Genomic DNA, 144,179 nt, shown 5'->3' on the forward strand with positions numbered 1-144,179 from the left:
TCACACTCTTGCGACCTCTTAAAACTGGGTTCCTTAAAACCTCTTACAACGGATGGATAGATGAATGAATCCAGCTGAGCCCTTTGGATCGGACGGTAGCTTATGCCACCTAGCCATTTTGTTTCACCATATAAGCTTAGAATATTTATATGTGAAATCTATATTCACTCCGCACCGCAAAGAAAGTGGGGCTATGAAACCCCTTGCCATCAGTTAATAAGAAAATACCTAGTTTTCTCTCGCTTTCTGCCACCATTCACTTAATCTTTGCTTGGTAATCTCTACAGTCTTGAAATCCACTCTCCCTTAGCTGTCTCTAAAACCCAATGACTTTATTAAATCTATGTTGTCTTCGGTAGGCATAGGGTGAAGCCCTTTACAGTATATTATCAAGTGCTCAGTCGTCTCGTCCTCCTCTCCACAAGCAGTGCACACTGTATCCATTTCCTGGTACCTCGCTCTGTATGTTCTGGTTCGCAGAACACCCGTCCTCGCCTCAAACAACGAGCTTCCCGTAGAGTTGTCATAAATGCTTTCTTTGGCAATAACTTTTTTTGTTTAATCTATAGCTTTCCAGAGCCGTCTTTGTCTGCATTCCGTCTAGCCACCGGTCTCTTTCTGTGGCCTTAACTTTCTTCTTAACTGAGACCTGCTCTTCCGTATCTCCACTATAGCCTAAAAACTTTCCTCTTAATTTCCTAGTGTGCTGTCTCCACCTTGTGTCTATACTACTCATGCATAAATAGCTGAAAACCTTTCGTGCCAATTGGTCCCTATCCATTTGCCTCGACCGATCCTTAAATTCTATCTTGCTCACCACTTCCCTGCTCTCAAATGACGCCCATCCCATGTCTCCTTGTACTCCCTGGTTTGGGGTTTTGCAATGTGCCCCCAAAGCCAGCCTACCTACTCCACGCTGTTTTATTTCTAGTCTTGCATCCACTTCGGATTTCATGCATAGCACTGCGCTTCCAAAAGTCAGGCCAGGCACTATGACCCCTTTCCAAATCTATCTCACCACCTCATACCTGTTGTAATTCCAAAGCGCTCTATTTTTCATTACAGCTGCACTTCTGTTGCCCTTACCTATTATATACTTTTCATGCTCACTGAGATATTCTGCACCATCACATGTCCATACTCCTAGATACTTGTATTTACTAGCTCTCTTAACTGTAATATTTTGTATTTTCGGCCTCTCAACTTCATCACAGTTAAAAATCATGACTGCTCATTTTTCACTACTGAATTCTAAACCTAATTCCTCTTCTTCCTTACCACAGATGCTCATTAATTCCTGCAACTCTGTCCTGTTGTTAGCCATTAGTACAATATCATCCGCATACATCAATCCCGATAAGGATTGCTGAATTTTTTGGCCTAGTTTACTGTACAAAAGGTTGAATCCAAGCCCACTCTTCTCTAGTCTATCCTCCAATCCTCTCGGATACAACATAAACAGCAAAGGCGATAATGGGCACCCCTGCCTAAGGCCTCGTCTTACCTCTATTTCCCCCGTCGCCTTTCCTTCCCATGTTATAATCACCTTATTATCTTTGTAAATGTTCCTTAATAGGGCTGTTAGTCCTTAATCTAGGTTTAAGCTCTCCTGTATGTCCCACAGGTTCCTTTGGTTCACATTGTCATAGGCACCCTTGATATACAGAAATGCCAGCCAGAGCTGTCTGTTTTGTTTTTGAACTATTTCTATACACTGTGTTAGAGAAAATATATTGTCCTCCAACCTTCTTCCTTTCCGAAACTCGTTCAGTAACTCGCCCAGTATGCCCTCGCAATCTACCCATTCCTCCAGTCTGTTCTTTATAATCTGCATTACCAACCTGTAAATAACTGGTGTCACGGTTATGGGGCGATAATTCCTAATATCAGAATTATCTCCCTTTCCCTTATATATCATACTCATCCTACTAAGCCTCCCTTTCCCTTATATATCATACTCATCCTACTAAGCCTCCCTTTCCCTTATATATCATACTCATCCTACTAAACCTCCATTCATCTGGAATATTTCCTTTTGTTATCATAGTGCTCACTACATCCCTTAGTTTTGCCTTAGGTTTAGGACCCAAATTCTTCACCAGCTTGATTGGGATCCCATCTGTGCCTGTCGACGTGCCACTAGAGACTCTTCGTTCTGCCTTTTCCCCTTCTCTTTGTCCAAAATCCGCGATATCACAAGCTGGACTGCTACTTCCTTCGGTTCTCCTATCTTCCACATGTGCCCGTTCCCGAAATTTTTCCTCTATCACTGCTCCTATATATTGTACCGCATCATCTCCCTCTAATTGATCCCCCTGATGCGAGAGTATGAACCTCTGTCTAGCTTGCGTCGTTTCACCGAGTGAGTTCAAGTGCTCCCAAAACTTCTTAGATGCGTTTCTATCTTTCTTGCTTACATTACTCATCCATTCCTCACCCTTTCTCTGAATTTTCACATTGATCAAACTGGATGCCTCTCGGCGACAAGTTATAAAAGTGTCCCATTTTCTCTTTACTTCCGTTTCTGAATCCCCACTGCGCTTAGAATACCTGTGTTCTCTAAAGGCTTCTTGACGTTTTTGTATCGCTTGCTTCACTTCTTTGTCCCACCAGCTTTTTGGTCTATGTCCTTGCTTCCCCTTTCGTTTACTCTGAACTTTGTCTAGTTCCAGAGCAAAAAGCCTGGTTAGGCTCTCATAGGTCCAATCTGTATACCGTTGCCCCGAAACTGCTTCCTCTATTCTTTCAGTAACTATTTCCAACTCTTTGTCGCTGCAGAAAGTTTGCTTTGAATTATGTTGTCTAGTTTCAGCATTTACTTCTCTGGCAAAATTCAGCTTAAAGGGGCTGTGCAATGATTTCCTGACTTTGGTCAAATACTTATGAGGCTTATGAGAGTTGTTCTCAGAGACTTCTAAACTAAAGATCTGAAACCGATTTCGTTTGCGTGTCCTAGATTTTATGTAAAAAAAAGCGAAATATTGGAGTTTCTGGCACCGCTCAAACACCCTCAACTCATCCACCGGCTTCCGGGTCACGTGCTCAATGACGTAACGGGGCAGTATCGGAGTTTCCGGTTTTGCAGTGTCCGTGGAGTGGCTCTGGTATCTAAATCTCGTATCTACGTATATCGCGAAGAACATGGCGGCCTGGCGAGATAGCCTGAGCGATGTCCAGCGCGGAATGCTCAATTTTAGTCAGTCGATGGGGCTTGTTCCCTACGCGGACACGCCGTCGAAGCGTCGGAGGGTATCCTGCAGCGAAGAGGACTCGCTTGCGCCCAGCCCTAGCCCTAGCCCGACTCCAGACCCAGATGCATGGCGGCTCACCACGACGGCATGGTAATAATCTCTCGTCTCATTTCATTCCCTCGTATCTTTTCGTGCTGCTTTTAGCTAGCCTCTGTCTCACATCCCTCGTTCAAATCACAGGTGTTCTTGTAAGCGGTGCGACGTGATGCCGACGTCAAAGGAGTGCGTCTGCTGCCGTGAATGCCCACCTGCGGTCGCGACACACCCGGAGGGCTGCATAACGGAGCACACCGACTTTGCGGCGATATGCCTGCAGCCTTGTGTGCTGCGTGTCGCGTTTTGGGCTCTTCAGGAGGAGGAACGTCACCCGGCGCCGGGAGAACAGAAGTGCGTAGTCGATTAAAATGACTTAAAGTGCTCTTGCTGATCGCCATGAGCTTCCTATGCGACGAGACCCTGCAGCGAATGGCGTTTTAGCGGACGGCCACGTTTCACCAAATGACACTCCAGCGGATAGTCAGATGCCGCGAAGGGGCGTTTTCGGGTGGGCCATATGGGTTCACATTTTTGTAATGAGCCGCCGCAGACTGTCGCCGCAAAGCGGCGTAAGCGCAGCGGGGCGGATGGGTTAACGCGCGCCCCGTTATTCGCTAAAACGTCGATTCGCTCAAATGTCGCTGTTCGCTAAAACGTCATTCGCTCATGTGATATGGACCCGTGGCCCTGTTACGCATTTACATTGTCCTACAAGAAATAATTAAATACAAGGTAGGCAGAAGATTGACACATGATGCAAGTCTTTTATTGTAAGCCTTCAAGCCTGCTACATGCACAAGCAGTATTTATTTATTTATTTACAGAAAAAACCTGCAGTGCCGAAAACTTCGGCATTATAGCAGGTACAGCCTATGGATTAATACGCTCAATAAAATAAAAACGGAACACTTGAATATACAACCTGGGCTGTCAATAAAAAAAATACATAAACATTGGACATAAACAAAATTAAAAATCAAGCACTCGGCTCACGTTTTTCCCAGATGGCCACACTGAAACGCCACATCTCTGTAGTTCTGCATTCCCTTTGTTAGAATTCTGCAAACTAAATCTTTTTTATTTCCCGGACTATAGTCCGCACCCAGCGCGTAGTCTGCAGGGTATAATTTGGGGTCACAAATAAGAGCTTTTGCTTAAATAGTCCGAACTTAGTGCCAAGCCCAAACATAAAAATGATCATATGCAGCACACCTTGACATATGCCTGCTGTATTAGCTCACAAAGATGCTTGTACCTAGGGGCGTCACAAACTGGTCGAGGTTTGAGTTTGACTTTTTTTAACTTCTTGTAAAAGGTTTGACTCGTGTGCGCATGCGCGACAGGCTGGCCAGTTGGCTTCTGATTGGGTAGTGATGGCTAAGGGATGAATTAAGGGCAGCACTCATTGGTTATTTCAGTGCAAGTTATTAACTTCTTCAGTTCTCTAATTCTCTAAACCTAGACATGTTTGTATCAAGGTCTGGCCGCAAAGTTGAACTGTTTGAATCTGGTTAAAAGTTTGAAGGTTCATCGAACCCCGACCTAAAAATCCAGTTCAACAGAAGTCTGCGACACCCCTACTTGTATCATACATAGATCAACATTAATATACCCCATTATCCATAAAACATACGTCTTGTCACAGAGAATGATCTAGAAAAAACAAAACAAATCCTTGTTTAGTCCGCATCGAGTAAAATTTCAACTTTCAAGCATGTTTAGTCTGCAGACTATAGTCCGGAAAATATGGCATCTTTATTTTCTTGCATGCACCTTAAATAATCCAGTATTAGTGTCTTCAGTGTGTGACACAATTTGACTGCCACCTCTAACATTTGTATTACGGTTATGAGTTACAAACTTTTGCCTATCAATCTCCCAGGCTCCGTTTCGTTGCGTACAAGCAATTTACACGGTGGATGTGGCGACGACTGGGCCGCTACAATCGACGTGTCCTGCCAGCATGTGCCGTTGCAAGAATTCGCCAAGAATTCCCGTCTGAGACCTACACAGGATATCTGGATGCAGAATAAAACAGTTGTGGGCTCCATTTTAGCCAGCACTCTTCACAGTATCTCAAATCCTTACACAAAACTTCCGCTTCAAGCACCCAGCCGCCAAAACATGTCGGCAAATAGAAATCACTTGAATGGTAAAAAAAATTAATTTTGCACCAAAAAATGTGTTTCTGTATGTGACAAACTATCGTTATTTTCACTAATGGTGCTTGTAACGCAGAACCTTCATACTGTTTACTGTAGTGACCAATTGCCCAGTTTATCACAGAGAAGGATGATTGGATAATAGCACAAGACATGTCATGAGAAGTGTAGTAGTAGTGTAGCTGGTGCTGCTAGAATACGCTGGCGAGCTAAAGAGATGGTGCGTTTGGCGCTCGTGAATACAGTTTGATCCTGGCGCTCAAGATGAGCGAGCAGCAACCTCAACGAGGCTCTTGTGGCCAGCACCATCGTCATATGCATTACCGGCACAAGCAGCACTGCCAGCCCTTCGTAGTCGCAATCAAAAGTGTGCGAATAAAAGTCTATTTCTTGGTGATCACCATGTGCAGGTGTGTCCCTACGCACAGCTCCCAGACCAGTAATAAACCTGTACATAGAAAAACCTAGGGTCGTGTCGACCCTGCTATAAACAGGCGACAAAGGTTTATCTCGAGTAACTGAAGAACTGCTGAAGGTGATGAATTAATCGGGCGAGACATTGCAGAGGGTAACTTCGAATGTCTTCCACTTCTTGGGACCAGGATCATTTAATCTGGGAAAAGACTGGAACCTGTACCACAGAAGGTTTCAAGCATCCCTCAACATCGCCAGACCCACAGACGATGCCATGAAAGGTATAGCAGAGCAGACTACATGCTATGATCATCATGAGTGCCAGCAGGCTGAGCACGGACTCGTGCTCGGATTGATGGCTAACGAGCGGAACTTCAAATATACACAGGTTCAAAAGTTACCTTACTGGACATTCAAACTTGGCATTGCCCTGGCAAACCAGAGCTAAACTAAAGTCTTTACAAACTGAAGCTCCAACAGGGAGCCAATTTAGGTAAAGGGCCAACATGAACTTCAGGTTGAATTCCAAGGTAAAGTGCAGGCTTGAGGCTATTTTCACTGACACAAGGCACATCAAGCTGGGGTGGATCTGGGCGAGAGCACTAAAGTTGGATTTCAATGATCTGTTCGTCTTGCCTGTGAGCACGAAAGAGACTAAAAATGTTGCAAGCCAAGAACACCAAACTATTCAGCAACAAGCTTGGATGGTTCATGAAGATAAAGGTTAAACTTTATTTCTAAGGAAATGACTCCGGGAAGCTGGTATACCCGTGTTCACTCTAGTCATGAACGAGAGAAGTTTATAAAACTATCGGTGATGTACTCGCGGAACGAATGACGGATGACTAGTTTGCGTTTACAAGGCTAGAGAGATAGCGAATCTGGTACGACAGCCTTGTCAGTCAGCAGCACTTGTGGCCAGAATGAAAGACTAAGCTGGAGAATTTTTTCCTCCTGTCAAGCTTAGAGCACCGCCACCAGGAAACGTAAGCGAGGCAGAAACAGGCAAATGAAACTGGCGAACAGTACTAGCACGAGAAAGTCAGCCTTGTGGGCTTTTGTTTACTACCCGAAGATCGGATCATGGATCACGTCATAACTGGAATCAATGATGAGGCTCTTGTCAGCGTCACACACCTTCCACACCGCAGAAGTCATTGAGCCTGGAAGCCATCGAGCCTGCCCGACGGACCCAGACGGTCTACCAAAAATTTGTTCAGACTAGGCTTTCCGCTAGTACCTCCGCATGGGGGCCCCCAATGTTTACAAGACTCCTGGAGAATTCCGAGAAGAACGCAGACAGGCGTTGGGTTTCGGCTCGTCAAGGAAAGGCCCCCTTCCCTGAGAGACGACTCCGGGACGCCGTACGAAACAGACGGGCGACCGCTCTTCCTTCCGCCATAATGTAACCTTGTGTAACCTCGTGTAACCCCAGTTAATAAATGTCTTGTTAATTTTAAATCAACTCCAGTCTATGCCTTAAACTTACGATCATCTGTAAATTCACGTACGCAACGAATAACCTGACAAGATGCAGCCCACATCAACAGAGTGTATGAGTGGCCACACCCCATCAACGAGCTTCAACGAAAGCGGAACGAAGGAACCATGCTGTTTGGGATCTGAAGAAAGTATGACCCGATCGGCGTGATGGTAGCGGTTTTATCAGAATAAAACATGGCGGGTTATTCCTGCGCGTGACCCCGTTGCCCACTTCTTTGTCGTCCCGTGTCCATTCTCCAACATCCTTCCACCCAACAAAATCCGACCGACTGTTTCGTCGGAATTACAAGACAGTAAAGAAGCTGAATGGGCCTTATCTTCACACCACTTCCAAGTCGGATAGTGCAGCACGAACATTCCCACCTCAACCAGGGTAGTTCTCGTCGACAATGGCCAGATCCAAAACCATTATGGGGCGACGGCCGCTCCTGAGAAGCACCAGATCTCTCACCTGGACACTGCCCAAGTCGAATGAGCGCATCGTGTGTGCAGATTGCAGCTCCAAGCAACAAATATTGAAAAAGTTCACGTTACATGTCCTTCGCCACAGGCTCCGTGTGAGCATTCACTTCTCGGGAACAGGAGTAGAACACTTTCGCCGATTCCTGGTTATCCTGGGTGGAAATTGGGGCTCAAGATCTGAGCTACCACAGCGACGCTTTTTCATTACAATATCTTGCATTTCCACCTAAGGCTGTTCAAAAAGGGCACTTAAATTGAACCCCGCTTCGCCACTCCCAAAGTCCTGGTAGCAGTAACCATTGCTCTCGCAGAACATTCGAAAGAGATGTCTAAGGTTTTCGGTAGATTTTTTTCACCCAGTAGTTCACTTGACCCTTCCACTCTCTTTCCTATGAGGCCACGAAGAACCGTCAACAATTGCATCAACATCCTCCTTGGCCTGTCAATTCGCTGAGCCATTCAATTGTTCCTTCTCTGATGCAAACCTTTTCTTCGAAGGTGAACGCATGGACCCTCCAGGTTGGTCCCGTTTTCGAAATTTCTTGCAGTCGACGGTGACAACTTTGCCCTCCTGAATCTCAGTGGAAACGTGTATAAAGTTGGCCAGTTTCGGAATCTTTCCCCGTGCTTCAACAGCACCAGTGGCAGTTGCCTCATCCCCCTCCCCATCATTGCACATGACGTTCCCATTGGGGATTCCGCTGTCCTCCTTAAAGTCACTGGCACTCAGCTCGTGCTGGCAACCAACAGGCTCCAATAGAAGCTGAGCGTCAGCTGCTTCCCTGTCGTTTTTGAAGCCAGATTTCCTGCTATTGCTGAGGCTATTGCAGGCTGTCGGGACCATACAGGGCGCCCATTCCAGGGCCTCAGTTTCGTCGGATTCCACTTCGTTGTCTTTCCAAGCTGCTTCCTCGGGCACCAGTTCACTCTTGATGCTTGACTGCTTGAGCTCTGGCACATCCTCCTCACATACAGGTAAGGTATTCCTTTTCCGTAGCTGCTGAGAAAGCTGGTAGCTTTGATGTCGAGTCATTGCCTGCATAAAAGTTGCTTGGTGCCAGCCCACTTCTGGTGATTGTTGTACTGGACCTTGCAATGCACAACCAAATATTGTTTCTACCGCTGTCAAATCTCCGTCAAGTCGCTTGATGGACCCAATGACAGCCTTCCAGTAATTATCCTCTTCGATCAGTATGTCAATGTCTCTTGAACCCCAAGCATAAAAGATTGGCAAGTTGAGCTGAGTTGAGTTGAGTGTGAGCTGCCCTGCAAAGACTTACAGGGAAATCAGAAGAATGGCAAATGGTAAGAGCTTCCACAGCCTCAATTCGTGCCCGTCTTTGATCGTATTGGCTTTGGAGCCAGACCTCTACCTTCCGGAGTTTACTCGTATTACCAAGGGCAGTATTGCCAAAGACTGTGATGCTCAAAGCTTCTTTTCCTAGAACCTGACAAGACAGCTCGTTGACAAGCCTGGTCGTCACAAACGTCCGCTGGCTCCCTCTGTCCAGTAAGCACCGGAAAAGGCGGTGCTTAGTCCCCCCTTCTGCCCAGATTGTGGCAGTTTGCAGAAGAACTGTTTCGACGCTGTTGGACACCGCACTCGTTACTGACACTTCCGAAGTGCCTCGCTGTGACGACGAATGAGAACTGTCCTTCGGGAGTTTGAGATCAGGATCGCAGAGGCAAGTCATGTGTCTCCCTTGGCAGTTGGCGCAGCGGAGAAATCTGGAGTTGCAACATTCTCTTGCCCGGTGATAACTTTTGCTGCACCTGAAACACCGGCCGTCTCTCTTCAGTATTTCTTTTTTCTCACTGATGGAAGCACATTGCAATGATCGAATGAGTGCTCACGTGCGTCGCAAAAAAAGCGTTCGGCATGTTGAGCGTCTGTCCTTGCAACTCAAGCTGCTGCCGATGGAGTGATGTATGCTTTGCGCACCTGATTTGACGAGTCCTCCTTTTGGTCTTTTGATAGATTGGCTTGATTAGGCTTTATTTCCAGGATACGTCCACGATGTCGGTGGCTCTTTACTGGCAGTAGCGGAGGACAAGGTCGTCAGGAAGTCACTTCTGCACGGCAGCACGTAGCAGTGCTTCCAGGCTGCAGACGTTTATCGTGATATCATCGTACAGCCAACTTGAGCGAGGTCTTGTTCATAAACGGCAGATCAAAACTTGATAAGCCTTTACGCTTTCTATTTCTTCAAGGTGATCAATATCAACCCCGTCTTCAATCTGACTGTCAGCTACCTTTAATGCTGCTTCTTCAGTTTGAGGATATTCCAAGTTTGTTGTGGGCTCACCCGCAGTTGCATTTGAGGAATCCAGTAAAGCTTGCAACTCATTGATGGCTCTGGTCACTGCCGACCGGATGACGGCTCGTTTCCTCCGCAGTCGGTCCATTCTCTGAAGGAGAGTGGTTATCCGTGTTTGTCAGATGGGGATCTATCACTCTTTTTGTCGGGCGTCTTCTAGGTCCCGGGTTTCGGCACCAGATATCTGGGATTTGAAGAAAGTACTATAACCCAATCGGCGTGATGGTAGCGGTTGTATCAGAATAAAACATGGCAGGTTATTCTCGCACGTGACCCGGTTGCCCACTTCTTCGTTGTCCCGTGTCCATTCTCCAACAGATGCTTTACGGTCAACAACATTTGAACGCAGGCAATGCTGATAATCTTCACGTCTTCTCCAAATATGAGCTGGTGGAAGAACTGATGTCGTGTCATTTGCCATGCGGCGGACCGAAAAAGCAACTCATCCGCAGGCCTCTAGACAACAATGCGACTCAACGAGGAGCTGAAGGCACGGTGGAAACCCTCACGTCCATTCGCGACACTCGCAACAAACAGCAAGTTCGCAATCGAGGAACTCTCCACAGTCGACGACAAGCTCCAAGCCGATTTTGAATGCCTACAAGCTGAGATGCAACACCTCATCCAAGCTGTACCTTCGACGAAGGCATCAGACGTTCCCGATGACGCAGCAACTGCTCCCAGCAACGGCCCGACAGCACAACGCCTGGAGCCAAGCAACATCCAACCACGACCGATGCCCACGCAGAGCAACGTCATCGCTCTCCGAATTCTCCCGTGAACGTCGACTCACACGAAAACGAACGACATGAAATCACCCATCTTTCCGGGATGATTGTTGAGACGAAGGCCCAAATGTCAGAGTCCATAGCATGACAAGGGCAACCACTGTAGGTGCACTCAACGTGCGACACCTTAATGGCAATCCCCATCCTTGACGGTGCCATCGAGGAAGCAGTGTCAGAAATGACAAAAGACGCTACATCCGAAGAAGCGGACTTACTACGGTGCGTTCCCACATGGCACAGCGAAGCTCGTGACAAAAGGAGAATCACTCTGACATTGCCCATACGCTGAACACTCCATCGATTTACAGGACAACATACCGGTCGCATCCCGGGCATACAGGTACTCCCCAGCGGACAGACTTTACCCGCAATCAGGTCGATGACTAATCCAGAAGGGAATCGTACAGCCAAGCGAGAGAGAGTATGCCGCACCGCCGATTGTTGTGGATCAACCACACCACCCAACAACTCCGCAAAGGATGGTTCACAACTACAGTAAACTGAATGCGAAGACTCGGAATCCGTCCTACCCCATGGAGAATGTGATCAACAATATTATGCGTGGCCAGTCGAACCACTTCAACATAATAGAAGTAAAGACGACTTTCCTCACCACATGCGTAAAATTGGACGACATCCACAAAACGGCATTCGTAACACCTGACAGCAAGTACGAGTACCTCCGAATGGCATTTGGATTTTGCAAAGCTCCACAGTGATGCGGCCGACATTCGACGGATTGCCACGAACCTCCACTTGCATAGACGACGTAGGGTCAGGAGCAACGACGGTCAAAGAAGCACTATAACTTATTGACTCAGCTGGCCCCGCCTGCAAAACGAACCATTAATCCGCTGCATTTGGTGGTTTTTTCCCGAAACGGCTGATCCTGGCGGCCACCAAGTCCTCCTTGAGTGGTCTGTCGAAGCTCTCGGTCATGCTCGATAGACGTGGTGTCTTTGCCTCGAGCTCGAACACTTCCTTGAGGGGACCGATTTCCTTGCAGACAGCCACAGCCTGAATCACAAGCTTTGCGACATAGTCTGAAAAATAAATTTATCATTAAATATCTTTGCTCTCGGCACGCTTTTAGCAACAATTTTATGATGTGCAGTTGAGTTTGATCACAAAATGTGCAGAAGTACAGGCATCTTGAGTAATCTGTGCACAGAATGTAGCCTCTTCTACCCATTTATAAGGTATGAAACAACTGTCTGTACTTGGTTTTTTACACTGATGTCTACAATGAAAAAGAAAGTTTGCAAGGCTGGCACTTGTGTCACCTCAGTTATCCATTTCCCCCTTGGCACAAGTAATTATGGCAGTGATCACATGTTAAAAAATAAACAAAAACATTGCCATTTCATACCATTTACAATTGTCGATATCGAGCAGCAGATGACATACCATCTTATCGATGACTCATGAGGCAGATGCAGTGAAGCAGACGACTTACTATATTTCCGACTCGGGAGTTTGTGCTGCAGTGACATAACGCATGTGGACGACGCTTACCATGCACTAACTTGTCCCCATAATAAAACCTAAAACAATGAAAAAAATGAAGTAAAGGACATTGAACCGTCCTGATGGTTTGTTGTCCCGTCCCTTTTTTTCTTAATTTTGTCGTCTCTGGATTTATCCCGTATATCGTAGACCAGCTCACCTTTATATTAACTTCGTCTTTAACTGACAAAGTAAAAAGTCAAATGTCAAATTTGGGGGTTTTACGTGCCAAACCAACGACGGGCATCTGGCACGCCCCAGCAGAAGACTGAGGATTAATTTGGACCACCTGGGGATCTCTTGACGTGCATCCGAAAGCTCGGTTACACGGCGCCTCCTCTGCAATAAGCCTCCGTCAGATTGCGGGCGTTTCGGCCGGGTTTCGAACCCGCCACATGGGTCGTCTTTAACTAACCTGCCACTAACTATGGTCTTTATAGAAATCAATCTCATGATGCTGTAACACATTCCAAACCACCAGAGAGTGGGATTCTCCCAGATTACCGTGAGTGGCTTTGGTCTTTTCGGGATGGGCGGTGTGGTGCCCTTTTCTGGCTTTCGGTGACTTCACCTTGAACTGAAGTTGACCAGCTTTGGTGACGGCCTGCTCCCTGTTTGCATTTTCGTTCCAATGCAGCGTTGCGATGCGGGTCCTACACCAATAGGGAATGCAGTCAAACAAAGTGTAGAGCAGTTCCCAGAGGTGATCTGTGCTCTGAAATGCTGCTTACTGTTTATTACAGAAATTTAGTCCCCATTTCTAGGTGTTTCTAACCATTGGGGATAGCAGTCTTTTCACTTGAGCGCGCGTTGTACTGGCAGCTTTATGTAGCATTGAATGTTACGATCACTCTGCTGAGACATACCCGCAGCTGTGGTTGTCACTGAGCGGAAAGTTCAAATAACAAATCTAGCAACACACATACACCCTCACACAGTGAGATTAGTGATCCTGAGGAATTCTGAAACGTAAAAAGAGCTCAAAAAGGTTTTCATAATATTCTACCAAATAAATAACGATGAACGATTATCACTAACTACAACAGCACATCTTAAAACGGCAAGCAGTGCATGGAGTTGCATGTCATAAAACACAGCTACTGCTTTAATATTAGCGATGTGGGCAATGCATCGGGTTCTTTTCCGAAGCATTTCCTTATGTGCATACCTGGTGAGCATTCCTTTCGTAGAAAATGCAGCCGACTTGGGTGCAAAGCTGTTCAATACGCTGTGGAACGACTCCAGCCCGTACGTCTGCGTCTCTGGAGAGAGCTGGCGCAGGTCCTTGAGCAGGGATTTGCTGGCCACGACATCTGTGAACCTAGCATGTGCAGGTGAATCTAAAACAAACAAAGCATAATCAGGACTTACTGCACAAAAATTTAATTGACCAATGCTTAGTAAGTTTACACTATTGTGTTGTTTACAGTGGATAAACTACTTTGCCACTTTTTTAAAGGCTCGACCCTGTAGTTCAGTCGGTCTATTTTATTTTCTGGTTAGTTTGAAGTAGGGGCACAGTCCAGGCAACCGTATAAGCATTCGCATACATAGCATATTCCTACAAGCTGCGCGCCACGCTGAGCTCGGCTGTGCGGCTTCTTTGGAGTCTGCCTGGGTGGGCTCTGCGGCCGGGCCACTGCGCCATGGAAAGGGCTTCTCTGTGGGGTGGCGTTCCTTGGAGCTACGCCGCGTGCCAGCCAATGGGGTGGCTGCTACAGACTACAGGCTTTTCTCCACTGGACAGGGTAATTAAGGTGCCTTTTGGTGCAGCTTCAAAAGCTGATAAAGCTGGTTTGCTCCACGGGACAGCTAATGCTCTAGCATTAATACTTTCACAAATTTCAGTGTTCACTGAAGTGCCATAGTCAAGAAATTCACATCAGAAGTGACTACTCAACAGAAAAATGTGTGGTGTGATCTTTTTTCTCTATTTCGAAGAGTCTTGCCGTGTCCGTCAGATTCTAATTAGAGTCGACTGTACTGTGACAAACCTTCAGGGACATGTGAAATGTGTTCCCACCTGGCACCAGCCAATCTCCATCTGTGTCAGGGTCATGAAGGCATTGGGCGTAGATCCCGGGGTGGTCTGCGTGAATGTCGACCACGTGCCTGGTCATGCTGGTCCAGGCCCCCACAAGCAGGTCAGGGTCGCCCTGGCTAGCTACTGCACACCAATAGAGGTGGTTCACAGCCGGCTGAACCCATTCAGCAATCGAGGCACAGTCCCGACTCTTGCTGGCTGAACTGAGGCCCTTCTTGACACCTGCAGTTTGAGGAGTGTGCAAAATTAGCACTAGCCTGTTTCGTCTGCAAGAAAACATTCAAGAAAGGGAGAGAAATCATATCACTTGCAAAACGTATTTATGCGCTTTTGACCAGACCAGTCTGGTCAAAAGAATTTATATATTGTTTGGACTGTCAATACCTACTGCCCAGCACATGCCAGTACTACAGAGGAAAGCAATGGGAGTGAGTGAGAAGTACAGGAGAAAGCAATAATCTGCAAAAAGCATGGTGTCATTTCAGTTCAGATGACATATTCATTCCCAGTTTGGTCATTCAGAGGAAACATAAATTATAGTCGAGATGTCCTCGAAGAAACAAACGAGAAAAAACTGCTCTCTCCCAATTCCCAAGCCACATCTGTTTCTGTTCTTACAATGCAAAAGTTTTTAACTGCTTGCATACATAACAAATATAGGTGTCAACAAACAGTGCAGGTTGTTTTGTTTACGTAGAGGAAATGAACCGTAACAAATGCTATTTACTTTTCGAGACATGCCAGACATCAAAGTAATGGCGGACGGCTGGCTCCTTCTCCCGCATGTGCTTAGCGATGGATCGGTGTCTATCCGTTGTCAGCGACTGCACAGTCAGCTCCTTCTCCTTTGCGAAGGCCAGGCACCTGATGAGGCCTTCCTTCTCCATGAGGCCGCTGCTGCGAACCGCCTCAGACTGTAATCAGTGGAAAGTGGACCATGTTATTCCCAGAAGCTGCAGGGATTATCCTGCACATACACGCACAGTAAACTCTCACTTGAGCGAATGTTGGTTTAACAAATTTTAGAATAACGAACTTTAAAAAAATCCACGGCAGGTTTCCTGTGCATTCTATGCAAAAATGTTTCAGTTAAACGAAAAACGAATGTTGGAACAGCAAATATTTCAGATCAACGAACTTGATCGGTGAACCCAGGATTATTTTTGCAATCAGTTCAACGAAGTTTTGTGCTCTGCAGTGCTGGCGTAGACGATGCCTGCTGCCCCGCCACTATCGCCTCTGGAGCGGCTTTTGAATCCATGTATGCCGTGCCCTATGCTGTTCCATGTTCAGTTTAGTGAACTTTCAGCTAAGTGAACCATTTCCTTAGGCTCCTTGAAGTTTGCTCAAGTGAAAGTTTAGTGTACGAGTTATTCTGCAGCATTACCAGTCTGAAAGGGGCACTGACACTCCAAAGGTTGTACCTTTTTTTTATTGTCTAAAACGATAAAAATTGTAGTCGTAGACATGCAAAAAAACACTGCATTGAAAAAAAAAAAATTTTTTTCACGCGCGCATATTTATTTAAATTTTTTGTCGTGTTTTTCTCCCGCTCCTCACCTCCTCGCTTTTTTCGATTGGCGACATCAAAAATCATGAAATTAAGAAGCTTTGTAGGCGACATTTCTATAACATTTCATAACGCCAATCGTAAAACATGTTTTTGAACGCTGTTCTGAACGCACTACGGCCCTTCTTTTTGAAATACCAAAAATCAAAGTCTGGTGTGAAGTCGCCTCCTGGATTTTTATCCTCCCTCGAAAAACATGACGGCGCTCGACGCATGTAGCAGAGGGTGATTGGTGAGTTGGGGAATCGGACGAAGCGGTCTTTTTATGTGCCCGAAAACCTTTCAGACTTCGGAAAGGGAATCGTCAAATAGTCAAAACAACTGGGTTTAGTGTTTCTGTATCATAGTTTCGGTTGTGACTCTGCTGGCAGCGTCTTCTGCTCGCAGCGATAGGCAGCACAGCATGCACGCAGGAAACCATTTTCTTGGTGTGCCGGCGCCCTTTTCCCCCGCCCTCATCACCTGTTAGCTTTGGGTCGCAGCAACATTCGGCGGCAACGCAACGGCGTTTCAGAGCGGAGGGGCGAAGGCAATAAAGAAATTCGACTTGCAGGACCCCTCAATAGTTGACGACACTCCACTACCACGGATCGCGAGGAAACTTAAAATTCGGCATTTGGAAATACTTTTTTTACTTCACAAATACTGAATTCCCAAGTTTCGAATTTGGAGGGTAATGTCCAGGCATCGTTTTCGATTGTTTCGGATAATAAGAAAAAATATTATTTTGACGTGTCGGTGCCCCTTTAGGCTATTTTCTTCCTGAAATAGAAGGGCTCCAGACTCCTGACACCAGACAGCAAGTTAATTTAACAGCTTAGCACCAATTGTGACCATTGCTGTACATGTTAGTAACAGAATTATTTGTTCAAAATGCATGGTTTAGCAATGAGGAGGATGAATCTGGTCCTCACCTCTCCCACCTGAACCTGCTCAAGATTTTGTTGAGACCAGGTACATGCAAGGAGTACGTCAGGTACTTTGCGCAGTAACCAGGGGAGTCGCACCTCCCGTCGCCGGCAAGATCAAGGGGCTGGTCGTGGAGCTCCTCCAACAGCTTGCCCTGCTCGTCCATCCACACCTATGGAAGACAATACTAGAATGTTTGATACTGGCCAAAGCACTGTGGTGAAACACTGCATTTAAATGTAAAAGCATGTAAGATAAAGCTCGTCAGATGGCATCATGTAATCACCTGCTCAACAGCGGGAACCAAAATGGCTCGCTGGTAGTTGAAGAAGGTCTTGCTACAGATGACTTGCACATTCATCAGACGGAGCAGGCGCAGAGTGTTGGTTGGAGAGGCCCCCGTGAACAGCACAAGCGCCGAGATGAGGAGATTCCCGAGAGCCCTGCCGTTTATGGACGGCTGGCTTTCCCAGCGATGCGAATGCCCAGTCGGGCAAGAGGTGCGCACTGTCAGTAGTGTGCCAGTGGCTCTCATAGACACGCTGCATGGGCGGTAGCATGTCTGGCACACCGCAAACAACTCTCGCAGGCAGCTGCCGAAGACGAGGAACTTCCGTTCATTGCATCCTGGCTCTCCGCAAAAGGTTCCTGCATTGCTGTAAATATTACAAATGCATAATGTTTGACAACCGCTTCTCTGCTCTGACTGAGCAACAAAAAACTGAGCTATATTGCCTCATTCACACCTGAACCATCTACTGATACATTTTGAGGGACATCCTGTACAAGGCAACCCCTGTTATAACGAACTACAATAACATTTAGCGAAATGTTTGTAAAAATTTTAACTCTTACTAGAGTCTGATGGTGTCAATGTGTGCATACATTAGCATGTGACATATATGCACCATGGTAGTAATCGTTCCTACCTGTTCTTGCCCAGAAAGATCAATTTTGTGGTGTGAAACATGCACTTGAGAAGGTAAGCAACCAACTGGAAAGCCGCTACAGTAGAGGTCTGCATGGGCCAATATTTAAAAGCCTGGCCCAGCCCTTGCTCCCGGTCACTTGGGCCCGGAACCACCCGTGGCCCACTATTGATTTCCAAGTCGGCCCAGCCCGGCCCGACGCTAATTTTCATGGGCTTGCTTTGGCCCCCTCTATTTTAGCCCAGTGTGAATAGCTCACAAATTACATGGCATGGCAGCTGGCTTGACACTGCTACACATATGTTGATTACGATACCCAAAAGTCAATGCAGTAAACATATGTTTTTGTTTGTTTTTTTTGTTTTTTGCTGCTATCATTAGTTGGACCAATCTGCGGGCCTAGGCAGCTCGTTAGGAAAAATCACCCCAATCGTCCTTTTCTGCAACCAAACCCGAGCGGAAAGGACAGAAACAAAAAAATGACAAGCACCAGTAAACAGAACCACATGTCGAAGTTGAAAAGGAAGAGAAACGTCGCGAATGGTTTGGACGAAAGACGGACGAATTTCTAAATTGCCCACTTTCCCCGAGTACAACCGAAAAGAAAAAAAAAATGTTTCCATCTTTTGTAGTGGTTTGCAAGAAATTGTTTAGGATAAGCACCCTTCAGGGGAACCTCTTCACCCATATTGTGGATGCACACACTCATATGTACGGATGGTTTACGCCTGCAAGGGTGCATATTGTGCAGGCGAGGTGCATATGTGTGCGCGCTAATGTGAATAAGTGATCGTACGCAGCGGTGCCGCCTGTGACGAAAAGAAACGCCGTACCTCTAGTGCTTTGGAAAGGCATCCGCTGCTGCGGCTGCACACACCGAACCGTACAAAAACATGCTGAACCGAAATTTTGGGTGGAAATTCTTGGCCGCAATGGCATACATAGCATGTCCTTTTCTTCTAAATGACGTTGTTTTGAGCGAGAAGGCGTATAAAATTGAATAAACACGAAAAATACAATTTTACGCGACCCCTGGTGAGCGTCGTGGAAAGCTCGCCTCGTGACGTGCGCATTCTCATTCGCCTCAAGAGACAGACGGAGCCAAGCCAAGCCAGGCGCTAAGCCGGGTGGCGTTTGTTATTGTTAGTATGGTGCCTGGAACGCGTCTCCGACTGGTGTGTTTACCGCGGCCAGAAAAGTGGTCCCTCGATTTCCGCCTAATGACGTCATAGAAGTGTCATGTCGCCTGTCGCGACCCTGGCGGCGTTCCAACAGTTGTGGTGAATGTGGCAGACGCCTGTTCTGCTGCAGGTCGCTTTCACTGTGACAGTTCACGGAAGCTAGAGCAGCCGGAAGTTGGGACGCCTAATGCGACGCCGTGACGACAGCGACACTCACGTTCGCTCGTGCTTTTTGTCAGCATTTCTACGGCCAACCGCCAGGATCGCGACAGGCAACAGCATGACACTCGCGTCATTTGTTGCCACCTTGGGACCACTTTTGATGTATGGGCGGGATAGGGCGCTAAACACACCAGTCGAAGACGCGATCGAGGCACCATATTGTTAGTATCAGCCGCTTTGAGAACAGCCGCCGAGCGAAGAATCAAGGCCAACGAACGAGGAGAATGTGCGGAGGCACCAGGGGCGCTGGGGGCGCCAAGAATGCGCACGTCAGTTTTGTTACGCCTGCTCTCAGAAGGACTCGCTCGCTCGGCCGAGAATTCACTCTTAATTCAAAGAAATACAATAATTCGGGCCCCATCCGTCTGATTGAATATCGTTTTTAGGTACAGTACCATCCCGTGAAGCCCGCTCGAGCAATAATTATGAGATTTCAAATATCGGTTCAGCATCCCTTTCAGCATTTGAGTTTGCCCTACTATGGTTCCTCTCACAACCCCCAAACTTCCAAAACACACTGCTGCTAAAAAAATGAAAAAAGTAATGGCTGGCTTGGCCCATTTCGGCCCGCCTTGTAGACTTGAATGTAAGGCCCGTACCCGGCCCGGGCCCTTCATGAAAGTAGCCAAGAAACCTGAGCCCGGCCCACAAGCTGGGCTGACCCGTACCTGTGCAGCTCTCTACCCTACAGGGGCAGCTGATTTGATGTAATGCAAGTCATATATAAGTAGAGCACACCACAATTACAAGGAGATGCTGATGCTACAAAATATAACTGAAATCAAAATAGCTACACAGCGCGACCCTGTTAGCACGAACAACGGATCGGTAGGTTTTTTTTTGTTTTTCCTCTTAGAACTGAAAAGTTGTATGTAGTCCAAACTACTAGTGCGGTGGAATTTGGGGCATAAACTTGGGACATGAAATTGGGTGCAGCCAATACAATTTTGAAGTAAAGTGAAAAGAGGTACCGATGCTGCGTTTGCATTTTTACAGTGTGGCATCGGTGTTGTGTTCACACTTACGACATGATGCAATGTGCATGTTCGCTCTAATTTAGGCCTCATCCAAGGGGAAAACCACTCTTACTCGACAAAGCCATCTTTGCTGAATGGCTCATACAGGGGGTCGTCGTCGTCCTTCTCTTCCTCCTCCTCTTCCTCTTCGTCGTCATCCTCCTCCTCCTCGTGTGAATGACTTGGGACTGGGCTAGTGGCAGGTGCCAGGACTGTCCCTTGTGGTGGCACTTGAGGGGCAGGGGTGGTGGCCGTGGTGGTTGTGGGGAAGGAGGCAGATACAGCAGCAGTGGTGGTGGTACCGATGCTGGCAGTGGCGCTGCAACTGCCAGGTAGCTCCAAAGCTTCTGTCTGAACGTGGTGGCTAGTGACGCCTCTGGCATACGAGTTTGCCTGCGTGCCTAAAGGGAGAAGAGATGTTCACATATCTGGTTTCTCATATGCTCGGCTCAGTACAAGCTTCTGCAAAATGACATTCTGGCACGCACTACATTTTGTACATCTGATATTACAATTAACAGCAATCTAGATCTAGAAAGTAAAATACAACGAAAAAAACAAATAAGACGAAGATTAACCAGGGCTGTGAGTCTGTATCGAATGTATTTTACGATGTGACGCCGAGCACGCGAATATAGGAGGGGTCTTTTTCATCCCTACCGACTGATCTTTTTCCCAGCCTTGGATCCGTTCCCACAGAACTGTCTTTCAAAACAGCCGGGGTCGGAACCTGCGGCTTCTCTTGCGGGTCGGCCTGAACCGCTGCATCGCTTGTCGTCGGTCGGTGACGGCAATGGCAGTCGTGCTCACAAGGTGCATTCCCTTCGAAGCCCAGCTCCTCAATCGGGTCATCGTCCTGCGCAATCGGAAAAGTTTCGTAAACCTCTGCTCTAAAGGTTCCGAATGCCCATGTCTACCGTTCACTGAAATAAGAGCGCCACTTACAACAAGTTTTCGGCGTTTTGACGTTGGGTCCTCCATTGAAGGGATGTTACGCTTCACAGTGGGGGGAAGTCGAAGGGAGGGAACTGCGTCGGACTTGAGAAGAGCTCTCTTCACAGTCTGCCCGGCATCCCGAAGGACGCTTCCTATACGCCGGTACTCGCGGTCGCCGTCGAAGTGTTCGGAGCACACGCGCACCCCTGCCTGACCGGGATCCTCTCTATCGATGCGCCGACACCACTCAGCTCTGAGACGTTCCTCACCCGGCAAACGATGGAACTGAACGTTTTTGAATTTGACCATAGCAGCGGTTAGACACCGGTTGGGACAATGCGGAACACCGCACGCGCTCGGCATCGTCGATGTGATCGAGGCAACGTGGGGACGTGGGTGCCGAAGTCGAACACGAGACACCAGAAAAAGATAGTGCGACCACGCCTGGAAGTCCACACGCGGACGGTTTTTGTGGAACCCGAGTAGATGGCGCCACTGAAACTAGAAAGACTACATTTTCTTTGATAATACTATACTTAGACGCGTTTATTTACACTGAAGCGGCAAAATTTATCAAAAGTAATCCTTATATTTCGCTCGAATTGCACAACTTAAATTTATTTTGAAATCTTTTTCACAATTTTCACTAATTCTCCGCTGACAACAGTGGGTGTCATGCTACAGCGTGCTGCCGAACGACGTCACTCGGTGGTTCCTTCAGCTGCCGCTCGTGGCTGTAGATGGGGGTAGAACAACAATTTTCGCTGTGCGATTACGCGGCGAATTCACAACATTTCGAAGGAAAGAGATGTTTTCTCTATCCTCCGGGACACGATAAACAAGGTAAAAGTTACAAGAGACAAATTCTTTCAATCTGAAAATCATTGCACCGCCCCTTTAAGGCCAACATGAGCCAGAATCTGGTCTTTGGTTTGTTTTAAGTCATGGCCAAGTACTCCTAATAAAATATTGAAATAACCAGTTGAGAAGACAGCGATGATACTTGTGTCACTTGATCTCCAGCTTTAAAAAAAAAATGTTTACAGATTGGCATAGCGAAGACACCCTTTCAAACAGATTTATCTCAAACAACCATAGTTACATGTGATTTATCTTTAGCATGAGTAGTTACATCGACCACGCAAACGGCACAACTTTCCTCCGGTTTTGTCCCTTCCCCTATCTTTTCTTTTGCGAAGATTGGAATTGATAAGAATAGCGTAGGCCCTGACGACAGCAAACAGAGCTTGTTAGTGGTTGTCCACACCAATTTAATCATAACAGTCTAACCCTCTTTTTTTAAGAATGCAAACAAAAAGATGCCCTCCCCCTGAAAAAAAAAAAAAGGAGTAAAGTGGATTAGTGTATGATTATAGCACCTCTAAACTCACAAAGCCTGCCAGTTCGACGACGGAGTCATAGAGTGCCTGGTCACAGATTTTGGAGCGTGAGGATTTGGTAGCACAGAGCATTAAAGAGCCATTCCTCGCGGAACCTGGACGTCAGCACACAGCTTTTGCAGTGGCGAGGACCCAAAACATACTTTTTTCGTGTTTCGCGTCCACTACGGCGAGACTCTTCTCCGTTGTATGCCACTTCATTTTTTCCATTTCGGCGACCGCTTCTCGTGGCAATCTGCCAGGTTTTGTCAGTATAAAGGAGGCTATGGTACGACATATACTGGTGTTCTGTAGCGGGGCACCATCCTGCTGTGTAATCTTTGGGCAGCCCCTTTGTCTACAGAACTCCGAGAATGTAGAGGTTATCTATACTACCTGTGACATCAATGGTTCGTTAATAGGAACACCACCGTTAACTAGAAAACTCATTCGTAATGCAAGTCCTACATAGTAAGGAACCATGTTCAAGGTCTAATTAAACAACAAGCATGGGCACTAAAGACACCCTCCTACATGGGTGGGTACTAGTGGACCCGATTTGGCTAATATTTGCGAGGCCTAGCTTGACAACATAATAAATGACATTGTTTCTGGTCACATTATTTTTTTTAGATACCTTGGCATTAGTTCTGACCTTGGACTGGTTTTGAGCATACCAATATAATGTTTGCAACTTCGCCATGGGAACCACGAAGTTCTTTCAAAACTAAATAGCAAGCTTTAAAATAAAATAACAAAAAAAATTGTACAGATGCACGAATATAATTACGATTGTCTATGCCCGTACCTGCTGGCACCCGTTTCCAGAAAAATCAACAAATACAAAAGTAATGCACATAATATACATCGTGAAGAGGCCTGCCGAGAACCTGATGAAATGCCAAGAACACATGAACTGTTAGGTTTTCCATTCACTGCATGGTTCTCTAAAGGCCCGTTTACACTCTTGCGACCTCTTAAAATTGGGTTCCTTAAAACCTCTTACAACGAGAGGCCACACTGGCACCATCTATTGGGTAGCAGTGTAAACTCGGCGGTCCGGCATATTTACTATTTCTCTTGCGCATTATCCTTTCTTTCTTGGCTCGAAAAACTTTTGTCAACGTTTTAAACAAGCCTTTCCTACAGGTATTACACACTTTTGACCTCGGAAATTACGCGAAACCTTCGCTCTTGTAAAGTGCAATTTCAGGGTCACCGCATAGATGGCGCCAGAATGCCAGTGTGTACCCTCGTCCTAAGAAATTTTAAGAAGTTTTAACAGATCTCGTCTCTCTTGGTCGTACTCGGTTGCAAGAGTGTGAACGGGCCTTAAGACTCAAGTTTTTGCCAACTGTGTTCATTTTCTTTAATCTTGGAAAGTGCTTCCAAGATAGCAGTGCCCATGTATCCTCCCGAAGTTGCTGGTGCATGCTTGGGACACCTCGGAAGCTTCTGCCGTTGACATTGGAAACCTGTGGACGCACACATACTGCGGTTCTATCCTCCAGCCAAGGCTACCCGCTTGCGCTTGCACAGCTTTTGCAGTTAGTTCATGCTGAGGCGAGACGAGGTATAGTGGCATTTGCACATTCAAGATATCAAAACCCACCACGTGTCGCTCCGAGCGGCATGATGATGATACCCAAGAGCTATTTCGCGTATGGTCTATAAAACCTATATAATGCACGATGCTGAACCTTCCAATTTCTACATAGTTTAGAGCCGGGAAGGCGGACATGCAGCAAGGCACGCACCTGCAGTTGCATCCACTTTGACAGGTGTAATGGGCTTCCCTCCCACGGCGCCATACTTTGTCACGCCTGGAAGGTTGGCCTGTCACACTCCTATTGACCAGGTCCTCGCCCTTGTAGAGGCACCGGGACAACAGGATCAGCAGCGCGAGTCGAACTTGGCCTTGCCTATGGCCCTGTCAAATTTTTCTTCTGGTCGGGAAACCCCGCTTCGGAGGTAACACTGCAAGTGTAAAGATAATCATAAATAAATAGGTGATCAAGCAAGTTTTAGTACAGGTATAGTGCCTGGACGTATTCTCCACTGGTGCAATTGCCATCTTGTTCCTCCCATGTATTAAGAGTTGTCCCAAGGAAGCAACAATGATGTTACAAAACCGAAAGTGTCATGCTGCCGAAAGTCTGCAGTTGGTCTTCAAACCTCTAGTGAATAAGACAAGCAGGCACAAGTGCCGCTGTCATCATGGCGTCCCAACCTGTTACTGTGAAGTGACTGTGGACTGTCGAGGCACCGTAAAGAATGGTGCGGCAAACACACCGGATGACTAACCCCACCTAAACCCCCTTGACGAGTTTGTGCTAGTTTCGTAAGTGGCATCAAAGCGCCTGAGCAGGAGGCCCGTGCAGGACTTGGAAGCAAATGGCAGTGTAGCCCTGAAATGAGAGGCACCTGGAAGTGAGTGGCAGCACGGTACTCACTCGTGGCACGTGTCTCTCGCTTTCAGACAATTAAGGCTGGACCGCATGTAAGCGATTTAGTGAGCAACGAGACGAGCATCGGCAACAGCAACGGAGATTTCTCACTGTCGCTTGTAACGCTGCTCGGTCCTTGAATTACTAGAAAACGTCGCTCATCACATTGGTCGCTTGCTCCAGTTGCTTTCATGCAGTGTGCCTCATCGTGCGGCTGAGTGATAGCAAAAAGGGTCGCCATCGCTTGTTTCGTCGCTCCCTTCATGGTTGTCAGAACTTGCAAAAATGTGAAGTGCGAAATTTATGTTGGGCTTTGTCCATGCCCGCTCTCAGACTGCTGCTGGCAGACCTTTGGGTTTCAGTGAAATACGACCACATGGTTTCTCACTCTGCTTATGTACTGAGGAGGAAAGCTGACGAGGAAGTAGTTGAAAAATCAGTTCATGATCTCTTCAAGAAAGTTGTTTGAAACACCTCATTTTCTGTTGTTTTTTTGGCTGTCTACAGTGCCGTCCGACGGCACTCCACCCGTGCCTACAAGTGCCGTCCGAAAGAAAGTCGAACAGCACATGTATCCCTGGGGAGCTCGTTAACCAACCCCCCACATACATTCATGCCGCCTCGCGGCAACAGTATGCGGCTGCTAATTACAAAACTATTAACCTACTTGGCCCCGTTGCACATGACGCCTCGCAGCGTCCAGCCCCTCTGTCCCATACCGAGCCCCGCTGTCCCCCATGTACCTCCGGAAAGGGACGCCCATACCATTTTGTTAAAGGGGCCCTGCAATCATATTTAAGCGCCTACCTTCTTTGTAGTTTCCACGTCTCTCGGGGTTCGGGCAAGCCAGCGGGCACGGAGAGAGTAACTAAATATCAGTGAGTCATATTTTAACCGGAAGATGCGGAAACCTCCTCCATTTACGAGGGCGACCGGCATCGCCGAAAGCGCGCAATATGTGACGTCTTTGGTCCTGGGCTTACCACTGGTCAGAGCCGCTAGAAGCTTTTTTTTAGTCGAAATACAAAATATAAGTGTCGCGAACCGTTTCAGTTATGTATGAAAGTAGTTTTTGTTTGGTAATTTAGATCAGAAAAGAAACAAATGCAGTTTATAAAGTATGGAAACAAGAAAAGACTCGTCGACAAACCCCCCACCAAGCGGCGGAAAAAACGGCGCATACTAGAAAAGGCTTGTGGGATGAGGCTCCAACGAACAGTGAGCGTAGAAAGGTCCCGAATGTATGCGGCGGCGCTGCGGTCGTATACCGGATCGAGGATTCGACCGGTTCCGAGCGTTCCGAAGGCTTTCAGCACGAGCTTGGCTGGCGATTTGGCCGTTTGGCGGTATGGCAGCACGAAGTGGCTCCCGTTCTGAACTGATCTTAACACCGTGTTTGCTGTAGTTTGTGGCCAATGAAGTGTTATGCCAAATTAGTCCTTAATCGCGCAGCAAATGCAATGCAAGCCGCCCTGGCCACCCGCCTCATACAGCCTATCCAGAATATGCTTTAGTGGCGCCCTCTCGAGCCGTCGACACGGAGTGCAGCAGCCGTGAGCGCTCGATGAGCTCACTACTCCTCTAGTTCACGGCCACTCAAGCCAGGACCTACGACGTCATGAAAGAGGTTATTTTTTGTTTGTTTTTGTAATTCTAAATTGCCTATAACTTTTAAAATAAAGCGAAATTTGAGAAAAGATTAAGTTACTACGTTCAGTGCGCTCATGTTCGGTGCAAATTAAAAACCAGTCAAAAAGTTGTTGCAGGGCCCCCTTTAAGCAAAGTTTCGTCGACAACATCCTTTTTTTTTTTCCCCAGTGTTAATGGTAAAAAAGAAATGACGTAAATATCGCCAAATGCCTCGACAAAACAAAATGTTCGAGAAAAAGATTTTAAAAAGTAAGCCCACACTGTGGATCGAATCCGGGTCCGCTGCCTATGAGGCGAGCTATGCTACAATTTCCAATAAGCTACGCTACAACGTCGAAAAACTCGTTTTGACAATTCGCTTTACATAAGACATTCGGACGGCACTTGAAGACGTGAGTGGAGTGCCACTGCAAGGCACCTGAACGTTCTGCAAGAGTGCCGTCGGACGGTACTCGACACTAGATTATATATATACCGGGTGTTTTTGCGAAGATTTTCAAAAATCCTAAAAATTAGGGCGATTGAAAAACGAAGAAACTCTCTTCGGGAACAAACTACCAGCCACGGCGGACGTCAGGAATTGCCAAAAACCTACTAATTAGCCAGATAATTAATTAAAACTTGTTCATTAAATTTTTAATTAGGGGAAATAGACATATGGTTCCAATTAGAAAGTTGCTGAGCGTTATCGAAAACCACTAAATCAGTCATTTTCAGAAAGACTTTGAGCGCGTGAGACGAGTAGTAGCGCACTGAAGTTGCCACTCGTGGAGCAGGTACAAGGCTAGCGTTTGCGGTAAGGCGCCCGCGCAATTTTCCCACCTCTTATCTAGCCCCAGCCTTGTACCTGCTCCATGAGTGGTAATTTTAGTGCGCTACTACTCTTCTCAAGCGCTTAAAGTCTTTCTGAAAATGACTGATTTAGTGGTTTTCGATAACGTTCAGCAACTTTCTAATTGGAATCATATGTCTATTTCCACTAATTAAAAAGTTAATTAACAAGTTTTAATTAATGATCTGGCTAATTAGTAGGTTTTTGGCAATTCCTGCCGTCCGCCGTGGCTCGTAGTTTGTTCCCGAAGAGAGTTTTTTCTTTTTTCAATCGCCCTAATTTTTAGGATTTTTGAAAGTCTTCGCAAAAACACCCGGTATATCTTTTTGTAATTACTCAATGCGCGTTTTTTCCCACAACCTTCACAATACACTACAGCCAGAGGGCTACCAAATAACTGCAACATATACAGCATTTTGTATAAAAAGTTTGTGCCCTAGTCAAAAAAGACCTCTTCGAAAGCAACATCAACAATGCAGAGAAACGAACCTGATTTCGAACACCCGCAGTGAAAGCAAACGGGGTGCAAATACGAGCGCCAGCACATAATGCGGTCATGGGTTCCGCGAAACACACCGCCTAGTTAGGTGGTACCACAGCCGTACCAAGGCGCCACCCGATTTGTAGAACTCGCCTTGTCCACCGATCCACGAGATAAAGCTCCCGATAGACTTACGAAGTCCCGTCACCCCCTCCGGCTTCGGTGGGACCTTCGCCTCTGTGTGCGTTCCCGCAATCTGCAGCTGCTCGCTCAGTGACAGGCCGTGGTGACAGGTCGGTTGCGGGACTTCCTCGGGAAAAGCTCGAAGGTCATCCCATGCGCTAAGCACGTGTGCGACAAGGAGCCCCACACGTTCGCCGCGTTCGCCTTCACGCTTCCTGCACACACACACAAGGACACTTCACAAACACTCCGAAAAGAAAGCACTGAAGAAGTCAAACGAATACAAGAGTACTCACCAAGTAGACACAAAACCCACAGCTCGGTCCACGGGCACGGCGACATCTGAGACACTTTTGTTTTTCGGAGAACGTTCTTCGAAGGCACTAAAGGTGCTAAAGGCCTGAAACAGCCCGAAAGTTTGCAGCTTGCTTTGTTTTTGATTTTGGTTACGCTGGCGATGGCGTCGCGGCCGACGCGGCGACGTTCGCTGGTTACGACGAAACTCATTTGACTCAACGTGAATGTTTCTGTTTTAATCGACATACATTAGAACTTTTAAACGTAAAAAAATTTGTTTAAACATTTATCTAATTCTTTGTAATGAAGTATGTTGGTTGTGTACTAAACTGAACCTTGGCCTGTCTCAGCTTCGTCGTATACTAAACTGTAGCTTGGCCTGCCGCAGCTTGGTTTTATTTCAACATGGCGGCGACAATCGTTGCGTACTGTGTTGTGCTCAACCTATTTTCTGTGCATTGGTCGTCCTGTTAGCCACCTCCTGCAATCCACATCAGCCGCAAGCATGCTGTCGGAGTATTGTGTGCCCGCCGGAAAGAATATACAGTCTTCTCGGAAGCAAGGCTGCTACTAGGGCTGCTTGGATCGTGGCTTGGGCGTCGTCGGCTCCCACGAACCGCTTCCGCGAGCCTCACGTCGTTTGCTTGGTTCCTTTACGTTTCCGGCGATGAATCCCCCAGCCTTGGCCTTGGCCTCATCCCTATAGGACCTAGCTGGTGAAAAACAATCTACGACAACGCGGCGTCTTCGGAATGCGATTGCTACAATCAGTGGCTCTTAAAAAGCTCTCTGTGTGTGTGTAGGCGTTGTAAAGAGAGCTCTTCGGTGTGAGCGCTCTTACCTTTTCACAGTGCGCAAACTCTTCTAATGGTTATTCAACAGGCGGCGCTGCGAGACGTGAGCCTTCGGCGTTGCTTCAACTCGCAGTGTGGTGGTGTGGTTCTCAAAATGGGCACTTATAACCATTTTCATACATAGCGTGCAAAGCTGTCAAAGGTACTGAAGTGGTGCGCATGAAAATACAGAAAAAAAAAATGTGTTCCTGGGCGCGTTTCGTGGACGAGTGGTAGGGCTGCTCTGGCGATACCGACGTCTCGGCGGCAGTGGTTCAAACCCACTGGACGCGCAGTTTTTTTTTTTTTTTTTAGCCATTTTTTGTGCAAGATTGTGCGCATTGCCGAACTGCATATTTCGATTCCTCCTTTCTTCTTGCTATTTATTTGTAAGTCGCCGAGAGGCCACATTTCTACCATCTGCTCTGCCGCTTTGCAAGTGTTATTTGCCTGCAGCACCGAGTTAAATATTTTTTTCGTGCAGCGTGGAATGAGGAATCTCACTGATAGCAGCCTTGCCCCAAAATTTATAATAGGACGTCAATCGACAATAGTTGTGGCCTGAACAGCTTATTTTGAAATAGCTGTCAAGGGTAGAAATCCCCCTCTCGGGGTGCTTGCGATGCACCTTGAGGCGAATGGCGTTGTGTGTGAATTCGGCATGCTTGACAGTCCCCGTGCTCGAAACTTCTACATGGCGAGGTCTTCGCTTCGGGGACGCCAGCTTTCCAGATAGACACTGCGCCTTGTACTTCGCGACAGTACGGGCGCACACTCCGGTGTTGTTGCTGACCGTCTCCAGGACTTCACGACCGACTTCTCCGGGAAACGCGTTCTTGTACTCGCGTACACGTTGGCGATCACCTGCTTGCACTCTTTCAAGGTCTGCGCACAACGAATCTTTGAAAATATCCGAGCAGGAGAGGTACTTGAGCTTGTTGCGTAAGACGCTATCTTCTCAAAACCAGCCAGTGCCACACAACCCGAAAACCCGCAGCTGCTGCCGCACGGACGAAAACGAAAACAATTTAAAGTAGTTTACATTATCTTTTTCTTTTTATTGAAAAAAATTTGTGCTCCGTCGAAATCATAACACCACTATCAGTTTCTAGATCCAAGGAGGCACCTTTTTCGACTTTTTTATAAGTGTTTTCGCAGGGGACGCACTATTTTATGGGGTGAACGTGGACACGGTCGGCGATGCAAACCGGTGCGCTAGCTTTGACTGCGTTGCATGCTACGTATGAAACGGAGTATAGTCTTGAATAAGCTGCTGCACCTTCACTCGCTCCCAGACACGCACCCCACGACAGTTCTAGAAATATGTAGAATGCAGACGCATTATTCGGTTTCGAATAATGTGCACGACGCGAAACTTGTTGAATCTCGTATAAAACGAATTCTCAAAACGAGTACTCGCAGGTGTAGCTATGTGGAAAGGTGCCCGCTTCTTACGGAGCGAACCCAGGTTCGATGCAAAAAATAAACATACGTTTTTTTTTTTTGTTCTTTTTTTACAATTATTCTTGAGAAAAATGAATGTCGACGAAACTTTGTGCATTGTTTTTTTTTCCTTTCCTTTTTAATTTTTTTTTTTTTGCACAATTATTGAAAATAAAATGTCGACAAAGCTTTGAACTAAATGGTGTCGGACTCCCTTTCTAGAGGTGCATAGGGAAACGGCGGGGCTTGGGTTGCCGGATGGACGCCGCGAAGCAGCATTCATACTTTTTTTTTCGGTAGGGCAAATGCTGCTGACCTGTGACTCCCATTGAGAAGGGGAAGAGTCAAAACAGAGTCACACGAAAAATTGACTCTCTAAGAGAGTCCTTAAGTGTCAAAGAGAGTCGTGGAAGCAGTGACTCCCTTTGGACTCCTTTTTTTCTAAGAGTGTATGATATTTATGTACCAAAATGGGACTTTTTTCTTGATACTATAAAGTCTATATTAATAAATCAATATTAAAAATACTTGAACTGTTTTATATGTATTTTCTTTTGTAACCTAAATGTGGAAGGAATGTTTTAATTTTGTGATTCCGTTTGGCGCTAAACTAAACGGCCAAAAACTAAAAACAAAGCGCGATTAAAAATGTGTGCTACCAATTTTCATTTTATGAATGGTTATGATTTTTATATTAATACGTATCGTGTATGTAACCAGAACGAGACTGTGTTGATTGGTGGCACGTCTAAGGACAAAATATCTATATCTTGCAAAAATTTTACCGTCTACACCCAGGACACGTTTTGTGGTTCCGACAATTGTGTGGCAAAAGGCATAGATTTCCCGCTTGACGGAAATGCCTACTGACCGAGCCATTCAATCACTGGAGTCTTTACCGTCACTGATGCTCTTTCATAAGAAAAAATGAAAAAAGAAGTGTAGATCGGCAGGTCCGTCAAATGACTGCAGTGTCCACAAGCCAGCAGTGATTTCGCCTTTGGGCGAGCGGGGCGGCCTCATGTCTGCTTGGACTGTTCCATTGCTCGCTACCGTCAGGGTGCCATTCTTCGCCTGCCGACAGAGTGGCATTCACACGAGATATGCCACATTTTGCTTGTTCCGTGCAAGTTTCATGAGCACTGTGTGTACATATATGTGGACCTTGATAACACTGAAACCATCTACAGACCGAACCTCGGTCTAAATACAAAATTTCGAACTTCTCTCGAAAAAGATTTATTTGTAATTTAGGGTTAATTATGTCGAAGTTGAATATGAATAAAAATGACAAACTTCTTGTATTGAAAAGACGAGAAACACTAGACGACGCCCAGCTGCGTGAATACCCACTCTACAGAGATTAATTCAAGACGGCAATCGCAGCCGTGCGCGAACAGCACAGATAGAAAAACAAACACTACAATAGAAATACTCGCTACGACGTGCCGTGCGGAAACAAAGTCATGGCTTGGAACCGGATTGAAGTGGCTTGATTTATTGGCTTTTAAATAATTACGGCAAGATCCAGCGTTTTCTTTTTATTTAGAGAGTTATCCCGTGAGCCATTCAAAATACTCTCGGAGGTATGACATTGCTGAAAAAAAAAAAAAAAATCAACATGCTGGGAATAGTTTTTATTGCTTAGGCAGTCACGCGAATTTCCAGACGTTCAAAACGACCAGTATAAAAGACGGGAACGCAGAGCTCGGGTGTAGTGATCGCGTTAGTGTGCGGTTGTATGAATGTTTGTATGTGCCAAGTATATGTATGCGCTCAATGCAGCTTGTGCTTGTAGTGTTCGTAATGTGTCTACATGTGTGTATAATAGAGGATCCCGAAGATTCCGATGCGCAATGGTGGCGTGAGGAAATAAAAAAAAATGGTAGAACATGCACTGGGCGGTACCTAACGCCATCTATCCTAGCTACTGGCAATTACTCTGCTTGACCGTGTCATCTGGTAGCAAGCGATCTAACCTTCATTCACGCTACGCGATGAACAGCGGCTTCGAGTTCCTTCTTTTGAGAGCGGCTTTGAGAGCGCCATTCCTCCGTGATTGACAAGGAAATTGCGACTCAAGGAACAGCAAAGGTAAGACGTAAAGTGCGCGAAGTAACTGGGTATCGGTTGTCTCCGTTGAACATCGCAGTGCTGAGGACGAGAAGACTGAGTAACTGCTTTTGAAACGCAATTTCTGTAGCTGCGGGGGGAATCTGGCTTCGGAAATAAACACAGTTCGCGGAAAGCTCGCGTTACGCTTTTATTTTCTGCTCCTTTCGTCCCGTACAAGAGACGCAACGTCCTCGTTAAGCCTTATTGAGCTCGATTTGCTCGATTCGGGGCCGTCATAATGAGATGCAGGTGACGGAGGAACTTTGCTCCCCTGCTTCAGAGACGAAAGTTTCTCCCGTTCTAAAGATATATAGGTTAGAAAACCGTTCCTTCCCTTAGGGAGGACTATCGATGCCCTTTTTTTTTTAAGAGTGCGGCGTCGAGAGTTCTGCTGCGTGCCTCGCCGTCAGTAACGTTTTCAGAAGGCTCACAAAGCTATATTCTCTGGCTTGCCTCAATTTAAGATTGCAGCTCTTTTCTCAAGATGTTTCGTTGGTTTTTGGAAGTGACTATATAAATTAGCTTCTCAACTTGTCCCGCTGTGATTTACTGCTGAGATGCCCGGAGGTGGTGGACTCGTTATTAGAAGGTATGAAGACACTACACCCCTGGACTAAAATGGAAAAAGAAATGGAAGGGGAGAAAAAGGGGAGGTGCACGGTCGCTATTTACGTAGAGGTGCGGGGGGGGGGGGGGGCGGTGTTGGGGGGGGGGGGGGGTGCATAAATCCCTGGTTTTCACACTCATATGTTAGGATTTAAAAGGAAACACTTTATTGCAGTAGAATATTCCACGCGACTCAACGAATACACCAATATCAGGGATAACTCAGACAGGGCAGAATTTAAAAATTCATTAAATTAAAAGGGTATTTTTAAAAACCTGTTCACAATACATCGCAGCGCTACCTCAGCGATATTAGTCACCGCTGAGAGTAGCACTCATCTCGCCTATTCAGCGCTGACTTTGGGCTGTATTAGTCATAAAACGCTGATGCAGGGCTGAATCAATCCTAGGGCACGCTCACGTCAACGCAGAATCGGCACTCTCTATAGTGTTGATTTAGCGATGCGCCGTATGTGTGAACCGGCTTTTATCTGTCCAGCTGCATGTTAGTCAGGCTGCTTAGCTAAATCCTATCTTGTATCCTTCGTACTCCCAAATGGAGGACGAATGTTGTCCTACGTGAAAGTGCAAAAATAGATTATCAGGAACAACACAAACAATGCTGGAAAAACTATTCGAGCGATGATGTCGGCCTCGTCGGTTTTTGTTCTCTTGCGCTGTATCCATGACTTTACTCTTTCGGGCAAACCCGGTGACTTCGAAGGAGTAGCAGAAGCACTTTCATCTACTACCTCCACCGCTTCAAGCTGTAAAAAAAAAAAAAAAAAAAAAAATTAAAGCAACAATTGAAATTTAGCTATGGGGTGTATTTAAATTACAAAATAATAATAATTACATTTCAGCAGTTTTAACCTAACTGTCAAGAAAGCTATACATAATTCTAGAAACTTTTCACTTGAACACTATAACACTATAAAAAAAAAACTGCGAGGGCCTTATATATATGTATGCCTCCCATAATCAATCTATTAACGAAAGTCGGCCTTACTAAAAAAATACAACAATAGGTACAATTTAAAGAAGTATAAGGAAACTAATGAGCGTGTTGTTGGGAACCACGAAACACCTCAGATAGGGGATTCTATAAGCACATTTTTTGTCTGTGGCGCCTTGTCTTACGTTTTTTTTTTTTTGAAAGCGCAGCTCTTATGGTACGTTTACACCTGAGAAGAAATCCGCTGCCGCGGGAGCGGATCCGCTCACGGTGGCGGCGGCGACGAGCGGGTTGAGTTTACATCTATTTCCTTCGAGCGGCGGCGGCGGCGCCGGCTGCGGCAGCTGTTCTCGTAATATCCCGTCAAAAATGACGAGGAGGCGCGAGAGTTCCCACCTTGACTGTCTCCCGGCCAATCCCGGGCGGTGCAGCACCCGGAAAAACGACTACTCATGACGTAGACAGCGTCGCGCTGCGCAAGAATGTCACATCCGGTCAGCGAAACGCCTCGTTCGGCGGCAGAAATAGATACCGGACCTAAACGGCTCGCCGCCGCGTTTTCCGCCCAGCGTTTCGCCCCAGCGGCAAGAGCTGGGCGGATTCATTGGCGGATCCGCAAGTGTAAACGTACCATCAGGCGCCCATTTCCGGCTTGAGCGGCGTCGCCGTCGCCGTCGGTGCAACCGCGCGTTCCATTATGGGAAACGTCCCATAAACCAACGCGCGGGTCACACTCGTGACCCGCACGTTCCATTATGAGGCGTTTGTGATAAAGACGTCACACGTGACGTCACGTGTGACGTCAAGTGGGTCCCGCGTGTTGCACTATGGGAAACGTCCCATGACGCTACGCGCAGGTCACGAGTGACTCGCGCGTTGGATCATAGGGCGTTTCCCTAAACGGCGTCCCACGGTGACGTCCCGAGGGCCACGAGTCACAGTGAAGGTCTTGAAGGTCACGAGAAGGTCACGACCTTCACGAGGCCTTTACGAGTGACGTCACGAGGGGCACTGAGGGAGCGGGAGAAGAAGGGGAGGAGGAGGGGAGGAGAATGAGATGAGGAGGAGAAGCGAAGGGGAGGGAGGGGGGCACAGGAAGGAGGAGAGGCAGGAGGAGGAGGGGAGGGGCAGGAGGAGGAGAGGGTACTGAGGAGGAGGGGAATACCCTCCTTTCCGTACTCTTCCCTTTTCCTCCTCAAGAGCTCTGATTCGGCATTACAGGGAGTTGGAAAACGTCTTTCATTTTTTTAGAGCGCAGCTCTTAGGCGCCTGTTTCCGGCTTGAGCGGCGTCGCCGTCGCCGTCGGCGTAACCGCGCGGTGCATTATGGGACGCGTGACGTCACTGATGACGTCATCAGTGACGATGCCAATGACGATGCCGATGACGTCATCAGTGACGTCACTGATGACGTCATCAGTGATGATGACGATGACGATTACAATGACGTCATCACGAGGACCTTGCGTGAAGTCATCATAATGACGTAATCACGACGACGATGACGTCATAGTAATGACGTCATCGTCATGTCACCTCTCAGGGTCACGTGACCCCCGTGAGGTCACGTGACCTTCCTGAGCCGATGGCGACGTTGCTCGGAGGAAGGAGTAGCAGACAGGATGAGTAGGTGAGGAGGAGAGAAGGTGGGTATACCCTCCTTTGAGTACCCTTCCCTCCTCCTCCTCAAGAGCTGCGCTCTAATTCGGCGTTACAGGGAATAGACGATTTGCAATTTTCCCAAGCGCCCCGGCCCGCGCGCGGTATTGTGGGAGAGACTGCCCTCGCCTGGCTGCTCTGGCTTGAAATCGCAATGTCTTGTCACTTGCCTCCTCTTAATCATCTGTTTTTAGAGCGCAGCTCTTAGGGGCCCACTTCCGGCTTGAGCGGCGTCGGCGTCGCCGTCGCCGTCGCCGTCGGCGTAACCGCGCGGTGCATCATAGGAAATGTCCCATAATGCACCGCGCGAGCCGCCCACCGGGGTCACGTGACCTCGTGGGGCGCACGTGACCCCCCCGAGGTCACGTGACCCCCCGAAGTCACGTGACTCCCCTGAAGTCACGTGACCCCCTCCTCGAGGTCACGTGACCCCCGCCGATGTCGCGTGACCCCCCGATGATGTCATCGTCACTGATGACGTCACCGGCATCCACATCGTCATCGTCATCATCACTGATGACGTCACCGGCATTCACATCGTCATCGTCATCATCACTGATGACGTCACCGGCATCCGCATCGTCATCGTCATCATCACTGGTGACGTCACCGGCATCCACATCGTCATCGTCATCATCACTGATGACGTCACCGGCATCCGCATCGTCATCGTCATCATCACTGATGACGTTACCGACATCCCCATCGTCATCGTCATCATCACTGATGACGTCATCAGTGACGTCACTGATGTCGTCACCGGCATCCGCATCGTCATCTTCATCATCACTGATGACGTCATCAGCGACGTCACTGATGACGTCACCGACATTCGCATCGTCATCGTCATCCTCACTGATGACGTCATCAGCGACGTCACTGATGACGTCACCGACATTCGCATCGTCATCGTCATCATCACTGGTGAAGTCATCAGTGACGTCACTAATGACGTCATCGGTACCCGCATCGTCATCGTCACTGATGACGTCATCAGTGACGTCAGTGGTGACATCATCGGCATTGGGGGTCACGTGACCCCCAAGGTCACGCGACCCCCCCCCCCCCGGTTAGTTTAACCCCCCCCCCAGTGCCCTTCCCTCCTCCTCCTCGAGAGCTGCGCTCTAATTCGGCGTTACAGGGAGTTGTAAGCGGGTTTCACTTTTTCAACTCCATTACCTATTGTTATCTATTCCAATGTATTTTATTGCTCCTAAGTGTTTCTATTCTCTTCCGTGTGCGATATTTTTTTGTTTATATATATATGTGTCTTTATTTTGCCATTTTCGACACGCCGCTTCGCGAGTCGTGCCCGGGGTGAGTACTACCGTTGCTACCGATTCCTATCGCGCTGTTAGCTGCTAAATTTGGTTCATTTGACCCGCGTGCAGTCGAGGGGAGCTGTTTATGAAGACCCGCGAACATGTCATAGGGGTAGACAGAGCTCTGAATCAACAATCGTGACGCAAGAGCCAAGTGCGCAGTCATATGGCCGCCCGCGCTCGCTCCGTTCACTCGCACTGTAGCGTATGCCTTCGAGTGCCGCTTACTTTACCAGGATACAGCACGCCGCTTTGTTTTCGCGAATCGTTTGTCTGAATGCCTGCGAAACCGTAACACCGTTCGGCAGATCCAACGTTGCGGCGCCTGACAACTGCACGCAGCGACTCGAGCCCTTAGCAAGCGCCGACGGTTCAACGTCGCGGCTTGTATGCGCCTTTGGCGTGCATTCATGATCAGTCTGCTCGGTGGTTGTCAGCTGCTGACATCTTGACTAGAGCATCAGCTGACATCTTGGATCGAAAAATAAAATTATCGAAGGAACTACGAGTTTCAAGATGAGCCTGGGTGACAGCACATCTCCGCACTTGAAAAAGTGTGTTTGCAACTGACAACCGCTTATCAGATAGATTAAGAAGGCATACCATAAGCGCATACAAGCCATGACGTTGGGCCACCGGCACTTTCGAAGGGCTCGCGCCGCTGCGCGCACTTCGTCAGGCACCGCACGTTGGTTATGACGAACGGTGTTACGGCCTCGCAGCCATTCGGACAAGTGATTCGCGGCAACACACCTCTTCACTTGAAAAAGGGCGTTGGAAACTGACAACCGCTTAGCAGAAAGATGACGAAGGCATGCCATAGGCGCATTCAAGCCGCGATATCGAGACGTCGGCGTTTGCGAAGGGATCGCGCCGCAGCGCGCAGTTGTCAGGCGCCGCAGCGTTGCATATGCCTCAGCTTCGCAAACATTCGTACAAATGGTTCGCGGCGACAAAGCGGCGTGCTGTATCTTGGTCAAGTAATAAACTCGAAGGCATACGGTACAGTGTGAGTCAACGGAGCGAGCGCGGGCGGCCAGATCACAGCGCACTCGGCTCTCGCGTCGCGATTGTTCATTCAGAGCTCTGCCTACCCCTATGTGCGCGGGTGTTCATAAACGGCTCCTCTCGACTGCACGCAGGTCAAATGAGCCAAAATGAGCAGCTAACAGCGTTATAGGAAGCGGTAGCAACGGTTGTACTCACCTCGGGAACGACGCGCGAAGCGGCGTGTTGTCCGTCGGAACTGCCGTCGAAAAAGGCAAAATAAAGACACAAATACTGTATATATACAAGAAATATCGCGCGCAGAAGAGAATAGAAACACTTAGAAACAATAAGAAATTACACTGGAATAGATAAAAATAGGTAATGGAATCGAAAAACGGTGGATTCAGAGGGGGCAAGCGACAAGGCCATGCGACTCTAGGAAGAGCGGCAGGCGAGGGACAGTCTCTCCCACAATTCCTCGCGCGCGGGCCGGGGCGCTTGGTGGTTTTCGCAAAATGTCTTTTGTAAACGGTTTTCATCTTTTCCTTCCTTTTCCTTAGAAAAGAGGTGTTTCCTAGAGAAAAGTAATCAGTTAAAGTAAGTATATTCTGCGCCAGCAAAACCGCTAATAAAAATTTTACTTCAGACAGAAACAAATCTGTTACACTTGGGAGGAATAACTTGTATCCGCAAGTCCGAAGAAAAGCTGTACGCACTTTACATAAAAATGTCAATGTGTTCGAATGCTTTTGGAAAAGAACATTGCTGCCCTTATTATAATTACTCACTTTTCCGCCGACCTCCGGTGTGGGAGTTTCACTCTGACCGTCACTACCCCCATGTCGTATCAGGTAGTCCAGGATCGTCACGTATACGACCACAGCAAAAGCGTACGTCAAGCATATCCCGGTCCAGACGTCCACGGCCTTTGTGTATGATGTCTTAGGAGCTTCGTTATTGTTGAACTGGCTGATGGCATTCGCGAATACCATAAGTATTAGAAAGGGAACGATCACCCTCATGAAGCTGGACTTGTTGTTCAGCCATAGTGGAACCCAGGACAAGATGACCATCATGATGCAGGGAATGTACACCCGAACAATGGCGTTGCTGCTTTCCCTTTGGAAATCGAAGATGACCTTGAGGCATGAGTAGTTACCTGCGACGTCGCAATATTTGCTGTTGATTCGTTTGTATAGGGCCACCAGTGAGATTATATGACAAAAAGAAATCTTAGATATGTAAACATGAGCAGAACATTGCTGAGCCAACTATATAATGGCAAGACTCAAGGTGGCCAGGGAGTGAAACTAGCACAATATAAATTTTTCCGCCACATTATGAGAATACAAATGATTGAAAAAAGTGCAAGATTAATGCGAATCAGTTTTATTCTGCTTCAAGATATCCCTAGTTCTCATACCTGAAATCCAGGAAGTGTACACTGGAAGAAAAAATCGTCCTTATTCCTTCTATCACCAAGCTTTAGGTATAGAATGCAACAAAATGTGAGATTTCTTTTAGTGAAATTAGCGTGTACCTGTGGCGTAGCCATGAATTATTTTCTAGGAGGGGGGCGGGGGGTTAAAATGAATATGTATAAAAAAGATCGGCTCGATTTTTTTATTTTGTTTGGGGGGGGGGGGGGCTGGGAGGGGGGCAGGAGGTTTGAAGTTTTTACAAGTTTTCCCCTTGGCTACGCCGCTGGCGTGGACAAGTTACGACCTTACGAGTCCCAGACTCGAAAGATATCGCATACCAATATGACAGAATTATCGCTGTCTGCGTCCTTGTAGTTCGCTTAATGTTATTGCATTGGATTCGGAATTCCCCTATTCAGAATTTCTTCCGCTCGACGAGCAAGCACAAGATCATCATTATGGGACGCTTTTTGCACCTATACATATGTTTATCGGGGAGGTTGGCGCTAGAAAAGATGTCATGTAACTGGTCCACAAATATATTTTTCTCTAAATTACCCAATCACCAAGCAGCGAGAGCGAGTGCAGTTTCAAGTCCTGCGCGTACTGACGTCTGCATCACTAACTGTTCTAATAAAAAAATCCAAAACTATTCGAAATTCGCCCTTGGGTTCATGAACGCCTTATTTTACGTAGTAACCGGAGACATGGAACAATAAAAAAGACGCACAATACAATTACAAGAGACTTGTCGTTTTGTCCGTTTTTTTTATCGTTGTGTGTTTTTGAATACTATGGAAGTTCTTTACCAGCTTGGCTGTGTTTTTATCATTTCTTAGAACCTTATCTTGGCTATTTATTTCGGATTTTTTATCCAAAAAAGAAAAAGGCGAGCACGTGCAGCGCGTGTACCTACGTTTTCAGCATTTTTCTTGATGCTTGAGCATTTAGGCAACAAGGTCTATGGAGGACTATAGACGACAATTACGACATTTTACTTCGCACTTTGTTTTGCTACGTGCAATAGAAATCTGAACTAAGTCACAATACACCCTAAAAGGGTGGTGAGCTGGGCTAGTTGGTATGAAGACACGTGGAACATAACGTTGTTATGTTCCACATGTCACAATACACATTCCTTCAAGTATGCTCTAAGTACTAATTTATAGGCTCTCTCAGACGAGGCTGTGAAATTGTGCACAGTGGATCTGATAGAAACTTTGTGACAGCCTAATTTAGAAATCTGCAAAATCAATCACTGATTATTTATCAAATGTTGTCGAAATAGCCAAAAACCTACTTCGTTGTTTTAGATGTTGACTCTGGGCGATGGTAAAACATTCTCTACAAAAGAAAAAAAAAAGAAACAACATCGGACGTTTCGCGGTTTCTAAAAAACGAATAGCACTGTTATTAACAGGAACAGCTGGTGACAAGAAGCCTGTGTTTTCTATAAAACATTTAGCTGCCGCTATGTGGCCGAACAACGATACTTAAAATGCTAATATTCAAGACAATGTTTGGTGAGTAAACATTCTGAATTTTAGGCTTAAATTCCCTTCTTTCGCAGATTATTTTGTTTGCTCGAATCGCTTCTGTCGTTCTTGCGGTTCTTCATTCAAACCATGTTATTAACGCAGTCATAATGGGGTTCTTCATTAAAACCATGCTAATTTCCAGTCATATGTAATCCCGGATCTTTTCTGAACTATTTCCAAAAATCATCCTGCTCCGTTAAATACCTTCTACGTAAAAAAGCACTCAGAAAATCGTACAATAATTTGTGCATAAAGTACGGAAAGCAAAAACTGAAAGAAGTAACCGACTTTCAATCCAGTCCTGTGTGCCAGGCCTCTCAGGATTTCAGCTACGAATAACGCCCAAGTGGTTAGAAAAATAAAAAGAGATGACAAACCTTAAAAAAAGGCCACTGGTAACACGCAATGTTGCATTTCATGGTCGCACAAAATAAGTCTAAGTCCGTGAAAACACCAATAAAATCGAATTTACCTGTAGACATCGCTTCGGCGGCGTATTCGGTCCGAAACCTCTCAAGCCTGTATTCAGGAATATACAGACTCCTCGTGACTTGAACAGGGTCCACTTCTTTCCAAAGAAAGGCAAGGGATTCCGCACTGTGACCATCTGAAATAAAAATGTCAATGTGTAGTGCTACATAAACCTCATTTCATTATACAAAAGTTAAGACCCGACAACTACAGCCTCTTTTAAGCATAGTGATCAATACTCCCAGGAAGCGAAGTTCCTTTCGGAGCCTAGCCACATTGTACGTAAGCCGTAGCTGCGATTCTGTGAGTACCAATCGGTGAAAAGTTGCGGATAGTGGTTATATTTTTCTGTCGTGCCTACCATTTTTTGCCCATTAATCGCTGTGCCAAGGGGAATCTTCTGAAGCTATATAGAGTTTCTTTACTACGCCAAGGATGGGGAGTGTGTCACTGTTCTGCCATGCCATATGACCATGTCGTGTGCTTTGTCGTGATAGAAAAGACTAAGAGAGCCGGGCAAGGATGGGGAAGCTAGCGAAACAAACATATTATGTGTATACCTACCTAATCCGTAGGATAGAGGAAAAACACTTTAATAAACAGATGAGAACAGCCACATCTCTCTTAATGCACAGCTAAATGTTCAGAAGGTGCACACCATAGAGACCTTTCACGACCCTGATGGCATTATGTCACTTCCTCGGCAGGTGTCTAATCAAGTAGCCCGTTGCGGTGTGTGCGTTGCGCAAGTGCATATATTGTTTCTTTAAAAAATAATTTTTTACCTTCAATTGCAATCCTATTTGGATTCGTTACCCTTAATCATTCATCCGTCCAAATTCACCATATCGTCACTCTACTATTACGCGACGCCTTCGGCTTCCTTGGCATAGCTCATTTTCGGTTCTGCTGCTGATTGGCTGCCAGGAGTCGAAATATATACTAATGCTAATAGAGAAAGTGCTATGCAGCTTTCACATCAGCACCTCGTACTGCTTGTCCTATATTTAAAATGCAACACCAATTTTTTTTTTTTTTGTGGACCGACTTAGATTTACGCGTCTTTAATCCTACAATGAAAAGAGGCGTTGGTCCATGACATTGAGGAACTTAAGTCAAACGTTCTTATAGCCCGCAATAATTTTTTGTTTTTCATTTGGAAGGAAAAGGAATTCACACTACGCCGGTCTAGAGGATAATCCTTTGCTTCATTCACGTTGTTTGTTCGATATCTGCGCACGACATATGCACAACCAAGGCCAACTTTTGTTTAAAATAGTGTCGTAGCATGCTAAATCGCCTTTTGTAGTTATTTGTTATGAGTTGATGGACTTATACTATTGAGTAGTAGATTGTGCATAAGACGGTTTGAACATAAAGGGTAAGGTCTAGAATTAAGGGGAAAAACCGTATGAAAATACCGATGCCACGTACGGTATATATGCGTCGTGCACAGTAGATAAAATCTGCCCAATAATAGGCGCGACAGTAACCGTCGGCCATCATTGATATCTCAACCAATGTCGCTAGCATATTAAGACCGAGCAGACTTTTTTGTAGTAACCCTCTCTAATGATGTTGTATGGTGTGCTTTTATATATTACTTACAGCTTTCCATTCTTATTTCACACTGTTGTTTGTCAAAAGGGTATTTTCTGAAGTTCATTGGGCAGGACAGCTTCAGCGATACTCTGGAATATACAAAAAGACGGCTTGTGTCATGGTAAAAAATGAATTCTCAAACATCTAAAACGCGTTCTGGGTCCAAATGTGTTAGCACACCTAACTCAGCAGAATGTGCCAAGATCGCGATTTCGTATTTAACTGCACGTCAGTTTTCACGCAGGTTGGTGTCAGAAATTTTGCCAGAAATGAAGCATCCTGTTCGGTTTGCTGTTTTTACGATGTAAACATTCATTAAATACTTAAATATATAAGGACGGACATAAGCGCCGCTTCTGCTGTCAGTGACCGTCCTTCTATATGTTTTTTTTAACGTTTTTGCAGCTTTTGCTACTTGATTATATCCGCAGCACGCTTTTACTACTCAAAGTAGTCAATTTTCATATTAAAAAGGCTAGAATTTTCTCTAAACGTTTCTTATTCTTCTCGTGAAACTTGAACGCGACAATCAGTGATCTGGTGTCAAGCTTCAGCACTGCGCACGGTGTGCGCGCATCGAACTTCACTGCTATGCAGCGGCGCGTTAAGCATGAACGGCACAATGTCTCCGGGGATCTCGGTTGAATCCATGGTCTCGGAACTTTTGAAAGATGTGCATTCATTGGTAGAAAGCCCAGAAATAAAAACACCATTAAATATAAATTTATGTCATATCAGTAATCTTCAGTTATAATTGCAGTTCGACCTCTGATGTTAAAGGAAAGTACCACTAAAAAGGAATGTTCAAGCACTATAAACACAATTAATCTAATCATGGTCCTACTTTCCATGCCATTTTACACTTTACCCAACTCTTAAGGGCCAAGTGATGTGTTCCTCATGTAATGAAACTGTTCCTTTCCACGGATGTGTTTACAAAAAAAAATATATTCACGGTTGTCATTTTTTACGTATTTATATTATATTTATTTATATTTATATTAAAAGTAAGATACTAGTTCTCAAAAATATTTAATTTAAATTCGTAGATAAATTAAAAAATTTTTGTTCGATTTGCAGTATAACATTTTTTCTTCGAATGCCTCTATTTTGCTACAACATCTCTAAAAGCAATCGATAGAATTGACCCCAATTTACAAAGTCCTTTGAGATTTGCAATTGATATACGAATATATTTTGCTCATAATGACGATGAACATCTTTGGTGTATGTGAATATAAAAACTGATTTATTTTATCTAGGGTTCTGAAACCCTTACATGCATGTTTTTTTATGGGCGTGTGTGAGCCTTTTTTGCATATGTGTGTGCTCTAGTAATGCAAGACTATCAAAAATTTACTATCGACATTTTTTCCCAAGACTATAGATGGTGTTGAAAACTATCGATATTGGACTATCGAATGTATCATCAATAGTTGATTATCGATAGTCGGATTTTTATATTACTATCGATAGTTGACTAGCGATAGTACCCTTGATAGCATTATGGATAGTTAACTATCGATAGTACTAGCGATAGTGCGATCGATACTAATATTCATAGTACTCTCGGTACTGGCTGACTTTAGATACTATCGAAGTCACCTTTCAGAAAACTATCAAATGTTAACAAAATTAAAACACTACCCGAAAAGGGATTGAAGAGGCGACTGTACGGGTAGACAACGCGTGATTTTAGGAAAAACATAAAACTGAAAGGAAAGGAAAGATAGAGATGCTTTCTCCTACAATTAATATAGAGGTAAAACAGAAATGTCGGTTCGCTAGTTGTCCCGCGCAAGCATTTCTAATATTCATGGTATTTAGATATCAGGCTTCATACTTTAGTATGCCAGCCTTTGCAAAACTATTCAGACTATTAAATATTTTTTTCGCTTCTCTAGGGAAAACACTCCCGGAAGACATTTAGCGTCAAGGATTTCACAATATTGTTGACGCTTGTGTACCCTATTATTTAATTGACACATATTCCTTTTAATATCGTTGACCGCAAACAGGTGAAAATTAGCACCCTGCTGGAGGTCTTTCTTTTTTCCACTAATAATCATTCATAGCGAGTTCCAGAAAGTCGGGAATCAGCTGTTGACAAAAGGGCTTAGGCTTGTACGCAATGATGTTGTCACTTGTTGTTTGCTTCTATTTTGGCAGAGTTTAATAACGGTGGCTGTAAAAATATTTACCTGTTCCTATAAAAGAAAAGAAGCTTAAAGCTACAGAAGCCGTCATATAGTCTATAAATAAATATCTTTGTTTCAATAAATGTAATAGGAACGATTGTTGGGCAGACTTCACATTGAACATTACCAGATAAAAAGCTTATACCTAGAAATCATAGTTGTTCGAATCCCGGCCGAGGTGCCCGCAATCTGACGGTGGCTTATTGCGGTGGAGGCGCCGTGTAACCGAGCTTTCGTTTGCACGTCAAAAGATCCCCAGGTGGTCTAAATTAATCCTCAGTCCTCCGCTGGGGCGTGCCAGATGCCCGTCGTTGGTTTGGCACGTAAAACCCCCAAATTTGACTAGAAATCATAGTTACTGATGCCTTTAGGTTTTCCCATTTTTCAAATACAATAAGACTGGGACCATATCGTTAACTCGATCAAACATAAATGATAAAAATAACTTCTTTTTTTTTGTGATGCAAGTAACGATATTGTTGGCCATGAGGAATTATTTCTGTGAAAAAAAGAGCTTGTGATTCCGAAAGGCAATATTGTTTCCTTTGTTTCTCGCAACCTGTTTGTTTCGAAAAAAACGCCACACTTCTGTTCTGTGAATGTTTTCAATACGCCTCACAAGTGGGCTCATTTTCGTCTTCTGGGCATGAGAAAGGAAGTAGCGGTGACGTCAGAACGCCGAGCCCTGATTGGCTGATCGCGACCCCCTATCTTAACGTCGTCTGCTCCTTTGCAACGTCGTCTGCTCGCAACGTCGTCTGCGTCTGTCTTACCTTTCCTGCGACTTTCGGAAGTGCAGGTCTGTACGAGCGAGCTCGACTTCGCCTTTCAGAGAGGGCAGACGAAATAACTCGAGCGGTACGTTGTTTTTGTCTAACAACTAGCAGACGCGCATCAAGGAGGGAAGTCAAAGGACTCACTGGCGAGATGTCCCGAGGCGCCGAGGTTCGTTTGCGAAGAACCGAGAGTAAGCGTGTTAGTGCCCGCCTCCCAAATACTTTGTCCCTCCTTTCGTGTGTGGCGGGACCCCTCATTCTTTAACGGCGTCGGCGGGTTAGCGCAGTTAACGCCGTCTGCTTTACGTCTGCTAGTCAAAGCGATGGCTGCTTTACCTTTCCTGCGTCTGTCGGAGATTCACCGCTTTTTCACCGGCGAGTCACCGCTGCCTCGGGAAACAAGGAGATAACAAGAGGAAGAAATTGACCTCTTAATCTAAAATTGAGGTCAGCGATCAAAGTATAATACGGGAAGGGTTCACAAGGGTCGCGCGGGCATATTCCATTCAGCACGCCAACCGGTCGTGGGCAGACGGTCGCCGAGTCGCGGTGTGCCTGCTATGCCTAACTGCCGTACTCACTTAGCCGTGTTCGGTGGAATCGTGGCCGCCGGAGCTTTTCCTGAGTGTTTGTGGATCCAACGTTCTTGTTCGTCGTGGTCTGTTTTAAACACTTTTTACTTCTTTCTTGCTGCTTGAAGTCGAGACGCGTGAGAAGCGCGCGTAGAAAAATAAACGTCCGTGGGTCGTCGCGACCGCGACGCTGTCGGCCATGCTGATTTGATCGTAAGAAGTGCGTAAGACAGCTTCGGAGCTGTCGTAGGATTTCGTCGTAACCTGCACAAAACTTACGAAAATTTCGTTTCGTGAATACGAATTTGTTCTTACGTTTTCTCTTACGCACATTCTTGGCGTAAGATCGTTTCGTGAATCCTCTGCACTTCCGAAAGTCGCAGGAAAGGTAAGACAGACGCAGACGACGTTGCGAGCAGACGACGTTGCAAAGGAGCAGACGACGCTCAGATAGGGGGTCGCGATCAGCCAATCAGGGCTCGGCGTTCTGAAGTCACCGCTACCCCCTGCGCAAGAAGCAGACGAACTTGCCCTCCGCATAGGTTTTAGATTGTTCCTCGATAATTATGCGGAAGTTCCTAACTGCAGTTGCGTTTTTTTCCCCCAATCTACACGACACTTTCTGGGCGTTCTTCGTCCGTCACCTAATAAAACGCTATCGATAGCATTACGATACTTGGGTATGTATAGTTTCTCGAGATTTGACTATAAAAAATTTCACGATAGTCGAGTATTCATAGCATTCTATAGAGTTTCACAATAGTCCACTGTCGATAGCTTTGTCTTATCAATTTTCGGTGTTAATAATTTTATGGTTATCTTACAAACCATTTCAAAGATTGTCACTGTATAAGAGGTTAAACAAATATTTAACGGTAAAGAAAGATTACTAACTTTCAGACATTTATCGATTTTTTTTTATTCTACGTTGTTATTTGCTTGTTACTTCCTAATTGTAACGTATTTCATTCGCAAGATACTGCGCCCGAAATTAATAGATTGCTCTCACTAATGCGTTCCGTAAAAAGTGACTGATTATATTTTACTCGGTACTTGTTACGTTATGACTTACAAGTCACTTTGTTCACCTAGCTAAAAAAAACGCACCTTAAAAATGTTTAAGCTAGATTTAATTTCGTTTAATATAACCTTTATTGTAATGACTGCATTTTTATTTACGCAGGCAATTTCCCATTTTCTTAATTGTCTTTATCGTCCATTTATCGTGTGCCAGTTGCTGGTAGTTAGCAAGCTGGTTTTGAAAAGGGTCGTACCTGTCCTTTTTATTTTTCTTCCATCTCAGATACGTCGAAGTTGTGCGTATTAAAAACAAGTGCGCCTCCCAAACTATCTATCGTAATCAACACGTACGAGACTATGACTAGGGACGAACCGAATCTGTTTGGTTGAAATATGTTATATGACGCACACGCTTTTCTTAAACGTCTCCAGAGATACGATGGCCGAAACTCAGTGAGGGACAGTTCATAAACGAAAGGAACGAGTATATTTGACAAAAAATAAGGAAAACAAATACGACAGCTGCTTTTCCGTCGTTGCATGATATTATGAAACTCTGTAGGGAGGTTCTTCGCGCACTATTTTCTGGCAGTTGTAAAATAAAACTGTTGGCCATTACGAACTAGCTTAAAACTTAATTAAACGCATATAAATACCTTCATTAATTCCGCTAGATTATAATGCTAGTAACGAAACAAGATAATAAAGGAGCGAGACCACCTAAGGACACGAAGTGGGCACACACCTGACGCTGTAAAGAATCGACCCATCCGGGTTGATGCGCACCAGCGAATTGGGACGAATCACCTCGTGGAAATGACCTTCGCGTTCGTGAACAAAAAATATGTCCGGAATCCACAATCGGCTGACGTCATACACGTTGAGAAACCTGATCTGGCCACCTAGGTCATCAAATGTCAGGCGCTTGTCAACCCACTGTAGCCGGAAAGTGATCTGTACCTTGAAACTCTGGATACCGCGAAGAAACATGGTGAAATCACCAATGTGTTAGTGCAAAACGTGTAGTTATCGTGCTAGTCGCCAGCGTTGTCAATAAATAGTAAACCGCAAACAGGCGTAATAATAGTGATTAAGGATAGTGGTCACATCCAAGCAACTTTTCACCTAGCATCAAAACGTCGATATAAATGTACGTCATCTATACAGATAATGTTTTATATTTGGAGAAAGAAGCAAAATCTTTGTTCAGAAAACCTGCTTACAAAACACCAGTGGCCCGAATACTTAATAGGGACTTTTCTTACTGCCTGGAACCTCGCAGAAAATTTTCGGGCAAGAGGATGATGCAGAAAAACGGAGATGACGTCCACATTTATCATTGAATGCCTTGGTTGCTTCTCTGTGCAACTTAAGATGTCCCTTCGTGGTGTAGACACGTTTATGTTTTATCGACCGGCTATACTAAGCTAGTGTTATTTTCAAAAATATATTTATTTTATAGGATACACTTTGGATTTTTAATACAGTTATTTAATATGCTTAGACCAGAATCTTTAGATGCACCCGCAAGTCTGATCTGAGCGAATGTCTTCGCAATTCTGTTTTTATTCACAAGAGATCACAGGGATTTGGAGAAGTGATACGTACATTAGAGCAATTTTCGTTAACGACAGGTATAAGAATAATATTATGAAAACATTCACCAAGTAATTATCCTTTACATAACCATCAAAACGCTAAGTTCATTTCTGTTGTTCAGAAGAGTGCGTATGGAGTGTACTTACCATGTCAGTATCGCATATATCGTAAAGAGACCGAATATACATATTAGTGCGCACTATCGTGGGGTCTGAAAGAAAGAAACGCCATGGTGAATACAATTTTCACATTCAACTAAGATTGAACCTACACTGGGTGGCGGGAGAACGGAAGGCTGTGAAGCTTTCTCCCTTTTCGTTTTCCGCCGCCCTATACTTACTTTAACATTAGTGTCTCTGCGCTGTGAATATTACGATGGAATATTAATTTTACCAGAAATTAAATTTCGCGTTCTAGTTTAATGGCAGCGACTCCTTCGAAGGGTGAATTATTTTTTGAGCCGAAATTGCTTGGAACTTCTGTACATGCATTCGAACTTGTTGTGCTTAGTTTGATTTTGATTATGTGGGTCGTAAATACGGCGCTTCAACCTCTACTTACACCTTGTCACCGGAGGGCAACACTATATTCCCATTTATGAAGTTTTCGTTGAGAAATCACACGTGTGTGCAAAAAAGGGAGGATACTTGCGATGGAACATCCTTTTTCTTTAGGTGAACATGGCAATGTGTGCATAGAAAATAACCTGAACACGATTTTACGTAAATCTGTGTTTAGTTCCGCCAATATTTTGAAAGAGGATAGTGAAATATTGTTGAGGACGTTATGACTCCGCGATGAGCTAATCGTGTAGTAGAGTAGGCAGTCGTCGCCGTAAAGTCCGTATTAACGCGATAGCGTTAAGGAGCTCCTGTCGCAAAAAAGGTGGCCTTGGGGGCGTGGCTGAAAAGCCGGCGTCGGCGGCGTGACGCAGTTCCAGATTGTCGATAGGGTCATGGCGTCACAGCGTGACGCGTGACGCTCGCGCCAGTATTTCAAACGAACCCACAAAGGTCACGTGAAATGTGCCGTCACGAACGAATGAAAGTGATTAAAAAACTGATATGTAAGGTAAATCAAAGGTTGCCAGATGTCTAAAAAAATTTCGCTTTATAAAGTAAATAATTTGCCTTAAAGAAAAATGTAAAGACTTTTAGGCGGGACCCTTCGGTTGCGAGCCAGACACGCTACTGACTATACTCCGCGACAACTTTTCTTGGCAATGCAGTGGAAGGAACAGTCCCGCGTACCCTCTCCCATTTGGAGTGTACGCAGGCTCTCCTCCTCCCCCATTTCCGGGGAGAGGATGAGAGCCCTCGCACTTTTTCTTCAAAATGGGAGAGGGGACGCGGGCCTGTAGCTTCCACTGCGTTGGCAAGAAAAGTTATCGCGGAGTATAGACCCCGCAAGGCACGCTTGCACGGCGAATGAGGAGGCGACGTGAAGGGGACCGATAACGTCATCGCGTTCCACTCTTTTTTCGGGGTCATGTTGCGTAGAGGAAATTCTTTATATTAAATATAGATGTAGCATTTATGCTACATAATACGTTACTGACCCTTTGATGAAAATTGATTATGTGATTAAATAATTTATTCGCACAGGAAGAGATGCGTACTTGGTGGCGTGCCAGGAATTTTATTTTACGAAAAGTGCTTCAGTTTTCCTTTAAAGGGATGCCGAACCAAAATTTCGAGCTCACAAAACAAGGCTGGAAGTTTAGGCAAAACCCCGAAAACATCACTCATACTGCGATATCTCTAACGCATCACCGTATTTTTGGAAAAGAAGTGTGCGATTCAAGATGGACAATGTGGCTGACGAGACAAGTAACGTGACGATTCCCCTTCCCTCTCCTCCTCACTACGTCCCGTCCAGCTGGTGAACCCAAGCGAGGAGGAGAGACGCGAGGCGGCTTCCCCTCATTCTCAAATGTTCCAGAGGGACAATAACGTTAGAGACTTCGCTTGATCGCGCCCTTCTTTTCCAAAAGTACAGCCATCAGTTTGAGATGTCGATGTATGAGTGACGTTTTACATCCCGTTCAGCGCTTCTGCGGCCTTATTTTGCGAAATCCAAATTTCGGTTCAGTATCCTTTTAAGGAGGAAACTAAAGCACTTTTCATAAAATCTGAGTTAGGAGTAGTCCTTTATTGATTTTTGTCCCGTGCATTCAGTTACCGCACATATTTCGGGCAGAGGTAAACGTAAACCACGCATTATTAAAAAAAATACGTGCTGCGATTGCCGACGGGCACGCAGCGTTCGTCTCTGCCGCCTGTTATCTGCCCAGAGCGTTGTGACGTAATTGACGGCATCCTCGAGCCAGGTTAGCCGCGAGCAAGGTTCATCTGACACCGCTAATGACGTCACGTTTGCTAGTTTTTTTTCTCTCCGCTCTCGCGCTTTCCTACAGCCGGCGCGCCGGCGTGGTCTACATCGAAATTAAAATGCCCGTTCTAATAAGATCGAAAGAAAACTTGAGGCAGATCATTTTTAAGCTGTCTATATTACATATCCTACTATTTGTTTGAATTCAAGGTCCTCTTTAGCTTGCATTTAAGCGAAAGCGCCTGCCAGTCTTCCACCGTGTACGTTAAATTATAAAAATGGTTTAAAACGGTGGCGTGGTGTTACAGATCGCAAGGCATGTGATTGCAAAATAAATTAAAGATATGTTTTGCATCTTCGACGGTTTCCTTTAAATGTATTATATACGTCGTGATACTTTGTTAAAAGATTGAACTCTTAAAACCTATAATGTCATTCAACCTTCATTGTTATTTGGTGTAGCATTAATAAAATGTATGATATGCGAATTCGCTTCATGGCTCCGAAGTGCTAACGTGAACACTAAAAAGGTCAAGCTTCGTTTAGAAAGTTAAATGATTTCGCATAAGAATTATTCCATGTTGTCGTTGCAAGCGCTTGCAAGGTGACATGAGTTATCTTCGCGCGCGAGAAAATAAGGAATGCTAATTATTGTCATACCATGGGTCTCGTAGAGACCTGGAGGTCGCACCCTTTTATCGTAGGCTTCAGATTTGAGAATGTGGTCTTCAATCCGGACTGCAGTCTCAGCTAATTTGGTCCTGTTTTACAGAAAACACGCTGAAATTTTCTCTATAGCTAGATTCAGATAACTTCTTTCACACAAATGCAGTACGATTTGAAATAACACTTTTCATTGTAAAACAATCTGATAGCATATAACCTGTCTATAGGTCCTTAAATTATGAATATAATGTTTTCCCGTAATTGAGACACTTGCTACAGCTACATATGTACATTCAGCTTGTGTGCAATGCAATTTCAAATTTATGACTTCATATGACTTAATTTTATGTTGTTATGACTTAAGATTATTTGTTTCTCGATGATGCGTTTATGTAGCCCATGTTACTATACAAATTTATTTGGGCACAAAAGTACATTTTTCTTGAAATAATATTCTACAAATATTTTGTGTTGGTATGTAGTCAGTCAGCTGATGAAAATATATTAAGAACAATACATTAATTTAGAACACATACACGAGGAACACCTTACTGTGTTTGTGCCGACCATAGATTAGCCGGCTTTGTGCCCGAATGTAAGACTACGCCACTGCCCTTGCCCTCCGAGATAACACTAATTAAAAAAATGAAAGACGTTAACGATTCTCCGTAATGACGAATTAGAGGGCAGATTTTAAGGAGCAGGAGGAGGGAAGGGTTGGAGGGGAAGGTATGTCGGTGTCACGTCACCCTCGTAACTCTTGTGACGTAACTCGTCACTCTCGTGACCCTCGTGACCTCACAGGTGACGTCACGTGTGACGTCGTTGCGGAAAACGTCCCATAATGCAACGCGCGGCTACGCCGACGGTGACGGCGAAGGCGATGGTGTCGCCGCTTAACCCGGAAACGGGAGCCTAGAAACTGCGCTCTAAAAAATTTGAATTTTAAAACGAGTAGATGAGTTCGTGTTTTGCTGTTTTTAACAGTTTTTGTTGCCTAACAAAAGAAAGTACTGAAAATATAAATGCGATTCTTACTGCGCTCCACAGATGGCCAGCAGGGCAAAAAGCACCGTTGAAGCTAGAGTCCTCTGGATAAGGAGCATGTTCTGATGTTGCAGCATCTTGCACTAGGGATTTTCTGAAAGAATTAAAGTAAAATGGACTTAGTTGATCTGTTTATTTTTGTATCATCTCCTCATTTAAGCCAAGACATCTGCTTCTTTGTGGTTACTATATTTTTGTAGATGATAAAATAGCAACGCTTAGATAATACAAGATTAAAATGCGTTTAAATACTATATCTGCCAAAAGCATATAACCTCTGTACAAATACCTCGCAAAAAGCGTGAGATGTTCGAGCACATTAAATGAAATCGAACGTAGGCTTAACAGTCGGTGAGACTAACTATGTGAGTCTGATTATAATGAAGTCCATACACGCCTATGTCAGTCATGATTTGCTAAATTTCTATTTTTTTGTGGTTTATATTACAGGTAAGTGTGCGAGAACCAAAAGAAGTAATGCCTGAAAGCAACGCGTTTCCTTGTACGAACCGCCCCTCTCTTGGCAGTGCAGGGACTGTTCTCACCATTCCGGTCATCTAGCTTTTTTATGTATATTTTTTTACATTATTACTTTGTTGTCACTGCTGCTTACTGGAATCGCCGTTTGGGCTCCTTCATTTCGAATTTATGTATATATTGTTTGTTTGCCTTTTCTATTTTTCCTCATTTCTTGTTTTGGTGCGTACCAGGAAACAGCGATGTGGGTTCATATAACCTAAACATGCATTTTTCGTTTAATCCGCAATATTTGGGCATGTGTCTGAACGTTTCATCCTCCTTTGCTCGTCTTGAAGAATGCACGACAAAATACAGCAATTTTGCTTCATTTCGAAGGCTTGTAATAAAACTCCACAGCTACCTGTTTCGTTTGTTTGTTCAGTTTACACGAAAACAAAAGGTATTGTTTTATTTTACTTGAGTTCTTGTACAAAGTTACCAATGAAGTAAAGGTAGTATTAAAAACACGGAGGGACCGCCAAGACCCGTGCGGTGAGTCACGGTCCTAGAATGTGTCATACGCAAACACCGTCTCCTTTCTCAAATATCACATACGCATGATCTTGAAAGCTCGACATTAACGTAAAAACTAAACAGTGGAAAATAATTTGTAAGATCATCTGATCAGCGTGCATAGCCTTCCTTATTGTTTTCCTTCGGAGGAACTTGTCTACGGTATATGTTTGGACAGAACATTGTGGTTAGCCTGTTTTTACCTCTGCTGTATCCGGGATCTTTCAAGCTTTCGATTACCTCCATTTATAATTTCAACAAGATAGTATGCAAGTAGACTGATAGTGCCTCCTGACTTGCTGTATCTACCTCGTATAGATTATCATCATCAGCGCTACGATAACCATCATCATCATCTCGGACGCACGAACGCACGAGAAAATCTCCATGGGAATTAAAAAGCCGGTAACAACACTCACCAACAGGGAAAACTCCCGCACCACATATTCAAGAACCAGTTCGTGGACTAGCTTCTCTTTTCTTCCGCCAGGCAAACACGAGGGCGCTCGTGTCGCTGTTTTGGTTATCGTTTTACCGTCGGCCCAGCCGCTCCCCCACCCCTTCCCGCCATCTTGTTTTTCTCTCGCACTGAGACATAACAGGGTCTCCTGCGCGGGCCAAGGCGCCCATTCAGGGGTCTTCCGCGGAAGTTGTCATAATTAGGATGTCCTGTTGATCTCTTCTTGCGGCATGCTCATTCCTCATTTCGTTGCACCACATGCGGTCATGGCATGTGGACCCTTGTAGAGCGGGGCTGCTGCTTAAATGGGGGGGGGGGGGGGGGGGGAAGGCTAGCTCAAGGTTTTCGTCCGAGTTGGGAGCCGGCAAGGCAGCCCCTGGTATTAAGATTGACGGCCCCTTCGGAACGCGCGAAGCTGGCGCAAAATAGAAGCGGGCCGACCTCTTTTTGTGTGTTGCTTATGCACTTTTTGCGCCACGAGAACGAGAGGGGCGTCGTACAGTCGTGCTTGTACCACGGCACCCAAGCTGATTGTTTTTTTTTTCTTTTCTTGGATGCAAAAGAAATACGCAGCTCCCATCTGTGTTTGTTGGCATTCACTGTTTTGACGCACTCTCTATTTCTGGAGTGCTACCTCTAGAAGGAACTGGCGAGGTCCTGGCACCCGAAGAGCAGTAACGAGAGACTTTTCTAATATATATTGAAATAGGCGTGCTTAAAAAATAAACTTTGGAAACGAGGAGTGGAGGTTGAAAACAACAAATACCAGTCACGACGTTTCCTGTGTTTCTCCGGTTTATAAACCTGCCGGTTTGCAGTTCGCCATTAACCCCGTGTTTATGGTCTTTTTTCGTGTGTCCGGAATTAGAAAAATGTAAGATACTGTAAAACCCTTTATTTTCGCGGCCCCTATTTTTCGCGAATCGCTCACAGATGACATAATCGCGACCACTAAATTTCGCGAATTCCAGACGCCTGCATTGAAAATCTTAAGGACCGAAATTTTCGCGCGCCCTTGAAGAATTCGCGCGCCCTTCGCGAATTCTTCCATTCGTGAAATTCGCAAAAATTGAGGGCTCGCGAACATTAACGGTTTTACAATATCTTATTTTAAAAGAACTTCCGGGAAGCCTCAAAGTGCCAGCCGACGTTGCAATAAGAGCCTTTTCCGAAGTTGCTAGGCCTCTTAACTGAACGTCGGCGGCCACTCACAGGGTTCCAGCAATTTTCTTAGATTTTTTTAATTGCCTTTACCTGTTCAATTACGTTTTGTTGTTATTTTAGCATTCGTAACTTCAAATATTTTATTTATTTATTTATTAAATTGAATATTGCTAAGACGGCGCTTGAAAGCTTAAGCTTTACAGGCCTCTTGAAGTAGCTTTTGCAGCGGGGGAATCGGTGTTCAGCACTCAGAGGCCGAGTGGGATCATCGAATATCGGGTTTTAGCCAAGAAGTAGACTTTAATACGAATTGCTAGTTTCCATATAATCGTCCGAAATGTAAACTTTATAGAATTCAGAGCTTGAAGACGACTTCAATTCGGATAAGTGTCACAATTAGTCTGGCATTGAACCTCAACAAGCCTTTCAGATTTTTAACTCTTACGAGGTTAGATTGATTCTGACCTATAAACACCGAAGCGAGGCTCAAAGTACGACGTAATAGATTAGACAACAACATGCATAATTTGCGTTTCTATTTCTAAAAAAAAACATGTCTTCTTGGAACATCGTTTCGACAACTCAGAAGCAAAAAGGCCGCATTTATTGTCACGGTCAAAACTGAAGAAATAACACAGCGTAAAAAGAGACAAAGGGACGCGTTTAAGGAAGGGACAAACACAGCGCTTGGCTCTGTGTCAATTTTCGTCTTGTTTTTTATTTTATTTTTATCTGTGATTATGCATAGCCTTCGCTACACACTGTTAGGAGTGCAACTGCTTTTTTCTCTCTTTGGCTTGCGTGCTAACGCACTTTGGTATTTTGCAATGGTAACTAGTAACAGGTGAGGAGCACCTATTTGAAATTTGCTTTTTTGTTTTATTCTTCGGTGTATTTGGATGCAATTCTGTGCAAGTTATTGTGATTTGCTGTAATGCCTCTGCTGCTGCCCGTCAAGATGCTTCATATAGTGGGAAGGAGCTGAGCTAAGTCGATCTGAGTATGCTGAATGTAGCTTTTCGTCCCTATCTCATCGCCTTCTGGAGCGAAAATAAGTTATTTATTAATGCCATTCCAATGGCAGTCGCACAAATTGAGAGAGAAGGGGGGGTTGGTAGACAACTTATGATGACTGTAATTTTTGGGTCTGATTTTAGCGAAAGCTGTTAGGGAAGTTTCGAGTTCACTAAGCGCCGCCGAACGAGTATACACTCAAATGCAGCGTAGTCAGGTTCCACGGTTCGCGCTGATTATAACCAAGCATTTGCGACAGATCATAAAATTTACGCATAAATAACATAGATGCATTGCGTTCTGTTCTAGAATACCCGTCATCTTATTCGGGATGTTTCATCACATGCCCGTCTGAATCTTCTACTAATGCTTAAGGCAGTTAAAATAAAATTCAATCAGCGTTTATGGTATTTATTACAATTACCCTTCCCAGGACAAAGTAAAACTCACACCAAACTTCGCTCCATTAGAGTAACAAAAATTTAATGTAAATTGGTAACACTGTCCTCATGGCAACCTGAAATATTTATATTATTAGTCAGTTTAAACATCACTTTTATATCATTGCTGACAAAAAGTCAAAGGATTGCCTGGGGAACATAAGTAGTAAACACAATGATATGATATTTCGTTTCTTTTACAGAAGTATTGCTCGACGTCTAGGCACGTCGAGCAATACTTCTTTATTGCTCGACGAGCATCTTTTGAAAAGCTGTAGCGTCGTCTGCGGGTCAAGAAAGCCCGAAACATTGGCGAGAAATTTGACCAACTGCAGCAGGAGTGAGCGAACAAAGGCCAGATGGTCATCGACAATTTGCTGAATTCCATGCATTGTCGGTGCCAAGCGGTGATCGATGCAAAGGGTTTCCCTACAAAGTACTGGTCAGCTTAACTTTATATCTAGACATAGGGTTGTACGCGGTGTCCTATTTGTCACAACAGGCAGATTATTGACGACGTCCTCTTGCACTGATGTTACCAGGTTTGCAATAAATATCGATTACAAAAAATTAATTCATATTTAAGTAAGCATCAGTTTGTACTCTATAAATACGTTAACGTAGCGTTCCATTACAATTTTTTTATTTGTATCCCAGTTCAAAGAAAAGTTACCCACGTAAAACCAAAATATCATATATTTTGTTCACTGCTGGATATCTTTTTAATTTTGAACTTGTTTGTCTAAGCTTAGCTTCAACCCTTTTAAGAACATACCTAAGAAAAATAGAATGTAATGCTCCTGTGTAGTTAATCATATTGTGGAACTTCGTTTAATGAATGTCTTTAGTTGGTTTTAAGTTTGAAAACTTTAGAAGAGCTATCTAACGAACCTTGTCACAGCAGGTTTAGAGAACTTTTCTATTATTTTATTGTGCATTGTGACACCTTTTTGTTTAGGATTTATAACACGTGTAATAAGCCCGACAACGCATATCTTGATTTCTCTTCTCCCTTTTCAATGTTCAGAAAATGTCGTGAACTAACTACAATCTGACAATGCTGGTTTTTATTGGACTTGAGTGAGTGAGCACCATTAAGACCTAGCAGCTGTTTGGGAACACGCAATCAAACATGATTGTTTGTTTAATTGATCAATTGATTCTATTAAATCACAAAATCTATTCTTGTGAAATACATGACTTCAGTTAGTTCAAAGTTTCATCCACTTTAGGAAGCGATTTAGAAGAAAAAGAACTGTTATAACCAAAACATTAAATATATCTCAATCGAAATGACAATCGGTCCCAATATCCCATTGATCCTTATTCAGTCGATGGTTGCTTTACCTTCCCCAATAGTTCAGTCGTATATTGTCACTACATACAAATATATTATTAAATATAAATGACGAGAAATATATTATTTTAACCTTTTATCTCTATTACGCCATGCTTATTTGTGTGTGTTTATCTAAACAGTCACTATACAGGAGCATTGGTGACGTGCAAATATTTTACAGCTCGTGGTACCGTTGAATATTTTTATTAAAACAGAGTAAAGTATTTGTATTTAAAAATTCAACGATATGTTCAGTCTAGAATAAAATATATTAGCTTGACACCAGAACTATAGAGGGATTAAGAAAACACATGGAGTTTATATATTTTTGGCTTCATGCATATCACTGCAAGGCCTAGGCACTTTCCTCTTTTTTACAAAATCTAATCAAAACATTTTTCGTTTCTGTGATGTACTATCCCGATCTTGAAACCGTCTACATTGCCCAAGTTCAAAGCCCTATTTTTCGTGGGACCCTTTTAAAATGTCATGTTTCCATTCGATTGTCCTGAAGACGCGTTAACGAGCATGGCCATTATAGTTCGTTTAATTTGTTACTCGTGTGAAAGCGCAAAATGGTTTTTTATTGAAGTTTCTCACAGCCGCAGCATGGATAGGACGTTCCTGATTGAGACTGATTCTGGATTAACCCACCCGGTGTCTAGGCTGTGTTAAGGATAAACCCTTTGTTCTGAATTACTTTGTTTAAAGCAATCCCCCCTTTTTATTTTGCTCTTATATTTTGTTTCGCAGGGAGTGTGTTTTCAGAAGACATCATCGCAAAAAAAAAAAAAAACACAATAAGCAAAAAAAAAAAACTAATTAGATTCTCGATTGGAGTGTCTGTATATGGTTTCGTGGAGATGTGTAACGTTTCCGGCATCTGCCAGGAAGTATGTCAAGCATGAAAATAAACCTGGACAATGCTATTGAACTATCGAAAACACCACAGTCTTAGCCTATCTCTCAGCGGCGTTCAAATCATGTTTTGATATGTTTTTATTTTATCAAAAACACCGGTTTTTATTGCGTTGACACAAGATGGGAAGAAACGCCTGGTTGATCCCATAAAGTCGACATCCATCCCGCCCCCCCCCCCCCCCCGCTTCTTTTAATCAATTCGTGCACTAATGTTACAGAAAATAGAGGTCACCTTCAACCATATCAAGCGTTTCAATTTGACCCTCCCCACTGACACTTCCAGGCTTTTATTGGCTTTAATCGAATTGATTTTGACGAAACAGACATTCCGTCTTGTCGATTGCCTTTTTTATTTTGTTAGTAACAATAGCAATATCAATACGGATTAGTCACACTTAGGTCAGGGGAGCACACTCGGAAAAAAAACGTGCCCTAAAACAGCTCATCGGGATCTGTTGATGCCGACAGATGTGTGCCAAAAAAAATTATTAAAAATAGGATAAAGAGGACTGGAAGCAGGACGCGGAACACAAGGTCGATCTTGTCTGCCATTGATCTTGATTTCTTCAGCCATGTTTCAAAGCCTTGCTTCCAGTTGGTCTTATTGCCACCATTTGGCCCAGGTGCCTTTTTGACGTCTTTGTCATCCTCCTGATTTGTGAAGTAAAGATAATAAAAATAAGTTTGTGACTCTTAACAAATATTCTTTCTCTTACGAAAGACAGTTTTTTTTTACTCAAACACGAAAGAAATTGGATTAAAAAAACAGTGACCAGCTTAAAGTTCACAAAAATATAAAACCTAGTACTCTCATTTTTTAAACAAAAATTGAGGTTTCAGTTTTTGTGCCAATATATTAAACGAAAGCAAATTAGAAGCGGAAACATCAGGATTGTCTAACTTCTTTGTCAATGACTGAACTTTTACCCAGACTAATCAAGGCATTTCTCGTCCAAATGAAATTTTATGGGAAGCATAGCTAATAAAAAAAACAGACGAAACAATTCTATTTTGTGGATATATGAATAAGTTTTCAAAATAAGGGCATTAGTATCACCTTAATGAACAGACACATGGGAGCACATTATTGTTGTTCACACCAAAATTTAAAAAGCGTGATAGTATATAACTTTGTTTCCACGGGCGTGTAACTTAAGAAAAAAATATAAAAATTGTGAAGAAATTTGTTGCAGTCAGTCGGAATTTTTTTTTTTTTACTTTTTAAACTTTTATTTAGTTTCCATTGCTCCTAATGCTTAATGTCCCAATTAATGTTAAAATAGGTGTGTCACTTTGATAAAATTAAGATTTACTTTTCCTGATCTGGAATCTCTAGAGGCACACTGATTACACGAGATAAATTTTTATTCACTGTATTTTCTGTTACAAAGAGTGTTGCCATCTTGAAGTGGCAATAGTGAGAAGGCACTTCCCTAAAGAGCGGCACGAGACAGCACTCCGCTGTTTTCTTGTGGTCGTATTTTGGCAGCCGGAGATTTGGGTGGAAACAGCCCACACATATATGAACATTGTAAACATTAAAAAATACATATTATAAGCAATGTTAGTACTATTAAGAAACAAGATGATTGTAAAGTTGCCTCCCTAGAAAACCGTACAAGGCTCGAATCTTGTATGTTCTATCAGCTGGAGATTTAAAGTAGATCGCTCACGTCTCTCACAGACTCGTCTACTTTTCGATGCAAAAACTACGGCGTCCGCCTGATCAGCAGCACGTTTGACAATATATATTGGTTTTGCAAATTATGACATTATAATTTATTACAAAGGTACGTCATATATGTGTAAACGTTTTATAATTATTAAAAATATAAAATATTATACACCGCAAAAAAAAATGAAATCAATACATTCACCACATAAAAGCCGTTTCTGCAGAACAGTCGGTCATTTGACATGAATAGTACAGTTAAGTTAAAAAGGAGTTATTTTTATATTGTTTGTGCTATCAGTTTTTAAATATCTAACACCCGAATGGCTCCAGACAGCCTTTTGAACTTTGACATAAAGCACTCTAATCACCTAAAATACTCCTTTTTTGTGCCTCTCAGCGAGTTTCTGTTTTATAATCCGGGAATGAAAGCATACAATCTGGCAGCACTTTTTTTGTAAGTTACCTTGCGAACGGGAACACCTGCGCATCCTTCAACTAGCAACGTAAATATAACACTTCTGGAAACGCCTCGACAAGCACGGAACAGGAATAATGTAGGAATGAAAGGGAAGTAGAAAGAGACAAAGGGAGAAAGGGTATCAGATGAGGCAAATTAATGATTGTACCAAGACTGATTACAGGTTGCGCTAAGAAATCAAACAAACTAGGTCATTCCTGTCGTCAAGAGTTAAACTTCGGTGTCAGGATTTCAACTACATTTTTGAACCTGACTTCCACCAAAACGCTGAGCAATTCATTTACCTTGCGAGATGTAACTTTGTTATTCATTATATCTGTAAAAGGCATCCAACTTATTTGTCTCTATGTGCTTTTTTAGACAAAACGTTATTTTATCAAGGACAAGGATTGAACGGCACCTTACTTTTAAAAACCTATACTTACCATCCGCAATCACAAGACATGGTTGTGCAGTTCAAGACACAAAGCCGAGGAAAAACCTAACAGTGCCTAGGTTTGGCAATCCTAGACACATAGCTTGGGAGACTAATAATGTTATCCTTCAACGATATAATTAGGGTGGATAAACTCTGGTGTGAATGGAAATTTTGTGTTTGCGGGGAAGTGAGCATAGGCATAAACACATGCGGAAAAATCAGTGAATGTACGCTGTCGCGTCAAGTGTGTTACAGAAACTGCAGATCCGCGCTCGCGTAACTTGCTATTATTGCGGTGTCATTATCATTTCTGCGACTACCCCATAGCACAATAGCAATAATTTTCAGGCAATTTTCGCTTTTGCCGTTAATTCCTCTCCAATGCGTGATCCATATACATTCTACGATGAGTCTCCTTCTTCAGCCGTAACTGAACGTCGCGTTTTTCGGACCCGCGACCAACTTTCCGAGGTTTAGCCATACGCCGTTCAAGTTCGACTGGTCGAATCATCATCATCATCATTTATTTTCCTTGAGGGCCCCAGGGGGCATTATACAAGGGAGTGAACACACTAAAAACATCAACAAAAATAGTTAATAAAAAACACGCTGTAATCTATACTTGTAGTATAGAATGACCGGGGGCATTCTCTGGCGCAGCGGGGTGTTGGCTACAGCCACTGTCAAAGTCAACATTGTTAAAGGGAAAACGGCAGGCCGTCCCTTTCGAACGCCTGGCTTTTAGCACGCGCTCACTGCTTCTTGACGCGTGCTTTGACTACGCGTGCACGCTCGAGGCACCTAGAGGTTTCGCGGAGGACTACCACTCGATGCCCCGGGAAGGTTGTCACTAACAACTGTCGCTGTGGAAACTGCCTGGAGTTAATAAATTATGAATGCCGACGTTATTTATTAAAATTCATATTCCTAGGAAGAAAATCATGTGCTTAAAAATAATCCGTCCTGTTTTAATCCACAGTACAGTCGTCGCGATAGCTGCGACAGGCAACGGAACAGTTGTTAGGCATCGGCGGTGCGTTCATGCACCGCGGGGTGTGTGAACCAAAGCGTTCGGAGCAAAATGGACATCTGACCCTTTTGTTCGGAACGCTTTTGTTTCTTTTTTTGTTCCGGAGGGCGTGAAAGCGCGTCTCCAGAGAGGAGCTCTAAGTATCGAGAGTGCTACGGCGGCATTTTGTTATCGGCGATTTTTTTTTTTTTTTCGCATTTTCCAAGAGAGCGCGTGCAGTGCACGTCGGGTACTACAAAAACTCGAGATATAAAACCGGTTGTTAAGACTGCCGCGTAGCACTGTGGTAACGCCTCGACTTCGCATGCAGCGAATCCAGGTTCGAATCCCGTGGGTGGAGGGCGATCTTTTTTTGAGGATTTGGCAACATCCACGACGGACGCTCTACGCCCTACTACGCTAATTACAACATCAACAACTACGACATCAACAACGGACGTCATTGTCAGTGGTGTAAAGAGCCCATAACAGCTATGGCTGTCAAAAAATAGAGAGGGGATTGTGTAGCGGTGCGGCCGATGCGCGACCCCGCGGACACACGGAGGGCGACGACGATGCGCTTGCAAACGGCACGTGGCGGAAACTTCTAATATGTTTTAATCTGCTCATGCACGTCACCTAGCAAATTAAAATATGTAACAATACTTTTTTATTAACCTTACCTAGGCAGAGAAATACTAAAGTCTAGCTTTTCTTTGGTTTGTCACATGAGAGCCAAAGTGCAATACACGAACCAAAGATGCCAGGTGACGCCCGAACCAGCACTAAAACCTAATTCGAAGTTTTTTTTTTCTTTTGTTTTTTTTTTGTCAATCAAGGCCCAAGACAGTTAGACTCTGACCAAGAAGTACCAAGCTTCTTGGTCGGATTGAACGGCACCTTACTTTTAAAAACCTATGCTTACCATCCGACAGTCACAGAAAGCCCTAAGAAGCATTGGCTTCTTAGTGCTTTCTGGGTCCTAAATTGTAGGACAAAAAACAACATCGAGCCTCAACAACTATGCTACATTGGAAATTATTATAATATTTATTCAAGTCGCACTATTTTTTTATGTCTAGCGTAGAAAAAACGTAACTGGCAACGGTTAGTCGTAACATTTGCTTATGGTCAAACTGGATCGATATTCGCCACGTTATGCCATTATAAATAAAAAAACGCCCACTTACCATTTCAAGACGCTCGACACCACTCATCTTATCCTCATCAGGCTTCGCTGAAACTGGTTCGTGGCGGTTCCCGCTCCTGCGAACCAGGTAGTCAACGACAGCTACCTCAATTAAGACGATGAACACAAAGGTCAGGCAAACGCCGGTCCAGGTGTCGATGGGCATCGTGAAATTTGTCTTTGGGATGTCGCTATAGTTGAGTTTGCTCACGAGGCTGGACAGGGACACCAAGTCCACCAGCGGAACCAGCACGCGAATCAGCGTGGATTTGTTGTCTAGCCAAAGAGCGACCCAAGAAACGATCACACACATACAGCAGGGGATGAACACCAGAATGCCGTATCTTCTGACATCTCTCTGGAGCACGAATCCGCCTTTCAGGCATGAATATTCTCCTGATGTGGAAACAAAAGGCTTTTATTAGAGTTGAGCTTGCAGGGTAGCAGTTACGTTCCTCTGGTGAATTGCCAGATTATGGTCATTAACTTCAACATCAATAGCGAAACAAGCAGCACCGTTCTTTTTGAATGGTCAGGGATAGAAATGACAGAGAGCATACCTATCCGTGCAGCAACTTTAAGAATAGCGCTGTCTGAGCTGCTAACAATGCTTGACAACTTCAGCGCAGGCTATAAATTTCACTTTAAATTGAATAATTAAGCAACATTATAATGGCGTCTACCAACGCATAAACTACGGAGACACATTTATTTCTCTTAAACAATACCCGGGTCTACCGACAGGTCACAGAGAAATCACACAGAACGACTGTTCCTGGTGAGGGTTTTATAGTGATTGATTCATGATTGGAATGAATGACTCGTGCTGTGAGTTTCTTCGATTTCGTCTTCGTATTTTTCAATTTTGAAGATTCAACAGGCTGTGTTTTTGATGATGTGCATAACCGTAGCCACAGCTGTACCATCAGCGTCTTTATATGTTTCATTAGGGGAACACAGCTAATTTAAGTAAAATATTTATTCTAAATACTTAAAGGCTAGAGTCCCAAAACATTCTTATGAGAAGGACAAAAATGGTGCTGAAAATTAACCTTCTTGAAACGGTAGTCACTTGATGTGAGTATCCAAATTGATATTAAAGATAGCAAAGCTTAGAGCTTATATCAACCTCGAAGACGAAACTTCCAAGTACCCACCTGCCTCTCAATATATTATAAAGCTAATTCTGTCGCACAGTTAAATTAGTTAATAGTTAATGCGCCTCGGTGTCCTTGTTTAAAGGATGGCTTACTTTTGTGTTGTAAACAATTGCGGCGTAACACAATCACAAACAAAATTAAACAATTTCTCCGTACGAAACGGCGGCAAAATACGGGCTCAAGTTAAGAACTTGTGCTGGGCGAAGCTTTATTTCATGCTAGCAACGAAACAGGAAAGTACAAATTAGTAACACGTCCCAAAATACATACATTAAAGGGGCCGTGCAATGTTATTGACTTTAACTTTTTCTCACTTTATGCAAGCATATTGGCACTAGCATGACCCAAGTATACAAGTACGCAATGACATTGACCCAGAAGTTTTTTCTTGCGATTTATTTTCAAGAAAAAATTAGACTTATTTCCCTTTGTTCTCTTCAATAAAATGTTTGACGCAGTAATCACAAAAATCTTAATGCTGATATATAGTCTAACATATTGCCCCTTAGTGGCGATTGTCGAACGCTTTGCATGGATGTGACACGAACTCCCCGTGATCTCAGAAGTACGGCTCGGGTCAATTAGTTATTCGGCTAACCTACGGGTACTAGATCGTGTTCAATCGCTGCAAAGTCAAATTATAACATGGTATAGGGCTCCGTCCGTGCAATGTGCTTTGCCAACCTCGACGCGTGGCTACGATGATCAATGGTAGCATGTATATGATAGTCATCAGATCGCTTGTTCTGACTGCGGGTTGAGGAGGTGAACGCTGTTCGTTTTTTTTTTCTTCTAATTGTTCCTACGTCTGCCGTTGCGTATTTCTTAGGTTATGAATACCAAAAGGTAATTCTAAGCGTATTAAAAATACAAAATCGTTGCGAGGCCCCTTTTAGGTGCCTAAGCAATTTAAAAGAAATAAAAAGCGGAGCACGTGCTTTTCAAGCGTTTGTTTGCATAACTGTCCAATCCATGTCAGCCGTGTATGTAGAATGCTGGAAAAAATGTTCAAAGAACAACCAAGGGACATCAGCTCCACAAGAAATAAAAAAAAAAACGGGGTGCTTCGCTTGAACTAATGTAAAGCTAAACTAAATGTACGACCGTATACCTTGTTATACACTAGACATTTAAAGAAAGTAAGCACTCAGTAAATCAACTATTGCTAGTTCTTATTGTTTAGCGTATGTGTAATTGTTTTCCACAAAGGACTGATACAAACTAAGTCTTCATCGAACTGCCAAGCTCTCGCCGTTCGACCCAATCACTATATACATTGGCACCTTTCTAACTTAGTTGCGCATTGGGAGGTTTTAAACCGTCGCTGGTTTGTTTCCTCTGTGAGTCACGCGCCTACACGCCGCAGCATGTTTTGTAAAACCTGAATGCTTAAGTTCTACTAACACTCTAGAAAACTACGCTTACCTGTGTTTGTTTTGCTGTTGCAGTAGCCTGTCTTGGACTCGATCAGCTTATGCTCCAACAAGTACAATTCTTTGTTTACTACGAGTGGATCACCCCTTTTCCACTCGAAGACCAATGCATCCGTAGTACGGGAATCTTCGCACAACAAAGGGAATAAAATGAAATCAACTATGTTTTGCAGCTTAGCAGAAAAAGTTGTTGATAATATTATTTTCCTATTTTTTTTTAATTGTGGCACTTCAGTCTGTTTCAAAAAGAAAATTATAAATCATAATATCAGCTGGCCAGATTTACCTGCTTGCTTTAAATTAAACTAAGTGCGTCATTCGGGATACCATGGCCATACTATGAACATGCTTGTGAATGCGTTGGGAAAAGCATATGGGAATAACCATGCAACATTCACGTCGTTTTTATCAAATATATTTTTCGGATGCCGGTGGCTCCAAAAGTCTCGAATGATACAATGTATATTCACAATAAATGATAACCCAGCAATATCTCAAGTTCTATGAAATGTAATGTTAATTTGAAATTTAACGAGAAGCTCATATATTTTAATGGTGATTTATCTAGTTCTTGAAATTTATCAAACCAATTTTTCTAAAGAAATGTCTGAGACAACCCATTTTTTTAGTGCAACAGTTTTGTCAGAGTGTTAATGCTAAGAAAACATTGCTTACTGCCATGTCGCTGATGACAAAGCGGGGGGGGGGGGGGGCACTTTATATGAATCATGCGCTGACCTTCTTCATTTAGCACCAGAAAAACTATTTACTATTAACAGTTTTAGTAGAATGTGACTGTAACTGCATCTTGTTAAGGAGGTTCCTCTGTTAAAATGTTTCCTTAAAAGAAGGTCAGATACTTCCTCCGACCAAAAACTAGTTATCAAAAAAAAAAAAAATCGGTGCCGTGGGAATTGCCAACTTATTTATTTAAGTTGGTTAATTGCATTTAGAGTTATTTCCTTTTTATCTAAAAATACACTATATTAAGTCTAATGACAAGAACAAAGTCAGGAGCTCGAAGACGAGGAAAAAAGAAGAACTGGATACCATATCGCACTTATACTTTCGATTGTTTATTCACGGCAAAAGACGATAAATTGCGCCATCGCACCACTCTCGGCCAAACCGATGCCACACCACAGCCTTCAAGGACGCGATTTGTTTATCTGCAAGCTTAATTGAGGCAACGGTCGCACATGCTGCGTCGGATCCTTTGATTATGTAAGTTTAAATAATTTTCCTAACGGCCTTATTTTTATGCCTGCCTATAACAGCAGACATGGTGAACTAAGCAATCAACAAAAAAATGGCCATCCCAATAGTTGTTTAGGATTAGATTGTGTTCACGTAATCTGTCATATAGGCATCCGACTGTTTGTCCAACGTATTACTTTCTACGTGATAACGGAATTTAATAGACGATCCCCATCGCACAAGCAGCAAACGGGCTACTGCGCTTATTCGAGCAAACCGATGAGGCTCTGCAGATTTCCGTTTACACAACTTGAGAAACTGGTCTGGTACACTAAAAGCAACTTTAGCGTTTACACTGTTCGGTATTTTCTTAAGACGTTTCGCGGTCTTGTGCATGTACCAGACAGCTGCTATCTTGTGTACCGTACATGCACAAAACCTCACACACTGTATAAAAATATTGAATTGTGTCAGCACTAAAGTTGTTTTTCGTGCACCAGTGAAGATCTACTCGAGAGGCTGCCGGCGCTGCTAGCCAATGGACCAATCAAGCAGCGTGAAAACCCCAAGTCACGGGGCCTTTCCTTTTTATGACTGGTTCAGCAATGATGTAACACGCACAAAAAAAGATGAACACCATGATGGTGCGCTTTTAACGCTGTCTGATTGATCGCATCAGCTGGTAGCGTCGGCTGCGATTTGACTTAACGTGAAACGAAGTATAGTCAAGCTGCGTAAAGGGGCGGACCCTCCCCGCAGAGCCTCGTTGGGTTGCTCAGAAGAGAACAGGAGATCGCTTGTTGCTCGTGCGGAGTGTGTCGTCGGCCACATTATGTGGTCATGTGGAAAGCAATACGCTGTAAAAACGGGCATATGCCTAAATAACTGATTAAGTGAACACAATTTAAATGTAAATAACTAGCGGGATGACCATCTTTCAGTTTAATGCCACGATTGTTGGTGCGCTCCCTTGTCCACAAAGTGTACTGCTCTAGCCAAACGTAAAGGTAAGACCGAAATGGGGATTATTGAAGCTGACATATCCAAAAGATGCAACACAGCATACGTCACAGTGTAGCCTCTATTAATCTTGCAGATAAAAAAATCGCGTCCTTGCAAGAGGTGGTAAGGCAAAGGATTGCCTGAGAGTAGTGCGATGGCGCAATTTATCATCTTTTATTAAATAAAGAGTTTAATGTTATCGTACAGTGGTGTCCAATTCTCATTTCTTTGAATTACCCGATACTGGGGCTAGAAACCTATGAAGCATCAAAACGTGGGAGAGAAAGGCAAAGTGATTGGAAGACAACGTTTCGAGACGTTGTCTTCCTATCACTTTGACTTTCTCTTCCACGTTTTGATGCTTCATAGCTTTCTCGCCCCAGTCTCGGGTAATTTAAAGAAACGGTAATGCTACACCAGCTCGGCCGCGCTCTAACTGTTATTTCGTCTATTTTTTCTCCTTTTGTCCTTCTGTTCGAGCACTACCAGGTATTCTTAAATTTAACACCAACTCGCTCAACAATTCGCTCTAGATTGATTAAAGTATGTTGTCTAAAGGTGGTCAGCTGGTTCAAGAAACATTCCAATGATTCAGACTGAGTGCAGCTGGAAGGTAAATTATTTCAACCTGATATAGCTAAGGAGAGAAGAGCGAACACTTTAGGCAGCCTATATGACGACAAAATCTAATTACACTCTCAAAGTGTTTATTTTTATTTTTTCTGACAGCGCTAAAGTCTTCAGGCCAGAAACAATTCGTATTGGCAGCGCTTGGGAGGAAGTCTACTTAAATTCTCTGATACAAAATGTGTTACAGCATTTACCCTACAAAAACAAAACAAAAAAAAAATCTTAGAAGTATTTAAAAGCAGAAAAATAAATACAATAAGAATTAAAGAAATGGCAAATCTAGCACGATTTTATCTATTTTTGTGTCTAATCCCATTTAGAAAAATATATCAATTCGAAAATTTCACACATTATTCTTAAAGGCCGGATCACGCACAACAGAGTTGCACCGTTGCGGCTACTCACTTTCTCAATTTGAACAAATAGGGTAAATTTTTAGCCTGAATCGATTTAAACAAAAAATGCCGTGAAGGCTGAACTAAAGCTGTTTCTGCAGGCGAGTTATACAGCCAGGAGGACTGAATAAGAGAGGTAATTGCTACGGTAAGTCGGATATGACGTAAATTTGTCATTAAAAATTTAAATATTAGTTTGAGGGGTCATGTTGTAATTGCAGTATTGACGCCAGTTAGGATTCAAGGCGAAATCAATTTAAAAGGTGTTTAAAATGATGACGCCGTGTATAGCTTTTTAATACCTTTAAAGTTCTAAATTAAATAGCTTACATTAAAATCTGAATTCAATGTGTGATCACTTTTCTTAATTCAACTTGAGGAGTACTCACAGCTTGTCATCATTATCTTACAGACTTGTGTGTCAAACGGAAATCTTGCGAAGTCCATCAAACAAGCGAGCTTTAAGGTCAACCTGTACAAAATAAAGTAAGACAAAGTAGAATATTGAAAAAAAAACGAAAAAACCGCAGCACTCAACAACTAGAACAAAAACAGAACGAAAAAGGACAAGCCTTCTTGTTTATTACAGGTAGCGCAACGTCGACTTTCAGTTAAACAATCGGAAAGCTTTTTTTTTTTTTTTTATTTCATCTCAGGGGTGTTTGGGCACGTTCTGGGCCCTGATACTATGCGGCGCGACTAAGAAGGGACCAAGGAATAAATTGCATAGTTAGTGAGAGATGGGCTAGTTGGTCCATCGTTCCTTTTGAGAAAAGCGCCACAAAACAAGGACAGCATTTATGTTTCTTATTTTCTGTTCTTGTCTCGTGGCGCTTTTGTCGAAAGGGACCAAGGAACCGGGACATCGCCGCTTGCGATGTCCTGTACTTTATAGTACGGGGGTATACGACCGCCATATAATTAAACTAATGCATATTCTACAAAAACGGCTATTCGCAAGGTACGTAATTCTACGTACAATACCCATACCAGTCTATTATTTAATAAATTGAATAGTGAACAAATTACAAATCAGTATTAATATAAAACTCTTCTTGCATTAAAAAGTCACCTGGGCAAGATGAAGATGCATTCAAATCAACTTCCAACCTTAGATTGATGGAGGTTGCGTACGGGACTCACTGTGTAGACACGTAAAAAGTGCCACACTCAAGCATGAAGTATGGTAATCATTTCATTAAACTCACAGTGCTCCGTTTTTTTTTTTTTTTTTTTTTTTTTTTTTTTAGTTGTTCGATTGAACTGAGTCTACAAGTGTTCTGCGAGTCCCAGCAAAGTGTTTGTTCAATGTTTTTGAGGGAGTGTCCGTAGGATTTGTGAATCTTGAAAATCTGAGTCCAATTGATTACCGTTTTCATCCCTACCACCTGTTTCTTTTTATTTTTTGTGTCGTAAGTATTATTATAAAATATTGCGTATATGCGTATGCTGTCCTATTGCGTATGCTGTGCTCTCTGCAGCTGCGGAGAGGCAGAGCCTCGTCAAGCATCAACAGTTTTTTTTTTCTGTCTCCCTTCTTCGAACGGAAATATATAAGTAAAGAATTTGAATTTGAATTTGTTGCGGTTGGTGAGTGCCGTGCAGCTGACCAATCGCAGCAGGTGGCGATATCGCGATCCCTTGGTCCCGCTTGGCCCCGCCGTGTGGCCTAGGGTCCCTGTACTCCATGCTGGATACCTCAAGGGGGAACGAAAGTTTCAAGCTCGAGCTTTCAGACTCACCTCACGCTGTAGTGGACATTTCCCTGGGGGTAAATACGTAGAAACGTGTTTGGGAGCAAGAGTTTGTGAAAATTGGCTTCTTTTTCATTCGGAATAAATAGGTCGGGTCTCCAAACTTTTGAAGGATCGTTCAAATTAAGGTATTTCACTTTCCCAGGCTGATTATCATATCTCAGCCGAGAATCTTTCCATCTTGTCCGTAAGTACACTTGAACTGTGTAATCCTGCAGGAAAAGGGGAATATCACTCATCTGCATAAAGCGCGATTTGGCATCCTCCCTCGATTACGTGCAAGAACTATAACCATTATCACTTTGTGCATCCCAGTGAAAAGAAAAAAATTGTAGGACTGTTTTGTGATTACCATCCCAGCTGTTTGGTCTGATGCGAGCAAATATGTGCTGTTGGAGAAACAAAATCTAAAATATTACTTCGATCTAACACAGATAGTTACAAAGTAATCTACATACAGGGAAGGATTTTAAATACTTCTGAGAAAGTGTTATGCGCAATATTGTCCTCTGTAACTTTTACTTATTAGGAGCAGTTATATTTTAATGCGAACAATAGCTTTATTGGGACGGGGAAGGGGGCACGAGTGATTTAGGTAATAATGAAGGATAGTTGAGGAGAGACATTCGTACCATGTTCATGAATGACACATCACGGAGGGAAAGCACGAACATGTCAACGTCAACTTGAACAGGACCTTGAAGGGAACAACAAATGTGATTAATGTAGACAGTCTTACTAGCTAAATTTCAGTCAGTGCACAGGCGAGCTGGTGGAAGTTTACCATGATAATTTTAACCCGAGACAAAGGCAAAAGAAAGTTTCTTTTTTTTTTCTACAATGGAACAGAAAGTACCAGGGACAGAAGGCGCCTCTAGAGACGTCATCTGTCCCTCTTACTTCCTCTGCCACTGTAAAAACAAAGCATCCTCATTTTTACCCAGCGTCGGGTGAAACTCATCATGGTTAAATTTGATTTAACAAAGACTGGCGCATATATTATTACATAACGAGAATATATTTAACAAAAACCTCAATAAGAAATACACTCCAACAGAAGCGTATTTCTTATGCAGAGCTAAAAAAAAATGTTGAAGACGTTTTTGAGGACACTGAATTGATTATTAACTCTGGAAAAGGACTTCGTGGTTTCCTGAACATAAAAATTGTTTCTGATAAGAATGAGACTTGACCAAAAAAAAAAAAAAAACGTACGAAGGTGGGCGAGCCGTGACCTGGAAAATTAGGCAAACATCGGAAATCGGCAACATTTTTGCGCTCTTTTATGTCAGGTTCCCCGATTCCGCAAACAAAATAATATTACCTATATTAAAGCGGAAATAAACAATAATTAAATAAATCATTTTCTTTTTCTCTTTCTTTAATGCAACATTTCTTCCATTAGAGACTCGCACCGGACGTGTGCAAGAAAACAATTTAAATACAGGAATATAAAACTTTATTATATTTAGCGAGACGCTGACGCTGTATCTGGTGCTATCCTCACAATCTCTAGACGGATAATGAGACATAGCAAATCAAAGATCAACACAAAGCAACACAAAATACGTGCCTAAATATAACCTCCATACACGGTGGACGAGTCAACGGCTCTATTCCTGACATAGATTGTGTGTGTGTGTGTGTGTTTGTTCGTGTGTGTGTTTTTTATGCGTACAGTTGATGGATATGCACATTTGAAACAGTGAGGTGAAGTAATGTTGAAAAACATTTTACTTTTGTGTTGTTGTTTCTCAGATAAACGTATTCTGTGAACGTTCCATATACGTTGTTTACGGTCACGCTTGTTATGTTGATTTTCATTCCTTTTAGTTAAAGCTAAATGATAACTGATTGCCAAGTCATATTTAGTCAGTCAATTTTGCATTTAATTGTCAATGAGCACCGTCATTATTGTAACAACCTGTAGATTTTAGCATCTGCTGTAAACGTACATCAATTTATTTTATAGTTTCATGCTAAATTTTTCGAGAATTTTGCATGTTGGAATTTGGAAATAATTGGCGGGCACAAAAGTTCGCCGTTTACAGTTATATGCTATGTATTACCTATGAGGTGATATATTAGCGTAATTGTTTTACTACTTTTTAGGTAGCGCAATTAGAAAAATGAGGCCCTAATAAAAACTGATCGTTTACTGTATGTGCGAAGGCAATTCATCCTACGTTCTCGTATTGCACTCTTCGGAAAACTGTACTCTATTTATTTTTACCCAAAGTTATGTCGGCAGGCAGCACCTCTTTGTCGTAAAAATAGACTATGGGGTTATTATAAGATCTGAAGAAGACTCAAAATAATTTGGGATCTCCTGTTTTATATCAGCATCGATCGTTTCCGTACACATAAAGCAAAACATTAAATGCACGAAAGTACATGGCTCATTTGAATATCTGAGGTTACGTCGAGAACTTCAATTTACTTAAAATTCGAATCTCATTTAATAAACCTAAATGTCTACCTATCCACATTGAGGTATAAACGTTCCGAAAGTGCGTCACCACTCACCTTCAGTCGTGTTCGTTCCATCCGGTTGAACCCTGCTGTCATAACGACCACTGTCCAATATACTGTTTAAAATTCTAGTTTCCATGTTTGATGAAGCTGACGTCCTATGAGATTAAAAAAATAAAATGCCTGTTGACTGCGACAATCATTTAGAAGACATCCTTACCCTAAATCGTTACTCGAATAAAATATGTCACAAATAAATCGCTTTTAGAAACAAGCTCATAAACTCAGTTTTACTAATGCGACAGTCGTGAGGTCGCTTGGTTTGAAAAATTAACCCAACTCCCAAAACGATCTGCTTTATATCTGTTTTTATTTTAGGGGGAGCTTTGGGGGGGGGGGGGGGGGGAAAGGGGGGTCATGCCGCTAGCTGTGTATGTTTTGTGTCTTACCAGCTGCAGTAAAACCACAAATGAAAAATTCATGTTGATAGTGAAACATTTGCAATGTGTTCCTACTGAAATAGCAACATGTTTTGTTTAGGCTTATCTAGTTTTGCGAAGGTTTCTAGTGAAAAGAGAAAGCCCATTGGCGCAGTTACCGCACGAAATCACGAATTAAATTTCCGGAATTTATTCTCTCCTCAGCTACCAAGCTACCAATTTTTTTGTGTTTTGTTTATAAACTTCAGAGAAACAACGAAATGGTCAGGCACACAAAAAACTCCAAAACAAATACGTGAGACAACGCAAACTATGTTTCCACTTTTTATGTTACGTCACGCAATAGTTGTTAGTGATCCAACTGGCGAACCCGCATAGTCCCAAAAATTAATTCCTATTATATCGTAACAAATAGACCTAAGTTACAATCCCTTTTGTTGTCACTTCAGTGAGAATGGACGCCTTGCAAATATATTTAAGCAAAATTTGCTGCTGCACTTATTTGATCATTGCTTGGCCGAGTCCAGAATACGCGTAAAAGCACACTCAGCACCAGTGCAGAATGCCGTTGAGGCTGAGTATACACGTAAGACGCTGATGCACCGCTCGTATTCAATACACGCTAATAGTAGTAGTGGAAGACGTTTGCTTAGATCGCTTGAGGTGTAAAAGCAGAGGAAAAAGGATACGCTCAGAGTGTACGTTCCAAATAAGGCGACCTCAAAATATTGCCGCAGCTGTTGCAGCATGGCGCGCACTTTTGAAAATGGGCTAGTAAGTGTCGAGTTTAAAATGCATTCTGGAAATATATTTAGTAACCCGAAGGTGTAGTGTCCAAACAAACAAAACGTTAGCGGAACAACATTTGCATGTACATGTTATTCCATTAAATAATACAAAAGCGCGGAATTTTACGGAAGTACTCACTGAGCCGCGGTTGTATCGAGCGTCAACCAGAGAAGGGCACACATCAAACTGCAAGGTAGCATGGTGGTGCTTCTGTACACCTGCGATACACGTGAAAAATGTGTCAAGCGTAAAGGAAATGTAGATGCGGACAAAATAAAAGAAATGAAATCAAACAATAAAACAAATCAACAATCTCAGAGTTAGGTCGGTGGCCACTCGTGGACCTCTTGGATATCGGGCGGCGCAGACCGGATACCAGCGGAAAAGCGCAAAGTCAGGCTAAGGCTTTTTCCTCGGCCGAAAGTCAGGGCTCACTCTTGTACTCTCTCGTCGAGCGATAAAACCAATTCCTCTAAATTTGCAGGTATACATAAAAGGAATAAAAGTTTTTTTTTTTCTCCAATCTCGAAAAGGTTTTGAAGGAAGCCGCCATGAAAAAGCAAACAATTTTGCTTGTGTATTGTACGTCCAAAGGCGATTCGAATGTCGTTTTTAGCCATATTGTTTCTTCTTATCACTGAGATCGCACCACGTCTAAAATTGTATAACAATAGTAATAAAAATACTGCTATGCCCCTCCCCCCCCCCCCCAAAAGAAAATAAAATACATACATATAAAATTTAACTTCATGTTGAGAACGGTGCTTTGCTGGTGGAAGATAGAGCGGATGCAACCTTTCAAAGACAATCACAGACATTTTGACGAGCGTCATTCAACATGTCTAAAATCGCAAATCCGAAATAGGTGAATTACACAAAGCAAAATTGTAAAAATGGCATAACAAAGTCTTGTTGACTTACCAACTTTTCTCAGAGGCTTCCGAGGTTCGAGGACAACGCCCCGTCACGCGTCGCGCGTGCTGTGCTGCTCTTCGACTTCGGTATTTGTGGGCGGGGCGGCTTGTTTATAGGCCGTCTTGAGAAAGGGCAGAAGGCCCCAGCCCCCCTCGGGGTAATGGGGATGTCCTGTTGCTGCATTTAGCCGCGTGGATGTTCCTTCCCTTCAGAACTCCATGCTGCCGTTTTCACGGTTCGTAAACGAGTCACGGGAACCGAAGGAGCGGCGCATAGGCGAAGCAATATTACAAAGAAATATGAAAGGCGAAAAAACTGAACTTCTTTTAACAACTGTGAAGCTATTCGCAACCCAGGAGGAGGCGACGCCACCCAGCGGAAAGACCTAAAGGAGGAAAGCGGAGAGCTACAATCTATCCAACTATGGATCGGAAGCTGGCACAGCCTGGCGGCAAAAATGGGAAACCGAGAAACCCGGAGGGACGAATGGGATAAAATGCACGCCGCTGGGGTCGCGAATATTTAGTTTTATTATAAGCCGGAGCTCAGCGAACTCTAAGCGCCCACGGCACCCATCAAGCAGCTCCGAAAGCACAATGTCATGGCTCTGACCGTGTTTATTGTGGGTGTGTGAGTGTGATATCACTGGCATATGAAAGTAAAGGTAGAAAGTGCGCCGCCGCCGTGACTTCGTTTTTACCACTATGTGTGTTTGTGTGCGTCTCTTTTAGACTTAACAAACACTAAGTATAGAGCAAAAGCGCGTTTTATTGATTTTTCTAAGCAAACAAGGACCCGGAAAGAAACGGACAGTGAAGTTGCATAGCGGCATTCAGTATTTTGCTAAGAAATGTGGTTTCGGGAAGAAGATATTCTACACATTTTAGAGAAACGCAGACTGCAATCTTTAGGCTTTCCTGTACTTTATTTCCGAATTTTTATTAAAACCAGATCTTGATACTTCAATTGTTTTCTTGTTTGTTTGTTTTACTCTCTGGTGTTTACTTCAATCAATTACTTCTGATATGCTCTAAAGAAACATTTAATCCCAAGGTTTAATTTTCTTTCAATTAGCATCTATTTTCTTAATATGAAAGAAATAAGGGCCACAATTGATAACGCGGCAACTTGGATAAATAACCCCGTAGTTGCAAAGCATTTCAGTTATTACATGTATCTCGTATTGATATCTGCAAAGGAGAGACCGCGCTCTGATTATGGAGGCGATGCTCCAGGTTCAAAGGTGATGAAGAAACACATTTTGTGTAGATGCCTTTTTTTCCTCTCCGGATAACTATACTTTCGCTGTACACGCTTTCTTCTATATATTTTGGGGGATGCGGGGGGAAGAGGGAAGTTGTTGGGCTACAGGTTTCTCCTTTATTTCTCCTTAACCGGCCCTCCCCCCCCCCCCCCCCCCCCCCCTAAGAAGAGAAAAAATCTGCCCGGGCATTTAGAGTACAAACCCACTCCTTCCCCACAATTATGTATGCCACACGGAAATCCAAGAAGGGATCAAAGTTACCTGTCACACTAGGAATACGATGTTAACGTTTACTTTAAAAGAGCGCACAAAGAAAGAATCAACTCTTATGGACGCATATGCGACTTTCTTATAATGATGGTGTGCATAACGTGTCCACACCGTCCCGTGTGTGGTTCAAGGCAGAAGCTGAATTCACGTGGAAAAAACTGACCTAGCTCCGTCGTTGGTCCCTCTTCAATTGCATGTTCATTTTCGAATCGTTGCACAAATGTTGAAACTCGCATTACCCCGCAAGGATATCCCGTTTCTCTCTAGTTTTCTGGAGCCAACGCTCTGGTTTTTAGACGAAAGTGGTTCGTGCTGAATATACTTATTATTTTGTATATCATTTTTATTAGCGCTGTACTCCCCCACATACTTTCTCGTTATTTTGGTGCAGAACACAGCACAAACAGGAATGCGGAAGGAAACCAAGGCTAAGGCTTGTCTTTTTTTTTTTTTTTTTTTTTGTTAGGAACTGATCACAAAATTTTAAATAGTCTGGTCTGAAGTATACTCAAGCCTTATTCCCATTCAAAAAATTTAACGAAACAGTTCTGTCGCGTTGCGATTCTCTTTTTATGAAATGCGCTTGTTTGTAGTATCCTCCAATCCAGAACGCACTAAAATAATTTAGAGCGACTGTATCGTCGCGTTCAATAGTCAACGGTCTAGATTTTATTTGTATTCCGGTTAAACTTTCATAAAAAAAAACTGGGATAAAGCTACGCAATTGCAGTTGCGATATGAGCCGCTGGTTCATAATACGAATACACGAAAACCCACCGAAGTTGTCCACTCGCGCTTGAAAGGGAGAGGTATATGAGTTTGACTTCTTTAATTTAGAACATTTCGAGTCACTTTTCCTAATCGTGCATTCGCCAATAATCACGTGACTTGGAAAATGAATGGAACACGTTAAATTTGTATTTTGAACTCTAATTATTCTCATTGTTGAGTTATCAAGCACTAACAGATTACTTTTTGACCGGGTGTAATTAAAATTACAATCAATCACTGTTTTCGTTAACGTGTACACGACTGCTTTCTGGCGGGAGCAGCCTTTGTTTCTGTAGTCTCTTGTTACCAGTTATTTTCCACCTTTAAAAAAATCTCACAAAACAGAGACGTAAGCGGCAGCCTTGTGATTGTGTTTTAGAGCGCAGCTCTTGAGGCCCGTTTCCGGCTTGAGCGGCGTCGGCTTCGCCGTCGCCGTCGGCATAACCGCGAGGTCACGTGACCCCCCACAGGTCACGTGACCTCCAGATCCCATAACCCCCAGGTCACGTGACCTCCAAGGTCACAGTGACGTGACCCCTAGGTCACGTGACCCCGTGAGGTCACGTGACCCCCCCTGAGGTCACGTGAACCGCCCCTGAGGTTATGTGAGACGCCTGACGTCACACGACCCCCCTGAGGTCACGTGACCTCAAGGAGTCACCTATCCTTCAGTACGCTTCCATCCTCCTCCTCAAGAGCTGCGCTCTAATCCTGCGTCATGGGGAATTGTAAACATTTTATTTTTGCTACATTTGTGGCTCGTTCTTTAAATTATGAATTTCTCAGGATTACTTTTTCTGTTCACCCTTGTGGAGATTCCACAAATATTTTGCACAAAATATAAGCAATCTAGCCATTTAAATTCTAGACGTCTAAAGGAATGCACTAGCATAGACGCTGAACGTCACCTGCCATGTGTCAACATATGATGCTTATGATGATAGAGCGTCCGTTAAACCTCGTCGTTGCATTTTTCAGGTTGGTGAAATACATTTATATGATCATACTGGTATATGTTAATGTAGTGATTGCGCAGGCGAGCTGGTGGATGTTAACCATTTTGTTCTTAGCCCGAGACTGAGGCAGGAAAAGAGAAAAGTTTCAAAGTAGAAGAAAAATGAACAGTCGAGGACACGACACGTAGAGACGTGTCCTCGACTGTTCATTTTTCTTCTACTTTGAAACTTTCCTCTTTTCCTGCCTCAGTCTCGGGCTAAGAACAAAATGGTATATGTTCCTCATTTTCTTGCCGCTGCCGCTGCTGCTGCTGCTTCTGTGAAACCGCATTAGGTTCTGTGTTGAATGACCAACTGCGAACTGTTTAACTGATTCGTGCATGCTTTGTAATGAGTCGTTTTCAGATGATGGCATGTTTTCTAAATGTTGTGATTGTGAGCATGCCTATTACCTGGGTGCTTGCTCAGGTGTCAGCGAAAGCACGTTTAAGTCTAGGCGAGAAAACGCAAAGAAAACTTGGAGATGTCCGACGTGTCGTACTTCGAAAGCTCGGGTAGCACAGGCGCAGGGCAAAGACAAACGAGAGCCGGTCCTGATTTCGGAAAACTGCTGGTTGAAATGAACAACAAACTGGGCGATTTCGTATTCATCTTGGTGAAAGATACTGTATCTGACATTGAAAAGAAAGTTCAAGAACTGTCGGGTAAGTGTGACCTAGTGCTTGTGCCAATGAAGGAGCTGTCTAAAGAGATCTCCCATATCAAAAAACGAATTTCGAGTGTCGAAACGCAGGGAAACGCCGAGGAAGTGAAGATATTAAAACAAGAAGTAAACAGCCTGAAGCACTATACCCGACGGCAGAACTTAGAAATACGTGGACTACCACAGAGCGAAAATGACGATCTGCTAAGCAAAGTAAATGAAATCGCAAAAAAACTGTATCTGAGTGAACTGACAGAAAATGATCTGGTTGGCCTACACAGGCTGCCGCCCAAGCCAGGAAAGACTTTGGTAATATTGGTACTCTCTCTGTCACAGATGACGCGTGATTAGTGGCTGGCTAAGTGGGGCGGCCTAAGATATCCGTTTTTTCGATAATTTGACGGCCTCCAACAAAAATCTACGGTGGATGACAAAGACAAAGGCTCGTGAACAAGGGTACACGTTTATATGGCAGAAAGACAAAATGGTGTTCGTACAAAAGGCGGAAGGCCAGCGCGCTCTTAAAATTGAATCCGAAGATGATCTCGGCAAAATAATGTAAAAAGGCTGACACAACATTCAAGTCCTTGGACTATGACCAGGGTACATTTAAAAAGCTTTTGAAAGATAATGCATCGTTTCTTAAAAAAACATTTTTCTTTTTGTGATTTGAATGCTAGGAGTATTGTAAATGAATTTGATGACATTACTATGTTTTTAAACTCTCTGAATTACAGTTTTGACGTCTTGACTTACGCGAAAACTTGAGTTTCTAATACAAATGATCAGGTTAGTTTTGACGGCTGTAAGAGCGATGGGGTATTCAGATCAACCAAAAAAATGAAGGGCTTTTCATTGTATTTTCGTAATACCATAGGGTATAGTGTTATGCAGGAGTACTCACATGTACCTAGAGACTATGAATCAATTGTTGCCATACGTGAAGGATCCATAGTAGCTGCTCTATATCGGCCACCTTTTGGGTCAATATCTGAAGTTATGAATTACGTAGTTAAACATTTCGAGAATGTGACCTCACTGAATTTACGAATCATACCAATAGGGGACTTCAATATTAATCTTTCGGGCTAGCATCCGCTCTGCCGACAGTTCCTTGATACTATTGAGTCACGTTATTACTGCACCAAGAAGAATAACTTGGGATAGTGCAATCATAATCGATTTATGTATCACAAGTGACCTACCGAGTAAAACAATCTCTGTAATTGTTTTCTGTCCAGTCAGTGATAACTTACCTATATTTTACATTCTTCCTTCTCAACAAAAACGAATAGACGCAAAGCATTCCCTTGCTGTCACAACGTGTAGGATTATCAATTATGCAAATATAACTAAGTTATATAACCTCGAATCAAACATTAATTGGGATGATTTATACGGTGAAAGCAATCCAAGTACATTCTAAGACATTTTCATGACTAGGATTAATGAAGGCCATGACGAAAAAGCAATGTTCTACAATAGGGGACGGTACGAAACCTTTACTCTATAGTCGGATCGAGTAAATTTTGGAACACAGTCAGCATGACACTTTTATGATGTCCCCAGGCGGAAATGGAGGGACCACTTTTTGGGACGTAGTCAACGAGGTAGATGTCCTTAGAGCGATAAGTTGGCAGCTGAAAGTGAACCCCTATTGGCCGCCGCTATGGTGCAAATTTTTGACCTCTGGACGCGGGGCCTTATAGTTTTACGTCTAGATTTTAACGAAGTACCGCGCACAAATAATGGCTTAATGATTTTGATTAACAGTACCGACGAGGTAAGTTGTGTTTCGTTTGTTTTAAGTCCAAAATGTGCTTTCACGACAAAAACTCCGGCAGCTTCGCAATGCCTCCGCTAGATGCCGTCAGCCGCGGTGCTGTATTTGGGGTTTTTATCGGAGCTAGACGCTAATCACTGGGGCTAACAGTATTAAAAAATAGTTTAATATGTTTTTTTTTACAGCGATCGCAATACAAATCTTGGCTCAGTTTTGCGTAAAAGCCCCAGGATTTGGTACGATCACGTGTCTAGTTGTCAAGACTGTACAACATGGAGCCAGCCTTTTGCCTGGTGAACGGGATACCCGTTTATCGCTCTAAGCACCTCTACCTCGTTGGGAACCACAAAAATAGAGTCAAGCTTTTTTGGTTTTTTTTTTTTTTTCGATATATCTCGGCAGCGCTTACAACTCCGTACACTTGTAGGAAGTCGCAGTAATGAAAACGCAAGAAGCGTGTTCCGCCACGACACGATAATCATGACGAAATTAGAAAGTGAAACCAAAACTAAGTGGCCAACTAGTGCCTAGAATTCATTTCTGCCACTGTGCCGCAAGGGGCGCTTCGATTCGTGAAAAGATGTATTACATTTTTCAAGTAACTGTTGAATGGCTCAATTAAAGCCACTTTTTAAAACTTCCGACGCACTCGAGAATATGTAAAACTTTACAAAAAGGAAATATACATCTTGTGAGCCAACATTGTATAGAGTAAGGTACCAACACCATACAATAAAAAATTGTCAGAGCTGGCGAGTCCTTCTTTTTTTTTTTTTTAGCCTGTTGCCTGTTTCGTATTTAGTCTTTTCTCCGCTTAACAAAAGAAAAATGCGCCATTTTGTGACTAAACAACCTGAAAATTCTGAAACTTTAGTTCTTTCTTCTTTCTTACCCAAGCGTTGCATTTCGTGTGTATTTCAAAATGATGATTACGAAATGTACAATCGCTTCTAGCTGTTATACTGATTACTGGAGTATTTCAAAACTAAGCATATTACTACTTTTTTCACTTCTAACGCTGCGGCTCCAATGGCAGTATGAGTCTACTCACCGACAAGTATAGGTTCCATCTCTGTGATATATTCTCGTTTCTTGTCTTCTGTCTCACCAAGTTCACTTTGAGCTATTCTTCTCAGTTCTGGTGGAAAACGCTGCAAATCATCTGTGCTCTCTGGTAGAATGATTCAGCTTACATTGGATTGACGTGTAACTTCCAGCTTAAAAAAAGTTCCGGGGGCTGCCTCTCAGCTCCAGCAGCTGCCGCGCGTAAAGTACGCAGTTGATATAAGCCACATTTCACGGCTGTTTTATCGCTCCAAAATTAGGACAGATAAGACTCGGTCTCTATTGGCCAATTAAAGAGTGGAATAGCTGTATAGACGTCTGCAAGTACGGCTTCTAGACGCCGCCATCTTACTGCTAGCGTGAGTAGATCTTTTGATAGTCCAGCATTGCCAAAGCATTCCCACGGCCTCAGCAATGCTTGACTCTCGACGATCTACCCACTCCAGCAGCGAGATGGAGGTGCCCAGAGGCTGTATTTGCAAATATGTGCAGGCTCTGCTTCCAGGGCCAGGGTATTGTATTCCTTTTCTTCTCCCTGTCAACTCTGTATTGGCGGAGTAGCGGTCACGTGCGCTGAGCTGGATCAAAGACGTTCATGCAGGAAAGCGACCTTGCAGGTGCCGAGTTTCGGGCGGAGCATGTTTCTCGCTTTACGTTTGCGATAATGTACATCCTACACTAAAATCGAACGAACTCGAAAATTCCTCGACCATCGAGCATTATGCGTAGCCCCTGGGTTCTGTATAATAGCTTTCCAATGTCTGGGAAGCAGACGGCACCGAGGGTGATCGCGTTGCTCTACGTATGCAATGGCGCGCCAGCCGCGCCTCCATGTTTTTCTCGCAAAAGGGGCGGTCGCTTCCCACAGTGCGGCCTTGGATCCAACATGGCCGCCCTAGAGGCACCATTGCGATACTCTGCTCCGCAAGCGGAACGCACGCAGTTACTCTAATATACACAACCAAGCAGCACCAGAAGTGTGTCGTCGTGGCGCTTGTCGTTTTCGGGCGCTTCTTATCATTCGCTAAACCACAGAAGCACAGTGAATGCGGCATTATTCTGCGCTTGTTCTGTACGTGATAGGCTTAGTCGGTGATATTAAATGCACTACGACGACGATCGCCATGACGATGCACTTTTGGCGTAGCTTGATTGGCTTCATAAGATTGTAGCTTTGGCTGTGGTCGGACTTAGCATGAAGCAAACAATAGACGTTTACTGTTTCCTGTTGTTCTCAGTCACGTGGGTTGCATTCTGGTATGCGGGACGAAGAAATAAAACATTTTAACCTGGAATATAAGAGAAAAGATAGGTAAAGCAAAAGAAGAAGGTATGACAATCCCGGATTTTTCGTAAACACCTTCCGGCAGCGTGGAAAGAACAAAACGATGTTTTTCCGCGTACCAGAAGTGACGACATTCAAGATGACTGCGCCTTTCTGAAAAAGGTGTATGGACCTTTGGAAAAATAGCCTTCTGAGCGCTGCCATATTTTTCTGCTGGGTTGTGAGACACCCTCCGAGCATGCGGTGTAGCTCTGTTGTGCTGTATATCAGACCCTGCGCATGCGTCCACAGCTGACTCGGCATTTTTTGCCCGGGTGATAAGCGATGCAATGGTTTATAGTTAAAACGTAGCTATACTCCGACTCAACTTTTTACGGCATTTCTGAGGAGAGCAGGGGAGCACGAGCACAGCTTTAATCGGGGCTCAACGAGGGTGAGGATGGCGCTCTCTTATCTGACTGCAATGCCACAGAAAGTTGCCCTTGGATACACTTCTCTTCACCTTCAGTCCGCAGACGCAGCCGATGCTACGAGCTGACGGGACCAATCAGACAGCGTGAAAAGCGCTCCATCATGACGTTCCTCATGTTTCTGTACGTGTTCTATCACCACTGAACCAAAACCTTTCCCTCGCTTATTACCCGGGCAAAACATGCTGTGTCACTGAGCTGTGAACGCGTGCGCAGCGTCTGATAAACCGCACAACAGACCAACAGTTCATGCTTAGAAGGCGTTCCACAGCACAGCAGACAAAGATGGCAGCTCGCAGAAGGTTATTTTCGCAAAGCTAGGTCTATATATACTGTGCGTCAACACCCCTTGTGCTACATTAGCTGCCTTTGAGTTAGGTACCTACACCTCCTCCGCCTACTGAAAAGTGTAGGGCCGTGTACTTCCGGTCATATCTGAATACACACACCGGAAGTACATTTTCCTACACTTTTCTGCACTGGTGCCGAAGGTGTAGGTAAATCTATTGTCAAGTAAAAGCTTGGTCTGCTGGGCAAGTTGGTAATGGACATTCATATTAAAAATAGCGCAACCGAGACGGGACAAATACGAGGAAGTACACAGGGCAAGTGCTTGTCCTGTGTGATTCTTCGTCTTTCCCGTCTCGTTTGCGCTATTTTTAATATGAATGTCTATAGTCAAAGTTAGCATAAGATCCGCAGTGTTCCAACTGAATCAAAGCACATGACGCTGAAGGGCGCGTTATCTTTGTCGACACCGCTCTCGGCAGTAAATGAGCCCGCCTTATCAACGTGTGTGCGCCCGACGATATCAAACGTTCGAACATTTTTTTTAGACCTGTCTCAACGTTAACTATATTGTGCTACGGCACCGAGGCTAGCGTAGCTTCCACAGTACTCCAACTGTGTCAAAGATAGTTGCGTGAGCGTGTGCGAATGAGACCCAAGATGAAGCCATGTACGTTCACAATAGCGCGGGGTTGCAGCGCTGTGGTCGCTACGCCGGTCTTGGCAATGTAACACGAAACGAAATAGTTGACGGCGAGTATAGTGACATGAGCTTTTTAGGCTGCTTCATTGGCGCCATTACCCCGTACACTGTCAGAAATAGAGGGTGTTGTACCTACATTCCTTGTTCCGTATACAGAGTGTTACATGTAACATTAGCAAAGATTTAAAAATATTTTGGTGCATTTTAGGAAGACGAAACCAGACATGTACGTAACGCATTACTACTAACGAGTTACTCTTACGTAGTTACTTTTTTCGGTAACGAGTAACGTATTTAGTTACTCTTCTAAAAAAAGGAATGAGCAACGTACTTAGTCACTTTTAATGCCAAGTAATTAATAACTGTATTTCGTTACTTTTGACGAGTAACATGTACAACGACGTTTACATAGCATCGTTTCAACTCTAACCTGAGTGTGCGTCTATTGCAGGGGTGGCCAAGCTGCGGCTCGTTGCATGTTAAAGTGCGAATCGCGGCTCCCCAACAAAGCCTACCCTCCCTCCCCCCCCCCCCCCCCCACCTTCCCCGCTTCTTCTCAGGTCACACGAGCAATTCTCCAAGATGCAAAGAAACAACATTCTAAATTGAGAGGTAGGTTGCGGTTTAGTAGTCTGTGCTACTACCTAGCCAGCAGTTTATTTTCTTTTGACTCGGACAGATCTGAAGTTGTTCAAGTTTCATTTAATGCTGTAAAACAAAGAGTGTGGAGCCCTCTCCCCCCCCCCCTTTTTTTTTTCTGCCTGTCCTCTCCCAAGCGGTTCTTGGAAGTTTTAATGGTTTTGCTGGTGGCTCTTAGGCCGGGTCAGCCTCGCCACACCTGGTCTATTGCGACAAAGGCAGATGGGTAACCCGGAAAACAACTAAACAGTATGACAGTATGGCGACCTTTCTGGCGGAACTAGTCGGTCTAACTCTACAGGTGGGAATGTCCTTCACCCAGAGAGCACAATAAGGATATTTGGTTCAACCTTTTGGAATCGTGTACAGACGGAATGTTAACCCGGAGGTTGCCACCGCGGGTAGGCACAGAACCCATTGTCAACTTAGAACTTTAGACGCAAAGAGAAGAGAAGAGAGAAGGGAATGCCAGATTCACCACCTCTTCCTGGAGCAGAACACTGCCCTTCCTTCAAGGACGTCAGTAGGACCACTCTCCAGCGTCACCGAAGATGTATCTCAATGAAGCGGGGAAACATAGCAGATGAAGACTTCAAGAGATACTGCAGCTACTGTATGGATGCGATGGCTACTGAAATGAAAAGAACAAACCACGAAACAAAGACAGTTACCTATTTGGTTGTCAAAGCAACGAAAAAAGGAACTCGATACTTTTGAGGCAAATACACGCGTTCCTTTTGAGAATCAATAACGAGTAACGTATTTAGTGACATTTTGAGCGGGTAACAATTAACGGTATTTAGTTGTTTTTTTAGGTAACGTGTACATGTCTGTACGAAACCAAAGGAAGTCAGTCTATTTTTTTGTATTTTTTCCAATCAAATAAAAGTGTAATTGTAATTAATGAACTTCGGTGCAGAATAAACAAGAACACGTAAAGGGTGTACAATGCGTGTGATCCTGCCTTCGCCCTTAGTTTGCTTTTTAATCAACACTTGCAGCGGGGGGTACAAATCAAGGCAAAGATATCTGATGGGAAAATAAAACAAGATCAAGGGATAATTATTTACAGAATTATTAGTAATTACTCAGTACTGGAGCAACATTCAAATTGTAATGTAGCGACCAGTTGTGTATTCAACTGAGTGAAGTCATATAGATTTTTACAATTATTCATTTGGGAGATGTGTTTAACATCCTGAGAGCTACCCCTCCCCTTTTATGAGCTCATTGCAAAATCATGGTCGCTGAGCAAAGGAAAAGGTTTATCCTTCCAAGTACATATTTTAGGAATATTCTTATGTTATATGTTAAACTACAAATGAAGTTATACTTTAAAACAAAATCAGCAGTGGTTGCCGTCATACCGTGGATAGCGTGGAATGTCTGCGGTAATCAATGCAAATTACGGCCAAGCTTAAAAACCGCCCTCACTCGCATAGAGCGGAAAGCTGGCGCCATCTAGGCACTGCGGTCTAAAATAGCACAAGCTTACGTCTGCAACCGATGGAGGACGCTGCCAACTCGAATGCTTCAATGTATCACGCTACGGCTTCTGTCATTTGCTTCAGCAGAGTTGGAGTAACGTAACACATTGAAACTTTCGCATCCCGCCTTCATAACATTGGCTACGTTGCGGTGAAATTCGAACATTCCGCGATGCGCGGTTTTTAGGTGCGGTGCGAAAAATCCCTAAAAAGGTTTTTTCACGTCGCTCCTGAGCTCAAGAAGCTATATTACACCTTTTTTTTTTACTAGTGTTATCTAGCTATTAATAATTTTCACGCAAATTATTGACGAACTTTATTCACTAATTGTCCGATAGTTGCTCCAATGTGTACATTGGAAACAGTAATTTGAAGTTATAGATGCAACGTTTTACGTTGGAGGATTATAATTTTTGAGAGTCGATACACCTAGCAATCCCAGAACAGTTCGTTTTGATGAATTCGTTTCAATAAATGTTTCTTCTTTCATACATTTAAGGGCTACAGGCTGTTGGCGTACTTAAAGAACAGGATGAAAACAAAATGTCTATACTTTTCGTATTGAGAAGTCACCAGCTACGACGTACTATCTAAGCAGGGTGGAGAATAAAAATCAAAAAGATTGAAATCGCGATTTCAAGCAGTCCAGAAATGAAACCTTTCCCGCAAAAATAATCCTTAATATTTTGTTTTACTCACCTTTTGTGTTTCGTCTAACTTTTGATGCCTTGTATATGGAATTATTTGTTAATTAAATCAAAGATTCGTCAAGCAAATAATATTTAGATCAAGCTGAACACGAGCACAAATCAGCACTCTCTTGAGGAAATCAGAGCGTGAAGCTTTTTTTCTAGCTTCCACTTCGTTCGTCAGTTAGGTAACATCCTATTGCAAGCAATTAGATCGCGAAATAAGAAGCAAGTAATGCTTTATAAGAAACTAAAAAAATCAAGCTGTTTTAGTTTTAGTGCGGCTACGTTTACATAAATAGAAAACCACTGAGAAAACCGTACTTTGGGTTACAGCATAACATTTGGTTACTCGTTGTGTTCGGTTATTAGACGGATTGATCAATCAATCTGACGTTTCAAAATACATCAAATCATAAAAAAGACTATTTTATAGCTGCAGTGATTTAAGGAAAAAAAACTGATTTAAGTCAAATAAATCTGACGTGTACCAAATAAATCTGAAATAATAAATAAAATAAATTTAATTTAGACCAAATGAGTCCAATTTAAATCAAATAAATTTGTTCTATATGATCTGAAAATCAATAGTTCTCTCCACTCTCTATTTAAGCAATCACAAATGATAACATTGGTTAATTTGTTATTTGCTTAGTGTATTTACTGGGCTCCAATAAGACACATTCGACATAACGCCAAAAAAGCGTGCTGCTCAAATAATTCGTCATCCGGATCCATCCAGCAGCACAACCCGCTTTGCTTACCCCATAAATTGATTTCAACTATTGAAGCCGCTTGGTAGGCTACGAAGCAATGCACTGGTGGACGGATCCCCAGCTGGTGTTTTAATCCTGGTTGAGAGGCTCGCACTCTAACTGAGGCTCATTGAGGAAAAACACCTGTGTTTCCGAGATTTTAAATTCACGTAAAAAAATGAAAGCCGTTCACAACTCTCTGTAACGCCGAATTAGAGTGCAGCTCTTGAGAAGGAGGAAGGAAGGGTACTGAGGTGAGGGTATACCCCTCCTCCCTCCTACTAACCTCAATATCATGCCTGCTACTCCTCCCTCAAAGCGGCGTCGACGTCGCCGTCGGCGTAACCGTGAGGTCACGTGACCCTCGGGACGTCACGTGACCCTCGTGACCTCAGGGGGGTCACCTGACGTCACCGGGGTCACGTGACCTCATGGGGGTAACGTGACCCCGGTGACGTCACGTGACCCCGTGCGGACGTTTCGGCACGATGCCAAAACGGCACCATGCCGAAACGTCACCGCGGTTACGCCGACGACGACGACGACGCCGCTCAAGCCGGAAACGGGCGCCTAAGAGCTGTGCTCTAAAAAGCACCCCAAGTGGTCTAAGTTACTGAGGGGAGAGTATACCCCTCTTCCCTCCTCCTAACCTCCCCATCCTGCCTGCTACTCCTCCCTCCGAGCGGCGTCGACGTCGCCGTCGGCGTAACAGCGGGGTCACGTGACCCTCGTGACGTCGCGTGACCCTCGTGACTTCACAGGGGCACGTGATCCCGCGTGGACGTTTCGGAACGATGCCAAAACGTCACCATGCCGAAACGTCGCCGCGGTTACGCCGACGGCAACCGAGACGGCGACGGCGACGGCGACGGCAACGCCGATGGCGACGCCGCTCAAGCCAGAAAGGGGCGCCTAAGAACTGTGCTCTAAAATTCACCCTAAAGTGGTCTAAATTACTCCGCAGTTCTTCGATGGGGCATGCAGATATCCTTCGTTGGTTGGGCGCAACAACCTCTTCCCCCTTCTAGTTTAATCTACTGATAAAAGGGAAAACTGTCGGGGCTCTTTACATCTTCAGATTCAAAATGTCCCTGTGGAAAAGTATGCTTTTCAAAAATGTTGTGACGCATGGCAAAAAGAAAAAAAAAGGCGCAAAAAGAGTAATGGAAGGTGTACGCATGCTGTACGTATCTTCCTTTGTTCTTGCTCCGCTTTAATTTCGGTGTCAAATGGGAACATCCTCCATACATACCATCGAGCATAATGAAACGCAAAGGGCCAAGCGGATCACTTCCGATAGATGCCGCGCCATTTGGAGCTCCCTGGGTGGTGCCGGGGGTCCCAGGAGCCACCCAGGTGGAGCTGCATTCATCAAAAGCTACGCGTTAAGCCGTTGGCATTTTATTAGGACCCGACTATGTATGTACTGTGAAAAACGTTTGGCGTTGGAAGCCTTGAAAATGAGGGCGTTTATCATCACTGCCAATGTCTCATGATGTGCAAATTAAAGTAAAAAAAAATAGCTGAGTACTCATATTGTCACGAATGAAAATTGATGAGGCGACGAACGACTGAAGGAAGCTAAACATTTAATGGGGAGAACGTGTGCACAAAACAAAACAGAAGAAAGCTAGCGTTGCAGGCGTCGATGGCGGCGATACAGCAGGATCAAGCGCTGATGCGATACAAACTCAGGCTCGCCACGCGACCGGAGTCTGTCCTATGTACACACGTGGGCTACTGGAAGAATTGGCGTAGAAGGTTCGGCGCGTAGGACAATCTGACCTCGAACAAACAACAGGGTTCTCGTGTTTACCCGAACGCGACATTCATAGAAATAACAAAAAGGTGCTTCAGCTCCTAGGCATTGAACCTCGTCCCTTTGCGTTGGAGCAAAGTATACGATCCCCATTCGGCCACGAGCGCGCTTGCTCGTAGACGCGCGTTGCATTACTCTCCCCTTTAAAAAAGAGCATCGTCTCGATACAACGGGCAAGGACGCAAAACGGCGCAAAACAAACAAAAGAATGGGAAAATACGGAGGCTGGTAAAATACAATCCTCTGAAACGTAGCATGGGATCACAGTTCACAGTCTTATCGACCGTATAGCTTGAGGCAAACAAATGAACCACCTCGGGTCGTGGTCGGCGGCGTGATGATACTTGTGTTACGTCGGGCACTACCTCGAGTTGAGCTCCCCGAGGCGGCGAAGTACCTTGTACGGTCTGAAGTATCGTTTTAACAGCTTTTCGCTAAGGCCGCGGTAGCGAATCGGTGTCAACACCCACATCCTCTCTCCGGGCTGGAAGTGGACGTCCCGACGAGGAATGTTGTAACGGCCGGCGTCGAGAAGTTGCTGATCTTGAATCTGGAGTCGGACGAGCTGGCCAACTTCTTCGGCCCGTTGAGCAACCAACTGAGCGTCGTCACTCCCATCGTCAGCTGACTCGTGGGGTAGCATCGCGTCGAACATGGTCATTACCTTGCGACCATGCACCAGTAGGAAAGGTGGTAACTCCCGAGGTCTCTTAAACCGCAGTGTTGTAGACGAACATGGCGTGGGGTAAAATTTCCTCCTCGGTTTTGTGCCCTACGTTGACGAACATCGAGATCATGTAGGCGATGGTCTTGTTTAGCCGCTCCGTCAGCCCGTTGATCTGCGGGTGGTACACAGTGTGGTTCGACACTGGCTTGTGTGAGTGAGTTGAAGAATTGCTATGTCAGTTGCGCCAAGAACAACGACCCTCGATCTGTGATTAGCACCTCGGGAGCACCGTGCTTAAGGATGATGTATTCGATAAAAATTCTCGCGAGTTCAACCGCATTTCCCGCCTGGAAGGCTTTGGTTTCGGCGTATCGTTTAAGATAATTCGTGGCGACGATTATCCACCGGTTCCCTTGCGTCGATAGTGGGAACGATCCAAGGAAGTCCATTCCTATATCTTGAAACGGGAAGTTGGGAGCGGAATCAGCTGAAGGAGCGCGACCGGCTTTGTGGGCGGTTTCTTGCGTCCTTGGAATTCGCGGCACGATCGAATGTGACAGTCTTCGGGAGCTTGGGCCAGTAGTACGTTTCTCGAATCCGTGCTAGTGTTCTACTGTAGCCGAGTTGCCCCGCCGTCGGATCGTCATAGCACACTTGGAAGATTTCAGCTAGAGACTCGCAAGGATAACCAAAATCCAAGTCCAGTTGTTTCCGGCCGAAGTTTTCTTTGTCGAGTAAGCCTTCTCGAACAGCGAAGGTAGACAAGGCTCCTGCGAAGACACGTGGAACAGTACTCGCTCATCCCTCCAGATGGTCGATGAGTGCACGCAGCTCAGGATCGTCTCGTCAAAGTGGTGCCATGGTGTTCACGTTTTTTTGCCGACAAAAAAATATCGTCGTCATTGCTGTCGTCGGTTAATCGGATGCCAACTCGACGCGGGCCCTCGAGAAACAATCGGTGTCGCTGTGCTTACGGCCGGTCTTGAAGAACCACATTTAAGTCAAGTTCTTGAAATCGAAGACTCAACCACGCGAGACGTCCTGAACGACCATTAATTGTTGCGAATCAACAAGGCTAGTGGCGGTCTGTGACCTCTCGAAACGGGCTTCCGTATAAATTCGGGGGGAACTTGCCTATCGCCTAGACGGCGGCCGGCAAGGCATTCCTTCTCAGTCGTTGAGTAATTGCTCTCTGCCTTGGACAGCGTCCGACTGGCGAAGGCAATTACTCTTTCTGTGCCGTCCTGCAGTTTGAGGAGCACCGCACCAACTCCTGTATTACTTACATCCGTGTGAATTTTTGTAACTGCAGATCGGTTGAAGTGGCCGAGAATCGGAGGTGTCTAGATTTTCTGCTTGAGCTCGTGGAAGGTCAGCTGCTATTCTTCTGTCCACTCGAACTTTACGGAATACTTCGTGAGCTATGCCAGCGGCGCGGAGAGTTCGTCAAAGTCCCGAACGAAGCGTTTATAGTAGGTGCAAAGCCCAAGATATTTGCGAACGCCTTCTTGTCCGCAGGGTGGCAAAAGTCGGCTACGGAGGACGTCTTCGCAGGGCAAAGTCGTGCACCGTCACTACTCATGACATGGACTAGAAACTTTAATTTTACATAGGCAAACCGGCATATCGTCGGCTTGAGTGTCAGTGCGGCGGTCTTGAAGGCTTCAAGAACAGCTCGAAGTCGCCTCAAGTGTTAGTCAAAGTCGCTAAAAAATACCGTTACATCGCCGAGTTACACGAGACAGCTTTGGCATTCAAGGCCAGCCAGCACGGTGTCCATAACGCGCTGAAATGTTGCCAGTGTTGTGCATCGTCCAAATGGCATTACTTTAAATTCGTGCAGTGCGTCCGGCGTGACAAAGGCTGTCTTCTCGCAATCCCGTTCATCGACTTCAATCTGCCAGCAGCCACTTTTCATGTCCATTTACGACAAATATCGGTCGTAGCGCTGCGGATCTAGGATGTCGACGTTACGGGGAAGCGGCTAGACATCTTTTTTCGTAACGACATTCAGTCGACGCTAGTCTACGCAGAACCTCAGTGTTCCGTCCTTCTTTACAGTGGCAACTGGTGACGCCAATGGACTACTTGAAGTTTGGATAATGTTGTCGTCGAGAATTTCCTGGGCCTGCTCTTGTATCACGTCCCTCTCTTTTAAAGAGACCCGGTATGGCGAATGGTGAATAGGCAGTACGTCGTCGTTAGTAATGACGCGGTGCTTTGCTACCGTCGTTTGTTCCACCCTTAATGACGTCGCGAAGCACTCGCTGAACTCGCTGAAAAGTTCAACTAGCCGTCGTCGTTCTGAAGCGGGCAGCTAGGGGTCGACGTCGAGCTGCGAAGGCGGCGTGCTGTTGGACTGTGACGTGAAGGTTCCTCTGAAATTGCGGTAATGGTGGGTGACGCTTGAAGTTACTCAACGTAGCCCACAACGGTGCCCTTGTTCGGTGCTGAGGCGCCTGTCGAAAGTTCGTCACGAGGACAGTTGCACGCCCTTTTTGGAAATCCGCAATGCCTCGTGCGACGCCAGTTCCTCGTCTGAGGTGCAGTTAAACGCTGCCTTCCAGAACTTCTTCCTCGCACGTGGCTGCTTCGATCCCTATGGGTTCAAAAACGCTTGAACCCGGTGGCAGGCTTACGCGGTCGACGAGGACTCGGACCGCAGCTGCCGTTACTTTTGAGTCTACCGGCGTTGGGACTGGTTTGCGAAACGTCAACGTCTTCCCTCCTAGGTCGCTGACAGCGCCGTACTCGCATAAAAAGTACATTCCGAGGATAATGTCCCTCGCGCAGTCCTGTAGAACGGCGAACTTCACCGGGCAGGCCTCGCCGTGAAGCTCGACGCGAGCGGTGCACCTCCCGGCTGGTGTATTGAGGTGCCCTCCAGCAGTTCGTATTTGAGGTCCGTCCCAAGGCGTCGTCACTTTTAGAAGGCGTCAAGAGAGTGTCCCACTTAACGCGGTCCGCAGCGGTGTCCACGAGTGCCGACGCGTCGTGGCCGTCAATAACATGGTTGAGGTTGTTGGACACTGTTGCAGAATCGTCATGTCCAGGCGCGCCGAGGTTAGAGGGGGGCTCCAGGGGTTTGCCGAGCATATTTTTCCCGGCGTGACATGGAAGACGGGCTTTCTCGGCTGGACCTAAATATGAACAGGCGATGCAGGACGTCGGGTGAAGGCGAGCGGGAACCTTGTTGAAAACCGGCAGCAAGCGACGGAGGACGACGAAGGTACCCTTGATTTCTCGAGGAGACTCGCCGTAACGTGGCCGGGGGTTTTTCGGGTGGAACCCGTTACTCGCGCAGACTGAGTGGCCGGTAGGGGCATCGCCAGCAGATGTGATCGGCTTCCCCACAGTGAAAGCAGATTGGGCGGTGGTTACATCTTCTCCACTCGTCCGTCTTCCTGGGTGCAGATCGATCCGGGCGGGGATACTGAGGGCGTTCTCTTTAGCGTCGGGAGTATTGCAGCGATGGAGGATCACGTCGGGGAGGTGGCTCGTGTTGAGCGACGGGAGGCAGCGGACGACGAACCACGGCGGCGTATGTAAGGGCCTGTGCTTCCCGTGCGACGTCGAAAGGGACTTCTGGTTGGAGTGCTCGAATTGGAGCTCTTTGCGGACGGTGTCGACGATCGAGAGACATGCTGGACGACCAGCGGCAGGCAGCAGCTTCGGAGCTCCTCTCGAACGACTTCTCAAATGATGTCGCGAAGGTTGTCGCCTGCTGAGCTCGGCGTACGACAGTGAGAGGGTTGAGGCGTCACCGTGTCGGTGACAGTGGCGAGCTCGGGCCGCCAGTGCTCACTCAATGTTGGTTGCCTCGGTGACAAATCCATCAACCGTCGCCGGGGGTTACGGACAAGGCCTCCGAATGTGTCGTCCCTTACGGCGAGCATGAGGACTTGTAATTTCTTTCCTGCTGTGGCCTGAGGGTCCGCGCAGGTACTCAGGTGCATGACATCTTCCACGAAGTGTAATGAAGGTATCATTCGGGCCTTGGGTTCTCGACTGAAACAGGTCTTCGGCTTTCTTCCGTCATTGTTCACTTGCAAACGTCCGTCAGAGACCCTTTTTCAGCAGTTCTCAGGAGGTGATCGTCGCTTTGCGGTTTTCGTACCAGTGTCGTGCCGGTCCCTGAAGGGAAAAATAGACGTTCTGCAGGCACTTATATGTCGTCCATCCATTATGACGAGCCACTCGCTCATACTACCGGATTCAGTTGACAACAACTTTGCAGATATCGCCGTGGAATGAGGCACAGCCCGAGGGGCATCGGGCAGGTGGACGACGGGGGTGGCGGCAGGGGACAGCGACGATGGGTTGCTCACCATCGGCTTCGTCGACTGGTATGGACGAAGCCGACGGTGGACCGAATCGCGGGGTTGGCCTTTGGTACGGCGGCTTACTCGAGTCTCGGTAGTCTACACTGACGATCTTTTTGAGCGGAATCTGGACTTGCGCTGCGAGGCCCCGGAGGGGTACGCTTCATATGAGCTGCGTTATCCCGCACCTCCATTAATATATCACGAAGTACAATTGATGACGCGACGAACGACTGATGGAAACTAAATGTTTAATGGGGCGAATTTTTCCCTGAAACAAAATAAAAGAAAGCTAACGTAGCAGGCATCGAGGGCCGTGATGCAACAGGATTCGGCGCTGAGGTAAGACTGACTCCGGTTTGCCACGCGGAGCTCCTTGTGAACTCGAGTGGGTTTCTAGGAGAATCGGCATAGAAGGTGCGGCGCGTAGAACATTCGGATCTTTAACAAGCAGCAGGGTTCACGAATTTACCAGACCGTGACATTTACAGAAATAACAAAAAGGTGCGTCCGGCCCTTTCCGAGAGAGTTAAGCAGGAAAACCATATGGTCACGGGCGCGCTTGTTCGGTGACGCGCGGGGCAGTTTCATAATCTAAACACAGATACGCGGGTTTAGATTATTATGTTCTTTAAGCAGCTCGCCTGCATACCTTCTATCCTTTGAACACTCAATCTCATTTTTTTTTCCTCCGTTTCCTTGGGAGTGAGTGGTAGTCCCACGGTCTTCGAACCCGCAGAGAATGTATACAGGAAAAATTCACTGTTGAGAAGTACTTTAAGTACAGTACAACTTCACACTTAACGCCGCCACAGCATTTGCCGTTTGTGATAGTCCCTGTGGCGGTCGATAGAACTATCTGAAGAATTTTTGGGTTCCAGATTTCTATCCAGTCCTGAGAAGGTATCTCAAATGTTTTAGTGGTAATTATAACCGAGAGTAGCCGGCACGAGCTCAATATTTGGGAACCCAGGGGCGGCGTTAAGTTTGGGGAGCACTGTACATTGTACTTAAAGAACCACTTTAAGCAGGTTTAAAAAATTAGTTTTTTTTTTCTAGGCAGAAATGTACAACTCCCAACTTAAAAGTAAAGCGTGCCCCCCCCCCCCGCCAAGAAAAAAAAAAAAAGCACACTGTATTTTTCACCGCAAAAATAAACTATGCATCGCCGAACGCTCATTCTCCGCCCAAATATAGGAGATGCCAAAATTTCAGCACTAACCCTCATCTTACTTAAAAAGAACACATGATTTTCTAAAATTTTCTATTGAAAACGGGGCCCGTTTTTGCCCTCTTTCGGTAATTGTCGCACTAGAGCTTCATCGGCGGTCATTTTGAATTAATAAGATAACGGTGAGTGGTTAAACTTTGGCATCGGGTTCGGACCGCTACTGCTACATTTCGACGAAGAATAGGCGTTCGGTCATGCATAATTTGTTGTTGCGATACAAAAAAGGGGTTTTGTGCATTTTTTTTACTTGATATCGTTAAATGTTGTGTCACAAAAAGATGCTTTATCAATTCTGAAGAAATACTTGGAAGAAAATTCTACTCCCACCAGAAGTGTGAGCAGGCGACGTATCGCTCATCTGGTCATTTTCTGAGGGAAGTTATGACGGCCATAAGAAAGAGAAAAAAATAATGCCTTATACGTTAATAGTGCTAAACATCTCGCCAGCAAGAGTAAAACAACTACTCTGTGGCCACTTGACTTTATCCAATATTCGCCGCCATCTTCGAAAGTACTAAACTACAAATAGCGCTAAGACAAGGACAGACGAAGAAGTGGAGAGGACAGGCGCTACCTCACAACTGACGGTTTTATATACAACGGAAAAGTAGAAGGTAAAGGAAGTGGCTGGTGTTGAAAAAAAAAAAAAAGAAATAATCCTATTTCTAGCCAGGCGTTCTAAGAAAGTAGCTTGTTAGACTAGTAAGACTAACAGTAGACTAAAACGAAAATATTAAAAATTAAACAAAGGTATAGAATTTGAACAATATGCGATAATATTTTTGGAAGGGATAGAAAATGACCACTAGACCGTGAAAGACGAAAATATGAATAAAAAACTAATAAGTGATCGCTCATAGGTCGCCGATCAGTGCCTCGTACAGCGTATAATCCGTTTTAACGTTTACACCCAATAGGTACCACAGTCAAAGCTATACCGGCGCGAGAGCGAGAACCCGGTGCCCCACCTCACGCGCTCTCCTGCAAACGTAAGTCCGAAGATTGTCATGTATAATGGCTCAAGTTTTTCTCAGTCGACGCCAAAGATGATGTGGTGAGGCATTTCTCTCCTTTGGCTTCTATGGTCTTTGCTTCAAAAATTTCCCTGATGCTCTTGTCTTGGAAATGCCTGATCACTTTTGTGTCCAAAAGTAAAGGTGTGCAGGAGCAATCTCGCACGTGCATTGCTAAATGTCCAGAAGGTGTTGACTTCAAAGTCAGAGCATGTTCTTTCATGGTATATTCGGCTGGTCGTTTTTCGGCCTCTTGGAGCGCTTTGAAAAGGCGGTGTTCATTCGCCTGGTCGATGCCAGGCGCTCCAAGTATATTCGCCTGGTTCTTTCGGAGCGCTCTCGAAGCTCCGACTCTCGCCGGCCTCCGAATCGGAGCGGTTTGAGGCGCTCTGACTTGGAAGTGGGAGCGCGCGAGAGATCTGGCTGCCGACCGGGCACGTGACTCTAGCCATTCCGCCATTTTGCTTTTGTGTCGGAAGCGGACGGCGAGAACGCAGCTACTTCGCAAAAAGAGGGCTGCGAAAAACAGCCGTCAGTCCCGACGCCGTCACCGTTGTGTTGTGCTCCCCGAATTGAGGAGAAATGTCGTTGAAACGAAGACGTTTAATGTTAGTGGTGGCACCGCCAGTGCTGCTGGCGAAGCTAGCAGACAGCGACAACACCAGCAGCTCGGACTACGACGACGAGGACCGTGTTTGCGAAGCGAAGTTTGCTGAGTTGTTTGACGCACCTTGCACCTAACGTTGTCTTGTACCAACGTTGCCTTGTACCAACGTTGCCTTGTACGGTGCCCAAGGTCAAGGCCTATGTTTTTATAGTGCGAACCTACTCGGACAAAGCGGTAAGTACAAAAGTACGAGAGTTTTCAAGCTGTAATGTTGTCTTTGTTTGATAGTTTCGCAGGAACTTCCGCTTGGCACGGCTGACTTGCGATGACCCTATCAGCGTCCGCGTTGACGGTTGCCATTTTTCAAGGATTTACGGATGGATCGATCACTGAATACTGCTCAACCCTTTGAATCCAAAGAGCAAAAGTTCCGCTAGAGGGCGGCTCGCGCCGTCCTGTAGTGACGCACGCCACCCTCTATCCGCTCGGCTTGCCGCTCTGAAAAGTTGAAGAGCGTTCGGCTGGGCGCGCCGATTCTCTCGCTCCGATGCGGAGGCGCTCCGGGATCTGGTAGCTACGACTCGGATGATTGGAGTGCTCGGAAGTGACCAACCGAATATACCATTAGTCGTGTATTTATGCAGCGTCCAGTCTGTCCTATATACACTTTTCCACATCTGAAAGGGATTTCGTACACCAGTCCACTGCGGCAGTTGACATACCGGAGCTTTTGTTTCATATCGCACTTATGATGTTGTTATTTGACATTGTTGATCTTTGGGAACATTCTTTTTAATTAATCTGGTGCCGATATTATATCTTGTACATCAAAAGTAGGTGCTATCTTCTTCATGTTGTGTGAAATCTTGTGGATGTAAGGCGCCACATCCGGACGGCGTCTCTTCTCTTTAATTTTTTTTTTCTTTTCTGTTGTTCTTTGTCAATAATTTTTCGGCGATGTCTGTAAGAACTGAAACAAACTGAAACCAAAAGCAGCCGATGCGCTCCCATTTACCCCTGGGGCAATGCATGGCAGTTAAATAAAACGGTGTCCAGGCGAATCAAAGGGCATCATGAAATACTGTGTTAAAAAGCACCTGTATTTCACTCTGAAATTACATTGTATTTGTAATGCTTTATTTCAAGTACACTGCGCCTGATGAACCTATTACTTTACTTTAAGTATATGTAACCTTTCGTTTACTTTATAATTTACTTCAAGTACATCTTAGATGTATTTTACCCAACATTGGAAAAGCCAATATTGATACCAGGTTATATAAACAAAACAAAATCTCAATTCAAAGCAATCGCCCCTCTATCTTCGATGTTTTGATTCTCGATTTACTAGTGCTAACAGAAGAATATTCCCTCAGAATGGCCTGCTGCACGAGGCACTCTTGCATCAGCAATGCTAAGCAACTGGTTCGCAAAAGTTGCACAACGTGACTTTGCAACGTTGCCACCTCGGGACCACTTTTGACCCGTGGACGGTAAGGATTATAAACACAGTATGCAGTTTATGATGCGTTCTGTGCACCGTGCAATGGCATAATGCGCAAGCATTTTCTCCAGCCTTCTTCCCTAGCGCCAACTTATTAGAGCGCAGCTCTTAGGGGCCGGTTTCCGGCTTGAGCGGCGTCGGCGTCGCCGTTGGCGTCGCCGTTGGCGTCGCCGTTGCCGTCGGCGTCGCCGTCGCCGTCGGCGTCGCCGTCGCCGTCGGCGGCGCCGTCGGCGTAACCGCGAGGTCACGTGACCCCCCGAGGTCACGTGACCCACCCAGGTTAAGTGACACCCCTAGGTCACGTGACCCCCGAGGTCACGTGACCCCCTTAGGTCACGTGACCCCTGAAGTCACGTGACCCCCTTAGGTCACATTGACCCCTTGAGGTCACGTGACCCCCAGAAGTCACGTGACCGCCTTGAAGTCACGTGACCCCCTAAGGTCACGTGACCCCCCGAAGTCACGTGACTTCTTGGGATCACGTGACCCCCTAAGGTCACGTGAGCCCCTGAGGTCACGTGAACCCAAGAGGTCACGTGACCCCCGGAGGTCACGTGACCCCCTGAAGTCACGTGACCTCAAGGAGTCACCTGTGCCTCAGTACGCTTCCATCTTCCTCCTCAAGAGCTGCGCTCTAACCGGCGTTACAGGGAATTGTAAACGGCTTTCATTTTTTTTACTTCGTGGAGTATTTGTTGTACATTATTTACGCATGGGGGAGGTTAAGATGCGTAAAGCATGAGACAAAGGAGCGATGAAAACGGGCTGCGCGGCAGTTTCCATAGCAACCGGCGTTCGCGTCCCCACGTGACTTTGACGTATGCTCCTCGCGGCGCGGCGCAGCGCCGCTTGGATTTTCAATCCAGAAAATGCCATGCGGTGCGCCTAGCGGCGTGCGGCGGTGGTGTCGACAATTTGTTTGATCGTCTTATCAGTTCGGTTTGAGTTCGGCGCTATGTGCGGCTCCAACGTTCTCGTAAGAACGTTGTAGATGTCTGCAAAGTTATTCAAAGTCCCATGGATGACACGGAAGAAGTGAAATCATCACCTCAACTACCATCAGGCGGGTCTTCACGAACCACAACGACGGTGCTGGGAAGTGACGGTATGACACCAAGCGAGTTTGGTTTTGGTGGTTTCAGTTCAAAGAATGTGTTTGCCAGGATGCTGCTGCCACAGCGGATGACGGAGTTAATCGTAATCGTAATCGTAATCGTAATCTTTATTGGCTCAGGAGAGCCGTGGCACCGCGGAAAGGCGACAGCCCGTACCATGGAGGCCCGCGGTGCCACGTCTAGTGATGATGATTATGAGATGATATATACAAGGGGGGGACGACGCGGTCTTCTCAACATCGCAAGCACCATTGCTTGAAGTTTCGGGGTTTTTCCAAGACACTTCTACCAGCTGTAAGAAGCGTCTGGGCAAAGGGTGCTGTCCGGAGGCTTCACCGTGCGGCTGGGAAAGCCTTGGCGGTTTGATGGTGTTCAGGACGACGTGCTCTTCTGGTCCTCCGCACGAGTCTTGGAGGTTCGGCGGCGGTTCAGGCCAGTAGGCAAGCGAGCCAAGGTGTGTGACAGTGTCTAGGTGGCGCTTGGGCGCAGCCATAATCAACATCATGATTATCGACCGTCGCGCGAATTCGACGGCCGATAATGCTAGAATGTTAGAAGCGCGAGCCCAGCGCGTTTTGCGTGCCGGCCCCTGACGCGCTCTTTGCAGAAGCAGACACGAAGCAGGAACGATTTGGCCCGCGTTTGTAGAACACTGCTTCCGCATCACACTTGACTGCTGTTGTCTTCATATAACTCGGTTCCTGGACTCGGGAAACATCACACTGGCGACGAGGATGTTTACGCACTGAAGTTGCTGCCGCCGACACGTACGGCTGTACCAGGATACCATCGGTCGGCAAGCTCGAACCTTTCGACGCGGAATCTAGCTGGGAGGAGTACCGGGAACGAGTCGAGCAATACTTCATCGCCAACGATGTGAACGAGGACAAACGGCGAGCCGTGTTCCTCACCTGTTCTGGCCAGGCCACGTATTCAGTGCTGCACAGTTTACTGGCTCCAGTGAAGCCGTCATAAGCCACCCTGGTGACCATCTTCGATGTGCTTGGCAGGCACTTCTCGCCGAGGCCGTCAGAAGTCGTGGCGAGTTTCAAGTTCCATTCACGGGTACGTCATGCCGGGGAGGCTGCAGCAGATTGTTTCGCCGGGCTAAACAAACTTGCGGACGACTGCGGCTTCGGCGTGTCCCGTGACCGGATGTTGCGAGACCGTATAGTCGGGGGGATCAACGATGAGGCGATACAGCGGCGGCTTTTGGAACTTCCGGACCTGGCCCTCGACCTCGCGAAGAAGACTGCCATCACGATGGAAGCAGTGACGAAGGATTCGCAGCTGCTATCGACACCGAGACTGCCGAGCGTTGCGGCTGAAAACGCAGTGTCACATGATGCTTCTACCACCTCTACTGCTCCTGCTGCATCGAAATGGAAACAAAGGACTGGCGCCATTTCCTGCTCCCGCTGCGGGGGCGAGCACTTCGCCACTCAGTGTCGTCACGCAAGTAGCATCTGTCACAAATGTCGGGGCAAGGGCCATCTTTCACGAGTTTGCAAGGAGAATGCGAGCTTCGGTGGCCGAGCGCCGCCAACCAGGCCACAACGATCGGTCCACGCCGTGGGAGAAAGCGTGAGGGATGTCTCGCCGCCGGAGGTCTACGAAATGTGGCAACTGGGGGCCCCTGCAGTCGATGGCCAGCCTTTCCGGGTGGAAGTTTCGGTGAACGGGACTCCGTTACTGATGGAACTCGACACGGGCGCCAGCGTGTCCGTCGTGTCGGAAGAAACACTTCGCCAACGATTCCCGCCGTTGCAGCTCGACCGGTCAAGCGTCATGCTGAAGAGCTACTCGGGTGAACTATATCCATTGCGCGGAAGCCTCGCTGCAACCGTACAGCTTGGAGACCGCCGGTGCCAGGACATTCTGTACGTCGCACCGGGTGCCTGTCCGTCCCTACTTGGGCGGGGCTGGATGAAGGGTCTCGGCATTGAGTTGCGCGGGGCAAAAGAAGTAAACGTGGTGACGTCTGTTCAAGATGTTATCGCTAAGTACTCGAGTGTTTTCAATGATGGCCTAGGAACGTTCAAGGGCATGGCTGCAAGGATAACTATAAAAGAGGACGCCAGGCCAAGGTTTTTCAAGCCTCGGCCAGTCCCGTTCGCGATGCTCGACAAGGTTAACGAGGAGCTTCAGCGTATAGAACGGGAGGGAGTCCTGCGTACCGTGAGGACGTCTGAATGGGCCGCGCCTATTGTTCCGGTCCTGAAGCGGAGTGGACAGATTCGCATCTGTGGGGCATTCAGGGTGACGGTAAACCTTGTGACTGTGCCTGAGAAGTACCCGAGAGGACCTGTTTGCCAAGCTGAGTGGGGGCAAGAAGTTTAGCAAGCTGGATTTGAAGGATGCCTACCTACAAGTTGCGCTGGATGAAGAATCTTCAAAATTGGTGACCATCAACACCCCTCGCGGTTTTACCAATACACGCGCCTGCCATTCGGTGTGACCTCGGCACCATCGATTTTCCAGCGTGAAATGGACAACCTGTTGCAGGACCCCAAGCACGTCGTCGTGTATTTCGACGACATCCTTGTGACTCGCGAGAAGGACCAAGATCACCTGCAGAACCTTGAAAAGGTACTAAGTCGTCTGCAGGAAGCTGGACTGAAGCTTAAGCTAGACAAGTGCGCTTTCTTGATTCCCAAGGTTGAATATTTGGGCCATATCGTCACCTCGGCGGGTTTCCAACCGAACCCGGAGAAAACTGAGGCTGTCCTGAAAGCACCGAGGCCTACGGATGTCAATGTATTGCAAAGCTATCTGGGACTAGTTAATTTTTACCGGGGATTCCTGCCAAACTTGTCGAGTGTGCTGCACCCATTGAATCGTCTCCTGGCGGCAAAGACGCCATGGTCTTGGGGTGCTGAGCAAGAAGAAGCTTTCCGTAAGAGCAAGGAGTTGCTGCTCTCTGCCGCGGTGCTGGTGCATTATGACACAAAGCAAGCTGTTGTGCTGATCTGTGATGCATCACCGTACTGAGCTGGGGCTGTGCTAGCTCATCGTGAAGATTCAGGCGCTGAGCGGCCGATTGCGTTTGCTTCTCTAACTCTCTCACCAGCTGAGCGCAACTACAGCCAGCTCGATCAGGAAGCCCTGGCCCTCATCTTTGGCGTGACCAAATTTCGGCAATACCTCTGGGGACGTGACTTTGAAGCTGTCACAGATCACAAGCCTTTGCTGGGACTGCTTGCTGCGGACAAGCCTGTGGCCGAGACCTGTTCACCGCGTGTCCTGCGTTGGGCGCTGATGCTGTCTGCATACCGCTACAAGCTGCTATACAGGCCTGGTACAAGCATAGCGAACGCAGACGCCCTCAGCCGTTTGCCACTGCCTGTCCCTGCGCACCCCATCGAGCGGCCAGCCGAGGTGCTCATGCTTGAGAACGCCTATCCCAAGGTGTTACTTGCGTCTGTTGTGGCCGAGGCTACATCAAAGGACCCGACCTTGGCGAAGCTTCGAGATGCGTTGTGGTCTGGAGCTGAGCTGCACGACCCAGAGTTGAAACCGTACGCAGGCCGAGCAACTCAGCTGAGTGTACAAGAAAGTTGCATACTCTTGGGGTCGAGGGTGATCATTCCCAGAGTCTTGCAACCAGATGTGCTGCGACTCCTGCATGAAGGCCACCCAGGTATCGCTAAAATGAAGGCCGTGGCACGTAGCCATGTCTGGTGGACATCTTTGGACGACGATATTACTGCGACAGTACGAGAATGCCGTGTATGCCAAGAGAACCAACGTATTGCGAGGCCAGTACCAATGATGCCATGGCCGTTTCCAGAGAAGCCTTGGTCTCGGCTGCATATCGACTTCGCCGAACCACTTAACAACCGGTACTAGCTTATCGTGGTCGATGCCTACTCAAAATGGATCGAGGTCGTTCCACTGTCTACGCCGTCAGCAAAAGCCACAATTTGTTGCTTACGACTCATGCTCGCAAGTCACGGGTTGCCGGACCTTATCGTATCCGGCAACGGGCCAGCATTTGTCAGCGGCACTTTTAGGATCTTCCTCCAAAAGAATGGCATAAGGCACGTTCTAACGCCGCCCTATCGCCCAGCATCGAATGGAGCTGCGGAGCGTGCAGTCCAGACCATTAAGTCCAAGTTGAAGAAAGCCGCTAGCGGTAACTTCACCTGTCAGCTGGCCCGCATCTTGTTGAATTACAGGACTACACCGCACGAAACCACAGGATCTACACCAGCAGAACTGCTTATGGGACGCAGGTTGAAGACACCGCTGACGTTGCTGCATCCAGACTTGAGGTCTTCAGTGTCAGAAAGGCAGCTTAGGCAGAAGATGGCGCATGACAGGAGCGCTCGGCTGGTACCGCCTGCCCAGATAGGAGATGCAGTTTATGCGCGCAACTTTTGTCCGGGTCCGCCATGGGTCCCGGCAACGGTAATTGAGACGCCGAGCGACCAGATCATAGACGTGACACTGACCCCTCCAACACCGGCCACGTGACACGTGGCCGGTGTTGGAGGCGTCACCAAGAACACCTGCGTCCGGACCTCGCTCAAGTCACTAAAACACCAGATCACCAGGAATGTGAATATCCTGATCTTGCTCTAACCGCAGCATCAACAGAAGCAGCACATCAGGCCACTTCCCCTGTCGAGACTGCACTGAATCAAGGGTCTCCTGTGGTGGACTCACAGCCTGCCTTGGCCGCTCCTGCCCAAGCTACGTCTCAAGGCATGGCTACCCCTAGCACCCCACTACCAAGGAGAAGCACAAGACTAAAAAAAACCGTAGTGCGTTTCTTACTATGAACATCGGCAGAACATCAGCTGGTGCGTGCGGAGGGGGGAGGAGTGTGACAGTGTCTAGGTGGCGCTTGGGCCACCTAGACACTGTCACACATAATCAACATCATGATTATCGGCCGTCGCACAAACCCGACGGCCGATAATGACAGAATGTTAGAAGCGCGAGCCCAGCGCGTTTTGCGTGCCGGCCCCTCACGCGCTTTCTGCAGAAGTAGACACGAAGCAGGAACGATTTGGCCCGCGTTTGGAGAACACTGCTTCCGCATCACACTGGACTGCTGTTGTCTTCATATAACTCGGTTCCTGGACTCGGCAAACATCACAGGTGACCTTCGGTAGGCTGTTTAATGGACGTTCGGGATGGCAAAGCCCTGGCGGTTGATGGTGCGCTCGCTCGCTTCGTTGAAGGCAGCGGCCCCAGGTGGTGGCTCAGTCAAAGTAGACGGCTGCCACCCCCGATGCATTGACGTCCAGGGCTAGAACGTAGTGCCCCGGTCATCCGGTGTAGCTTCCTGGCACCGTCGTCGTCGTCGGCGTGCAGGAAGGACGTCGCGATGGTGCACTTTGTACCGGAGAGACCTTTGGCGTAGTCAGGTATATATGTCGAGCCAGCCATTCGATGCCGCCGGGAGACAAAAAACGTGTTGTGTGTGGTTTCGAAAGTTTTTTTCTGCTGGGTTAGTGTTTCGGATTGCATCAATAGGTATATTTTCCCATGCGCATTGTTTTTATGGTGCTCGGTGATAACGATTTGTCACTCTGCTCATTTCAATGTCACTATGATGACACTTGATAATTATTTTTTTCATTCGGTGTGACTTCCTTTCCATAAAGTCTGTGGCGATAGCCACTGGGAAAAGAAGAAGAAGATCGCGTGGAATAAAGGAACCGGATCAGTTCAATCTTGGAATTCATCAAACGTTGTCGCTTTTCGTCTGTCTTTCTCTTCATTGTTGACCCGGACGTCCCAGCATGGAACGTCACAACGTTCCCCGAGCTGATGCTGGGGTTCCTGCAACCTCCGCTCCGACCGTCGGCGCCTACGCTGTTCGCCTGCCTCCATTCTGGGCAAAGCACCCAGAAGTCTGGTTTCTTCAAGTCGAGGGAAGCTTCCGACTGGCCAACATAACATCCCAAGAGGCACGGTTCAGCCATGTCCAGGCTTCGCTGCCGTGCGAAGTGGCGCTGGAGGTCTATAACATCCTCGCACGATCGCCTGCGATGAACCCGTACTATGCTCTCAAGGAACCCATCTTAGAACGCACAATGCTTTCGGAACGCAAACGCCTCCAGCAATTAGTCTCAGCAAAATAACCGGGTGACCGTTGCCCATCGACACTTTTGCGCCAAATGCAGGCGCTTCTCGGCGACCGTGCCGCGACGTTCGACATCCAGTTATTGAAAGAGCTTTTCTTGCAGCCACTACCACCGTCGGTGCAAATGATCCTGGCGACTGCATCCAACTTGACCTTGCCTGCCTTGGCTCTCCACGCAGATAAGATCACGGAGGTTGCCAGCCAACGCCCGTCAACATGTACCGTCTCATCAGTCCAGCCCGCTACTCCAGCGACTCGCGCACCAGTAGCGGCCGCGGTTACTCGAGAAGAAATCGCAGCACTGCGAGAAAACGTGCAACATCTACAGGAGCTTGTCACAAGCGCATTGCGCCTTTCACGACCTCGCAGCCCTAGGCGATCCGCGCAGTCGAGAAGCTCCCGCCGTCGTTCTCCCTCGCCACAGACGAGCCACCAGCTTAGGCATAACCAACGAAGACAAGAGCAACAGCACTGCTGGTATCCCCAGCGCTTCGGAGCTGCTGCGGAACGCTGCACCCGACCTTGCAGCTGGTCGGAAAACAAGACGCGGGATGGCTAGTGGCGACAAGCGCTCCGTCAAATAAGCAAGGTCGCCTGTTTTACATTACGGACGGTATATTAGTGGACTGAAGTTCCTGGTCAACACAGGAGCTGAAGCGAGTGTGCTACCCGCAAATTCCCTTTACTGCACACTTACTCCGATCTGCCACCTGCAAGCGGTCAACAGCTCCAACATCCCCGTCTACAAGAAGAGGTCAATCCTGATCAATCTTGGCTTGCGAAGGACGTTTTGTTGGATCTTTCTTGTAGCCAAGCTCAGTTACGCTATTCCAGGAGCGGATTTCTTGTCCCACTTCTCTCTCCTAGTATACATGGCCCCCAAAAAAAATTCATGACTCCACCACAGGCCTTTCCGACACCGGCCAAACCTCCACCCTCTATCCGTTTGCCTTCACACTTCGCTATCCGACACCTTCGCCTTACGGGAACTTGCTGAGCGAATTCCCATCGTTAACGGCAGCTCCCGACTGGAACAAAACGGTCAGGCATGATGTCGTCCACCGCATCATCACCGGCGGTCAACCTACACACGAGAGGTCCCGTCGGCTAGCTTCCGAAAAGCTCCGCGTCGCTCAGCAAGAGTTCCAACACATGGTTGAGATCGGAATTGCTCGCCCATCCTCAAGTAGTCGGTCCTCTGCCCTCCACCTAGTCCCGAAGAAAACAGGCGACTGGCGGCCCTGCGGCGACTATCGCAGCTTGAACATGGCTACAGTCCCCGACCGCTACCCTATCCCCAACATTCAGGACTTCACCATCAACCTGAACGAATGTATCATATTCCCAAAACTCGACCTAGAGAAAGCGTACCATCATATCCTGGTCGCTCCCGAAGACGTAAAGGAAACCGCAATCGTCACACCGTTTGGACTTTTCGAGTTCACCCAGATGCCTTTCGGTTTGCGAAATGCCGCGGAAAGCTTGCAACACTTCATCGACGCCATACTCCGCGGACTATACTTTCGTCTTTGCCTACGTCGATTACGTTCTTGTCGCCAGCTCATCGCCGGAGGAACATCTACGCAACCTGCGCCTAGTACTCGAGCGTTTCGCTGAACATGGCCTGATCGTCAACGCGGAGAAATGTGCGTTCCGCGTCCCGTCCCTGGAGTTCCTGGGCCATATGGTAGACTCCAGTGGCATCCGACCCCTTCCCGACAAGGTGAAAGCGATCACCGATTTTCCAAGTCCAGAATCGCTCCGCCATCTCGGCCGTTTTCTAGACCTGGTGAATTACTACAGGCGGTTCATTCTAGGCTGCGCTGCAATCCTACTTCCCCTAGGAGATCTCCTTTAAACTACCAAGGGTACAACAGCCATTTTTGGCTGGTCCGACGTTACAGACAACGTTTTCACTGCCATCAAGGAACGTCTCGTTTCTGCTACCCTTTTAGTTCATCCAGAGCACGACGCCTCCACGAGCGTGATGATTGATGCTTCTGGATACGCAGTAGGAGTGGTGCTGAAACAACGCATCAACGATGAGTGGCTCCCGTTCAGTTTTTTCTCCAAAAAACTTACATTAACCGAGTAACGGTATAGTGCCTTCGACCATGGACTCCTCGCGGCTTACCTTACCATCAAGCACTTCCGATTCTTCCTGGAAGGATTATCGTTTCTGATCTGTACAGATCACCAGCCTCTGACCAATGTCTTTAGATCATCTAAGGCCACATACTCTCCTAGAGAGACGCGACACTTGGCATTCCTAGCTGTATTTTCTACCGACATTCAGCATATCAAGGGCGTCCACAACATCCTCGTCAACACCCTCAGTCGCGTCTCCGCAGTTCAGTACCGCGGGTGTGACCTTAGACAACTCCCTAATCTACAGAAGAGTGACGACAAGCTCTGCAACCTTCGCTCTTCCCCAACCTCCTCCCTCCATCTTGGGGACGTTTACTTCTCCGACTTGGGCACAAACAACGTTTGCGACGTCGACCCGGTGACCGGACGGAAGCGGCCTTATCTGCCCTTACCACTTCGGCGTCAGATCTTTAACAACCTTCATGCTCTGTCACACGCAGGCATCCGCGCTTCTCAAAATCTAATCGCGGAACGATTTGTCTGGCCTGGCATGAACACTGATGTCCGCGCCTGGGCACCAGCATGCATTGCTGCTTGTCAGCAGAGTAAGGTGTCCCGGCACACCATCACGCCTCTGGCAAAGTTTGCACCCCCCGATACCCGCTTTTCCAGTTTCCACGTGTACCTCGTCGGACCCCTACCGTCATCGCAGGGCTACGGTACCTCCTAACCGTCATCGACAGGTTCACGCGCTGAACGGAGGCTTGTCCCATCAAAGACATCACTGCTTAGACTGTCGCCTCCGCGCTCTGTCCAGCTGGATCTCCCGCTTTGGAGTTCCCGCTGAAATCGTGACCGATCGCGGACGCCAAGTCGAGTCGGCCCTTTTCTGAAGCTTGACAACTTTTCTTGGCATCGCTCACCTGAAGACCACAGCCTACCAGCCGCAGGCACATGGTTTGGTCGAGCGGTTCCATCGCCATCTCAAAGCCTCCCTCATGGCCCACGTCTCTATCCATCGTCCTCCTAGGGTTGCGCACAGCCATAAAGGAAGACCTCGGATGTGCCGCATCACACTTAGTTTACGGAACATCGCTGTGCCTCCCAGCTGAATTTGTCAGCCCTACCACCCCCATCCATGGCGGCCTCACGATGACCGCAGGATTGTCTTACGTGGAGGACTTAGCCCGTCTCTTCGGTGAGGTAAGCGCTACACCGACGCGTACACGACAGAGCAAGCCTCCTTTCTTCCATCGCGAACTGCACAATAGCAGCTACGTGTTTTTGCGCGTCGACAGCGCCCGCCGTTCGCTCCAGTCACCTTACACTAGTCCCCACCTCGTCGTGGCACGCGACGAAAAAACATTCACGCTGCGGGTTAATGGCCGCGACGCGGTCGTGTCCATTGACCACTTCAAGCCGGCATTTGTTGAGAGCGATCCGATCGCTCAGCCGGCTGATCTTCCCAACGTGCAAGTTACCTCGAGCTCCACAGTAGCACCCGCGACCTGCATCAAACACTCCAGGACAGTTCACTGGAACGACTCCGTCTCCAAAGGAGGGGGGGGGGGGGGGGGGGGGGGGGGGTTATGTGGCGATAGTCACTGTGAAACGAAGAAGAAGATCGCGTGGAATAAAAGAACCGGATCAGTTCGATCTTGGTATTTATCAAACGTAGTCGCTTTTCCTCTGGCTTTCTCTACAGGTCAAGAAGCCATCTCCGTGTGCTTTTGAACGAATGCGCCCAACTGTTTCAAGTAGACTGGTCGCGTCTCATACAAGTGATTTGCGCTAGCCTTTTCTGCTCAATCTGGGCCTCTATTTTTAGAACTACGTAGCGGCGTTGAGGGGTTCGTTTACATCATGCGGTATGTTTTCTCCAGGACTGGCACGCTGTGCGCCTCCAGTTGCCTTAGCGAAGTTGGACACGGTGCGTTTGAATTTTATAATCTGAAAGCACTAACTGTCCCATAGAGCGCAGCCGGCGTTGTCTGTGACAACGAAAAACGAGCAACTAAATAACGGTAGTCAAAATGGCTGCGAAGCGTCATAGTTTCAAGGAACGCCACTCAAAATAGAAGCCATCTCATCTGGCGCTGCGGCCAGTGCGCCGGTAAAAGGGAGAGTTTGGTGCGCGCGCGGCCGCCCAATACCTGCTAGAAGAGAAGGCCGTAGCGCTCTGAGTGGTTACGTCACCATGTCAAAGAAGGAAGTCCATGGCGCAACTACGTGAGAAAATTTTTTGGCATCAATGTGCAAAAAATGTTCCTTGTCGAGTGGCGCGGTGGTGTTCGTGAGCGTTTATCCGACATTAATATATGTCTTAAAAGCGCCGTCTTGTACAATTTAATATATATATATAACATAAACATAATATACAATGCGCTACCAATGTTGAAAGTACCAATTTTATATTTATGATTATCACCGTAACTGCGGGACCACATGCAGTCCCGCAGCTCCCCACACTTTTCGAATGAACCGGTCCACTCAACGTTTCCTTCCCTCGTACGGGCTCTGATTTTGGTAAATTTACATTGTGTGCGAGCTGCTGACTGTCTGAAAAGGAACGCTGAGACATTTCAGAAGGAAAGGGAACCGGAAAAAAAATCCAGTCATCACCGCAGGGAACGCACACGAGCAAGAGATGGGTCGAGAACGTTAAGCCTTTCGTCCTGCTGCCGCTGCTCTCATGTGTGTGCGTGTGCATGTGCGTGTGCGTGTGCGTGCGCGCGCGCGTGCGCGTGTGCGTGTGCGTGTGTGTTTGGGTGTCTGGTTCTTTTGGTCCTTCTTCTCGTCGTTCCTTGGTCGTCACCGCAGTCTCGGGTAGTTATTTTTTTTTTGTGTGTGTTCGCTTGATACTACACACTAAAAATTTCAACACCCATGTTCGTGTTAAAAGGGTGTTTTTCCGAGCTCACACCCTTCCTACACCATTTTTACATGATTTTTGAATATTCAAGGGTGTACGGAAAGGCCTACACCCTTCGTACATCCTTTTTACACCCTACGGCTACCGAAATCGTGTTAAGAGGGTGTTGCGGCGGTACACCCATGATTTCCGAATCGTCGAACTCGGAAACCGCCGAATTGCAGACATACGCGCCGACAGCAGAAGTCATGAAGCAGCCTGCTCAATTTAGAGGATTTCGTGGTTCAAGTAAGCACAATGGGCAGCTGACATCCAAGCCAAGCCAACGCTCAAGTTGTTTTCAAGCCAGATGAATGCCGGCGTTGTGTACAAGCTCCTTGGTTGTTTACGTGCAAGCGACCACGAAAATAGCATCGGTTACTCACGCACTTCCGCTCAGAATGGTGAGACCACATCGGTTCTATTATGATACATTCCGTCTTATCCTGAGATGTACTAAAGCGAAGGCTAGACGTGCGAGACGGTTCGGGCTCACAGCTTTACTGTGAGCCTGTACCGTAAAGGTCGGTTCCGACACTTGCGTTTGAGTGTGTTTGTCTGCGTTGCGTTTAGAACCGAAAACGAGTCACCGGCACATCTGTGCTTCGTATGAAGCGTGGATTCAATTCAAAGAATCATCTTGGCACGCGATATAAGCAGCAGGGATGTCCTGGTTTCTCGCAGCCGCAACGCGGTCAAACGCAACTGTTGGAACCAGGCTTTACGTGGTTGTCCTGTGCTTGTCCCTCGCGCTTTATTCTTTCGATTTTAAGTATTCATTTTCAACTCGCTCGCTTTTAACAGTACTAGTAGATACTCAGGCTGCACGAGGGTTCGTGCAGTGCGACCATCTAGCGATGCTATGAGCTTGTGCTCGAACCTTGGCTTTAATGGGCAATCATCGGGGATATATGACACACGATGATGCCAAGTCTGTTCACGGCGGACTCTCGTGCTGTTCTGATTGGAGGAGAAGGGGCGTGTAAAAAATTGGCAAATGGAACATGGTTAGCGACAGCGCAAATATATGTTGGAAAAAGTTCAGAACATTGAAGTGCAGCAGCCTGAAACTTTGGAGTTAAGCAATTAGAGAATCATTTGAAGACATCTTTAGAGGTTCAGCCTTCTCTGCCCCCACACCAATATCGAAGGCTGCTAGGATATTGGTTCAGGCTAAGCCCTCTGTCTTTCAGTCAGCGAACTCGAGCCGTTCCACCTGACCTTGTTGTTTCATAACAGATATGTTAGAAAATGGAATGCAGATTTTCTTTACACGGCCAAAACATAAAGTGTTATCAAATAATACCTGCCATATTCATATTCTACATTTACAGACCGGGGCTGCCCCGCCTGTGGAGGGTGAAGATGCGAGCAGCCTCGAAGCCCACCAACAGTGGCTGTGTGCTGAGAGCGAAAGCTGGTGCCTGACGAAGGCCAGATTGATCTTCAAAAGGATGCGACTGCCTGCAAATGGCTACATGTGTTGACATTGATGGGCATATAGACTGCACAGAATGCTTATCCCTACCTGATGGATGCTAGGAGGGTATGCGTTCCATATTTTTTTACTGATCTCTACGACAATTGCTAAATTGCGCTTCCCCGTTCCGTGATTGCGGCTGCCGGACGACCATCTTGGGACACGGAAAATTAACCTTTTGGAGCGTTGCAGAGGCTGGCCGGCAGCGTGCTGAAGACATGTTTTTTGCTCGTTTGTCGTCATTGGGAGCGTTAAAGTGGCCCTGCAATAACTTTTTGACTGGTTTTTAATTTGGACCGAACCTGAGCGCATTGAACGTAGTAATTTAAAGAAACTTTTCTTTTCTCAAATTTCGCTTTATTTTAAAAGTTATAGGCAAATTAGACTTACAGAAACAAGCAAAAAATAACATCCTTCATGACGTCGTAGGTCCTGGTTTGAGTGGCCGTGAAGTAGTGAGCTCATCGAGCGCTCACGGCTGCCGCACTCAGTGTCAACGGCTCGAGAGGGTGCCACTAAAGCACGTGTTGACTAGGCTGTATGAAGCGGGCGGCCAGGGCAGCTCGCATTGCATTTGCCGCGCGATTAAAGACTAATTCGGCATAACACTTCATTGGCCACAAACGACGGCAAACACGGGGTAAAGATCAGTTCAGAACGGGAGCCACTTCGCGCTGCCATACCGCCAAAGGGTCAAATCGCCAGCCAAGCCCGCGCCGAAAGCCTTGGGAACGCTCGGAACCGGTCGGATCCTCGAGCCGGTATACGACCGCAGCGCCACCGCGTACATCCGGGACCTTTCTAAGCCCATTGTTCGTCGGAGCCTCATCCCACTACGCCTTTCTAGTACGCGCCGTTTTTTTCACCGCTTGGTGGCGGGTTTGTCGACAGGTCTTTTCTTGTTTCCGTACTTTATAAACTGCATTTGTTTCTTTTCTGATCTAAAATACTGAACAAAAACTACTTTCATACATAATTGAAACGGTTCGCGACACTTATATTTTGTGTCGACTAAAAAAAATGCTTTTAGCGGCTCTGACCAGTAGTAAGCCCAGGACCAAAGACGTCACATATTCCGCGCTTTCGGCAACGCGGGTCGCCCTCGTAGGTGGAGGAGGTTTCCGCGTCGTCCGGTTAAAATATGACTCACTGATATTTAGTTATTCTCTCCGTGCCCGCTGGCTTACCCGAACCCAAAGAGACGTGGAAACCGCAAAAGAGGTAGACGCTTAAGTATGATTGCAGCTCCCCTTTACGTCCACACTCCTTTACTCCTACTCTGACGCTCCGAGTTTCATACTCCAGGCACAGCAACTAAACGGTGCATGGCGTACACACCAAATCTATTGACGAGCCGCACAAGCTCCTTCCCACCGCACGGTTATGACGAACCTGGCATCGCGTGGATACGGGTGGGAGAAGCCAAAATTATTTCGGTGGTAAATTAATTAAAGCCAGTGTAGAGCGGCAGGGTACAAAGTAAAAGAGACGGCGACGTTATGAAGTTTCTACGAACGTTTAAGTATTTCTGAGAGGTTTGGAGACTCGCTTCGAGCACGTGCGGGGAAAGGCACCTTGGCTGATCTATTTATTGACCGTGCAAGCTGTTTTCAGGCGAGATGCACGAACAAACCTTTCCCGCAATGCTAACTGATGCTTCGGCTTTCCAATCTAAGTATCTTTATTCGCTGCAGCTGGACTAAGCAGTTTAAAAAGGGCAGCCGTCCCACTGTCTTCTCGGCAACTTTTCTGTCGCCGAGCTATCAGCACGCTCGTTCGATAGATCACTTTGTTCTCAGGCAAGGCACATGAACAAACCTTTTCCGGAATGCTAATTGCTGTCTTGGCTTTCAAATCAAATTGTTTTTACCTGCTGGATTAACCACTAATGGACTGAAAAGGAGCAGCTGTCCGGCTACGCCTTTTGTTTCAACAATCTCAACAATGGCACAGCCATCTTGTTTGTGGACGTGACATCACGGAGCGCAAAGAAGTCACTTGTGCTCCAAGAAATGCTCGGAGCACGAAGAGCACGCTCGAGTGTCAGTCTCCGGTGCTCCCCTCTGTTTAGTGAAAGGAGCGCCAAACGCTCGCAATGTGTAAACAATAAGAATTTCCTTTGAAAACGCATAAAATATTTTGCAACAGCGCGGCACCGCAGGAAAAAGGCACAACTTGTCGAACGTCGAGTCTCGCCGGTCTTGCGGCGTGATCAAAGCTTCCTTGGCCTGCCAAACTGCTGCGTCTCTGTGCCTTTTCACGCTTGGATACTTATCAAGAATCAATGCCATGGCAGAGCTTTGAAGGTATGTCGCACATAGGCGTCTTCTCTATCACCCAGCTGTTCCAGCGAGTTGCTATCAATAGGAAACGAAATTGGTGGTTGCTATTATGGATTAACCATGGCTATGTTCCAAATCTACTCAAATGGATCACATGACAGCACAAATAGAGCAATGCTGTGGAAGAAGGTAGGTTTTCGAAGGCAAAAGTATGAAGCCCGTCCATATAGTTGTGTGCAATCTGTCGCCGTCGCCATAGCCTCCTACCCCTCCTTTTTCGCCACTGGATCATGCCCGCTTCTGGACTGCAAGTGCCGCAAGTTACAAATACAGTCGTAAGAGTAAAGTAAAATGCTGCTCCAGAGGCACATGCATCTTCATGCTCTTTGCACTCACGAAACAAATCCACACGGCGTTAATTCTTGATCGGTATTCAAGCGTGCGAAGACAAAGATGCAGCACTTTGGCATGCCAAGGAAGCTTTGATCATGCCGCCAGAACGGTAAGATTTGCGTTAGACGAGTTGCCCCTTTTTCTTGCGGTGCTGAGCTTTCGTAAAAATTTCCACGTGTTCTCAAACACAATTCTCACCGTTCGGGGTTTTAACAAACTTCTTCGGTAAATGACAACGAACGAGCAGAAAACATGTCTTCAGCTTACTGCCGCCCAGCCTCCACGACGCGCCAAAAGGTTGACTGATAATCTTTGTCCCAAGGTGGCCATCCGGTGGCCGCACCTGAGCTGCAACGACCAAGCGGAGACACGCGATCCAGCTAATTGTCGTGGAGATCAATGGTATTGCTTGCACGGCGTACTATTAGTCTTCAGAGCAAACACAAGTGTCGCTGCGGTCGCCACGTCTTGATTGGGTGAGGTGTACCGTGACGTCTGGTGACGGACTCCGCTTCGCGTTCTGGCATCTAGCTGGCATCTAGCTGGCTTCCCTGCGCCCGTTTCCTCACGATCGGAGGTTTGTGATCATGCTGACCTACTGTTCAGCGCTGCAATGCAATTTCCAAAAAGAAGCTGGTATCATATTCTACCACCCGAAAACTTTGAGATTAAAAAGAGCATGGACAGTCAGACTAAGGATGGGAAAGGCACCGTCAACATCGGCCGTTGTGAGCTGTAGGCACGTTGAGAAGCGGGGCTTCGTTTACCCAGTGTACAAGGCGCTGGGTGAGACTTATGCCGACAGAATTTTCATAGCTTTTCCAACCGTGTTTGTCACGTTTACCCTTATAATTGGGTTATAAGTATGGAAAGCTATCGGTGGAGGCAACTCTGTCGATGAACCCCCCCGCCCCCTCCACACGATATAAGGCGGTTGTGCAAGGGGTTGTGGAAGCGGCGGTGTAAGTGTTTCAGACACTGAAATTCTGTACTTTGCAGATTCATGAGTTAAGCACGAGACACATGCGCGAAAAATCCATCCGATCCGACGTCCGATCCGACAGTACGACTGCCTGATCCGAAAAATTTGGTCGCTTCAGGCGTCAGATCGGCGATCCGACATGCGTCAAACGCGCCAGATAGTTTCGCACGGCGGACGGATTGTCGGATGCGTCCAGCCAATGACAGCACAGCTAGCGCGAACGTCTTGATGACATACTTGGTCTGTCGGGACGAATAAGAAAACGGGACGGGCGACGGGAAGCCGGACGCGTAGATCCCGCTGATCCATTCGAGAAAGATGGCCCCGGCAAAGAATGCACGCGCTAACAAGAACGAGCTCCTAGCTTCGCTCGTGCGAGCTAGACCATCAATCTGGGACCTGAGATCTATGAACGCGGACCTCCGCTGGAGTGCTTGGAAGTTGGATCTCCTGGGCGGAGCCGAACGGATTGTTGTGTCGCTTGCAAGGTCGGAAGCGTGTGCGTGTGTCTCAATTCGGAGCGGCGTTCGGACTGTCGGATCGGACGATTCTGCCGTCCATTTGTCTCGCGCTTTAGGAGAACATCAGACCCCGCTTTGCGGGCATACAAATGGCATCTAAGTCAAAGGCCTTTGGGCGGTCTCACTTGTAATTTTCTCCCCATGGCCCAGAATATATTTAACATGTTGCTCGAGCAGAGTGCAGCTTTTTCGCTGAGACGTTTTTGTTTAGAAACAAAGTTGAAAAAAACCTCTTAATTTATTCAAATCATCAGCAGCGTTGATTGTGCGAGATGTAAATATACTGCAATGCTCCTGCAAGTGTGGTGGCATTTCTTCCTTTTCATATACCATCTGTGATTCATGCACTGTCTGCCCTGGAAACCATGCTCGGAATGTTGGTTGAAGTTTCGCCTGCAGCTACAGACCATTCCTCAATAAGGCCGCATATAATAATTCGCATTCCCTACGTAAAATGCGCACAAAAAAAAAAAAAAAAACGAAAGTAATATGTCGACAGCTAACGCCGTCTCGGCCTTTGTAGGGCGAGTGAGGGGGTAAATTTTGTCCTCAGCAGGACGTCACCCCGGCTCGCTGTAAAAGGTCGCCTCCCAAACTTCTCGGTGCTAATACTCTCACCATACAATGCACCTGTTATTTGTTTGGCCCCTGGTCATGAAATCATTCTCAGTTTGCCATTCCATCTCACCGAGAGCCCGATTTTGGTCATTGAGGTCTCAACCGGCTTGCACTGAAGAAGTATTAGCGAGTTCGTTTCACGGCACTCGCAGCGTGGAGCGGGTTCGTTTCAGCCGGTACTCCACAAGTGGTTGCACTCTCCGAGTTCGTTTCATTGCTGACACCCCACGCGTGCATGCACTCGCTGCACTGAGAAAATCGAGATTGCGCCAAAATGCAATCCCGTCGTGCCTCGCTCCGGCTAGGCCGGCAAGGTGCTGGAGCAGATGACGAAAGTTTGTCTGCTACGATGTGTCGCAGAACTGAAAGGAAAAAAAGTAGATTTTCTGATAGAAATTGCGTCCCGCGGGCAACGGAATCAAACGCGAGCTTGAACTGTGAGCGTCTCCTATTTCATGAAGGAAGCAGTTGACAAACCATGCTTTATTTGGAGGTTTTAAGGCGCTCTGTTGCCATAAAAACGCTAAAATATACCAGTGTGTAAAGAAATGCTCAGAACAAATGCATCAGCGGCCCCCGAGATGTTTATCACCAACTTGTGCGGGTGAAAAATTTAACATTTGTCGACAAAATTGCCCCAGCAGAAACTTTGACTGCCCAGTAAGCATCAGAGAAAGCTAAATTTAGTGATTTTACCCGAGGCTTGGGCAACATCATCGTGTTTAACATTTACCTACTTCAGCTAACTTGCCCCGTCATATTTTGTTCGAGAAAGCTCTCGTTCTCGACGCCCTCACCAAAGCTAATGTCTGATCCACCTGTAATGACGATCGAAATCGAAAAGTTTTGCTGGGTATTCCAGCAGACTAGTTTTAAGGCGTACCCTTTCAGTGGTCCACGCATAATGCCATGCTGAAATGGATCAAGCTTCTGCTCGGACAGCATCATCCATTTTCTTCAGTGTAAACGGTTATGAGAATTGAAAGATCGCAACCAGCTGCTTTGTAGACAGCTGGTTGTGGAAATTTACGCCGTCTGTAACTATCCCTATGACAGCCGAGTTGCTTGAAGTCATCGCAACTATAAACTACAGGCTGCAGCGACCAACGTTTGTAGATAAACGTTGGTAGCGACTGTACTCTCGCATTCCCACCCATCACTCCGAACAGCAAGGCGCCAGTTTCGGTTTGAGGTCGGTATTCTTTCTACAACATAGATGGCGGCAGCATCAGTCTTCCGCACTTGGTGCATTTGGCGAATTCGTCCAGTTCTCAGTGCAACACTCTGCGAGTGCGATGCATTCTGGGAGAGAACTCGAACGGTGCCAGTGCGTGTGAAGCGAACTCGCTATAAAATACCGCTACCAGACGCATCGTCTGCTAACATGAGGGAATAATAATGAGTTTGTTTGCTACTAGGTAGGTATCATTCTCTGACAGAAACAAAACGACGAACAGACTTGTTCGTCGATTGTCCCTTTTTGGCTCTGCGAACAGAGCCAAAAAGGGACAATCGTCTGCTATGAATTGTGTGCTGCGCAGAGTGAGATCAACAACTAATTGAAATATGGAACATCGGCTATTTTACGGATGCAATTGTCCTGTGCTTCGTTTGGCTATGCTGATTTGTTTTCTGGCTGTGTGTAACTTGACACCCACTGGTGCTAAAACAAGAGCTTGGGACAAGCACCCACCTTACCACGATATCAATCTCACTATCCGAAAGAGTATTGGATTTAATTACTGAGTGCCTTTTCCATTGACAAGAAGGCCCCAACATTTTCTAAGAACTCCAGTAGGGTTTTGTTGTTGCATCTTTATACTCGCAACTCATTCACTTTGCCAATTTCGTTTTTCTAGCCTGGCTCAGCTGGCAAGCTGAGTGGCGAGTCTGAAACTGTACCAATATTGTTTCCGGTCAGACTGTCCATTATTATTTATTGTTCTTCCCTGCTATTGTGATATGTCTGCACTGTAGTCATGACAGGGGCTTGAATGGTGGCTCCTACTTTCTACACATGGGTCCTAGGAAACATTTTGTAAGTGATGAGGTGCCCATAATCATGGGCGTCAGCAAAGTGGCGGAAAAGGGGGGGGGGGATTATTCTGAAGGGGTGTAGCTTTCAAACCTATAACTTTGAAAGAAAACAAGGTTTGCCCCCCTCCCCCTCCTTTTCCTGCAAAACGTACTGCAGATGCCCATGCCCGCAATCTAGGCCAACGGTTCTGGAAAGAGGGTTTGTGGAACCTCTCCGTAAAGGCATTTTAGGAGTCCGCAAAACTCTGCCGGCAAGAATTTTTTTTTTTAAATATGATTTGGGGCATTGAGTTGAGCCCAGTCCGGCCATGGCACATTCACAGCTCCGGGAGAAAGAGGAATCTACAGAAGAATACCTCCTTTCACTCTTCCCCCTTTTTATTACTGGTAAACACGTTTGCAGTCCACCCCCTTCCCCTTTTTTTACACTGCCTGGCGTCTCCCATCACTTCTGCCAGTCCAAAAAGGGTTTGCTTGCCACGATTGGCGGTTTCCTTCTTTTCTCTATAGCATCCTTTATGCTAAAGTGGAAAGAGTGTAGACGGAGCTTCTTCCCCTCACCGTACCGTCTTAACCTGCAACATACTATACTCTCGGGAACAAGATAATAGCCTTGTATCTTTTCTGCCGCCACAAATGCTGTGCTTAGCATGTTTTTGGCAGAGCCTTTTGCTGCCACCACATGCCACGCTATGAAGTGGAGTGCCACGGTGTGTGCGTGCCACCTGTCGCATAAAGCAGTGCACTTTCAAGTTGCGTGGATGCAATGACGGCAGAAAAAACACCAGCAGAGCGGACAATACAGAGCATGTTATTAACAGCACTGGTTAATTCCCAATAAATCACAATCTGGATCATTACTATAAAACCATTTATTTTTGCAAATCGGTCACAGAGGACATAATCGCGGCCACTAAATTCTGCAAATTCCAGATGCCTGCATTCAAACTCTTAAAGAGATTATAAAAGCAATTTCGAAATTTTATTTGATGTCTGAAATGGGCGTCGGGCTCATCTCAGACACTGTTGATTAAGTTCCAGCCCGAACAGAAGTTTGTGTGCCGCACCAATCAATTAAACAGTTGTGGTAATATTTGCGCGGGGACAATGCCTGAGACCCCCCCCCCCCCAAGACGGCGGCAGAAAGGTGAACTAAAGTGCGCCGTCAAAGCGTGACGACAACGGGCTCCTCGTCAGGCGATTGCTCCAAACGGTTTAAACGAATGATACGCTCTTGGTTTAGAATTCGGTAGTGAGATGTCATACAAAAAAGTAATTTGAATGTTGGATAATTTTTTTAAAGCTGTAGTTCGGAATTAATAGGTTTCATAGTGTGTATAGGAATAGGTTCCATAGCATGTGTAGCGTGTGGGATGACAAGGAAGATGACTTGTGGAAATAAATGACAGCTGTATGCTGTGCTGGTTTTGAGACGGTGGTGTGTATGTTCCTTTTTGTTTTCCTTGTCTCAAGGAAACAAAATTTTGACAGCAAATTTTGAACCCTGCTAGTGTACACGTTTCTGATCCAAAACTGACTTCGAGACCCAGTAGGTTTCAAAGAAGAAAACCAACGCAAAAGTCAACTTCGAAACCTGGGATGTTTTGAAGTGATTTTTGGCATTAGTTCCCGAAAAGATATGTCATCAGTTTGGTGGCCGGGAGCTAAAAGCATTTCATGCTTAAAATCATACTCATCAGTGCGGCCTTTATTATTGTCTGACTGAATCAATTCTGCTTTAATATGCAGGAGGGAACCATTTGGCTTTTCGAAGGCTTTACTGTGGTCATGGTGGCATACTGGCTTTTCGGCTTCGCCCATGGCCAGAAGACGTACAATACGAGCTGCCTTCTTGAGAGGCTTTGTCTTATTCTAATCTACTCACAGCTACGGCCAGTTGCAATCAAGGTGATTAATACAATCAAGAAAACACCTGTAGCCCGATTGCTGATCACATAGTGCAATCGCCAAAGTCTGTGAAACCCCTGCCAGGATTGTTCCGATTTTCGAAATCATTAAAGGCTTTGTTTGTTTTTCTTGAGATGGCAGCTGCAAGTTGTGTGGCTCACATACCTAAGTATGCTTCAATTCATGACCAGCTTTATTCATTTATATTCATCACATTTCTCTAGTCCTCCGTGTTGTTTCCTAGTCATCAAACTATTAGGCACCTGTATGGAGTAGTTACATTTTGTTTTTACGTTTTTATCAAAACGGTTTGTGTCACCCTGTCTGGAATTCATCACCCTTGCTACGAAATGTCAAATTAATCTCACGTTGAGATACTTTTTTAAAAGTGGAGATGACCGGCATTAAATGTTGTGTTTCTTTATCACTCCTGTTCATACTTTGTATATTACTTCAGTCAAAAGACACCTCCAGTGTTCAATACGCCCCGTCCGAGCACAAGCTTTTCAGCCTGGATAAGGTGAGCGTGAGTGAGCACGTACTAAGCAGTACCGAAGGTAATGAGCGTGCACTGCTGCATTTTCAAAGTTTCATAAATGCTCTTTTTTAGAAAAAAAATAAAAGCCAGGCATTGTTGTGGTATATTCATAACATTGTGGCTTTCTTGAAGAATGCGGGCATTCTGAAGGTGTTGCCGAAGGCTTGCCAGGGTGACAGCGCGGTCGAAGGCGACAAATGCGAGCTAGTACACGCTCTATTGCAAGCTCTTGTTCTGCGAAAGCGCTTCTCAAAGTCGCTCTTGCATGCCTGTAGCCTTTGCTGCCCTACAGTGGTAATGGTAGGCAACTCCGGCTGACACAAGAAATCATCCCATCGCTGCCACACTCCGTTTCCCTTTAAAGGGCTGGTGGACCGAAATTTGGATTTCAGAAAACGATGCAGAAGCCGTAGGCGGGACGCTACAATCCCTAAAACACTACTCGTAGTCACAAGGCGATATCTCGAATGGACGGCCGTATTTTTGGAGAAGGAGGTTGAGATTGAACGAGGCCGATGAGGCGCGTGACGTCAAGATATCTCGTTTTCTCCTCTCTGCTTCGCCCCCTCCAGGCGGCGAGGCGGAGAAGACGCGAGGTCGTTCCCTTTCCTTCTCGGAGAAACAAGACAAACAAATCTGTCAAATGTGCCTCCTATTTTTAAAAGTAAGGTCATCCATTCGAAATATCGCTGTATGAGTGATGTTTTGGTGTTTGTAGCATCTTGTTACACGCTTTTGCCGCCGTGTTTTATGGAATCCAGATTTCGGTTCAACATCCCTTTAAGTGCGAGTGAAACTGAAATGCCAAGAATGAGCACGTTGTCCTGAACGACAGTTGCACTGCACAAGCGCGTATGCTTAGCAACATTCAAAGCATGGAGCTTGCTCTTAAAGCCTCTGCATCAGGCTTCCTGTTGCAGCTCGTGGTACCGAAGCAAGCTTTTGGGCAGACACTTTTTTATAAGCAGAAACTTCACCTGGCACCGCAGAGCTCCGACCGGTACTCGGAGTACTTAGTTGCGGTACTTTAGATAAAACAGAAGGGCAACAGGTGAAGTAGAAACTTCACCTGCACCGCAGTGCTCCGACCAGTACTCGGAGTACTTAGTTGCGGTATTTTAGATAAAACAGAAGGGCATTGAGCAGTGCAAACTATGATTATTGTCAGGTAAGAAGTATTCAGTTGCAGTAATTGTTTTGCTTTACATACAAAAAGGCTGGAGTATGCTTAAATGCTGGGCTAGCAACCGATTGCTACCAGGGGCCCTATGCTACACGACGGGACCAAGCGGAATCAAGGGACCGGGAGCCATCCAGCGACCTGGATGCAAAGATGGGTTCAGCTTTCACGGGATTGGTGCCACCTGGATCTTGTCCCAAAGGGCCAGCAGCAGCTGGATAGCCTCGCATTGCGATGCGGGGATGGGGATGCCGAGCGAGCTCGGGGCATGCCGCCCACTCAGTGTGAGGGCCAGGTGCTCCCACTGACTGGCTAGGTGCATGTTGATGAGTTCCTGGAAGGTGTTGTTTACACTTAGCCGCCGGAGCTTGGCGTTCGACGCGTACGGCGGCACCCCCAGTGCCAGCTAGTACCCCTTGCGAATAATCACGTCCATCTTGCCCTTACCTCTCGACAGCAGGTCAGGTTGAGATACGGATTTGCACAGGCGATGTGGCTCACGACGGGTGGTTGGGTCAGCCGGATTAGGTCCGACTCCTAGAGCCCGTGTCTGTGACTCGTTATCCTTCTCACCATGCGCATGACTTGCGTGGTTGTCTTGACGAGTCGGTCGACCGTGTACTTGGCTTCGCCGTCCCGCTGGAGGTGAAGGCCCCAGTATCCGAACCCGCTTCACCACCGGCACGGGGGTACCATCCTTTAACGTGAGGCGGATGTCCGCCTTCTTCTTCTTCGGGAATTGGCTTGCCCGCACGGAGGAGCAACGGCTGAGACTTATCGGGGGCGCGCTGGAGGTTGCCGGCCTCGAGGTAGTTCTGCACCATCTCAATGACTTCTTCGAGGAAGTCTTGCCTCCCGCTGTCCGATCCCGACGTAGCCCAAATCGTCAGGTCGTCCACATAGAGTGGCATAGAGTGTATGCTTCATCCGGGGATTCCGTTCCAGTAGAGGAGGCGGCTTGCACATCGCCAGGTAACAAGGTGGGTGACAGGACCGAGCCTTGCCGGTTGCCCTTGCTCGGTATCGGGATGGTGCTTGTGCGGATGGACTCGATTCCGATGGTGGCCATCCAGTTGCTCAGGAAGTCCTTCACATAATCATACATCCGGGGCCCGCACCCAGTTGAGGCCAAGTTCTCGAACACCAGCGTGTGACTGACGTTGTCAAAGGCGCCCTTTATATCCAGGGCCAGGACCGCCCGCGTTGTCGTACAGGAGATCCTGTCAAGGGTATCCTCCTTGATCTGAAGCAGGACATCCTGCGTGGAGGTGTGACCAGAACCCGAAAATGGTGTTCATGGTGGCATTGAGTTCAATACAGGATGGTCCCCTCAAATATCGCTGTAAACAGCTCATCAGGGCATGGGCATTTAAAAAACTGAAATGGAGTGTCCAGGTCTGTGACGCTCGGCGGTATACCTGATAACCTCTATTTCTTTTGGATCCTTTTCAAGGGAGTATATTTTCCACTTCGGGGCACTTTTCTTGTTTCTGGCACTTACTACTGCAGGAACTGTTTCACCCTCACTTTCTTCTTTGCTTTCACAGCACTCATTTGATGTTAATGTGGAAGGGAATTGGCCGGATTCCCCTCTTCGTTCCTACGTAAAATGTGCTGGCGTCCAATACCTGCCACAAAAAGGGTACTTAAGATTCCAAAAATGACTAAGAGTGTGTAAACATATGATGCCAGCATTTCTTTTTTTTATTTCCAATGAGCAACATTATATTATGCCAAAACTCTCCCTAAATGCACACTGCATTTCACAGCGCGCTAAACTCTGCCGGAAAAATCGGCGCCTGCACGCAAAGGGGCGTCGTTTCCTCAGCAGTGTATTTTACCTTGTGAAATTTTAAGGCGCTCCTTTCTTTTGCAGCTAGAACATCCTTAAAAATACTAAAAATGCGTTCGCCACGGACGACCGAGTCTTCCGCTGGCAAACGCTGTCGTTTGCGTACGATACGCCTTGAAATTTTCACCCCATGGTCGATCAGGCGCCGATTTTTCCGGTTGCTTTCCCATACCTTGAGCCGCCCAAAAACACCGCGCGCCCCCATAAAAAAAAAAAAAAAAAAAAAAGAATGCAACGGCATTGAGTGTTTTGTTTACTTACCGACTTTGTGCGTGGACCGCGCCACGTTGCGCTGCCTGATGCACCCGCGTTTTGCTTCCCTCCGAAGATGAAGCCCAACGTTGATGAAGCCACTGAGCCACGGCGGTAACCGTACTGGTAGGCTGTTCCCTTTCGAACGGGCGGAAGAAGACTACGAAGAATTCGGTAGCGAACGGGCGGAAACTCGATTACGTACAGCTTCAGTAGTCGACGCTTTGTTTTCTCGATTGCGTTCGCGGCGTTCACCGTGGACTCGCGCACTCGGCCGTAGCCGAACCAGCCGAACGGCCGAACCAGCTGGACGGCTGCCGGCGCGCGTACCGACAGCGTCGCCATAGCAACCACGCCGCGAGTGTGGTTGCCAGACAGAATTCACGCGATTTTTTTTTTCTCGTCACTCACGTTGAGTTACTAGAAGTTAGGCGCGTATCATTATAATACATTATGCTGTAAGAAGTTATTAAGGGATATGTGTACCTACCTAAGACAAATGCAGAAAAAATATTATTGAAAAATAAAATTGGCCTAATCTTTTCATATCTTGATTCAGACTAGCGTGGTCACTGGGCTAACCGATGCGCGAAATAGGAGGGCATATATACCGCTCGGGGCAGTTGTCGGTTTGTATAAGTAGGTTGTATGTGGTATTTGTTGTGTGTTGTGCAATTGATCAGTGCTTGTATGCGCGTGTGTACGTACAGTGTTGTGTGTATGTCGATGTCGTGAGTGAATGTAACCGCGCGGTGGGCAGGAAAAAAACTGCTGTTTTCTTTTTTCAAATGTTTATCACTTTTTGTTTTCGTCGCTAGATGGGGGTTGTCGCCGCCCAATTTGAAAAGTGTGGCGGTTGGTGATCTATAATTATTAGAGGGCTGGATGCCATTAGTCCATCCGTCGTGTTGATCGCTCCGAGTCGTTCGGTTCCGCTGGCAGCTGTGGCTGTGTCGCCGTGTTATGCTGCCTGATTGCAACAAAAGGAGGTTAGGCGGCTTCCCCAGCGCGTGTTCTAGGTGCTGAATGCCGCTGTTCACGCACAAACGTTCATGAGTGGATAACGCACGTAACAGAGGTGAGCACAGGCAATTGTTAATCGAGAGCCACACGGAGCGCGAGTGCGATACCTCCTAGCCGCTGTCGACAGAGGGTGTCTGAGCGATTCGTTGTCAACTTGTCCACGGCAAGTGGGCGTTTTGTTCAATAAAGCCAGCCTGTCAGTGTTTTGTAAAGCTATCCCTTCTTTATAAGCGCTTCTGATGCGATGATAATGCGACCGGCATTGAGCAGGCCGAGCGAGACTTCGGCGATAGTCTCGTCTGTTCAGTCTCCTGCGGTTTCGGCCTTACTCGTATTATTTGCGGTGTTGGCGCTTGGACATAGAGATGTTTGGAAAGTTTTTTGCGCCTACAGATGCCACCAAACGAGCGTGCGAGCCGTATGCTCTTGCTCCGGCGAGAAGCCGCGTACGGCTCGCCAGGCTCGTATCGCCTGTCGCATACTGGCCGCCATATTGTTTTTAGGGTGTTAGCAGTTAACACGATTTTCACCACCTCCGGCGGCTAACACCCTTACACGAATAAAGGCGTTAGCCAGAGGACGAGCCATTTACACGAATAAGGGTGTAAAAATTTTAAGTGTGTACGGCATTTACGTGGATTCGCCGAACAAGTCCTGCTACGGTTTGAGTGACATGTGTGGCGATGACACTGGTCGATTATCGATAGACCTCTCTCTCGACAGAGAGAATTAAAGTTCGTGTTCAAATTTTTTCGTGACAGATATTGTGGGACGTATGGATACGACCGACAGTTGAGAAACAACTTATTTACGGGCTTTCTTGGTCATATGGGACGCAAATAAAGTGCTGCAGTCGAATTTTTTTTTTTTTCGTGATAAATGGCATCTTTTTCGTCGTTATCCGTGTGCGGTTGCGTCGATATCTGTAAATATGCGTGGTAATATATTCTAGTTTTCTAACAAGTTTGTGTAATTATACAAAGTGCGTTGTCTCTGCTTATGTGTTTTTTATACTAATGTTATTTGATCGCCTTTACCACGTTTATACTAGAATCTTAACTATTAAGATAATAGTATTATTGTATACAAAATAAGTTATATTTTGTTCTAAGGCAGCTCCAGCCCATAGGGAGAGGTAATGTAAATAGTAAGTTTAGTACCCCTGCCAGACGTAAAAGTTAATATATTGTAATTAAATGATATAGGACTTAATCAGCTCGCGGTCTCGAGGGATTATACGAGCGTCGCAAGCTGAGTTGTCGACCCCATAATGTCATCCGATCGAAATTACATTACTTTTGCCATCTGGCCGGGGTATAATGCGAGAATTCAGTGACTGCACGCGATAACATCGTTTACATGATCGTAGGTGAACCTTGTTTAGCCGTGTCCGCGTTGACTACGTCTACCTGATTTTCAACAGTGATCTGTTTTGCTGTGTCCAATTACTGCGTGTCTCGCCATTTCGTCGAAGTATTTCTGTATAACATATGCAGTCCTGCAGCAATAATTGCGTGACTCAATGTTTTCTCTTATACACCTACCTCGTGCCATTTCATAGCGATTATTTAGTGGTGTAATATTTTCCCCGTGTAATAAACTGTTTTCTAGACCCGTTGCTATGTGCAGCTTTTATTTTAGCTAATGAGACACGCGTATGTGACTAAAAGCGCGTTACGACGGTCGGTCCACGCGCGTTGCCTTCGCTTCGACGCGCGCTCCGAATGGTCTTCCTTCGCGACGTCACGAGAAGAGCTCTACAGCCTTCTCTTCCAGGAGGTGTTGGGCCGCCGCGTCAGCGGTGTCCAGATTAGAGGGAGGGGAGGGAGGGAGAGAGAATGGGAGCGAGGAATTCCCGCTCCGTCTGCTAGGCTCAACGCCGCACTCCCTGCCCACTCCCTGCCATACCTCGGCAAACCTCACTCATGACTGCCCTCACTCACCCTCACTCACCCTCATCTTCACAGGTGAGGTGAGGGTGAGTGAGTTTCTGAACCAGGAAAATTCATGAGTGTGAGGGTGAGTGAGGGCCGTGAGGGCTGTGAGGGCGGTGAGGGCCGTGAGGGCGGTGAGGGCCGTGAGGGCCGTGAGGGCCATGAGGGCGGTAAGGGCCATGAGGGCGGTGAGGGCGGTAAGGGGTATGAGGGCCATGAGTGCGTGAGGGGCGTGAGGGCCATGAGTGCGTGAGTGGTGTGAGGGCGGTGAGTGCGTGAGGGGTGAGAGGGCCATGAGTGCGTGAGGGCAGTGAGTGGCATGAGAGGCGTGAGGGCCGTGCGGGCCGTGAGGGCGGTGAGTGCATGAGATGGTGAGGGCCATGAGTGCGTGAGGGCGGTGAGTGCGTGAGGCCCCCTTCAGATCAAGCATCTTTCTCAGCAATTTTGGTGTTAATGGCGGGTTGTTCTCCAGCTTTCCCTAGATCGACACGAATTGCTGAGATCGGGTCCGGCTCGAAATAAGCAAGCAACTCGGAGCAATTCGAATGCGTTTGAAGCGGCTGCATTCAATCAGGGACGGAAAATTTTCACCTGATACCTCGTGCCGGTGATGATGACACCGAAAGACTTGGTTCTGGTTTGAAGTCGATTGTCTTTTTGGAAATAAACTGTTTCAGAAAGGTGCATTAGTATTCTATACGAGATTTAAATGCATAAAAACACGTTTATAACGCGTAATTGTGTCTAAATAGTGCAAGAAAAATAAAATTTTATGATGACGATGGAAAATTGCAGCAATTGGTTGCTGCGTGTGATCGCGGGCGGCCCGTGTTGCTGGTGTTGCGACGTAAAGTCTCTGGGCGAAATTGCCCCATCTGAAGCTGGCCTGAGTGGAGTAAGGGCCATCAGTGCGTGAGGGGCGTGAGGGTGTGAGGGCCGCAAGGGCGGTGAGTGGCGTGAGGGCGGTGAGTGGCGTGAGGGCGGTGAGGGCCATGAGGGCGGTGAGTGGCGTGATTGCTTTGAGTGCGTGAGAACCGTGAGGGCGGTGAGGGCCGTGAGGGCGGTGAGGGCGGTGAGGGCGGTGAGGGCCGTGAGGGCGGTGAGTGGCGTGAGGGCGGTGAGTGGCGTGAGGGCGGTGAGTGGCGTGAGGGCCATGAGTGAGTGAGGGGCGTGAGGGCCGTGAGGGGCATGAGGGCCGTGAGGGCGGTGAGTGCGTGAGTGCCGCGAGGTTCAGTGAGGGTAAGTGAAGGGCTGAAGGTGAGTGTGACTGTGAGGGTGAGGGTGAGTGAGGGGCTGAAGGTGAGTGTAGCTGTGAGGGTGAGGGTGAGTGAGGGGCTTAGGTGAGTGTGGCTGTGAGGGTGAGGGTGAGTGAGGGCGACCTAAAATGCCGACCTCTGCTCCCTGCCGGAGCTGCGGCCTTTCCTGCTCCTCTCGGCGCCGAGGAACATCGCGGCGCCTGACGCAATATATCGCCGGCGGCCGCAACCTCGGCAGTAGTGAAACGTGGCCGTCCGCGTTAGCACTCAGCGGCGTTCAATTAGACATTCATGCTTTCGCCTTTACTACTCTAAAAAGTGCTCAGGTATTCTCGGAATGTTTACTGTTATTGATTGAAACGATTACGATGTACTTTTTTTTTATTTTGGGACGGTTTTGTAGCTTGATCGGGTAGAAAAGAAAAGCAAACAGAGAACTCAAAGAGTTGTCAGCATACCCTTTGCGGTAATGTTTTCTTTGACATTATTACTTTAATAGTAATATAATTGTAGTACAAGAAGGTACGCGACCGGTTGTATTTGCTTTATTTGTGATTAGAATACTTTTATTTACGCTTTGGGTATAAACCGTGTTTTTTTTTTTAAACGAAGCACCGTCAGTCACTCTACCGATCGGTGCCAATAGTGCGCGAGTAACTCTGTGCGTCACGCGACGGGCTTTTGCGGGCACATATCTTAGATCCACAAATATCGCCACGTATCGCCAGGTCGTGTGTCATGCGGAGCGCCGCGCGCTGCCTAGTTTCACCGCACATATATACTCTCCTTACGGCTCTCTTCCTATTTTCAAGCGATCCGTCTTCTAGCATGAGATTCGCCCTTCTATATGTATTCACTGGTATTTCCGATGCAACGCGCGAAGGATGCGACCATTCCACGTGACCAACGCAGGAGATTGCGAAACTTCCTGTGCTCCCTGTATCAGCAAGGTTATAGAATATGTGGATTGCTTCATTCCGCTCCCCTTGACAGCACAGTCTGCACGCCAACTCCTCGCCTTTGAGATAAGCCGATAAAGACGGCAAAGTATCGGATTCAACGCATTCTCTTCGGCATTCCGGCCGCACTCTCAATACGCGAGTTTATGAACTATAACTCTGGAATACGTCAACGGTGAGTGAACGGTATCGAATCTCTTTTCTCATTTTGCCTTCAAACAAAGTTGAGAGCCGTGATGGTCCGCCATCACCGCTGCCGGAATAATGGCGTATTGCGAGACACACCACGCGTATGAAGTTGTTTGATGTAGTGTTTCCTGTGGCCCTCGGTCTTGTGCTGTTTTATTTAACTCGCCCAGTTTTAAGTTAGCTCTCGGTCCGGGCGTCTTGGTTACTTGTCTGTTGTTGCTACTTTCATTATTTCCAGTTAGACTTTAAAGGGCCACTCCGGTCGAAAACGAAACGAAAATAAATGACTAATATCGATTTAGACGCACGAAATATGATCACAGTCGACATATGAGACAGTTTTAGTATAGCGTTGCTGACTTTTACGTACGCAATACGCAATAGTAGAGCCTACGCGAAAATCGATCTGCCTTGACCGATTTTAGTTATGCGTTACTTTGCCGGGTGAACATCTCGCATAATGTTTTTGATGCAATTTGCTACAGCCATAGAATTCCGCGTACCCATAGCCAGTGGCGTCACTAGGGTCAAGGGCACACGGGGCGGTCCGCGGCAACCCCCCCCCCCCCCTCTTGCGGCCCGCCGCGACAAGCCCCCGGAGCGGTCGGTCCCCTCCCCCTCCCCCCGTACCCCCCTTGTGACGCCACTGCCCATAGCGCCACCATGCTCCTCAAAAGATATATTGAAAATGAAAACGTTTCCGATAATTTTATTTCAAATTAAACCAAGCCGCAACTGCCTGGTCAAGCGCGCTGTTCTGCGGGAGTACGGAGGCTACGAGTACGAGTTCGTAGCCAAATTCGATCACGGGCGGAGCACCCGTTAATCGTCCCATGGAAACCGCACCTTTTATCAATGCTATCGCGGGAAGAAATCCATGACCTACTGATGTCCTTATGACCTACTACGGCCTCATCAGTTCATGCAGAAATTTCTTCGCGTACTTCGCCCTTTCAGCACCTCCCGCGTCATCCTTGCTCAGTGTGTCATAGCCCAAAGCCTGAAGCCTCGAGGCGAACGCTCGCACCTCCTCCTCCGGGCTCTGTCGCGCCTCCAAAAGTCTGGTTAAGCGCACAGAAGGCGGGTCAGTGTCATAGTACGCCAACGCGAGTCTCTTATGGTAAATTTCGCTCGCAGATCTCGAGCGCTCCAAAAGCGCTCCGTTTGGAGCGCGCATATTCCGCTCGCAGATCTGGCTCGAGCTGGTCATCTTCCCCTCGTAGATCTCTGGCAACGCCCGCTCCACAGAGCGCCTCAAACCCCGACGAGCTTGCTCTGCGGGATTTCAGAGATCTTTCCGGAAGTTGACAGAGCGCTTACGTCATTTTCTTCTAAATCCGCAGTGCGGATGCGCGACTAGGATGGCGAGGTCGGCGGGCCGGTCAGGCCACTGTCGGGTCGTCCAGTTGGATCTGCCCGGGTGCTTCGGTTGTTTACGTCGGATTGTGACGGCTCGAACGCTTCTACCTCGCGTAGATCAGGGATACAAAGCCGGGACTGTGGAGCGTGTTAAATCGTAAGCGCTGACATCTGTGATAGAGAGAGGAAGAACGCCAGAAAAGCCGTAGGCAGACGCAAGGTCAGGCCTGTTCATTCTGCAGCCAATGATTGTTTATCTTTTTACACTGCATTCTGCCGGTGTTTTCCCGTGCAATAAAGCAAGAAGAGATTAGGCAACGGCCGTGCAAGTGATGGTTTGGTACCTCTGTGTTTATTAAAGTCGTACCAGAAATCTGAACTCCACCGCTGGCAATCGCTGTCCGTGCCCCGCCGCTTCGACGCGGCCGAAAGGTATGTGACGGTGCCGAACGCGGACGTCTTCGTTATTGGCGACATGGGCGCCGTGGTACGTATAATTTCGCCCGGCCTGTGTCGCGTGTTATTTCTGCGTCGGAAAAATCAGTCGGCTGAAGGGGTGTCCAAACAGGACACTACAAACCGACAAATCGTGAAAATTGAAGCCGGCGCGTAGCGGGCGCGTCCGCTTCAATTTTCACAATTTGTCGGAGTCGTGCGTTTTGTAGTGTCCTGTTTGGACACCCCTTGAGGCGTTGGTGGGCTTGTCAAGTGCAAGCAGCGGCCATTTTGAACGGCGGAGCGGGAAGTGGTGGGGAGGGGTGTGGGGGAGGACGCTCCAAAAATGCAAGTTTATCTTCCCCTCGTCGATTCGGACCGGTTCCCACGGAGGGGAATGTTGCCTCCCTCGCGGATTTTGGAAAGCGCTCCGGATCTACGAGTGGAATTCACCATTAAACTCGGAGAACGATTAGGCCAATTTGACGTTTTCGTCCCTCCAAGCAAAGCCAAACGCCGCTCCGATCATCCTGCATTTCGCCATACCAAGAAGCTGCCCATCTGTCCAATTCACCATTTCTGCCACCTGCCGAGCATTGCGCAATAATCTCGAATGGACGGCCCGTTTCCATTCCCGGTAAAGTTCTGTACGACGCCGGCGAGAGCCAACATACTTGCGTCCATCGGAGGCAGAGCACTGGGGGTTCTGTCCATATTAAACCCCCGTAATTGCGTCCGTGTTGCGAGCTCCTCCAGTTAGGTGGTTTATCCCAACTGAGACTCAGGTGACCCCACTTCTGAGACCAATCTGTCAGAAGTGGGGTCACCACTGCCGTCTTCATGGTTCACACAGGACTCAGGAATTCACAGCCCTGATTGCAGGGTTAATGTTTTATGCACTTTTCGAATTAATAAAACACTAATTAGGCTTTGATGATACGGGGCTCACACGTCCTGCCGTGTATCTCTTGGGGACTTGCGGTGCTCGCAGGGGTTCCGCAACAGTCCCAGCTCCTAGGCGATGTCCTTCTCCCGTCTCTGACTCGATATCTCGCGTCGTCTCGCGTCTCGCGGGGTCCCCTCTCCAGCGGTCTTGCGTCCTGGGAGTCCTTCTCCCAAACTCCGCAATTTCTCGGCCTTCTACGAGTCGGTGTTCTTCCCCCGTACGGCGAGCTGCTTTTTCTCGGGCTTCCGTCGACGCGAACCCGCCAACCACTGTCTCTCCCTTCAGCAGTTCATTCTCCCCCTCTCCCCAATTCCACGAAGTCGACGTCACTACCATCCCGAAACCCCCGGTCTGCCAATGGGTCCGTCCCGTCTGCCAGAGTATCTGGACCCGCACCTGCAAGCCGTCACGGGACCAAGGCGGAGCGGGGGGGGCGGGCTGGGGGGGGGGGGGGGGGAGGCAACTCTGGTCCTGGTTCTATTCCGGAGGCAAGCCTCCAGAATAGAACCAGGACGAGAGTTCAGTTTGCCAGTGCGTCCGGAACCGCACCTGCACGAAGTTATCGGAGCGAGAAGCAACGGGACGTCCGACACCCCTCGTGCATCACTCGGTCGCTGGTGGTATGACCCCTCCCCAACTCGACGAGGTGGGCGAAGCCAGCTGGAATGCCGTGCTCGGAAGTTTCCCAAATAAAGTCAGGACGAGACACAGAACATCACACTCGCCACCACATAAAACGAGAAATGTCCCCATGTGGATCATTTCTAAAAGTCGCCCAACGTTCCGCACGCACCGCCCCGCATCCGCAGGTTAGTCTATTGACCACTCTTGGGTAGAAGAAACATGGCCCCACTGGCTACTAGGAGTACACGGGAGTCTGTTTTGCGTGTCTCACCACAGCCTCACACATCAAAACCCAACAATACATTCAAAGCTTCTCGACTTGTTTCGATATTAGGAACTTGGAGGAACTCCCACCCTGTTGCAAAAATACAATAAGGTCGTAGTGATTAACACAACTAAAAATGATACATTACACATCCCAACTTAGGTGGGTGCTCAACCCACCACGACTTCTAAGCGGGTAGCGGCATGGCGGTTTAAGTGGACTAACGAAAAGTGTCACCCCAACTTTCTCAACATTAGTGTTTGCTAGCTGGGAGGTTGACATCATAGGTAGGCTTTGTAGCGCTTCCTCTACGGCAAGCAGTGCCTGAAAAGCTCCGACTGGAGGTCAATGGCAGCGTGGTCGCTTTGTGAAACAGCGTTCGGCTGGCTGTCATCCGCCCCTCTCTGTCCGAAGCCCGCTGCAGACCGCCTCCCTCCTGCCGGTCGGAAGCTGGTGATTCCGCTTGATGAAGAAATTTACGGTGGTCTGCCTGCCGGTCGGAAGCGTTTGATTCCGTGTGATCAACAAATTTAAGGCGATTTGCGTGCACGGTTGCTATAGTCCCTCCTGTTATTTCTCTTACCCTAAATGTCACAGGCGATAGCTGTTCTATGACGCGATAATTTCCCCTCCATTTTGGACTCCACTTCTTGGCCGGACCACCCTTCCCCGCAGTTGCTCTACGTACACCCTGTCCCCGACCCTGAACAAAGCCCACTGAGATCTCTTATCAAAATGCCTTTTCCTTCGCGACACCACTTTCTTCACAGTCTCCCTCGCGATGTCATACGCAATCTGGAGGCGAGAGGTCAGCTCAGTGCGGTAATCGTCTGAAGAGCCATAGATAACTCTGCGCGGGCCGTCTATCACTGCAGTCGGCACGTCGGTGTCATGCCCATGTAACAGGTAAAACGGCGACTCATCACAGCTCCCATGAACCGCGGTATTGTACGAGAGCACCATGTACGGGAATCACAAATCCCAGTCTCGTTGGTCTCGAGGTACGTGGTACGAAAGAAGTCTCGCGAGTGTCTGGTTGAGCCTTTCGACCGCTCCGTTGCATTCCCGGTGGTAAGGCGTAGTCTGCCTTTTGTCTACACCCAATAACTCGAAAATGTCTCTCATCAGCCTTGAAACAAAATTTGTGCCCCGATCTGTCAAAAGCTGTCTCGAAACTCCATGTCGCAAGACGATCTTGTCGACGAATGCTCGCGCAACCGTCTCCGCCGTTTGATCTGAAAGCGCCACTAGTTCGGCATACTTGGTCAAGTGGTCGGTGAAGACAAGTACATACTTATTTCCCTTTGTGGTGGTGGGGAGTGGATCCATTATGGTCCATAGCCTTTCGTTCGAAAGGGCACGTCACCTCGGGGAACTGCTGCAAAGGGGCCCGTTTGCGATGCTTTGGCGACTTTCGTTCAAGACAGGAGGAGCAGCGAGCACAGTAGGCTCGAATGTCTTGCCCCATCCGAAACCAGTCTCGGGCTAAGAACAAAATGGTTAAAATCCACCAGCTCGCCTGCCCACTCACTACATTATCATTGATCAGAAATAGTATCGCTCCAGCTTCCTTTGCGTTTTTCGAACCCCGAAATGACCTGAGTAGGGCGCATCGTGAAAAGCCTTTAGGATTTGATACTTGGTGCTTGCATCCTGCTCTGGCTAGTCTGTCATTAGGGCGCATCGTGAAAATCCTTTAGGATCCGACACTTGGTGCTTGCATCCTGCTCTGGCTCGTTGGTCATTTGCCTCGCATATGAGGTGGTTACGAGTTGTCATTCTTGGTATGCCGTAGTACCTTTACACTTTCGCCCAAGGCATGGTTAGTGGCATCAGCTGCATACAAACAGGATGTGATAAAGCTGCAAGTAAGTAAAAGTTGTTAAAAAATGAAATAGAAAAACTGAAAGAAAAACTAAAAAAGAAAAACTAAATTAATAACTATTTATTTAGCTATTATGTGTGCACAAAAAATAATGAGGTATGTCCTCCACACATTTATCAAAATACTATACTTGAGGAATTATATTAAATATCAGAACATATATAGGCCTAGATGCTATTAAAAATGGAGAAAAAAGCCGTTTGCAACTCCCTGTAACGCCAAATTAGAGCGCAGCTCTTGAGGAGGAGGAGGGAGGGGTACTGAGGGTCACGTGTTCTCGGGGGGGGGGGGGGCGGGGCTCACGTGACCTGGGGGAGGGGTCACATGACCCCCAGAAAACTTTTTCCGACAGATTTAGCGGGGAAATTTTACCACTAGATTTAGCGGGGAAATGTTTCCGCTAGATTTAGCGGGGAAATTTTTCCGCTAGATTTTGCGGAGAAATTTTTTCGCTGGATTTAGCCGGAAAATGTTTTCGGTAGTTTTAGCGAGAAAACTTTTCCGCTAAATTTAGCTGGGAAATTTTTCCGCTAGGTTTAGCGGGGAAATTTACCCATAATGCACCGCGCGGTTACGCCGACGGCGACGCCAATGCCGACGGCGACGGCGATGCCCCTCAAACCGGAAATGGGCGCCTAAGAGCTGCGCTCTAAAATTGAGTCAATGAAATCCAAATTAAATTATTAATCATTTATTGAACTATTAGGTGAGCACAACAAAAACCAGGTATGTCCTCCATACAAATAACCGAATATATATTTTTAAATACCACAGCATAGGTTTGAGATGCTAGCAAAGTTATAAAAAAGAACAAATATTACCTTAGTACATTACAATAGTTCTTGATAAAAATTACCAGAACAGATGAGCAATTTAGATGCCTTCCATTTCGAGTGTATACTTTTTGTTCCTTTGCACATGCGACTTTCATTTAGGACCCTAATGTTGAATAAAAATTAAGCTACACTTCTTTTAGTTTAGGGGTTAAAACATTGAAACAAGCTACCATATTTTCCAGACTATAGTCCACATCTGGTGTATAAATCGCAAGGGTAAATTTCGGCTAAAAAAAAGTATTTTCTTAAATAATCCGCACTCGGCGTGGAGAACTCCACAAAAGGGATATGTGCGGATGGATGTTAGGGGGTTTTCTGTGACCCGCTCGTCAGCCAATCGGAGAGCTCCTGAAGATTAAGCTTGACCCAAGTTGGTTGCTTGCGGGCTCCCAAGCAAACAACCTGTCAGATGCGAGGTATCGAAAGCCTGCGAAACACACTGAAGGTAAGAGCTTGCCTGGATTACTTTATCCCAGCGTAAAATATCTACAACACGAAGATCAATGAACAATCTTGAAACAAATATTCTTGAAGCAATGGCGAGGGTGCAGGCTAGCTGGTGTAAATTGAGCATAGTTGTAAACCCGAGACTGGGGATACGGACAAGGGACAAAACACAGAACGACACGGACGAAGTCTCAAACGCAGCTACAAACTTTATTTCACAGGACAAAGGGTGGCGAGTGACATATATGTTTGTCCTGTGAAATAAAGTTTGTTGCTGCGTTTGAGACTTCGTCCGTGTCGTTCTGTGTTTTGTCCCTTCTCCGTATCCCCAGTCTCGGGTTTACAACTATGCTCAAATATTCTTGCACAGTCCACACCTGTAGATAGATCGTACGGTGTAAAATATCAACTTTTAGACAAGTATAGTTTATGAACTATAGTCTGGAAAATATGGTACATTTGTTTTAGTTTAGAGTTAGAAAGTTAAAAGTTCAAGGGGTGCTGTACTCAAATATGACTTCACAAAACAAGGCACCAGAAGCACACAGTGGGACGCTACAGACCCCAAAACATCACTCACGCAGCAGTATCTCAACTGAATGGCCATATTTTCGGAAAAAAGGGCGTAATTGAGCAAGGCGTGTGACGTCAGATCCTTATGTGGTGGCATAATCCTGGCGTGCCGGCATTTTGCTGAACGGGCAAAGATGGCAGAACAAAATAGCTGTATGAATGGACAAATAGCAGCAGCGCCTTTGTGGTGGACGTTAGGTTGCACCAACTAGCCGAGATTTTTCGTTACCTAGCCTTAAATGCTGTTTAGTACTTATTCTAACGCATCTGAAAAAAAAAAACAAGATATTTACGACATTGTAATATACCTATATGCATTATACAAAAAGTGCATTTTCGAGTCATTTACCTCAACATCTAGACTGATCACATGACACAAAACTTAGTTTCGTTTTGTTTTCAACTCTGTCCAAAACAGCCGTGTAGCACAATCTCAGTTCAGTTAAGACCAATCACGGTTCGGGCCGATAACGGCTATTTACTCATTGGCAGTTCAAACCTCTCGTGTAACTAGGGTATTACACACGCATATGCAGTGCATAACCTTAAAGGGCAAATCCACGGGAAGTCTCTTTTTGCAAGTCGACTGGGACCTGTAGAGTTGTCCTCATTATGAGTGTGATCACGATCACCAGCTGCTCTAACGGATGCCAACATGAATGAAGGCCACGGAGAGTTTCTTTCTCCTGTGCAATCGCTAACCTTTAAGGCGCTTTCACAGGTTTGCATCGACTTCACTGAGTCATGTCGCCTCGCGTTGCACTACACGTCGCTTCCCCATTGGCTTACTGCAAAGGTGGCCATGGCAAGCCATGTACAAATCTCGGCACAGGCGGACACAGCACAGTCAAACGCTAATGGCTGAACCAACCTTTATTGGAGGTAAAGGCGATCGAATGATTCAGAGTGTTCTATCTCATATTTAAGACAACTGCACATGGTCACAGTAGACGGACCTAGCCTGCTCAATAATGAAAAAGTTGTGCGGCACTGACCGAATTTCTGCATATGCACACAAACAAGAGAATTTGCAAAACTCTTTTGTTTTTGTAGCTCTAGGAGTCCCTGCACGCCATGAAATTAAAACTACAGGCTACCAAGGCAGAATCATCTATTACTTTCAACCAGTTCATCAAGTTGTTATGGTTCACTATGCTTGCATGCTTTGGGCATGTTTCTACTGATATTTGCATCTGCTTTAGTGGTTCTATAAAATATATTTGCAATTAAAAATCTATACACTGTGAAGCTCTGGGTCCTATAAGAAGATTTTAACAAAATGCTTGTTGAAAAGGTGATGCCCTCAAATCAGTGTCACTACCAAGACGGATGAATTGCACGGCACTGTTCTTATGAGCAAACTTGGTCTGAAAATATGTTTTGCACTCATACAAAAAAAAAGCGTATAGGGCAGAGAAATGGCAGTACAATTATTATGTCCTACATTTTTTTGTCGTTATAGGATAGAAAGATGAAGCAAAATTTTATGGTAACAAAACCCAAAACTTTGGGACACAAAAGCGGACTCTGGTTTTTATTACCATGAATCACGACATCTAGCCTGTTTTTAAGTATTGTTTTGGTTACGCAAAACTTGTTCCGACAAACATCTGTACAAAAGCTATATACAAGAGAATGTGACAAGGGGCCAGTAAACGTTTACGGACGAGACAAGTATAAAGAAGTAAACTTCAGATTGTGCGACATGCTTGCAAAGCGCATTTCTAGATTAACCCATTTTGCCGTCACTGTACTAAAAAAAAAAAAAACGGAAGTGGCGGCTTACTCGATCAAAGCCCATTAGGTAGGGATACTTTTCTTTTACATCGTCCATCCTCAAAGTGGTTAACTACACCAGCCTTGCTGCTGCTGTCAGATCCATCCTTTCCTTGATCTGGTTTTCATCGGGATGAAACTTCGTCACTTCGTGTTTGAGCCACTTCTCATGGGCTGCCAGGCTTGTCTCGTCTTCACCAGCAGCCAAAGCAGGAACGGTGATGTCCTAAATTGGATGTGGTTGAAGTAGAGTGCCACAAATAATGGTGTGCTCATACACAAGCTACCAACAAAACCCTTTATTAATTTGTTTCAAATGATATTGTTACTCCATGGGAACAAGATAGAACCTACACCTGCATTCCTTTCTACTTTTCAATGGAAAGATGTGTAAGTATAGCTTCCGACAGCCTTTCTTCACCTTTTATTGACCACGATGCACACGAGTAAAGCATAAATGCCTTCCTTAACCATACCGCCCAACTAGAGGCACAGCATGCCCAAAGCTGCGCACTATGACGTCGCGTTCTCTCGGTGCGATCTGGATAGCAGTCCTCAACTGTGAATATCAATAAATAAACTCCCTCGGGCTTGGCTTTCGACAGTCCTTGTAAAACTAGGTCTACTGGGTGGTGTGAAAATCCACGATTGCATAGTTGAAGACAATAAAATTCAATACAAAAAGGCGTATATTTTTCAGCGTCCTTCAAAGGATCCAAATGTGGGAGTTATTGTGGCATGGTTCGCTTGCCAGTACTGGAGAGAAAATATTATGATTGCGCATGATGACCTCTTTGAAACTACCCCACTTCTCTATGCTTCCTTGACTATTTCGATTAAATTGCTTAGCGGTAAATATATGTGATGGCTCGCACCAGGCACGTATCCGGGGGAGGGGGGGGGGGGGGGCGGTCCCCCTCTCCACCACCCCCCCCCCTTTCAAAGTTTTCTATTTTGCTGAGTTTGCTTAGGCCTCCTCTCCCCCATCCCCCCCTAGAGCATTTTGTCATGGGCGTCGCCGAATCAACATTTTAGCAACGTACCTGGCTTGCACCCATTTTTTGTTTGTTACTTACTGTAGGATTGAACTGTAAGCACAGTGTTAATGCAGAGTAAAAAATAGCAGCGTACTTTTGTTGGCTAGTGCCGATGATTGGACCAGTTGGTACACAATTATTAAAAAGAAGTTGTGAAGAATATGGGAGAGGATACGAACACAACACAGTGCTGTGTTCATCTCCTCCGTCTGTCTGTGCGATTCCCATTCTTTGTTTTTATAATAATAATTTTTTAATGATTTTTTGTTTGGTATCATCTGTATAGGAGTTCACTGTAACGACACACGTGACATTGCAGTCACTTTGGAGGCAGCTCCCCCTCTCTTATGGTGCCATAATTGAGAAAGCGCAGCGTGGGCGTCACTCTCAGTCTTGTGGAGCAGTTCCCCGGGTTCCCATAGGTTGCAAGCTGCCAGCCAAACTGAGTCAGGCCTGCCAGCTCTGCGGGAAAGGTCAATTTCATTCTTTTAGGAGTAGACACACATGTTTTGCGTGTACCTGAAACAACCCCTAACAGAGAGGAAACGTAGTAATTGGCCCTTTTTGAGTGCATGTTTTTATTTTGCTGAGAACATACATAAAATTCACACGCTATTGTACATTCAGTGGTCCGGGTTAATTTATGATGAGCCTTTTTTATATAACTTCGAGCCTTTAGAGAAAATATACAATATAATGGGTCGGACATAAATTGTTGCTATGAATTATCCTATACACTTACACATTACCTGATATCATAAAACGTATAGAGCAGGGATGGCTGCACTGTATCAACTACAATTTTATAACCAATTAAAAGTTAGCATTTTTTTCTATTGGCTATTATTCTTTGACAGAAAGAACAACTGGACGAGTTGATACGTTGGTAGTCTTTCAACTCCATCGAATATTCAGATTCTTTTCGCATTTCTTCATGCTTTTGCTTTTTCTAGCTGCTCTTTTGTAGCGGCTTTCGCCGCCACAAGAAAACGTGACATCCGAACTTACTTTATTTACATCACACAATCATGAACTTCGAAAGCGCGCCGCTTCGGCATACGCGAAGAGACCGCGCGGCTCTGGGG

At 46.1% G+C, this 144,179-nt stretch overlaps 4 protein-coding genes across 6 annotated transcripts in view; 1 reads left to right on the forward strand and 3 right to left on the reverse strand.

Moving 5' to 3' along the window:
• Positions 1–17,061: 17,061 nt before the first annotated feature.
• On the reverse strand, positions 17,062–21,610 carry LOC120840587 (translation initiation factor IF-2-like). Its single transcript, XM_042288734.1, is given in 5 exon segments — positions 17,062–17,135; positions 20,385–20,457; positions 20,459–20,712; positions 20,972–21,167; positions 21,257–21,610. Coding segments are annotated over 5 exon segments (933 nt in total). The 3' UTR covers positions 17,062–17,079.
• Positions 21,611–33,808: 12,198 nt separating this feature from the next.
• Positions 33,809–55,199, reverse strand: LOC8039510 (glutamate-gated chloride channel). Its single transcript, XM_029975262.3, has 9 exons — positions 55,131–55,199; positions 53,671–53,773; positions 52,627–52,727; positions 49,782–49,846; positions 48,782–49,005; positions 43,477–43,559; positions 41,870–42,004; positions 39,227–39,597; positions 33,809–34,280 (listed from the first exon to the last, which is right to left on the reverse strand). Exons 2-9 carry the CDS (start codon positions 53,754–53,756, stop codon positions 34,089–34,091), a joined length of 1,257 nt encoding a protein of 418 aa, XP_029831122.2. The 5' UTR covers positions 53,757–53,773; positions 55,131–55,199; the 3' UTR covers positions 33,809–34,088.
• A 5,179-nt stretch (positions 55,200–60,378) lies between these two features.
• Positions 60,379–77,405, reverse strand: LOC8039509 (glutamate-gated chloride channel). Its single transcript, XM_029975261.3, has 9 exons — positions 77,012–77,405; positions 76,229–76,308; positions 74,916–75,019; positions 73,022–73,086; positions 72,378–72,601; positions 71,025–71,107; positions 67,404–67,538; positions 64,820–65,214; positions 60,379–60,700 (listed from the first exon to the last, which is right to left on the reverse strand). Exons 2-9 carry the CDS (start codon positions 76,288–76,290, stop codon positions 60,482–60,484), a joined length of 1,287 nt encoding a protein of 428 aa, XP_029831121.2. The 5' UTR covers positions 76,291–76,308; positions 77,012–77,405; the 3' UTR covers positions 60,379–60,481.
• Positions 77,406–132,579: 55,174 nt separating this feature from the next.
• Positions 132,580–144,179, forward strand: part of LOC8051397 (BTB/POZ domain-containing protein 6-like) — a 17,070-nt gene continuing 5,470 nt past the window's right edge. Inside the window, exon 1 of one of the 3 annotated variants that reach the window (XM_040501203.2) lies at positions 132,580–132,897. The gene's annotated coding sequence lies outside the window, so the exon portion shown is untranslated. The remainder of the gene's footprint in view (positions 132,898–144,179) is intronic. The other 2 variants (XM_029983453.4, XM_040501206.2) reach the window with 2 other exon arrangements.

The sequence above is a fragment of the Ixodes scapularis genome, unplaced genomic scaffold (genome assembly GCF_016920785.2).
Source record: "Ixodes scapularis isolate PalLabHiFi unplaced genomic scaffold, ASM1692078v2 PGA_scaffold0__279_contigs__length_252992795, whole genome shotgun sequence".
Lineage (NCBI taxonomy): Eukaryota > Metazoa > Arthropoda > Arachnida > Ixodida > Ixodidae > Ixodes > Ixodes scapularis.

Excerpts from the sequence above, each read along its gene's own strand:
- LOC8039510 (XM_029975262.3), bottom strand. The coding sequence starts at position 53,756 with ATGCTGCAACATCAGAACATGCTCCTTATCCAGAGGACTCTAGCTTCA. Across the intron at positions 52,728-53,670 it reads CTGGCCATCTGTGGAGCGCA|GACCAAATTAGCTGAGACTG; the intron begins GTAAGAATCGCA and ends TCTGTAAAACAG. Across the intron at positions 43,560-48,781 it reads TCGATTCTTTACAGCGTCAG|AGTATCGCTGAAGCTGTCCT; the intron begins GTGTGTGCCCAC and ends TGTATATTCCAG.
- LOC8039509 (XM_029975261.3), bottom strand. The coding sequence starts at position 76,290 with ATGCTACCTTGCAGTTTGATGTGTGCCCTTCTCTGGTTGACGCTCGAT. Across the intron at positions 73,087-74,915 it reads TGGAACGAACACGACTGAAG|GTCCTGTTCAAGTTGACGTT; the intron begins GTGAGTGGTGAC and ends GTTCCCTTCAAG. Across the intron at positions 65,215-67,403 it reads CAACAGCAAAACAAACACAG|GAGAATATTCATGCCTGAAA; the intron begins GTAAGCGTAGTT and ends TTTCCACATCAG.